The sequence below is a fragment of the Leguminivora glycinivorella genome, chromosome Z (assembly GCF_023078275.1).
Source record: "Leguminivora glycinivorella isolate SPB_JAAS2020 chromosome Z, LegGlyc_1.1, whole genome shotgun sequence".
Taxonomy (NCBI): domain Eukaryota; kingdom Metazoa; phylum Arthropoda; class Insecta; order Lepidoptera; family Tortricidae; genus Leguminivora; species Leguminivora glycinivorella.
In genome coordinates, this window is record NC_062998.1 from 40,546,829 (window position 1) to 40,663,878 (window position 117,050).

The 117,050-nt window shown below is 37.2% G+C and overlaps 3 protein-coding genes across 6 annotated transcripts; 2 read left to right on the forward strand and 1 right to left on the reverse strand.

Moving 5' to 3' along the window:
* Positions 1–2,715: 2,715 nt before the first annotated feature.
* On the forward strand, positions 2,716–41,251 carry LOC125241731. Of its 4 annotated transcripts, XM_048150340.1 has the most exons (20): positions 2,717–2,993; positions 3,075–3,256; positions 3,633–3,711; positions 4,009–4,239; positions 4,685–4,827; positions 5,245–5,365; positions 7,570–7,675; positions 8,083–8,199; positions 8,845–8,948; positions 9,351–9,467; positions 10,017–10,142; positions 10,732–10,833; positions 11,443–11,604; positions 14,884–14,979; positions 16,351–16,457; positions 16,873–17,020; positions 20,215–20,316; positions 20,559–20,690; positions 35,791–35,989; positions 40,782–41,251. In XM_048150340.1, exons 1-19 carry the CDS (start codon positions 2,832–2,834, stop codon positions 35,944–35,946), a joined length of 2,493 nt encoding a protein of 830 aa, XP_048006297.1. In that variant the 5' UTR covers positions 2,717–2,831; the 3' UTR covers positions 35,947–35,989; positions 40,782–41,251. The 4 variants fall into 4 exon arrangements, with proteins under 4 accessions (XP_048006298.1, XP_048006297.1, XP_048006296.1 ...); XM_048150341.1 differs by lacking the exon at positions 40,782–41,251 and having other exon boundaries at positions 2,716–2,993; positions 4,688–4,827; positions 35,791–36,015; XM_048150339.1 differs by lacking the exon at positions 40,782–41,251 and having other exon boundaries at positions 35,791–36,015.
* Positions 41,252–44,804: 3,553 nt separating this feature from the next.
* Positions 44,805–67,241, forward strand: LOC125241618 (protein zer-1 homolog). The gene is made up of 8 exons (XM_048150179.1): positions 44,805–46,027; positions 46,358–46,560; positions 46,937–47,108; positions 47,525–47,686; positions 62,706–62,867; positions 63,162–63,311; positions 64,200–64,452; positions 65,907–67,241. The coding sequence occupies exons 1-8, from the start codon at positions 45,026–45,028 to the stop codon at positions 66,086–66,088; spliced, it is 2,286 nt and encodes a 761-aa protein (XP_048006136.1). The 5' UTR covers positions 44,805–45,025; the 3' UTR covers positions 66,089–67,241.
* Positions 67,242–78,981: 11,740 nt separating this feature from the next.
* LOC125240952 (glutamine synthetase 2 cytoplasmic-like) lies at positions 78,982–100,848 on the reverse strand. The gene is made up of 7 exons (XM_048149161.1): positions 100,712–100,848; positions 86,488–86,540; positions 85,251–85,448; positions 82,191–82,566; positions 81,839–82,096; positions 81,018–81,157; positions 78,982–80,373 (listed from the first exon to the last, which is right to left on the reverse strand). Exons 2-7 carry the CDS (start codon positions 86,507–86,509, stop codon positions 80,225–80,227), a joined length of 1,143 nt encoding a protein of 380 aa, XP_048005118.1. The 5' UTR covers positions 86,510–86,540; positions 100,712–100,848; the 3' UTR covers positions 78,982–80,224.
* Positions 100,849–117,050: the final 16,202 nt, after the last annotated feature.

The window sequence follows — 117,050 nt, forward strand, 5'->3', positions numbered from 1 at the left end:
TTCCCAATAATACCGAGTAAATTACCAGTCTTACTGGAAACATTCCTTTCCTATATTGTCACCAACTGCAAATATACTTCGTATAATTTTGTGGTATCTCGTGACTTGTGGCAGATAAATCTAATATTTGGATATTTTGTCCCTGTACTATTAAATATAAAAACTATTTTACTACTGAGGTTACTTTGATACTTGGGATTACATTGATAAAAACTTCGTTTTATCTTTAAACGCAAAATTCTACATGTCCCAACGCATCTGTCCATTTTTAGGGTTCCGTACCAAAAAGGTATAACAGGAACCCTTATGGTGTTTTTAACGGCGTTGGCACTATCGATAGTTACTACTACCATTAGTTGCACTAACGCAGTGAAGAAGTATGGCCGTGGGCAGTGCAAATCACATGTCAAAATGTAAGTATAGTTTATCGGTATTTATCATGTTCAAATAACTTCTAAACTAACTTAGTGGGTATTAAACTAAAAGGTTAACAGTGAATATTAGCTTGCCAGAAATATGTTTAGGTATTAATCATTGTATTGAGTTTTGTGTTAAAATTCAAGCTAGGCATTTTATTACTAATTATTTAGTTTGTGGGGTGTATTTGATCACCTGCATGGGGTAACATTGACCATACTTACACAAAGTTGATTGTTGTGTATTATGTCAAGGTACTTATTGAGGCTGATAATTTGATCTCTTTTTGTGATAAATATGGAGACAATCTTAAATAAAGTTGATTTTTCGAAGATGGTAATTTTTATTTTTGATCAAAGTAACCCCAAAATAGCATTAAACAGTTGTAACTTTTGAACCTGCGAAACGATTTTTATGTTTCCTTGAGATAAAATACTTCTTTAAGGGGTTACATTCGATTACCAAAAAATCCTAGTTTTCGTCTTTTTTTTTCTCCGTACATTATTTTGTTAGCCTTTCTAGATTTTTAGCAGCGAAAGACTTTAAAAAGTTGATGTTCCCATTTTTTTTTTATTAAATTTAGAAGTTAGTGAAGTTTAAACTATAAACTGATCAATGTAACCCCAGTTTACGGTACCTATTTATTGTAATACTTTAATGCAAGTCTGCATTAGGTACCCAATAACTTTGTGTTAACTATGTGTTGTTGTACCGAATAGGTAATGTGAAAAAAACGCGCCAAGTGCGAGTAGGACGGCCGCTTTTTTCTCTTTTGTACTCGGAGGTACAGTAAGAAGTAAAACTCCATTATCGGACCATTTTTCTACTATTTACAGTTTAACGAAAATTTGTTAGATGAGATTTAAGCAAAAATAAAATACTACCCTATTAATTTTCTACTATTTACAATACATAAACTAATCTGTGTGCCTACGACTGTATAACCCTGCCTTACCACCTTTCGGTTCTATGGTCCTGGTTCTACTGGTGATAGGAAATATGGAGTATGCAGGAAAATTTTTAGCTGGGAAAAATCATAAATGAAAATGTTTATACAGACAGACACGTTGCTACAGATGTAGTGCAAAGCCAGCGGCTGTCTAACCCCGCCTTACCACCTTTCGGTTCTGGAACGGGTTATTTATTGTCTCTTTTCTTAAATTATTTCAAAATAATTAACAACAAACATTTTTGAGATGCCTATAATTCTATAATAAGCTCTTTCATGTGATAGTATGTAAGAAAATTTCATTCAAAAATCTTTAAGTTTTAATTTTAACATAACCCCCAAAAGTGACCCCTATGATAGAAATGTATTAATTTAAGTTACATGTCCGTCTTCGGGTCATAAGGTTACATACGTCTATCAAATTTCAAGTTATTCGATTCCGTAGTTTCGGAGAAAATTAGCTGTGACTGTGACAGACGGACGATGATCCTAAAAGGGTTCTGTTTTTCCATTAAAGTACGGAACCCTAATATTGGTACGGTACCTTATACAACAAATTAAAACAGATTAAAAAAAAAATCGTTATATTTTCGCCATATTATTCCTTAAAATTATGATTCATTGTAACTTTCATATCATACTACTATAGTAATATTACCAGTAAGATTGGTAAAATACTCGGTAGTATTGGGAATATTACTGGTAATATTGGTAGTTTACTAATTGACGTTAGGTAGGTAATATTTTTTATTATAATACAGTGCAACATGTATCCTTTGTATCAATAATCACAAAAGAAATATTTTTTATCTATTTTTATGTCTATATTTCTCTAAATTACCGCTAAGTGGTAATATTACTAGTAACATTACTGGTAAAATACTCGTTTTAGTAATATTACCGGTAACGACCCATCACTATGTGCGCACCTTCATACTAGCCCATAGACCGAGCGATAGAGACAAAACAGTTTTGTCTCCCGTCTGTGGGGGCCCTAAAGTAGCTAACACACGACCGCTCCGCACCAAGATCACGACCAAAGAATGTAACAAACGTAGTGATTTAAGGGCCTCCACAGACGGGAGACAAAACTGTTTTGTCTCCGTCGTATTTGTATGAAAAGTTGCGTCGCCTCGTGTGCGCACCTTCATACTAGCCCATAGACCGAGCGACGGAGACAAAACAGTTTTGTCTCCCGTCTGTGGGGGCCCTAAGAGAACTTAAAACTGTCTTTGGATAGAGTTTACACCACAGACAATCTAGCTTGCTTTGTTTAGGTCCATCTCTATTGTCTATTCAGAATTCAAAATTTAGGACAGTTGAATTTTACTGCACTCTACATATACTTGGGAACAGTTTATTTATTTATTACAGTTATCACTTATTATCTTTTTACGTTTTGTTCAGTGGTTGATAAATCTTTATATTAAATTTGTGTGTTATTTTCGTTTTACGCATTGTGTCCATGAGTAACATGGAAGTGGATGGTGCGGATAGTAGTAATAGTTGTAGCAACATACCAGAGGGAGGAAAATACGCGAATTCAAAAGCATTTGTGGATGCTGCACGCCAATATGAAACCACACATAGCGAGGCATCTGTTAGTTTAATGAACAGATATTTAAACGTAAGTTTTATGCATATTTACGCCCAAGCTAAGTTTGTTGTTAGTTATGTTTTATCTATATTTTGTTTTATACCATTGTAGCTGTTAGCGTCAACGTGTGATTTATCAATATTCGCTCCCGGGCGGTCGGAGGTGTGCGCGTTGTTCAGCTCGCTGTGGCGGGTGATGAGGGAGCCGGGCGGGCCGCAGTGGGCCGGCGTCGCTGTGCTGGCCCGCGCGTGCATGGAGCCGAGCGCGCGGCATGCGCTCACGCACACCTACAAGTAAATGTTACGTTAAACACTACCAACTCAAATCAATACTAAATAAATAGTCCCACACCATCATAAGCCTTGTGCAGTGAGCTTGAGTTACAGAAAATTCTGAAATAGCCCATTTATTAAGTATATGCTCAGCTTGTCATTGGACTCTCTGAGGTTTGCAAAACAACTAAAATATTTTTGTTGTGACATTGTCTCATTAAAATAAACTAAAACGAAGAATCACTGCTGTGTATGACAGAAAATGTTTATAACTCGAGAATATGTTATTAATTATTATTTATGATGTCTACAAGTAAATGCTTTTATCAGTAGATGTGATGCTAAAATTGCTTAACTCATTTAGATCATATTTCAATAATTATTTTACGTCTTTCAGATTCATGCCAATATTGACACAATTATTATCAAATTCAATTTCAAATGACAAAAAAATCAAGTTGCTTACGGTAATGCAGGTATGTCCCTCTTTATTATGTATACTTCATTATTTATTTCATATGGTTTTTAATTAATCATGTTTAACTATTCTTGAAAATTGGTAAAAATTTGTAGCTGAAAGGTAAAGAATTTATAATATTTTAATATTTACTCTGACTTAATCTTCAAAAGTGTTTTCAATGAAAATATGCTTACTAATGATACAAAAAAATGGATAGATAAAATTAATTTTGAATCAGACAAACTTACTAAATGGTGTTAGCAAATTTTCAAGAACCAGCTCTATGTTTTCTAACAATACAATTTAATTTCAGGATGTTTCCTATGGTATTGTAATAAGCTGGCAAGAATCATACCTCCCCGTGTTAATGAAGCAGTTGACAGACTGGATCTCGTCTCCATGCAACGACACCCAGGACCAACTGATCAGACATAGGTGCCTCTCTGTGATGGCTAACATCTGTTCTGGAAACTTACCCGCTGTGTACGCCTTAATGAGGACCATAGACGCTCAGAAATTTGTTGCTCATCTTATGAGTTTAAAGGTATTTATTAACCGCCTTCAAAAAAAGGAGGAGGTTCACAATTCGACAGATTTTTTTTTTTAAATTAAGTACAGTTTTGATGTGTCTTTTTAGATTATGTTTGTCTTATTTCTCTTCCATGTTGTAAAAAATAAACACTAGCTAATTTAACAACTAATAAAGTTATAAAAGAAAGATGATGAATAACATTTTCTACTTCATAATGTTATTATTTTTACATGTCAGATACTTGGCATTAATATTTAAGCTATTCTTAAGGTTCTCTCTCTCTCTCATACTTATTCATTCACTTATTATGTATGATAACGAAAAAAGTTCTCTTTTCGAATTTAGCAAAAAGCGATATACCAGTTAGCTCCTGTTAATGAGCCTAATGTCCTGTCGAATTTAACAGATACTTAATAAAACTGTGTAGGAGCAACTGCCTCACTAAGATTTTTATTAGCAGGACAGCTGGTACGGCGGCGCTGGCGTGTGCCGCCTCCTGCTGTGTCTGTCGGCGGCGACGCGCGGCGCGGGCGCCGTGCGCCAGTCCGACGTAAACAGCTACCTATCGTGCTGTGTGCTCACTTTCAGCAAGGCCGTCGCGTGAGTACAGAGTGATACCACTTATTATACCGTGCCCTACGGGGCGACTAGTATGGGAGGATTGATGTGTTTCTGCTGCTGTGTCTGTCACAAAAAAGGGACTTCAATAGATAGATAGTCGCGGGCGGGCGGGTTTTCATTTCCTTCTTACGAGGTGTTGTGTACAAAACCTCGTAGCTCACGCTGCTACTAAAAGATGAGACGCTTCTTCTATTGATTGATAGAACACGATAGGAACTAGCTTAGTAGCAATTTTCAGAGTGCCTACTTGTAATATGAAATTGAAACATGGATGTTTGACCTGACTAGTAAAAGCCGATTGCTTAATATACATATACATATGTATATATATTACAGATGAACAGGATACAACAAAATACAATGTTTATTATATTTTATTATTCAAACTTGTTACAGAGCTAAGGACTCAAGCCAACTGCTGCAAGCATACACCCTAATGAATGAGTTGTGCCAAGACATCAACCTGAGGAACTTGGTTGTCAGTGCGCCCGACTTCTGCATAGAGGACACTTTGAAGGTGATTGTGATATTATTATAAATATTTGATTAAATCTAAATATTCTTTTTTATGCGCGCTGGTGGCCTAGTGGTAAGAGCGTGCGACTTTCGATTCAGAGGTCTCGGGTTCGAACCCCGGCTCGTATCAATGAGTTTTTTCGGAACTTATGTGCGACATGTCATTTGATATTTGCCAGTCGCTTTACGGTGAAGAAAAACATCGTGAGGAAACCGGACTAATTCCAATAAGGCCTAGTTACCCTTAGGGTTGGAAGGTCAGATGGCAGTCGCTTTCGTAAAATTAGTGCCTACGCCAAATCTCGGAATTAGTTGTTAGAGCGGACCCCAGGCTCCCATGAGCTAGGCTTGTGCCGTTTCGTTCGTTGATCGGAGCGCTCCGATCTCGTTCAATCGCTCCCACGAACTAGTTCGCTCTTTTAGGTCTTTTGCTCATTTAGTTCAGCCAGACCAGCGACCACTGCGGTCGGAAAGATCAGAATGAATGGGACCGAATAGTGTCAAAATGACACGAATAGTAAACAGATAGTAACATTTCGGGCCAAAAGGTTGTAAGTAACCGAAGTTCAATATGAAAACTTGACTTTTTTTGTTGCTCTGCTAAGTAGCTCTCGCTCTCGGTCGGCGCAGTCACACATTCGTTCTCGGTCCAAACCGCTCGCGCTCGCCGATCCTATACTGAACTAAATGAGCAAAGACCGATTCTCAGAGCACGGAAAGATTCAGTTCATTTCGGTCATTGATGGGATTTTATTCCTAACAGTTCACAGTTCGTGAACGACACAAGCCTACCATGAGCCGTGGCAAATGCCGGGATAACGCAAGGAGGATGATGATTCTTTTTTAAGAAAAATATCCTTAAGAAAAGACTCACTTTACGAGGGTTGTTCCGAAAGTTGTTAGCTGCTCAGGCTCTACTCATGCAATTTGAATAAATGTTATACTATTCTGTGGGATATTTCAATTCAGATCATATCCAAAAACAATTATGAGGCTAAATGTAAATAATTAATTTACTATGTTCTTTTTTTATCAAAAGTTAATTTGTAAGGAATTTCTGACTTCTCAGACAAAAATCGATTTTTATTCTATAATTTATCGAATTTGGTATCCAAATAGTTGTATAACATGCTTGGATCCCCCGGGGTTGATCTATTGTGTCTTTCTACTATTTTCCCATACATGAATTACTGCACATAGAGTTTGTTTGATGTACTTATTTGTAAACATCTGATATTCATGGTTTTAGGACATGGGTCACTTGTCACCCTCAACTAAGTCACTCTTTTATTTACGTAATCAAGCGCAATGATACGTTAATAAACAGTAAAGATTCTCAATTAGTACCACCTATAAATACAATAACTCTTACAATGAAAAATAATGTTAAATCACAGTACGAAGAATTTATCATGAATGTTCGCGTTGGTCGACGTCGGCGTCGACGCGTTCTAGTTAAATATATATATATATATATATATATATATATATATATATATATATATATATATATATATATATATATATATATATATATATATATATATATATATATATATATATATATATATATAATAAACTAATCTTTTTCTAAACCCAAATTTACATCATCTTAGTCAATGAAAAATCCCTCAAAATACAAATCGCATAAATACAACCGGAGCAGCTAAAAACTTTCGGAACAGCCCTTGTATGAGGGTTTTAGAATACTGACCTGCCTGTTGCTGTCCCTATTACACGTCACGCCCGTACAGAGACGTTGCAAGCCAGTATCATGGGTGGGACACCATTGACTTAGGCACACCTGGTTCAGGCTGGTCAGTGTAGAAATATTGTTGTGGAATGTGTCTTTTCTTTTATTGATTATATTTTTGGGTGATGATGCTTAGGGAATTACAGGTATTGTATCAAAGGCGCCTGCCACAATGCATTCAAGTTGTAATAGGACAGGAGTGTTGTGTCAGTCAAACTTATGGCGTTCGAATCTGATTCAATGTGTTGTGGCGCCAAAGTCTAGTTTATTCAGTTAGTGCAAGTTTTGTTTTTGCTGCTGCTGCAACTGAGGAGTGTCTTTTCAAAAGGACTTATTTCTATAAGACAACAAGGGTTATTTCTCTAGGAATACATAGATAAAAATAACCTCAGTTGACTTATAGAAATAAGTCCTTTTGAAAAGACACTCCTCAACTGTTTAAATTGTTTCAGAACTTGGTGGAGTTTTGCAACACACCTAATGAAGCATTAGAGCCTGAACAAGTCACAGCTGTTGTCCAAAATGCTTTAAAGTTCCTAGCTGTCTTAGTTAATTTAGGTAAAGTACCATACACATGCTATTACTGATTTTAAATCCTTTTATGTGTGTGTACAGAGTTGCATACATAAACATTGTATATGGGTGAATCAACTTTTTCTTGCCTGTTATTGCCATAGTTACGGTCCCTTGAGTCACGCTGGTTTTATGCAATATTATGCTACTTAAACTATGCAAACATGCATTTTTCTGATGTTAACAAGCTCTTTCCTTAATTTGCCATCTACAAACATGGACTTGCATAATTTCAGTAGTATAATTTTGCATAAAACCAGCGTGACTCAGGGGACCGTAACCCCACAATACAAGCCTTCTTCAACTTACTAATGGGACTATACTTATATTTAATTATTTTATTACTCTATCTATGGACCTTCAACATTGTTAAACTATGTGGTTACTTTCAGATATGTATCCATTCCGCAAAAGCCACTGCCAAATGCTCTGTCTGTGCCTGGTAGCACACCGGCTGTGTCTGCCAGAGAGCTTGGAATTATTCTCATCCATTATATGTCAATACAAAGGTATGGTAACATTAATGTGATATAAGTATGTATACAAATTTCTGTCTGTTTATCTGAGTATCAGCTTTGTACTACTTGTGTTCTAATAATACACTGTGGGCCTGAATTACCTGAAAGATTTTAACAGTATATTCCTGGCCACGTTTAGAGACTATAATGTCATATTTCTGGATATCGCCTAGTTTCAAAGTTCTTACCAATTGAAAAAAAAAGTACGAAAGGCCTTTTTAACGGCGTTGATGCCATTTTCTTGAATAGTCTCACTATCCTCATTGATAGATGTCAAGAAGTGGGCAGTAAAACCTTTGAAAAATGAGGTTTTTAGAAAAAAATAGTTGAAACTCTTTTTAAGTGCCAGTTTTATGAATAGCATTTACTTTTTATGTGAATATACATTCAAAAATAGTAAAAAAAATTTTTGTCCAAAAATTTAATTATTATTATTATAATCAACAGTCTTAACATTTCTTTGTGTGCCTATGAGAAGTTTAATAGGCGGGTACCACACATGACACAACAGAGTCGATCGACCGAAGAATGTCTACGTTGGTTGATTTGCTGCACGTAGGCATTGCCTCGCGGCCCCACTCTTTCTGAATTGACCAGCATGGTGGATGAACTGTACTAGATAATCTTATTTTTCAGATGAAGGTCAGCTACCTGAAGAGTTAATATTGATGATCAGCGAGGGTCTGCCAGGGCTCCTAGTGCCGCCAGCGCTAGAACCAGGGAAAGCTGGATTGCAATGGGTAAATTGAGTTATATTTTATTCATCTTTCCTTGTAAATTATCACGTTATGACAGAATGAATCGAAGTATTTCGTCCGAGGCACTGTGGATATGCATTTGCCTCAGTCGAGGCACGTTTATACAGACATATACAGACCAGACAAGTGGCTTCGCACGACTATTTAAGGAGTGGTAATAAATTTTTATGGAAAATTTGGCTGTAGTAACATATTTTAATTTGTGCACTTTTTGTTCATTCTAACTGGACTATAAAAACTATTATTAAGTCGAATTAAGTCGATTCGATAAATCAGTCGTTGCTTACATCACAAAGCTGTATCCGTTACCTACGAGACAGCCTATACATAGATGCCTATATTGGGGTCATTGTTCCTGATACATCATACATATTTTTATTTTAGTTGCAAGTGGTTGGAGCCCTGTGCGAGACAGGCTCCACGCAAGAAAGGGTGCTGAGGGCTGTTTCGCCAGATGCGTACGAAGAGATTCTCCACAGCGTCCTGCACTATTCATCACAAGTAAGTCAACGTGGTAAAAATAACAGAGGATGCGTTTTTTTTAACAAATCAAACTAATTAAGGTATGCTCAAAACATGAAATTTGAAAATCTCTGAGAGACGTATCGAGACAGATCACACAATATATCGTAACTGCCAAATCTCTTTAAAATATCGGAACAATAGAGGTGTCTATTGTCATGGGCGTCATGGCGTTAGAGTTAACGATTTGACAGTGGCGAGAGCTTTGACAGCTCCCATATATCTGACGTCGATTGTATGTCTTAGGGCCGGTTGCATCAAACCATCTGTAATCGTTAAAGCGTTCGTAAAATTTTATTGTATGGGAAGTTCCATAGACGTCTGCTGCGTGACGATGAAGGGTCTGTCAAATGTGGTTGATGCAACTGGCCATTTGACAGACACATCATCGTCACGCAGCAGATGTCTATCGAACTTCCCATACAATAAAATTTAACGGTGACAGACGGTTTGATGCAACTGGCCCTAAAGGAGTTACACATTTTTTAATGAAATGTATGTTTTATTTACTTGAATATTTAAATACAGAATGGTTCGGTGGGTCAGGAGCAGGCCCAGCAGGCGGCCGTACTTGGCTGCAGGACGGCGCTGACGCTGGCGCCGCTGCTGCAGGCCTGGGCCGCCACGCTCAAGCGGCTGCTGCTCAACAACCAGGTACTTAGCTAATATGTATATTACTTTATACATATAAAAATCCGTATTTTGTCCCTCCCCGGCTCACACGCCAACTTATTTCTACCATCCGGCGTATTATGCTTCCATTTTTAACCCCCGACTATCTGCCCCCGACGCAAAAACGACGGGGTGTTATAAGTTTGAAGTCTGTGGCATCGTAGCTCCCGAACGGATTCAGAACCAATTTAGATTTAGTTTTTTTTTTTTAAGCTGAATGAATCGGGAGTGTTCTTAGCCATATTTCATGTCATGAAAATCGGGCCACTATGTCGCGGTCGGGAGTTTTTTCAAAATTTTAATTTTGTGGTTAGGTTATTATTATCACTTATCCACGTAGATAAGACATCTGTCACTCTCACATGCCAAAGCGCGACGGATACTTTATCCACGTAGGTTAGTGATAAAATTGGAAACATAATACGCCGGCTGACTCTAGATGTCATAACAGTGGTGTGACAGTGGAGCGACTTTTGAATAACGTAATTCAACAATATACAATACAATGGTCAGTGACCAAAGAAACATTGTCGTACAAACTGAATGGTTGTCTAATGATACTTCACGGCAGGTCCGGAAAATGTTATCGGCTGGTCTTCGCAACGGAACGCGCCGACTTGAGATCCTGAAGATGATTAGACACCATCTCTTCCCTTGCGACCTAATGGATGAGGTAATTTATGTTTTGATTATTACAAATACACATTAACTATTGTTTGTATGCAAGTGATTATAAAACTTAGGGATATTATTTGAGTACAGTCAGCATTAAATTTTGAAAGATTGACGCCTAATGAATTCTAATGTACCTTTCTAAAATAATTGCTATATATTTGACTTTCTTCTGTAATTATATGTTGTACAGCCGTATTTAAATGACTGGAACTACAGAAGTTTTTAGTGTTTTTTGTATGGAATCTGATCAAATCGTATTTTTACATAAAGAGCCAACTTTCGAGTTGTTATTTCATTGTTGATTTACTCGAAAACGTAATAAGCTCATTACCACCTTTGTAAATGCAATTTATTCTTTATATAGTATCAGTTTAACGTGGTTGGTTGTTCAAAAAATTAAAGCGCTATCATAGCTTGCCCTGGCACTCCTTAGGATAGCATCGAAATCTCGATTTAAAGAAAATCTCCTAAATTTTAGCCCTTTAAGCCAAATTCAGAGAAGCTATGGTGTCGCATCTACTAATATACTTATGGTGCGGTCAAGCAAGTGCGACCAAGGTATTAACTGTTTATACCCCAGTCAATACAAATTTCGTTTTCATTTTAGGTGTTCGAGGAATCCCCGAAGCAGGCGGCGGACGGGTGCACGTCGCCGCGCGCCGCGGAGGCCGACGAGGCGTGGCAGGCGGCGCCGCGCCTCGCGCCCGGCCAGGAGCACGCCGTCGACGCGCTCGTGCGCCAGCTCGGGGAAGCCCTTCACAAAAACATGGTATGACCACACCTCGGACAATACACTACTTTCCTACTATTCTAATCAACTCCTTTTTAAGAACTGTCCAAAGGATTTGCTTATATAAAATTACTATGAAATACTGAGGAGTGACGAGTGACGTCACGGTCAATTCATTTTCTTTATATCTTTCTCTTTGACATATTAAATAGAAATTATGTTTAAACATAACTACTGTCCATATCTTTCTTCTAGTTATGTGGTGCTTTATTTCGTGCACTGCATAAAATATTTTATTTTAAGTATAGGAAACTAGCCTATCAAATTTGTGAACAATGTAAACAAACCTTGTAGTCAAAATGTCTTTAATTTCCATTCTAACTCATCAGATACTGGCTAAATCCATGTGTTATTTAATCAATTCATCTCACATTATGATCCTCAACCTTTAAAATAATAAAATTGTGCTAGAATATTGATATTTTATAAAATGGTATGTTTACATTGTTGACAATTTCTGTTGACAGCGATTTTACGAAAGAGGCGCGTTCCTACTTCCTACGCACACAGTCTAAGCTTGTGTTGGTGAACTTGTACCTGCTTGTATGAAGGTCGACTGGTCACGTTTTTGACACTGTAGGGTAACCGAGAGCGGACGGGCGGCACTTTCAGCGAGGAGCGGGAGTGGCGATGCTATTACGATAGTACCCTTTATTATACCGTGGTATGGTAGGACGCATACGTCTAGCATGAGACAAGTATTTGAATGGGGTTCCTTCCCGAATAAAGGTTGAGGGAGGCGATGGCTGAGATACGCGTCATACTCGTGAACGGGTGCCGTCTGTGAAGACCGGTCTGTTTAAGCTTACTGGGGCTGTTATAACTTAGTAACTTTAATTCTAATTTTTATTAAATTAGGACACTTTGTTCGGTTGTCGTTTGTTTCCTTTCTTTTAGTGAATATTTTAAATATATGATTTTGACTCATGGAGACCATATACATCTCTAAGGAGAATTAGATTAAGTAGATATACATTTTATTTTTAGTTGTGACATTTAGAGTCATTTGCACCTCTAAAGTAATTTTAGACTCTTTTTTTGTATTTGTACTTTTTATATTAAAATTTAGTGTAGTTCTTGGTTGTAATTCGACATTTAGAGACCTTCTACATCTCTAATTAATTGTATAGAGTTAACTTTAGTTAGAACTTAGAATTAGTATATAATAGTATCAATTGTAATTTCAACTCAATTTTAAATTTTTTTTTTTTTAAATACCTATGTACATGTGACGTGTAAAAGTGCCCCTGTGGCCTATTTGCTGAATAAATTATTTTGATTTTTTTTTTTGATATTCACCGTATAAAGAGCGGACACGCCGCCGGCGGCCGTGTCGCAGTTGTTAACTCTTGGACATACTCCGCCGACAGTTCACCCTCCGCAGGTAGTTCTCATGTACAAAAACAGGGAAATAATGCGCGTGTATTGCGCAATAGGAGCGTCCATCCACATGTGTGTGAGTTCAAGAACTTGCGACAGGCGTATCAATACAAATCGCTCGGGATGTCCGTTCTCCTTCCTTGGGTATTCACATTCATCTTCACACCCAATAACGGTTTGGTCTGATCTGGAGCTGTGTAAGAGGAATTTCCTTCTGCGAACGCTCCGGCTGTGGAATGAGCTCCCTGCCGAGATTTTCCCGAGGGTATACAGTATGGAGTTTGAAAAAAAGTGTTCAGATTTCTAAAGGGTCGGTATTTCTTGTTTGTAAAATGTGAAAATATTACTGACACATTATTTGATTTTAATGTCAGTGCGGGCAAGATCAGCATAAGGTCAGTGCGGGCAAGACCGGCATACTTTATTTGAAATAAAGTTTGAGTGGATAAAACTAGACTATTAAAGTAGTCTGGAGTGATCCGCATGGTCCTATGGGCTAACAAACATTATATTTTACAAAGCTGTTATAATACTTTGGCGAATTAAAGTAAACTTATGTGATAAAAATCACTTTATTTAAGGCTCGGCGGGTTGACCGTCCCCCCGCGCTGAGTAAGGCAAGACCGTCTAGTGCTCGTTATCGCGTAATTTCATATGGGAATAAATATGAAAATCATGATCATTGTTAACAGTGAATAATATCATAGATATGAAAACAAATAAATTTTCAACATATCAGCATTTCATCTCGCCTCGAGTAGAGCCTGAGCAGCTAACAACTTTAGGAACAAACCTCGTACCTTCGGAGGTGTAAGAAGCGGTAGGTAGATATACACCCTGTTTTTATTGAATTCCGTTAACTTTAAGGGAAGGTTCTTTAGGTCAAATACAATTAATTTCTCTAAGAAACAAGAGTCTTAACTTTTACGGTTATCGAGTTATTTATTTATTTAAACTTTATTACACAATATAACAAATAAAGTACAAATGGCGGACTTAATGCCTAAAGACATTCTCTACCAGTCAACCAACAGGCTAAACAGAAAGAGTAGTGGGTGCAGGCTTTAAGAAGCCAGTTCAGTCGACGGCGATATGCAGATATGTGGTCATATTTACGAAGTCCGAAAATAAAACGTATCCCGTTATTAAGAAGCCGATCTAGTCTGTTTAGAGACACTTCTGTGATATTTGTGTAACACACATCAGCATAATCTACAATAGGTAATACGAGAGCTTGAACAAGTAAAACCTTAGTGCAGATAGGAACGAAATTTTTAAACCGGTATAAAGCTCTAAGTGTATGGGTGACCCGATGACATATGTCAGAAACCTGCGGCTCCCACGTCAGGCCGCTGTCAAAAATCAACCCAAGGTTCCTCACTTGCGATGCCAGTGGTACAGGTATATTTTCATACACAATAGGAGACAAGTGAGTAAGGTCAGCCGTAGATAGTAAACAGGGGCTTCCTAATATAATGTTCTGGCATTTGGACGGATTAACCGAAATACCAAAACTCCGAGACCAAACACAGATGCGAGTTATTAAAAAAATTAAGATAATTACTGAACACGTGTGTGACAGCCTTTACCAATTCCTAATATTATTTGTTTTGACATGTGCCGTCAATCACTCGACACTAACTTGAATGTAATTCTTAAGGGTCTCTCACACTAATAAATTCATTTATTATGTATGAAAACGATGAAATTTTTGTTTTGCGAATTAAACTAAAAGTGATATACAGTATGGTTCCTGATAATGAACCTAACGACGTGTCGAATTTAACGGAATACAAAAAAAACACGGTGTATAAATACAAAAGTTATGTTCAGTAGACGGTCTTCTCACCACTGACCGTAAATGTTATTTCTTTACAGATCTCAGATATAGCAACATCTAGTGTAATGGAGTTATATGGATACAAGATGGCATGTTTGGAACAAAGACTACATTCACAAACGGTTGCACTTCAGGTAAACATAAACTTTATCACATATATAAAGTAAGTGATGAAAGTCCAATATGTCTCTGTCTGACCTGTTACTCGTTGTAATAGGTGTTTCTGTTTTTGCAAATTTATATATTTGCTATACCTTGTACTTTTGGCACTTGAAAAAAGTGTAAACAAACCTGAGCTGTCAAATTTGAGGGTTGTTTATTAGGTAACGTTTGGTTCCTGATATTTTTTCTCTATTTAAAAATAATTGAACTCACTACTATTTTCTATTTCATTCCACTAATATGTAATTTCGTTTAATTTGACGAAACGTATACACCTTCACGAATACAAACATATCGTCATTACATTTAATGAATATTATTATTTTCTTCAGGGAATCTTCAACCAAAAAGTACCTAATATTGCAGAGGTTTAAAACTCATGGTTGCATTTTAATCTGGGTGTAACTCCGGTTTCACATTATCCGATCCGATATCGGATGTCGGAAGGATTTCGATGGAAAAATCCAAGATGGCGCCTGTAATGTATGGGATATCGGTCCTACATCCGATATCGGATCGGATAATGTGAAAACGCACTAACTCTACTAAAATATAAAGGTTCACCTTACGCGATTTTTAATTTTATCTGTCTGACATTTGCCATTGCTTGTTATCAATCATCATCATCATCATCATCTGTTCCGAGTTCGATATTTGTGTTGATGATTGTTATATTTATGTTTTTTAGGGTTCCGTACCAAAAAGGTACAAAAGGAACTCTTATGGCGACGCTCTGTCCGTCTGTATGTCTGTCACATTTCTAAGTATCTTGAGAACTACTTACGCTATCGATTTGAAATTTGGAACAGTTATGAACATTTTAAACCTCTACAAGCTGAAACTATTAATTATATTAATTATAAAAAATGGCCAAAATGGAAGGGGGGCAAACTGTAAATGTCAAGTTACTAGGTCAAGTGGGGTATCGTTAGAAAGAGCTCAAATTGTACATACCAAAACTATTTTTTATAATTTTATTGTAGTGGAAAATAAAAAGAATTATGAAGGAAAATGTAAAAAATAAAATACCATTCCCCCTTTTCTCCCGAATTTTACCAACGAATAATTATGACTTACGAAATATTGGTTTTAAGCTAAATTTTACAGGAAAAGGTTTCTGGCCTTAAAAGGTTCACTATCCCTTGATCTGTCAAATTTGACGGCTCCGGTTTGTTTACACTTTTTTCAAGTGCCAAAAGTACAAGGTATAGTACTTACCTCGCTACTCTTAGGTCCGGTTGCACCAAACTGTCTGTCACCATTAACATTCCTAGATATATTAGAAATTGACTACCGGTATGATTTTTGGGAGAAGGAAATTTACCGAGTAAACTTTATTACAGGGAGCAAGTGAACACATGGCTTCTCTGCAACATTCCCTCGCAATGCTTCAAGCAACCAATTCGTCTCAGCAAGATGTTTTGTACACGACACAGATGCAGAACGAAAAGTCAGTTATAAACATGATCTCATTGAAAAATTCTAATACACTAAAGACAACTAAGTGAATTATTGAACGAAATAGAACCGTTTAATGACGAATTTTTGTTATTTTATTCTATCGAGTAGATTTCATTAAATCGTCTATCGAGTACGGCTACGTTCGTTGAAATATAATAAATAATAACATATTATTTACTTGCTTTACTAAAACTCATAGTTTGTCTTAAAAAAACTGAGCAAGTAACATCAATTTTGCGCAATTGGGTGTTGTCAGCCCCTTAAGGACGACTTGACTCAGTGCCTGGGACATGGGACACACACATCGGATCGGATGGAACTTACAAATAGAATTTTAAACTTTGAATCCTCCAATTATTGTAACACATGTAATACCCATGTATTGATGATAACGTTTTTTCTAGATTAAAAAAGACAATCGACAATCTACACAAACAATTAGAGGATGCCGAGAGCGCCGTGCGCGGGTACCGATCGAAGGTCGCCTCGGAAAAGGCACGGCAAGAAAAGCAAAAGGAGATACTCCAGAACGAATTCAAAACACAACTTACCGTAATGTTGTACAGTTATCTGAGGTCCATGAATGGCATTTACAAAATTTCAAAATGGCCGACTTTGAAATTTTTTTTATATTTTCGGTCCGAACGCGTTCAAATTTGGGACTTGGTAAGAACGGGGGCCAAAAATAGAAATAAGAAAAAAAATTTTGGAAAAGTCAAAAACGGCGGCGAGAGGGGACAAAGTAGATTTCCCTACCAGCCTGAGGGAGCGTTCTACAGCCCGACGGTCATTGCTCCGGTCCAAGTTCCGAGCTGCGTACAGACAGTGCTCCCAAGCAAGAAAATATAAGTAAAGGTGTCTAAAAAGCGACGCGGCGGGCCGGGGCCGCAGGCCGGAGGCCCAACTTCCCTACAAATCTTACAATCCCCACAGTAACTACGCGGAGGGCCGAGGCCCGGAGCGTGTCTGACAGGCTCCCAAGTACGCGAAGGCCGCAGGCCGAGCTGCGGGCAGAGTGCTCCTTAAGCCGCGAAGGCCGCAGGCCGAGTTGCGTGCAGACTGTGCTCCCAAGAAAACAATAACAAAAAGTATCTAAATAAGCGAAGCGGCGGGCCAGCCCGACGCGGAGCTTCGAAACCCAGCGAAGGCCGAAGGCCGATTGCCGCGTAGCGGCCGAAGTTCCGAGCTGTCGTGACAGACAGTGCTCTGCCGGCGGACGCGGGTTGGAGGTTTAAGTACACGACCGCAAGTGTCTAAAATGGCCGACGCGAGCGGGCAACGGACAGCTTTTACTATTGGGTCGTGAGGCTCCAACTTACCTACAAATCTTACAATCCCCACAGTAACTACGCGGAGGGCCGAAGGCCGGGCGTGTCTGACAGGCTCCCAAGTACGCGAAGGCCGCAGGCCGAGCTGCGGGCAGAGTGCTCCCAAGCGCGCGAAGGCCGCAGGCCGAGTTGCGTGCAGACTGTGCTCCCAAGAAAACAATAACAAAAAGTATCTAAATAAAGCGAAGCGGCGGCCAAAGGCCCGACGCACGAGCTTCGAAACTCCAGCGAAGGCCGAAGGCCGAGCTCCGCGTAGGGCCGAAGGCCCAGGAGCGTCCCTGACCGGCTCGCCGGCGGACCGGGAAGTTGGAGTTTAAACACGACCCAATAGTAAAAATGGCCCGTCGTGAGCTTCTCAAGAAACACTTTTACTATTGGGTCGTGTTTAAGCTCCAACTTACCTACAATTCTCACAGTAACTACGCGGAGGGCCGAAGGCCCGGAGCGTGCCTGAGAGGCTTCCAGAAAGCACGCGAAGGCCGCAGGCCGAGCTGCGGGCAGAGTGCTCCCAAGCACGCGAAGGCCGCAGGCCGAGCTGCGTACAGACTGTGCTCCCAAGCAGAACGATAATCAAAGTGTCTAAAAAGCGACGCGGCGGGCCGAAGGCCCGACGCGGAGCTTCGAAACGAAACCCAGCGAAGGCCGAAGGCCGAGCTCCGCGTAGGGCCGAAGGCCCGGAGCGTCCCTGATCGGCTCTCTGGCGGACCGGGAAGTTGGAGCTTAAACACGACCCAATAGTAAAAGTGTCTTAGAGAAGCGAAACGACGGGCTGGAGGCCGCAGGCCGCAGGCCCGTCGTGAGCTTCTCAAGACACTTTAACTATTGGATCGTGTTTAAGCTCCAACTTCCCTACAACCCCTACAGTAACTACGCGGAGGGCCGAAGGCCGGAGCGTGTCTGACAGGCTCCCAAGCACGCGAAGGCCGCAGGCCGAGCTGCGGGCAGAGAGTGCTTCCAAGCACACAAAGGCTAAAGCAAAAAAGCAAACAAGTAAAGCAAAAAAACAAACAAGCTAAGCAAAGAAACAAAAAAGCAAAGCAAAAAAAAAAAAAAAAGCAACAAGAAAGACCGCGGGGCCCTCGGGCCCCGCGCACCTTTAAAAAACTAGTCCTATAATTAAATTCGGACACTCGCGTAGACACGTACTTCTAATATTATTTGAATTACCAATATTAAATCTCCTTTTGAAAATAAATTTTAAAGAATAGAGCCACTGGTATTTAATTTAAAACAAATGCCTATAATAAATAAATCCGATTAACCTTTGGGTTGTCTGCTGTCGAATTTAATTATTTTCATAGAAAATATTTTAATTTGTATCCTTCCAGCTCGAGATTCTTGGAAGCCCTGTAAATTTTTCTTTGTGACAACAAGATATGACATGTCAGGAAATTTACACATACATACATTACATACATTTATTGTAATAAACGTAGTACAAGTGACCAAGATAAAGATGATACAGTAGGGTATTTTTAAAGTTTATGTAATGAAGAAGTAAAATTGCGGCCTTTTTTAGGTATTTCTATTTATGGAATAAATTGGAAATATCTAATACCTACATACTTATTATATATTGGTAGCGGCTCCATTCGTTCAATATTCGTTCGCGATTCATTTTGACATTAAGGTCATTTGAGCATATTATGACAAAAGGTATTTTGATAAAGAGTTTTTAGTGTGTCGCAGTTCCATTTGCAATTTTGATACTTAGGTCTTTATACACTAAGTTGGTTATGGCATGAACGATTTTTTTCCTAAGCAGATAAGAAGTTAACGTTATTAGCATCAACAATGCATCAACAAGAATGTTATAAATGCAATTTAGACCCAGATTTTTAAAACATTTTTGTTATGAATTGTGCGTCCTTGTATTTAATGTCATTGCAGTAGCTTGTACTTATCAACTTATAATATAAATATAACATAAAAAAAATGAATTAAAAAAGCTGTAATATCTACGACCTACGTATGCGACGACTGAGATTTGAACCCGTGACCTGTGGCTTGTAAGTCTAACGATAATCGCCGGGGCTATACCTGGCCGTGACATATGGGTCGAAATTAGACTTTGCATAGCTTTCGCGTGTTTGTAACAAGCGTTGCTTCAACGATTCTGAAGAATGGAAGAATACATTTTAAGAAATACTGTTGCAGAAGTTACAAAAGTAGTAAAGGATAAAATAAACATTCAAATTTTCTCAAACAAAATTAAGCCTAACTTAACTAGCTCTGTTAGAGCTAATATATGTATTAGTGATGTGATTTATACCGAATCTAAAAGCAGACTAACAAATCAAAAGTAAACAGTGCATTGAAAATATTGAAATATTCTATATACATAAAAATATTCATTTCAGTACCTAAAAATAGGTAAAGGTGCATAATATTCATTTACATTTCTTTTCTTTATTGCAGACTTTAGAAAATGGAATGAAAACCATCGAAAAAGAACATCAGGAAAAATTAAAAACTGTTGAACAGGAAACTAAAGCAGTGCAGAAGTTACTGGACCAAGAGGTATGTTAACCAAAATATATTTAATAAAACGGTAAAAAAAAACTATCACATAAACGAGAAATTCTGAAGCCGTTGGCAACACAGCAACCATCACAGATTTCGCCTGTTATTATTAACTGTTCCATGATGTGAAAAACAACCTACTTTTATTTACAACATTTATAAATTTAACCTCAGAACAAATTAGCACTAGTTTTCCTAGTGGTTAATATCTGCTATAGAGATGACTCTTTGTATTACAGACGAGCAAGTGCAACGAACTGGCGGCTGTGCTCATACGGTTCGAAGAACAAGTACAGGCACAAGTTAAAGAGATAGAAGAAGCCAATGCACTTGAACGAAGTCTTAGAAAAGAAATAGAACTTAAAGAATTGGTAAGTACTTCTTAAGGTGGCTCGCCTAGGTTACCCGAAGCTCAGGCTGCGTTAGATGGCGTTAATCTGCAAATTACCGGTCTTATTTTTTTTGTGGAGTCGTACAGGCATTTATATACTTTCAATTATGCTTCGCGAACATTTAATATTAAAATTGACGTATTACAACATACATTCAACTTCTCATTGTAACGTTAATCCCCTTAATGTAGATAAATTTACTATTTTACACTATTTTTAAGTACCACTCACACATACAAACAGTGTTCTTGTATTCCTTCTAGTCGATAATTTCACGCGGCGACAGCTTGTTTAAATAGCCTTGCGGTAAATACGTGTCATCGCATGATTTGCATGGAAGTACTGGGTTCGAATCCAGGACTTTTTCTCTTTTTTTTTTTTAATACTACGTCGGTGGCAAACAAGCATACGGTCCGCCTGATGGAAAGCCGTCACCGTAACCTATGGACGCCTGCAACTCAAAGAGTGTCGCATGCGCGTTGCCGCCCCATTAGAAACTTGTGCACTCCCCTTTGCTGTGTGTGCACAGCAAAAAGGAGTGTACAAGTTCAAAGGAGGGTTTGGGTTGCCGACGACTCAAAGGACAATAGACGGAACAAATTAGTTCCGTAAGTCCTCCCGTCGTCAGCACCCCGCACCCTCGTTGAGCTCTGGCAGCCTTACTCACCGGCAGGAATACAACACTATGAGACACTATTTTTTGTTTGATTATTATACATAAATGTATATGTACTCGTACAGTAGTTACTGAGCGTTTTCCACAAAAAAGATTAAAAACCTATTCTCTTACATGGTAATAATTTTTGGGTTCGTCGAACTCAGAATTTCTAACATAATTATCCTAATCTGATATTTTAAAAAATTCCAAAAAGTATAGATAAATTTTAGTTTCTAAAGTACGATTCGAATGATTTTTTTTTCTAATTGTTTATTTTCGATGGAGCAAGGGTATTCAAATCGCTTTTGAAATCTTAAATTAGTAAATGAAAATGCAATAGTTAACTGAGTATCGTAGTGCTTTAAAAACTCAAGTGGAATTTCGAGAATATATTATATTTAGCGAGGGTATCAAAAGTTATCAAAATGACAATAAAAAAATCAATATGTTCTCTAAGATAAAATTGATACCTTCGGCTCTCCATTCTTGCTCGGTCAATAAAAAATACGAAATTTATATCCAAAAAAAAATACAAAAAGTTTATAGAATCCCGGGATTCGAACGCAGTTTCACGGCGTGACAGGCGACTGTCCACCAACGACGCCATTACATAACACGCTGTTACCGACGAAATTAGGCTATACGTATATAATTATTTAAATATAAATAATAATGTCAAATCCGTACTAAAATTACAAATAAGAATGGGTGTGTGTCTGTTTGTTTGTCCGTCTTTCACGGCCAAACGAAGCGACGGATTGACATGTTTTTTAAGTGGAGATAGTTGAAGGGATGGAGAGTGCTACATATGCTACTTTTGTCTCTTTCTAACGCAAGCGAAGCCGCGGGCAAAAGCTAGTACAGCACGGGTAGCATGGTCGCGCGATAGACGATAAAATATCAGGCCGTCCCTGTCGCACTATTAGTAAGTGCGATTATAGGGACGGCCAGATGTTTTATCATTTATCGCGTGACCATAATTGCCTGCCTGGACCAGATTATATTGATGATAATTATTATTTGTAACCATTTAGTTAATATTGTCTTCAGTTACCGCGATAGTTACTCATGAAATAAAAACTATGAAAACGGATTAAATCGTGTATAATGAATTTACAATTCATCCCGACGTTTCGAACACTACAGCGTTCGTGGTCTCTGAGCTCAACGGGTGACTAAGGAAAAATTACAATGTGCAAAAGCTACCCACATACCTACATACATATTCATATATATAACTATTTAGTTGTTGAAGAAAAACATTCACAGAACAATAACATAGGTCAACTAGCTCAGTAAATGTAAGGAAGTCAGCACATTACTAATACTATGCCCACACTATGACCTATGTACCTGACCTGACGTGTAATATTTTATTTTATCAACAAAGGCACAATAAAGATTGTATTGTATTTTTGTATGAAAATAAAAAATAGGAAAGAAATATAGTAAGAGTCTTTTTTAATAGAATATTTATTCTATTAAAAAATATAAAAAAAACTTAATAAATCCAAAAAAAAGTTCAAATGATTAAAAAAGACCCCGGAATGGAACTCGAGATCTTCTGTTTCATAGTCAATGCGTTTGACCGAGACGCCATTTCGATTTACACTAGCAGTGTCGAAATACACGATATGTATCTTTATTGACAAAATGCGTCATTATTTCAGAGTCTGCTTGAGTTAAGTAAACCAATATCTTTAAATAATTACTTGTCAAGAGCCAAGTGTCACTGATGACAATGTCAACTAAAAATGCGCGAAATATGACGGCTCTGTGTCTGTACACAAAATTTGGCACGCACATTTTCGTAAAATTAATAAAAAATTCACATGGATTTGTCCATGATTTCTGTATGAAACAATGTATTTCGTTCAATACTGCGACGATGGATAATGTATAGTAGATGTATGCGCATATTTTTATTTAGTTGTAGTGTGCGGTGACTAAATAAATGGTAGATGTTTTTTGTATGGAAAGCGAGCCACCTTAACATGTTGTCTAAAACTAATTTAATCGTTATAATGTGTTAAGAAAATAAAAACCGGCCAAGAGCGTGTCGGGCCACGCTCAGTGTAGGGTTCCGTAGTTTTCCGTATTTTTCTCAAAAACTACTGAACCTATCAAGTTCAAAACTATTTTCCTAGAAAGTCTTTATAAAGTTCTACTTTTGTGATTTTTTTCATATTTTTTAAACATATGGTTCAAAAGTTAGAGGGGGGGGACGCACTTTTTTTTCCTTTAGGAGCGATTATTTTCGAAAATATTAATATTATCAAAAAACGATCTTAGTTACCCTTATTCATTTTTAAATACCTATCCAACAATATATCACACGTTGGGGTTGGAATGAAAAAAAATATCAACCCCCACTTTACATGTAGGGGGGGTACCCTAATAAAACATTTTTTTCCATTTTTTATTTTTGCACTTTGTTGGCGTGATTGATATACATATTGGTACCTAATTTCAGCTTTCTAGTGCTAACGGTTACTGAGATTATCCGCGGACGGACGGACGGACGGACGGACGGACAGACAGACATGGCGAAACTATAAGGGTTCCTAGTTGACTACGGAACACTAAAAACGATTACGGTGTTTTAATTATGTCTTGATCTCATCGTTATCAATGGCATAATTTATTATATTGGGTTGGTAAGAAAGTAATGAGCGATCGATTGAATTCCACATAAAATTTTTGAGAGAGTTCTAGAATCTTCTATGGTCGAAAGTATATAAAGGGCGAGTCGCACAGTTTCTCGTCAGTCATTCACTAGCTGTCGCCGAGCTAATATAAGGAAGAAAATGGATGAATTAAAAGTGCATGTAAGGCATTGCTTACTATATGAATTTCAGTCTGGCCATTCAGCCGCCGAAGCAGTGCGTAATATATGTCAGCGTGTTGCTCCTGAAGTTGTGTCTGAGGCCACGGCGAAACGATGGTTCCAGCGGTTTCGTAGTGGCGACTTTTCATTATCAGATCAACCTAAGTCTGGTCGACCGGTGAAGATTGATGTAGCCAAATTAAAAACCTTAATTGAAGGAGATCCGAGGCTAACGAGTCGTACTCTTGCTACCGAGTTAGGCTGCTCTCATGTCACCATAGAAACACATTTACACGAGTTGGGAAAAAACTACAAACACAGTGTTTGGATACCGCACGAACTTGATAGAGATCAACTAAACCGCCGTGCCGATATCTTCATACAACTTCTGTCTTTTCGCCGCACATTCAACTGGTTGGACCATCTTATCACTGGAGATAAAAAATGGGTCTTATATATAAATCACACACGCAAACGTCAGTGGCTAGCTCCAAACGAAAAAGGAATAGAGGCACCAAAAACAGAGCCTCACCCGAAAAAAGTTATGCCGTCCGTTTGGTGGGATATTCATGGTATTATTCACTGGGAACTCCTACCAAGTGGAATGACTGTTACCGCATCAGTATACTGTAATCAGCTTGAAAATTTAAACCAAAAAATCTGTCAGAATCGTCCACAGCACGCTAAAGTTTTTTTCTTACACGACTATGCTCGCCCACACATTGCAAAAGTGACTCGGCTAAAGCTATTGGAGCTAGGTTGGAAAGTGATACCTCATCCACCGTACTCTCCAGACTTGGCACCTACGGATTACGCATTGTTCAGATCGCTAAGCAATGCCTTGAATGAAAAAAAGTTCGATGATCAAGCCCATCTACGACAGTACATAGCTGAGTTTTTTGAATCTAAACCTAAGAACTTCTTCGCCGATGCTATTCATTCTTTACCAGAACGATGGAGACAAGTAGTAGATAACGAAGGCCGTTATATTTTTGATAAATGATTAAAATAATAAATTAAATAAAAATTACAATATTGGGTATGATTCGCTCATTACTTTCTTACCAACCCAATAAATAAATTCTGCATCCCTAATTTATATGAAAACTTGGTGTACATAGTAACTTAATTAATGTCCATATTAAGATAAAATAAGGGTTCCTAGTTGACTATGGAACCCTAAAAAGAAAGCCCACTAATAACAATTTACCAACCGAGAGCTCCCAAGGCATTAACAGTAGAGCAAAAAAGGATAGGATCAATCTTTTGATTTTTGATGTAAAAATTACGCAAAGCACAGGCTCTACGTTCAAACAATTTTAATATGCTCAATGCTTGTTGTACTAATATACGAAACTAGACAAATTATTTCCCCTAGTTGCCCACTTCCGCTTTTATTTGACGAGGTTAAACAGCGTCCGCTATATAGCTCGCGCGTGTACACTGTTATAGGCCACTAGACTCATATAGAATTAGGCAGCAGAAATGATTGTTTTTTGTAGTATTTTACATAAAAAACCAATATTTATAGACTTTGGGTATTAAAAGTGAATGATGACTACCTATTTTCGATTAAAAATGTGTATAATATTTTTTTTCTACTCGTCGACTGTAATCTGTCAATTAGGACACCACAGACTAAACTATAAGTGCTAACTTGGAGTGAAGTGTTGGATATTCTATGGCAGTTCCGACTCAACTATAATATCTCATTATAGTTGACTTTAGTTAACTTTAATAATTTAAAAATTGAACTTCATACAATTTCTATACTAATTTGCGATACCTGGCAATTTTTTCTGCATCTGAAACACATTTTTTTTTATCTGTCGCGTTATCGACCAGCCAATCAGAGACGGTTATTACAAACAATTGGTTGCTAGGTAATTCGATGTTGATACAACGGTGAACGACGCTATTAACATTATTAAACTTGAATGATGATATTTCCGTCCATTGATGAAGATGATGACTCGTAGAAAAAGTATTGTATACAATAGTGATATAATTAAGCTTTTCACTCTCGTACCGTACTATTAGGCCACTCAGCAGGCTTCGTGGCCTAAACATGGTACTCGACTGAAAAGCTTTGTATTATATCACGATTGTATAAATAGTACATTACGATACAAGTGCGTAAAAAAGGAAGTTGGACGAATTTCCTTTTCGCACACAGAACTATATTTGGATAGAAGAAACAAATTCATCTATTTGTATAGGGGCCGAGCGTGTCAAATTTTGTACTGAAGTTGTTTCTTGCCTGTAATTTTAAATATGTCTCAGGCTCTTGATTGTTCATAATTTTTGTGTTGTTGCAATTGAATATCACGTAACGAGGCATTTTTTATGTTTTGGTTGACTTCAACTTACAAAAATTGACGCCCGAAAGCTGCAAGCTGCGATTAAAGACGGACAACTCAGTGGATTTCACCGAGTTCATTTGACACGCTAAGTAGATACGTTTGCTTGATCGATGGTATATATGACATCTGTGTTTTCGCACGTGTATCGTACGACCGTTTTCAGTACAGATGAGCCTCCGAAGTTTTGACCTGGCATATAATGAACCACTTCTCGCACTAGTGCGTAAAAAAACAACATCTGTACTGAAAATACTATTTAAACTTTGGCCACCGAAAACGCTGTCAGGTCATAGAACCTAACTTAAGAGCGCTATGACAAAAAAAGGCGATATATTGTAAAATGTACAATATTTATCGGCAAAATTGTACACTTTACTCATACTAAAAGACAGTTAAAGTACTTGTTTCAGTTAGAAAATCTAATTAACTGTCGGTTCATTAAAAAACATATGGATGAAAAAGCGTTTTCAATTAGTAATGATTTTTTTTCTGATGCTCGTTTAGGAAAAACCGCGCGAAGCACAGATTTCGGAGCTCTTATTATGTACAATTTGATAAGCTCACTCTCATAAATGCGGTAAATTTAAATTCCTAATATCTTGTACTTTAGGCCCATTAAACAATATTTATCATTTAATCCTTTGAAATTGAGAAATTGAAAGTAAAACGAACTCAATTTTGTCTTGAAAATACATCGAAACAAGTGATCATTTCTCCGAAAATCTACATGTTATCGAAGTTATTTTAGTATATAAATAATCTGCACAATGTGCTTAAACTGCTGTTATCCATTTGTCGTTATAATATTTTATCATGATTTTTTGCCAATTTTTTGAAAACTAGCCTTCCTGTCGCTATTTTACCGGCGACGGACGCCTGCGATTTCAGTGCCGCGCCGGAGCTCGAGGAGGTAAGACGTATGTCGCTTTGGTCTCCGAGTTTTCATCGCAAACGTCGAGAATATTTATCGTTGTGTGGGTCGGACGCCTTGTTTATACACGGGCTATCCTCGCATTGTGTGTGTGTAAACAGCGACCAACGAATTTGATCCTAGATCCGTAAATATTTGCTTTTGTAATACTTTGTTATGTTTGAATGTTAAAGTATTACAACATTGTGATGATAAAAATGTGAAAATTACAATACGGTCAAGATGATAAGACACATCAAGATGGTACTCGGGATCTGATGATGGAGCCAGAAGGTGGTCACCAGTACCAGTGAACCATGTAAGTAAACGACTTCGTGTTTAGGCTCGTTGGGTTCGTCTCAACAAGACCTTTGACAAGAGGTGGTACTCAGGGTCTGATGATGGAGCCAGATGGTGGTCACCAGTACCAATGAACCATATAACTAAACCCAGAGATGGGGAAATCGTAATCGATTCCGGATTACACGATTACTTGATTTTACTTTGTAATCTGACACTACTGGGTGTCAGATTACTTGTAATGTAATCAAGTGAAACGGTAAATTACCATTACATGTAAAGGAATCACTAATCATCTATACAATAGCTGGGGAGTTTATTGAAAAACCTTAAATTTTTTGACCAAAGCATGAAACTTGGCACAGTTGTTCCTTATATCAAAATAAGCCGATTAAGATCGGGAGCCTTCGGGAGCCTCCCCCCTGGGGCCCGGGAGGGGGGGTCAAAGTACCGCTTCACCCGGCTTGGTTTGAAAAATTCTAACTTACCCCGTTTAGTTAATAGGTCATGTTTGGTATCGTTTTCGAGTAAATCAATAACGTAGAATTCGTTTTTAGTACTAAAATTATCATGTAATGGTAAATAAAATAAAAAAAAATAAAAAAATTGAAATTTTCATCCATGATTTACAAATTCAAGTCATCATAAATGATAAACTGTTTTTACTTTTTCTATAAATAAAAAATATGACATGATAGCCTATTTAATATAGATTATAAAAAATATAACTTTTTTCCACCTTTACTAACGTTAAGTTCCACAAAAAAATTACTTTAAGACGCGCGGCGTCGGTACGCCGCGAGCGTAATTTTAAAATGCCTTTATTTTAGAAACTCTATTAGACCCCGTTTAGCTATTAGGTCATGTTTGATATCGTTTTCGAGTAAATCAATAACGTAGAATTCATTTTTGGTACTAAAATTATAATTTAATGGTAAGTAAAATTTAAAAAAAATTAAAAATTTGAAATTTTCATCCATGATTTACAAATTCAAGTCATCATACATGACAAACTGTTAGCTTTTTCTATAAATAAAAAATATGATATGAAAGCCTATTTAATATAGATTATAAAAAATATAACTTTTATCCACCTTCACAAACGTTAAGTTCCACAAACAAATTACTTTAAGACGCGCGGCGTCTTGACGCCGCGAGCGTAATTTTAAAATACCTCTATTATAAAAACTCTATTAGACCCGGTTTAGCTATTAGGTCATGTTTGATATAGTTTTCGAGTAAATTAATAACAAAGAATTTATTTTTGGTACTACTATTATAATTTAATGGTAAATAAATAAAAAAAAACATCTATAATTTGCAAATTCAAGTCAACAAAAATGTCAACTGTTTGCTTTTTCTTTAAATAAAAAATATGATGTAAAAGCCTATGCGTATGTCACCAAACACCCAGACAAGTTTGGTGGAAACTTCCTTCACGAACTGCTTGGTGTCTGATGACCATGGTCCAAATGTTTCAAATGCAATTGCCGCAAATATGTACTTGTTTTTTAAAAATGCATATTTGCGCGTTTAAACTGGGCGTTTTGCAGCAGCAGCCCCTGGTTTCTGGGCCGAGCGTTAGACGTTGGACGGAGCCAAGGTATCCACACAGGTCACGCCCCACGCCAAGGGTCGTCCCAGAAACCAAGGCAAAAGCGAGCAACCATCAGGCCGCTTTCCGTCTGCTGCTGACAAGCCGACAGGTTCGAGGGTTGTCGGTATGTTCGCTGTGCCGAGAGCCTTGCGGATTAAATCGTTAAGTGCAGCGTGTCACAATCTTCGGCCAGCAATAGACTGGCAGTGGAGTCCGTGGTGTCCTAATGCGTCGGCAGCAAGGGTGTGGTTGGCATGTCTTTAGCCCCAGTCTTAGACAAATGGCAGTATATGATGAAGTAAGGCAGCCTCGGAAGGAGGTATGTTCTCCAAGTGTCGATCTTTTCTAGTAAAGAGGTTCTTCCGGCACTCATTCACTGTTGCGTAAGGACCCTTGATCTGAAACAATATGTGCATTGTCATTTTATTTAAACAGATTCTGCAACTATCAAATTACAACATTTTGGTGGATCACCTTCACTATTACACACTTACCTATCATGCAAAATAATTACAAACTTTAGTAGAATCTGATTAGCCTATCTATGATATTGCTCCATCTCGTAATAGTTTGAAGCCTTGAGTGGCCATGTTTCTCCCTTGTTGATCGTTTCAAGCTGCGTTTATCGTACCTATCCCATACTATATCTAATCTAGAAACGTTTTCTTTTGGCTTTGAAGCTTAGCCAGGTCACTCAAGGTGTCAAACTGGAAACAAGATGGAGCAATATCAGAGGCAAATCAGATTCTACTAAAGTTTGTAATAATTTTGTATGATACGTAACATAAGTGGGTAATACTGAAGGTTACGTGATCAACCAAAAAATTGTAATTTGATAGTTGCAGACTCTAAAATGATAATGCACATATTGTTTCAGACCAAGTCGTTGCGCAACGGTGAGTGAGTGGTCGAAGTACCTACCTCTTTAGGTACCAGAAAAGATCGACAATTGGAGAACATACCTCCTTCAGAGGCTGCCTTGCATCAGCATATACTGCGCACAGTGTACCAGGGGCCCATTTCTCGAAGCTACAAGTTACAATTTTCAACTGGTTGTCAATGTCTAATATGACAAGTTGGAAAGAGACTTCCGCTTGTAACTTGTAACTTTCAGTTTTGAGAAATGGGACTCAGGGCGTTCTTGTTTGGAGTCAGGCGTTGGTGCCACACCAAAATTTGCCAAGTCCGTCTTCTTGGGGATGGAAGGAAGAAGGAGACGAATGGGTACCACACCGGTCAGACAACACTGAAGTGGCCAGTATATGCTTAGAAGTTACAAGATGTAAATGTAAATCAGGTTGCAAAAACCGATGCAACTGCATAAAGAGGGTAGAGCCTTCTTTATGAAGTTCCATATGTACCCAGCTATGTCTCTGTGAAGGGAATGTATAGTATGAGTATGAGTAATCTGTCAATTAGGACACCACAGACTAAACTATAATTGCTAACTTTTCAGTGTTGGATACTCTATGGCAGTTCCGACTCAATTATAATAAGCTCATTATAATTGACTTTAGTTAACTATAATAATTTCAAAAATAGAACTTCATACAATTTCTATACTAATTTGCGATACCTGGCAAATTTTCCTGCACCTGAAACATATTTTTTTTATCTGTCGCGTTATCGGCCAATCAGAGACGGTTATTACAAACAATTGGCTGCTAGGTAATTCGATGTTGATACAACGGTGAACGACTCTATTGACATTAATTTTAACTTGCATGTGATATTTCCGTCTATTGATGATGAGGATGATGACTCGTAGAAAAAGTATTGTATACAATAGTGATATAATTAAGCTTTTCACTCTCGTACCGTACTACACATGGTACTCGACTGAAAAGTTTTGTATTATATCACGATTGTATAAAATACTATTATATAAATTTCTTTCAGGATTCACTACAATGAATAAATAACAGGTACAGTCGGTCTTTAGATCGTGTGGTCCGACCCGAGTGTTGCCGTTGTCGACACCGGAGTCAATAATAATGAATCTTTTTCTATTTATGCATTAACACACCTCTGACACTGGCGATCAAATATATGAAAGAGGCACGTTCCCCGCACACAGTCTAAGCTCGCGTAGGTGAACGCGTACTATCCTTTGTGAATAGGCTTTAATATCATATTTTTATATTTATAGAAAAAGCAAACCGTTTGACATTTATGGTGACTTGAATTTGCAACTCACAGAAAATTATTTTTTTTTTAAATTTCATTTAACATTAAATGGTCATTTTAGTACCAAAACTAAATTCTACGTTATTAATTTACTCGAAAACGATACTAAACACGACCTCATAGCTAAACGGGTTTTAATAGAGTTTTTTTAAAATAAAGGCATTTTAAAATTACGCTCGCGGCGTCTCGACGCCGCGCGGCTTAATGTTTTTTTTATGAAACTTAACGTTAGTAAAGGTGGGTAAAAGTTATATTATTCGTAATCTATATTAAATAGGCTTTCATATCATATTTTTTATTTGTAGAAAAAGCAAACAGTTTGACATTTATGATGACTTGAATTTGTAAATCATAGATGAAAATTTAAAACTTTTATTTTTTTTATATTTTATTTACCATTAAATTATAATTTTAGTACCAAAAATGAATTCTACGTTATTGATTTACTCGAAAACGATACCAAACATGACCTATGAACTAAACGGGCTATGTTAGAATTTTTCAAAGCAAGCCGGGTGAAGCGGTACTTTGACCCCCCCTCCCGAGCCCCAGGGGGGAGGCTCCCGAAGGCTCCCGATCTTAATCGGCTTATTTTGATATAAGGAACAACTGTGCAAAGTTTCATGCTTTGGTCAAGAAAAAAAAGGTTTGGCCTCTTTTTGTCGATAAACGTCCCCACTACAATCATTACTATTACCAATAATTCGGAATCATAGTCGATTCAAAATAACTGAAATTATTGACTTGATTACTTTCAGATTACGAATATGTAGTACCTCAGATTGCTGACTGTCACTTTGATACAAAAGTCATCATGGGTGTTGTAAAATAGGTTTTAGGGGGTGCTGATTCCAAAATTAATGACCAATGTGGAATCTGACATTGCTGACTGTCACTTTGACACAAAAGTCGTCATGGGTGTCGTAAAATAGGTTTTAGGGGTGCTGATTCCAAAATTAATGACCAATGTTCAATCTGACATTGCTGATTGTCACTCTGACACAAAAGTCGTCATGGGTGTCGTAAAATAGGTTTTAGGGGGTGCTGATTACAAAATGAATGACCAATTTGGAATCTGACATTGCTGACTGTCACTTTGACACAAAAGTCGTCATGGGTGTCGTAAAATAGGTTTTAGGGGGTGCTGATTCCAAAATTAATGACCAATGTGGAATCTGACATTGCTGACTGTCACTTTGACACAAAAGTCGTCATGGGTGTCGTAAAATAGGTTTTAGGGGGTGCTGATTCCAAAATTAATGACCAATGTTCAATCTGACATTGCTGATTGTCACTCTGACACAAAAGTCGTCATGGGTGTCGTAAAATAGGTTTTAGGTGGTGCTGATTCCAAAATTAATGACCAATGTGGAATCTGACATTGCTGACTGTCACTTTGACACAAAAGTCGTCATGGGTGTCGTAAAATAGGTTTTAGGAGGTGCTGATTCCAAAATTAATGACCAATGTTCAATGTGACATTGCTGACTGTCACTCTGACACAAAAGTCGTCATGGGTGTCGTAAAATAGGTTTTAGGGGGTGCTGATTCCAAAATTAATGACCAATTTGGAATCTGACATTGCTGACTGTCACTTTGACACAAAAGTCGTCATGGGTGTCGTAAAATAGGTTTTAGGGGGTGCTGATTCCAAAATTAATGACCAATGTGGAATCTGACATTGCTGACTGTCACTTTGACACAAAAGTCGTCATGGGTGTCATAAAATAGGTTTTAGGGGGTGCTGATTCCAAAATTAATGACCAATGTTCAATCTGACATTGCTGACTTTCACTCTGACACAAAAGTCGTCATGGGTGTCGTAAAATAGGTTTTAGGGGGTGCTGATTCCAAAATTAATGACCAATGTTCAATCTGACATTGCTGACTGTCACTTTGACACAAAAGTCGTCATGGGTGTTGTAAAATAGGTTTTAGGGGGTGCTGATTCCAAAATTAGTGACCAATTTGGAATCTGACATTGCTGACTGTCACTTTGACACAAAAGTCGTCATGGGTGTCGTCAAATAGGTATCCGGAGGTGTTTGAAAACTAATGACCAATTTGGAATCTGACACTGTTGACTGTCACTTTGACACAAAAGTGATCATGGGTGTCTTCAAATAGGTTTTCATGGGTACTGATCTCAATATTAATGATCAATTTGGAATCTGACATTGCTGACTGTCACTTTGACATAAAAGTCGTTATGGGTGTCATCAAATAGGTTTCCAGGGGTACTGTGCAATGTCAGGTTCCAAATCGGTCATTACTTTTTAAATCATTTCATTAATTTTGGAATCAGTACCCCTAAAAACTATTTGACTACACCCATGATTCCTTTTGTGTCAAAATGACAATTAGCACTGTGAGATTCCAAAATAGTCGTTAATTTTGGAATCAGCACCCCCGGAAACCTTTTTGACGACACCCATGACGACTTTTGTGTCAAAGTGACAGTCAGCAATGTCAAGATTCCAAATCGGTCATTAATTTTCAAATCAGCACCTCCGGAAACCTATTTGACGACACCCATGACGACTTTTGTGTCAAAGTGACAGTCAGCAATGTTAGATTCCACATTGGTCATTATTTTTGGAATCAGCACCCCTAAAACCTATTTTACGACACCCATGATGACTTTTGTGTCAAAGTGGCAGTCAGCAATGTTAGATTCCACATTGGTCATTAATTTTGGAATCAGCACCCCTAAAACCAATTTTACGACACCCATGACGACTTTTGTGTCAAAGTGACAGTCAGCAATGTCAGATTCCACATTGTTCATTAATTTTGGAATCAGCACCCCCGCAAACCTATTTGACGACACCCATGACGACTTTTGCGTCAAAGTGACAGTCAGCAATGTCAGATTCCACATTGGTCATTAATTTTGGAATCAGCACCCCCTAAAACCTATTTTACGACACCCATGACGACTTTTGTGTCAAAGTGACAGTCAGCAATGTCAGATTCCAAATCGGTCATTAATTTTTAAATCAGCACACCCGAAATGTTATAACTTAACTTCATGTCAATTCAATCACTGACATAATGAACTTTATGCCTTATACTTATAGGTAATGTCAGAAAGATTTGTGTTTAATTCGATTGACGTCATGCAGACAATCTATAGATTAACATGGCTAATGTTGTTTTTGCCTGATTAAGTGAAAGTATACTTTAAAAATGTTTTTTGCGGTTTTCAAGTCGTAATAAAATATGGTAATATTTTTTTTCGGTTAATTGGACACTAATTAATAATATAAGATAGACTTTAAAAAAGGGTCAAGTAGCCTATTTAATTTCAAAACCACCAATTTAAATCAATATAATAAAAAAAGCTAATCAACTACTAGGGTTTATTTGGAGAAATTGCAAAAAATTCAAAAACATCGCGGCCTTGAAGACGGTGTATTCAGCGCTAGTGCGCAGTCTGTTGGATTACTGTTCTAACATATGGAATCCATTTTACAAATGTCACGTTGAGCGAATCGAACGAATACAAAAGAGATTCCTATTTTTTCTCACTGTTCGTCAGGGGAAATTGCGTTCACTTAACTCATATCGTAAACGGTTAAAGTTTTTTAAAATGATTTCTCTTGAGGACCGCCGTTGGATTTCTGACCAGACGTTGCTACACAAAATAGTCTCAGGAACGCTAGATTGCCCAGAACTTCTGGAAAAAATATATTGGACAGTTCCGCGACAGCATTCTCGGCTAGCTAATTTTCGGCCTTTCTTATGTAAAACTTATCGAACAAATGTTGGTTGTCACAGTTTAATACCTAGAATTTGTAGAGAGCATAACATATTGTACAAACAAAATAATACTGACATGTTGAAAATGACACATAATCAGTTAAAAACATATTTACATACACTTAAGACTAAACCGTAAGGCGTAACATACATATATATATACGTAAAATGCATATTACAACTTTTTGAAATTAATTACATATATAACTATTTCTACCTCCTTGCTAACTAGATTACTCATAGTATCAGAATTTAAAGTTGTACCTACCTACTTAGTTAATTTAGATGTATACTTCCATTTCAACTTAGTTCCTACTTGAAAAATTTTGAAACATGCATGCCGTGTTTGCCTGTAATTGGGTGAATACTCGAGCAAGTTTATCTTAAAGTAATTTTAATGTATAAGTATCTTTGTATTACACCTGTTGGCAAACCTAAATAAATAAAAAAAATCATCCTAATATTTTTTCCACAGACAATAAAGCATCAAGAAAAGACGATACTCGAGCGCGAGAACCGGCTGTACCAGCTGAACACGCACCTCGAAGAGATGAAACGCGTGCAGGAGATGGTAGCCAAGATCATGTCCAAGAGCGCCAGCACCGCGGCCTCGCCCAACAACAGCACATAACACAGGCCGCGCGCCTGCCGGCCTCACATACTACGTGCATAATGTAAATAAACAAAATCATGTACTGAATCAATGACTTCATTCACATTGCTAAATTCCTTAGATATATTCTTATGCTATCTATACGCGGTATTTTATACGCGATTTATACTCAGAATCGCGAGGTGTTTCGATCCTGGGGGCCGATTTTTGAATCTCGGCCATCCATCTCGTGAAATTCGTTCAATAATATCTCCACTACTAGCGATTTAAGTTCTACTAACAGAATCGAAAACGAGTGGTCATTACCACTAGTTTTAAAGTTACGAGCCGTCCTTTTTTAAAAATAGCATTATGTCGTTTTCAACAGACTTTCGAACGGCGAATTCGTGCGTTTGAAATTCAAAAATCGATCCCCTGATAGGAGAAAAAAAATGTCCCAAAATTTTCATACATTTTTTAAAACCTTCCATTCCATTACCGCCATACAAAATGTATGAAAAAATGGTAACGGAATGGGGAAAAAAGCTTGGGTCACCTTTATCTCCTATAAGGATTGAAAGAGCTCGCAATTCTTGAGTGTAAACCACATAAAAATTCAAAAAAAAAGTCGGGTGGACAACTTTAAAAAAAAATGGCCCAGGTAAAGTGGAATTAGTTCCACAAGACTCCGTATCTCATTTTTGTATTTTGTAGAGGCAGTACAAATTAGTTATTACCTTATTACACAAACATAGCGAAGGGTTACCGTTATTTGGACTGCTCCAATAGGCTACTTGTTTGCCTCCTAGTCAAATCAGCTTCTTTAAAAGAACTGTCAAAACGATTTTGAACGACTTGCTAATATGGAATTAATATGAAATAGAATTGAGTGACGTCACGGTCAACTGATTTACTTTATGTATTTCTATCTGATTTATAAAATATAAATTGGAGTTAAAATAACTTCAGTCCCTGTTTTTCTTATAATTATTTGATGATTTATTGGGTTGGCACAAAAGTAATGAGACACTTGGTTTACGTTTTATATTTTTTTATTATTATTACAATACAAAAAGCTTAGTCGATGATGTAATCACCATTAGCATCTATGACTTCTTGCCAACGATCCGGCAAAGTTTGGATGCCTTTCGCCCAGAACTCTGATGGCTGTGCCTCGAAAAAGTTGTTCAACTCCACCTGTACATCATGGAAATCATTGAATTGTTTATCCCGCAAATGTCGTTTCAGGGCTCTAAACAAATGAAAGTCTGATGGTGCGAGGTCTGGAGAATAAGGTGGGTGGGGTATCGTCTCCCAGCCCAAGTTCTGCAGCTGTTGGCGAACGGTAGATGCGACATGAGGTCGAGCGTTATCATGTAGTAAAATTACAGTGGCTCGTCTTCGTCGCTTTTTCTTGATAGCAGAAGATAGTTCGGTGAGCTGTGTTGAATGTTTGTTAGCGTTTACAGTTTCATTGTGTAATAGTTCATGAAACAGCATGCCTTGAGAGTCCCAGAAACAACAAAGCAAAACTTTTAAGCAGTTCTTTTGACTCAGCTTCGGTTGAGTTGGTGGCGTTTCTTCTCGAGGCAGCCAAAAAGCACGACGTGTATCGTTCTCATAATAAATCCATGATTCATCTCCCGTAACCAGATCAGTCAAAAACTCTTTACGTCGGGGTCGCAGCAAAAGTGATTGACAGATGGCGACACGGACTGCACGACTGGCGTCGGTAAGGATGTGCGGTACCCATCGAGCCAAAACTTTTCGATACCCAAGCTCATGCAGATGGTATTCCACAGCGTGGTGACTGCAGTTAAGTGCTTCCGCTAATTCACGAGTAGTAGCATCAGGATTCGACTGTAGTTCGCGGCGTAAATCGTCATCATTGAATGCAGGTGGTCGCCCTGAGCGTGACTGACTTTCAAGGCTCCTGTCTCCTGATTTAAAACGGTCAAACCATCTGGACACCGTGGCATGGCTTGTACTTCCAGCGCCCAATGCAGTGTTGATATTGTCATCCGCAGCCCGCGCACTGTGGCCTAACAAGTACTCGTATAAGTAAAGTGCTCGTCCATTTTATTTCAATCTAACTAAACCAATCACGAGGGCGGCTTTATATACCCTCACATTAGAAGTACCTAGAATGTTCTACAACATACTAGAATATTATCGAAAATAATTAACTTAAGAAAGGAAATGTATAGAGTTTTGTAGAGCGTGTCATTACTTTTGTGCCAACCCAATATTTCGTGCATGGTAAAAGAGTACATTACGATACAAGTGCGTAAAAAGGAAGTTCGAAACGAGTGGCGATAAATTAAAACACGACCGAAGGGAGTGTTTTAAATCGACACGAGTTACGAATTTCCTTTTCGCACGTGTATCTTACGACGTTTTTCAGTACAGATGACTCTCCGAAGTTTTGACCTGGCATATAATGAACCACCTCTCGCACTAGTGCGTAAAAAAAACAACATCTGTACTGAAAAATATTTTTGAATTTATTTTTCTTAATTAGTTTAGTATAGGCATGACTTTGCGTATAAAAATACACTTTATTATCGATAAATAATTGAGTGCAAAATGAGCACATATTCTTTTCTTAGTGACAAAGAAAGTTTGCCTTTTTTATATTATATGTAAATAAAACCTACATTTCTATACTATTTCATTTTTTTATAATTATAATCATTCCTATTTGCCTATACAATATATATGATGTGGATCTACTTTTATAATAAAAAATAAAATAAAATATTCACCTATATCATAACCAACACTTGCTTATTCAATATCGTTTATTCTATATATGTTATTACCTACTCGGGAATTGCGTTTATTTTTCAATCAGTTACTTGTAACCTCATTGTTTATGAGCTACGGTAGTTGCTTATCATCAGGCGATCCGTCTGATCATTTGTCTTCTATGACATAAGAAAAATTATCACGGGCCGGACGGCATATCCATTATTATCCATATCTCTGTTTCTACTTGACATCCCGCGGTGTGACATCCAAATCCCCGATCACTGATTATATGCCAGGTCGAAACTTCTGATGGCCATGTGTACTGAAAAAGGTCGTACGATACACGTGCGAAAAGGAAATTCGTAACTCGTGTCTATTTATTAAACACTCCCTTCGGTCGTGTTTTAATTTATCGCCACTCGTTTCGAACTTCCTTTTTTACGCACTTGTATCGTAATGTACTATTATTTTAAGTACAGTCAAGTTGCCTATTGAAATACGTGTTAGGTATCATCTGACAATACATATTTTCAGAATAACGGATTGGGTTGTTTAGTAAAATGAGCTACCTTATCGAATTTCTAATTTAAATTTTACATTTAACACGATTAGAATATAGTACATTACGATACAAGTGCGTAAAAAAGGAAGTTCGAAACGAGTGGCGATAAATCGACACGAGTTTCGAATTTCCTTTTCGCACGTGTATCGTACGACGTTTTTCAGTACAGATGAGCCTCCAAAGTTTCAACCTATCATATAATGAACTACTTCTCGCACTAGTGCGTAAAAAAACACCATCTGTACTGAAAAATAACCTAATATGTTTCGTACGTAATGTACAACCTTTTCAGTAATCAAATATATATTTTTAGTCTATTTTGTAATTATTTCATGATGTCTTCAAATCGTGTCTATTCATGTTGATCTTGATACCTATGGAAAACTTTATTTTGATTACAATCCCTCCCTATTATATGACTGTATAAATTATTGTTTACCTATCTGTGCCCTTGGGTATTTAACAACAAAACATAATTTTAATGAAATTCATTGAGAATTAATGAATTTATTTTGTAATTATCTACTATCTGATTTTAAAATTGAGAAATAATAACGACTATACAAAATTTTCGACCAGAATCTAATATTGTGATATATATTTGAGATATATTTTAATTGTGACACTAACAAATTATGTAAATTGATCAATAATGTTCTTGGTATGTAATAGAATAAGTTATAATAGTACATTAATAATTTTAATGATAATAACCATATCGACATGCATGCATTGACATGAATGATAATTGGTGAATATAATACTTCAATTGGTAATCTAATTTGTACCGGATTTGTCTACTCCCATCTGATCAAAATTGAACGAAACTCCCCAATCTCAATTGAGAATGGGAATAATCAGGAACATAGTGTGGACTGATACATTTGTATGAAAAGACAAAAACGCCGGGAAAGAAGGGCTTACAGGGTGAGTAGGTACGAGTAAGTATATCCGGCTGAGCGTAGCGAGGATAGTGATACGAAGCCTGTTAGCCCTTTTCACGGCGAGGAATGTACAGTGCTTTTCTCAAACTTGCAATGAAATAGGCTGAAAAACGGTCCTTGAAAACCTTCCATTTTAAGAAATTTCGGGGGCAGTAAGTTACTCATGTCTACTTCTGCCTCCGTTCGCAATCCCGGAGGCGTATCTACACTTTAAATCCACATCACTTTTGTCCAAACCAAATCCAAACTCATTTTGTTTTGAAATTTGAAAAAGCTCTATATAAAATATTTGATAAATCCGAGCAAACATATATTTTTTATTTAATTTCCGCGCTTAAACTTTTTTAGGGATGTATTAGAACTATCGATAACTGTAATCTTATTAGTAAATCTATGAACATAAAAGAAAATAATTATGTGAAATTTGATGACAACTTACAAGCGATATGACTTTTATTTATTTGTAAAAGCTTTTCAGTGGGAAATTACCTGTAACATAATTAATATCCATTGTTAATAAAATTAGATAATTGATAAATAATTTATATGGAAATTATTTATCAGCTGATCATCTATTGAGCAAGTTTGTTCGTTTGTTTAATGCTGTAAGATTTCAGATGCAGACAGTGGGTCAAATTTCTGGGGAATGAAGTCCTACCTTCCCTCAACTTCTATGGTGCTTTCTTCCGGGTGTTTGTAGTATAGTAGCGTAAGACTTAATCAGCGTCGAAACGTCAAGATGTATTTCGAGTTAATTAAACGCAATACAATCTGTTAAGCTTATCCATGTATTAGTCTACTGCATCAAATATTTTCTATACAAGATATAGCTTAAATGTGGACATGTGTCAACCCTCTCCATTTTATCGATATCGATAACGAATGCAAGCATGCAGCGAACACACTATTTGACAGATCTTTGACACATGACCATGGACCTTCAATAGGGACTGAGCTCACACTTTTTTGCCATACTAAATTGAACTTTATTACCGGTAGAGAAAGGCGTTCTTGTCAGACTAGCAAAAGTGTGTCCACACGAAAGGGTCAAAGTTGGAGCTGTTGTCCCTCTCGCACGTGTGACCAGTGTTAAAGAGATTAGTATACTCTGTCAACCAAGTCGGTCAGTAAATAAGAACAAAGAAAACTATATGTATCCTTTTCTTTTGGGGTGCTAGAGAAAAGGTTACCTATAGTTTTCTTAGTTCTTATTTACTGACAAACTTGTTTGACAGAATGTAGTAGTATTTTTACCTGTATGATAACTAAGTTTATAAACTTCTTAAATTATTTTTGTATTATATCGAGGCAAGGGTATTATTAATAAATACCTTGTAACGAATTGGTAAGTCATTATTATGAAGCCATAAAACCAAAGATTTGCTCAATTAAAAAAAACCTTTAATTGGGTATTACTCCCGCCCATTTCAGCTTTCAAACACAGATTTCTATTTTTATATCAGTCTGCAATCATCATCGTACGGACGAGGGCCGGAGGACCGGACCCACAGACTACTATGAAGATACTAACGTACCGTACCAAGGTCATCCGTCATCCACATACGGAGCGATACGGTGTTATCACCATAATGGACGCAATTTAATGAGATTCAACTCGGCGAGCCTAGTTTAGCGCGGCCCGGTCGTGTATAAAGTAGCTAACAAACAAAACGGCCGTAACATACACAAGAGTGAGAGCGAGAAAAGTTCGACTCTTCCTGAACGTTCGTCTGTTAGCACAGTTAGGCCCAGTTGCACCTGCACCAACCACTTAGGGTTAGGCTCAGGTCATCCGTCATCCACATACGGAGCGATACGGTGTTATCACCATAATGGACGCAATTTAATGAGATTCAACTCGGCGAGCCTAGTTTAGCGCGGCCCGGTCATGTATAAAGTAGCTAACAAACAAAACGGCCGTAACATACACAAGAGTGAGAGCGAGAAAAGTTCGACTCTTCCTGAACGTTCGTCTGTTAGCACAGTTAGGCCCAGTTGCACCTGCACCAACCACTTAGGGTTAGGCTCCCCACAGACAGTCTTAAAAATTCATAATCTTAAAAAAAACTTGTATGCAATCTGACAGTTCAGATCTGTCAGTGTCAGTTTGAACTGTCAGATTGCATACAAGTTTTTTTTAAGACTGTCTGTGGGGAGCCTTAGTGTCAGGTTAGTGTGCTCTCAACTGTCAAATTCCATATAAAATCACAGACCTATTATTTACTCACACAGAGAATGAGTAGTTAGGTCAAAAAGTGTCCACATGAGAGGGCATTGTTTGGGCTGGTGTCACTCTCGCACTTAGTGACAATGTCAACATTATTCAGTGACGTCATCCGTCAGAAGTGGCCCTTACAGGATAGCAATGAGCAAATGAGGACGCACACTGACACTTTATCTCGACAGGCGGCGCCTGTGCAAGTGTCTCAGCATATCACTGTCATTCATATCATATGTGAGAGAGCAATAAAAATATCTTCTTCTCGCTCTCACGTGTGAAATTCTTTATCTGTGCAATGGACAAAATAAGGTGGCGCCATCTGTCATAACCTTGAGTGTGCCTCGCATAGATTTAATTCTGTGGTGCCTCGTCATTGGATGACCTTGGTCAAGAATCTTATATACATTATAAGGTTATTATGTATATAAGGTTCTTGACCTTGGTCATTGGTGCCCTTAAGCCTGCTCCAGACTATGCGCGCCAATCGCGGTGCGACGCCGGGAACACGAGTGTAGAACTTTCTGCGTATCGAACCCACACTCACGTTTGCGGCATCGCTCCGCACGATACGCGCGCGAGTGTGGAGAGCGCTTAAAACGCAGTGATGGATTCAATGCTCTTTGGCTTGCCACAGACAGTCTTAAAAAAAATTGTATGCAATCTGACAGTTCAAACTGACACCTATGTAAACCAAAATGTAAACTCTACGAGTTAAGCTAGGAACACACTACGCGGACGTCCGTCGTAAATCGACCGCGGACGGGAATCTGGACAATGGAAATACACGTAGCCGTGCAAACTATCGGTCGACGGACGTGGACGTGGCCTTGAGCGCGTGGACGTCCGATCGAAATCTGTCTCGCCGGATGTTTTGTTCCGTGCACACTGATAGGTCGCGGTCGTTTTACGACGGACGTCCGCGTAGTATGTTCCTAGCTTCAATACGTGCAGCTCGGTGCCAAAGTTGGCAACATGCACACTAGCGCTCCTAGCGGCATGAGTTGATCAAAATAGTTTAGTTTCATACAGCATAAAATTAAAAAAAATTACAAATTCTTATTTTTTGTTTTATTCCGTCTAAAAATGTTAAAGTAGATCAAGTAATAGCATTTTCTATTTTAATTTACTCAAATAAAAGTCTGAACAACTACTTTGATCAACTCGAACCGCTAGATGGCGCTAGTAAAATTGTTGCCGCTCAATTGTATGGGAAACGTCAGAAGCTGCACGTATTATGGCCGCTGTACACATATGGCCAACGGTTCCACCAGCCCTTTGTGAAACCCCTTGACCAAGATAAGAGCCGCTGTTTATACATTGGCGAACCAATCACTTGGCATTGGCTCTTCATGAAAGATGGACGTGGAATAGAAAAGTCTAGGAAATTCTAGGTCATAGACGTTGTCAGAAAAATTTGATTAAAAAATAATAACCCCGTAGTAAAATTAAATTATTTGAAATATTAACAATTTTTTGAATATTCTGATAAGAACATTTATCTTTTTTAGGAAATACATTAAACATTTGCAAGGTTATTTTATTTCCTAAAATCTACACTATTATTGGCATAGATAAACTTATTATTTTCGTAAATATTTCACTACTGACCTCTCTGACGGCTGACGACCAACTGAATGAAGCGCCAACGTGTAAACGCAGTTGGCCATTGGCGCCAAGATCCTTTGATGTGTGGACAAAAAACCGACACCAATCGGTTGGCCGGCAAGCGCAAGCGCCAACTGCCAACTTACGGCCAAGTAGCCCTCTACACGCTTGGCCAAGGGGGTTGGTGAAACCGTTGGCCATATGTGTACAGGAGCCATTAACTCTAGAGTTTATATAGTATTTGCTGACACTGACAGATATGTCAGTGTCAATTTGCATACAATTTTTTTTTAAGATTATGAATTTTTAAGACTGTCTGTGGGAAGCCTTTGCTTGCACAAACTACTAAGAAGATATGTTTGCTTGGTGCGGTCCAGTCCTCGTACGGTCATGTGTTAGGCTCCCCACAGACAGTCTTAAAAATTCATAATCTTAAAAAAAACTTGTATGCAATCTGACAGTTCAGATCTGTCAGTGTCTTGTCAGTGTCAGTTTGAACTGTCAGATTGCATACAAGTTTTTTTTAAGATTATGAATTTTTAAGACTGTCTGTGGGGAGCCTTAGTACTATTAGGATAAATCAGGATAAATAGGGTTATTAGACCAAGCCAAATAAAGTCGATGATGTATTTAGATATTGTAAAAATATTTAACTGTAATTATATTTTAATTGTAAGATCCAGCAATATAAACATTAAAAAAATATACCTGTGTATTAATTCCTTTACGTAAGTGTTGCCATATCTGTAAAAATATTTCAATATCCAAACAATTTCTAGACAAGAGTGACAGTCCTCTAGTCTAAAAAATTAGATTGGTTTTCTTGTTGCGTCGCGATTTTGTGATCGTGGAAATATCGCATCCGCGGAGTAATTGTTGTAATTTATCTGCGATTCGGTTGTTCGTCATGTTTCACAACAATTTTTAGCCACCTTAGTTGCAGAGGGAAACGCAACGATGGTACTGCGAGTTCAGTTCTCCGTTTCCTAAAGTATACCCTCACCAATCATAATATTATAATACACCGCAGTCAAGATGATGTCGTCGGGGCAGGAGTTGTTTTCTTTGTACGACAGCTCACCTGATACGCTGTTCGACATTAGTATGAATTACATAGTTAATAATCTAAATATAATTACGACATTGGATCCGAACACTCGATGGCGTAAGTTGAAAGATGATGTGATTCTACCCTCAGAAATATGTGAAAAGTTCTTGGAGGCGTACCAGAAGAGTAACAGAGTAAGTGATAGCATAGCAAACATATTCCGAGACCGAACGCGCACTAGGCTGTCCGTGGTGAGACTTCGCAACTCGCGTATCACGGACGAGGGGTTCCGCTGCCTCATGGAGCACAAGCCCTTCGAGCTCGAAGTGGTCCAGTGCGAGTACCTCAGCCCCAGCTCTCTGGACATCATAAACAGTAACAGCCAAAACCTAGTCTCTCTAAAAGTGGGACCTCTGACATATGTTCTCTCACAAGATGAAACTCTCTTCCGGCAGAGAGGATACATAATTGATGCTCCTAATTTGAGACGGTTGACCCGTCGAGGACTTGCAGTGTTTCCCTTACTGCTTTTAAAATCACTGACTAATCTAACACATTTAGACTTGTCTAAAACCACATCATCAAGCACAATTTGGGTTTTAAAAGATTTGAAAAACTTGCGATCTTTGATTTTGCACAGTGTGCACTGGACAAAAGATGTCATTGATTGGATAGCCACCTTGCATACTTTGAGACATTTGGATATCTCACAGTCTAATGATAGGCATGGGAAATATTTCAAACCAAATGATGTTTTGGCTAAACTTATAAATAATCTTACCCTTTTGGAATCCTTGGATATATCAGGGACTAATCTTGCGGGCTCTGGGGCAGCAGCAGTGTCTAACAGTGAAGGCACATCAGATATTGACCAAGTGAGGTGTGACATACCTGGCTTAGCTGCCCGAGTCAACAGGCCCCTGGAGTTTCTGGGCCTGTATGGGACTCACCACGGAGCTTGCAAAAGGCATGACATTCCTGCCAAAGTGGTGAGTTAATGTTAAACTATTATTTTATTTCTTATGTATAATACTCTTTCAATTGCTCTAAGGTGAACTGTAACAAATCCCTAAAACGTAATAAGTTTGGCAACATTGACTGTTATTTATTCCTGTTTATTTTTTATTGCTATTTAGGGCAATAACTGTTTTATGTGTTTGGCTATACTAGTACTAATACTTCAGCAGTGTCATGATTGCATTTTATCACCTATTGTGTCGCTCATAGGCATGGTGATGGGTGATAAAGGGTCGACAATGCCCCTGGTTTCTGTTTAAAAATGTCTAAGTGGGTAACTAATATCTTAAAATTATTTTTAGATAACAGGTGATGCCAATGTAGAACAAATCTTGACTGCTGCGGCAGCATATATGGAAAGGCCGGCTATTCTCACGCGTGTCCTCAATGACCTTTATTACTTGTTCCGCTATGAGAACAATGCTTACATAGGCAGAGCACTAGCAGTGGTCCTAGATGCAATGGATCAACATGTTTCTGAAAAACATATACAGATATCTGGCAGGTATGTCAAATGAAATTATATAATTATTATTCCTTGCTTTAAGATGTGCATAATTCTTCTCCACAAAGTTCTTTATAGTAGAAATATGTTATAAATACCTTATAAGAACAATATTAATTGTACAGTTACAAATACGGTTTTAATGCTATAATAACATTTTCATAACTATATAGTTATTAATTAATTAAGAATGTATTTTACTTTTTATTTTTGGATTACTGCTCTGTATGTATTATGTGAGGTAACAAATGATGAGCAACTATTATATCAGCAAATGATACAAAATTTGGCACATACTTAGATTACAAATGAGACATTTTTTTTATTTCATACAAGTTGAGCATTGGCAATAATTATTATTCATTTTTCATTCTAGTGCTACACTTTTCTACATAGTCAAAGGGAAAGAAAAAGGGCGTATAGGTATCAGGCTAAAAAAACGAATAATCACTGCTCTCTTAGATGGAATGGAAGCTCATCTTGGTGATGACACGATGATGAGGAATGGCTGTCTCACATTGTGCCAGTTCAAAATACCCACAGACGTTGTAAGTATTCTCTATGGGTATCTATTGGTTCGCATAAACTCATAGTCATAATGTATCATTTGTCCACATGACTAACAAAGTCATAATTTGATTTTTCTTAGAAACCTCAGAAACGCGTAACTTTATCTGGCAAACATTACAATAATTACTTTTTATCATTATGTTAAAGGAAGGGTTCCGATTCATTATATTTACTTGTTACATGGTGAAGTGCTGTTTAGAACTCTGAGATAACTTCTAAAAACAAACTTGGTTACCAGTTTGACACATTATCACAGTAGTAAAAATGGATGCACAGTCCAGTCCTGTATTATTGATAAACCATTTTATTCCTATAGTAGCTAACCTTCAAATAAACCGTAAATAACTTTTACTATGTCTTATTGTTTACTTAATTGTTATTTGTTATGTTTCAGTTATTTGAATACGAGCGGGTAGTGCAAATCCTGCTGAATGGAGTGGCCGACGTGAACCAGGAGGGCTTCGTGCAGCGCATAGCGATATACCTCCTAAACTCGCTCGCTTGCCAGGTCGACGGCACACAGAAGCAATTCTTGGGCAACCACGGCGCGATAGGGGTTAGTAACCTTTTTATATATCTTGCAATCCTCACTTAGTTTCAAGCTGCACCATTTTTGTTACATGGAGTTTAATAGTTCTATAACTGCATTGTGTGTTTTAACAGAAATAAATTTGCTATTTTTTTCAGTTTTGTATAAGTACATTATTACTGCAACACATTTACGTCACTATTGTAGTACGTATGCGCTTTTCTAGTTGATCTAGTTCACAGTTCTTAGTCTGCCTAACGTAATAAAATAGACCGTAAATTGTACTTATGTCGTGAATTTCACTATTGAGATTGGTTAGGATAATACTCATAATAAACAATTCCCTGTATTGAACTTAAACATTTTGAAATAAGTATTATCAATGAAGGACGATAAATACCTGCACAATCAAATTTATTAAATTATACTTAATCTTATGTAGGTACTTAACTAATTGTTGAATTATCTATGTGCGTGGTAAATAACACAAGTTCAACAATAGAAGGGCAATAAAATGGAGGCATGCCCTGTTTCAGTGCCATTGGCTCTGTCATATTAAGTTTTATTATTTTTATTCGTATTTTATCATGGTCAAATATAGTAAGTAGGATAGGTGCTTAAATAATTTTATTATAGTGGGGACGCCTATATAAAGAAAGTGTCTACTACTGCTAGGAATGGAAGACTTTTTGTCTGCAGTTTTCCCTTCTCTGTTCTGTTTGTTTCTGTTCATCTAAGAATTCTAATATGTTGCCTATATGCGATGTGTTGTTATTGTCAATCAAAAATTAAGAAGATATTACTTAAACATTTATATTTTTTTAATGTGTACACTTGCTTCCTTTTTATGCCTTGCTTGCATTGCGATTGAAAATACTTAATTATATATTTGCTTTCCAAAAGTGCACATTCATATTATTTATTACTTATACTCATACGATTTCGTCGACGTTCCCGCGCACAGTCAATTTGCAACAACAAATCATCATTATTTCAGCCATCAATCGCCCACTGCTGAGCATAGGCCTCCCTTGAATAACATAGACTTAACAAAAACCGGCCAAGAGCGTGGTACCCTAACAAAACATTTTTTTCCACCTTTTTATTTTACCACTTTGTCGGCGTGATTGATATACATATCGGTACCAAATTTTAGCTTTCTAGTGCTAACGGTCACTGAGATTATCCGCGGAGTACGGACGGACAGACATGGCGAAACTATAAGGGTTCCTAGTTGACTACGGAACCCTAAACACGATCCCATTTTCTTTATTTTAAGCTTAAATCTATTTTAGTAAATATTATAGACAACGTTAACGTTTATCAGAACTTTGACGAGACCCATGCGTCCCTACTTCTGTTCGTACGCCTGCTTCTTTGAATTGGTCAGCCTGTATCGATCGAAATTAGTTGAGAGATTGAGCACCGGAAAATGACTTAAAATGGGTATAATCATTCAATGCAAACTGAAGACACGGGCAGAAGCCTTTAGTCTTATTACTATTAGCTAGTCTGATTATGAAGGACAAACTATAGGCAAAATCTCCTTCAAAATTCTTGCTTTTTACCACGGAAGTCAAAATAATTCAATAACTTCGGTGCTTCCCTAGCTCTTATAGATCGTGTGTACCTTCGTTCTTATATCATGCTATCAAAGGTTAGATTTGACAAAATTACGCGGCGTTGTGAATGATATCACGTTCTGTAAAGTGATCACATATTGGGCCGCGCCTCTGCTTTGCACCGCGAATGAAGAAACTGGCGTGTTCTATTAAGGTGACGTTGATTATATCACGACTTTCATTATTTCTTTTATTATGTAACGCCACTTGCGAACTTTCTTAAGCATTATTCCCACAGAATGTATGCGTTTGCTACAGTAATAAGTTTTTCCCATAGCATTTAATAATCCTATTTATTATTGGACTAAGAGCCCAGAGCCGCCAGGCCTTCCTCATTTTCTTAAGGATGAAACTTTGGGATAATATAAAGTTCGTATCGACGTTTATGTCTACATATTATACCTAGTTCGGCCCGTCGGCCATTTTTTTGTTATAAGTTTTTTAAAACACTAACTTTCCTTATTTTCTAAAGCTGATTTTTATATATGTAAGAGAAAATACTGTAAGGATTTGATAATCATCGTTTCCTGACCATTTCCGCCGACCGTAACTTTTACCAGACGCTTGAAACTCTCTAACTTACCCTAATTTCTCGAGCTACGGCCGGTGCAAAAGGTTAGGAAATGATGATTATCAATTCTTAACAGTATTTTATAACACATATTATATAGAAATCAGCCTTGAGAATTTAAGGAAAGTTAGGATTTCTTTCAACCCCTTTTTGCCAAGAGTGGCACTGACACTTAGTAGTTCATGTGCTCTGCCTACCCCTGTATGTATATATGTCAATGTAAAATGTTCTACCACAGTCTTTTAAGATTGGCTCAGGGTGTCAGGGCTTATATTTATGAAAAGATTATCGTTTTCTCAGTCAGTATAATTTTTATATCTACTTAAGATATCCATTAAAGGTCTATTGATAAGAGGTTATTAGATATGTCTCCGGTCGCACTCCCACCGGTGGCGAGCTTCATTGTGTAGCCATTGTCTTAGGTGACAAAAACCTTCCCTTTAGGTACGTTATTACTTTTACTTTAGTGCTATTATTTACGGGTATTAATACAGTAGACGTATATTGACCGGGATATAGACCGTGATTACCGTCTAATGAAAATAACCGTGAATCATTCAAAACTGTTAATACAATAGTTTATCATACTATGGTATATGAGACCTTATGGTATTAAAGTAGGCTACAACTATTTCCAGTTGTCTGATTAAACGAAATATTTATAACCGATGTGTCAGATGTAATATTACTAGTAATAGTTCACTTTGCAATATTTTTGCAACTTATTTTGCTTTGCCGCTTTATACCTAAAAGTTTAAATGCAGCAAGTGACTGAAATTGCAATCGCTTTGATAGGTAGGTACTACTTATTTGTTTTTTATTTGTCATAATTTGCACTGCATTGCTATTTATAAAGCAGCGCGCGTTTGGCAAAAAGGAAATTAAACATAAACCCAAAAGATACTTTCTAGAAGACTACTACACTGTCCCGCATGAAATACGTATGGATTTAGCTTGGCCTGCAACTGCGAAAGTATTGGTAAAATACGAAATAAGCAACATTTAACATTAAGAAGTTTTATTTAATTGTATTTTACGTTATAGTTTCAGCTATCGATATTTCCCTAATAATTTAATTACAACTACTAATTTCATTAATAACTACTAGCGACCCGCCCCATCCAAGCAAGAGAAAGCATAAAGATGCGTTTATAAAGATTTCTTAAGATATAATCTATCACGCGATTTTTTTGTAGACCTATGAAAGAGAAAAAAAATTACCATATTAAGGTTTAAGAACTTTATTCTTTAAACTAATTTACATAAATTCGCTTACTTGAGAATACAATAATTGTTTCAATATATCTTGCTACTAACATGCAGACAGGGATAAATAAATGATCATAACAAAATATTAGTTTATTTACAAAGTGGGTAGAAGTATGTTAGGTACTAACAGGCTTGAACAACTAAACTCATGCAAGTAACTATGGTGCATTCCCAACGCTTACCAAACTCAGATGAGTTTACGCTACCAAGTATAATAGGCTAGTTTCCTATACTTAAAATAGAATATTTTAAGCAGTGCACGAAATAAAGCACCACATAATTAGAACAAAAATATGGACAGTAGTTATGTTTCAACATAATTTTCTATTTAATAAGCCAAAGAGAAAGATATAAATTAAATGAATTGACCGTGACCTCACTCCTCAGTATTTCATAGTAATTCCATATTACCAAATCGTTTTGACAGTTCTTAAAAAGAAGCTGATTTGGCCAGTATGGTACCTACTGAGGCACGTTTTTTTCTTAGACTTTATCTGTCTATACGGAGTTATATATGTCTTTGCTCGTATTGACCTTAATAACAACGTCCCCTGTCTGATAAAACCACAGAACACCCCCATAGAAGCCTATTGGAAGCAATATTGTTCGAGACGCAAATCACCAAACCTTGCGGGGCGAGGCGGGAGCGCACGGTGCTGCCATTGGTCGTTTCAAATAATGGCGCACCTTCACGCGTAGCCGTAAGGATGGGACATGTTTATTATAGACAATGGTACCGGTACCGGTACCGTGGCGAATTTGTTTTGCAACAAATAAAATACTACATGCAGTTTTTCAAACTTATTTATAGTTAATTTTTATTAAGCAGAAACGTCTGCTAACGATTCTAAACAAATAAATAAATTAAAAATAAATTAATAAATAAATTAATAAATTAGATTTGCGAAGTCCGGCGTGGCTTCCGTAGCTCAATTGGTAAGAGCATTGCACGGATTGCAAAAATGGTGCGGGTTCAAGTCCCGCCGGAAGCGTAAATTTTTCCATTTTTTCCTTTAATATAAAATTATTTATAGTTATTTCGTGATTAAATATTCTTCCTACAAGTCTACATGACCGGAGACCTAACTGCTCACCTAGAGGTTTCTAAAAAACCCACACAACATATGCCGTTCACAAACCAACTCTGAGTTCCGTCGCACTTCTTCCAAGTTCATCATCAGCTCCATCTCATGACCGGAGACCTAACTGCTCCCCTAGAGGATTCTAAAAAACCCACACAACATATGCCGTACACAAACCAACTCTGAGTTCCGTCGCACTTTTTCCAAGTTCATCATCAGGTCAAAGGTGAAACGTTGGTGGCAATCGTATCCCATGGACGTTTGTTAAGGAGAATGTCACATTCATGGTCTTTTCCTACTTTGAATAACTGCTAATATTTCGTATTAAGTAATTATTGTGATAGTACCTCAAAAACAATCCTTCTACTAACTAATAACTAAACTATGCATTTCTACTTACTAATGAATACCAATTATTCTAAACTAATCAAGCAACTAAATAAAACTACAGTTTCTAGATAATTATTCTCAATTACAAATCACCTCTCTTTTATATTTCATTAAATGGTACCATATGGTACGAACGGCAGCACGAAGTTCCCGCAACATACATAAACAAACATGGCCCCCATCCCTAGTCGTTTACGTAAAAGGGATAGCATATCGCATTCCTAACTTGACGAAAAGGGATGGGCATACTTCGGCGCCGCCCAGTACAACCATATTACCCAGTATACAATGAACTCCGCGGATAATAAACAATATTCAACAAAATAATGAATTTGACTTACCTGTGGAATGTTATTCCATCTTTTTTATATGTTGAATTGTTTGTTGATTTGCCACACCACTTTATGTTACAGGACACCATTTTAGAAACATAATTTGATTCTTTTTGATTTTTTTTCGAACGGACATAGGGACTGTTAGCGGGTCGTAAGCTTGGGCGCTACTGACCGGTGTCGCGCGCGTTCATACTTATATAAACCTTATTTTTCGTATGCGTGGTGACCGCGAGTCGCCCTGTAAGGGCCGTCTTGTTGTTTTGGTCTGTGGATAAAACAGAATAACAACACGAAATAAATAGTTGACAACCCACTTGCTACTATAACCAATATAGTTAGCCTTCGTTTGTTTTTTAATATATGATTTTATTAAGATTGTTTTTTTTTTTATACTACGTCGGTGACAAACAAGCATACGGCCCGCCTGATGTAAAGCGGTCACCGTAACCTATGGACGCCTGCAACTCAAACAGTGTCACAAGCGCGTTGCCACCCTATTAGAAACTTGTACACTCCCTTTTGCCGTTAGAGAGAAAAAAAATTTGAAAACGAACACATGTTAGGATAGGTTATTTAGATATACATTTTATACTACTCAAAAGAAAATAAGGGTTATTAAGAGCGCTATGACAAAAAAAGGCGATATATTGTAAAATGCACAATATTTATCGACAAAATTGTACACTTTACTCATACTAAAAGACAGTGAAAGTACTTGTTTCAGTTAGAACATCTTATTAACTGTCGGGTAAATAAAAAACATATGAAAAAAAAAGCTTTTTCAATTAGTAATGATTGTTTTTCTGATGCTCGTTTAGGAAAAACCGCGTGAAGCACAGAATTCGGAGCTCTTATTATGTACAATTTGATAAGATCACTCTCATAAATGAGGTAAATTTAAGTTCCAAATATCTTGTACTTAAGGCCCATTAAACAATATTTATCATTTAATCCTTTGAAATTGAGAAATTGAAAGTAAAACGAACTCAATTTTGTCTTGAAAATACATCGAAACAAGTGACCATTTCTCCGAAAATCTACATGTTATCGAAGTTATTTTAGTATATAAATAATCTGCACAATGTGCTTAAACTGCTGTTATGCATTTGTCGTTATAATATTTTATCATGATTTTTTGCCAATTTTTTGAAAACTAGCCTTCCTGTCGCTATTTTACCGGCGACGGACGCCTGCGATTTCAGTGCCGCGCCGGAGCTCGAGCAGGTAAGACGTATGTCGCTTTGGTCTCCGAGTTTTCATCGCAAACGTCGAGAATATTTATTGTTGTGTGGGTCGGACGCCTTGTTTCTACACGGGCTATCCTCGCATTGTGTGTGTGTAAACAGCGACCAACGAATTTGATCCTAGATCCGTAAATATTTGCTTTTGTAATACTTTGTTATGTTTGAATGTTAAAGTATTACAACGTTGTGATGATAAAAATGTGAAAATTACAATACGGTCAAGATGATAAGACACATCAAGATGGTACTCGGGATCTGATGATGGAGCCAGAAGGTGGTCACCAGTACCAGTGAACCATGTAAGTAAACGACTTCGTGTTTAGGCTCGTTGGGTTCGTCTCAACAAGACCTTTGACAAGAGGTGGTACTCAGGGTCTGATGATGGAGCCAGATGGTGGTCACCAGTACCAATGAACCATATAACTAAACCCAGAGATGGGGAAATCGTAATCGATTCCGGATTACACGATTACTTGATTTTACTTTGTAATCTGACACTACTGGGTGTCAGATTACTTGTAATGTAATCAAGTGAAACGGTAAATTACCATTACATGTAAAGGAATCACTAATCATCTATACAATCATTACTATTACCAATAATTCGGAATCATAGTCGATTCAAAATAACTGAAATTATTGACTTGATTACTTTCAGATTACGAATATGTAGTACCTCAGATTGCTGACTGTCACTTTGACACAAAATTAATGACCAATGTGGAATCTGACATTGCTGACTGTCACTTTGACACAAAAGTCGTCATGGGTGTCGTAAAATAGGTTTTAGGGGTGCTGATTCCAAAATTAATGACCAATGTTCAATCTGACATTGCTGACTGTCACTCTGACACAAAAGTCGTCATGGGTGTCGTAAAATAGGTTTTAGGGGTGCTGATTACAAAATGAATGACCAATTTGGAATCTGACATTGCTGACTGTCACTTTGACACAAAAGTCGTCATGGGTGTCGTAAAATAGGTTTTAGGGGGTGCTGATTCCAAAATTAATGACCAATGTGGAATCTGACATTGCTGACTGTCACTTTGACACAAAAGTCGTCATGGGTGTCGTAAAATAGGTTTTAGGAGGTGCTGATTCCAAAATTAATGACCAATGTTCAATCTGACATTGCTGACTGTCACTCTGACACAAAAGTCGTCATGGGTGTCGTAAAATAGGTTTTAGGGGTGCTGATTCCAAAATTAATGACCAATTTGGAATCTGACATTGCTGACTGTCACTTTGACACAAAAGTCGTCATGAGTGTCGTAAAATAGGTTTTAGGGGGTGCTGATTCCAAAATTAATGACCAATGTGGAATCTGACATTGCTGACTGTCACTTTGACACAAAAGTCGTCATGGGTGTCGTAAAATAGGTTTTAGGGGTGCTGATTCCAAAATTAATGACCAATGTTCAATCTGACATTGCTGACTGTCACTCTGACACAAAAGTCGTCATGGGTGTCGTAAAATAGGTTTTAGGGGGTGCTGATTCCAAAATTAATGACCAATGTTCAATCTGACATTTCTGACTGTCACTTTGACACAAAAGTCGTCATGGGTGTCGTAAAATAGGTTTTAGGGGGTGCTGATTCCAAAATTAATGACCAATGTTCAATCTGACATTTCTGACTGTCACTTTGACACAAAAGTCGTCATGGGTGTCGTAAAATAGGTTTTAGGGGGTGCTGATTCCAAAATTAATGACCAATGTTCAATCTGACATTGCTGACTGTCACTCTGACACAAAAGTCGTCATGGGTGTCGTAAAATAGGTTTTAGGGGGTGCTGATTCCAAAATTAATGACCAATGTTCAATCTGACATTTCTGACTGTCACTTTGACACAAAAGTCGTCATGGGTGTCGTAAAATAGGTTTTAGGGGGTGCTGATTCCAAAATTAATGACCAATGTTCAATCTGACATTTCTGACTGTCACTTTGACACAAAAGTCGTCATGGGTGTCGTAAAATAGGTTTTAGGGGGTGCTGATTCCAAAATTAATGACCAATGTTCAATCTGACATTTCTGACTGTCACTTTGACACAAAAGTCGTCATGGGTGTCGTAAAATAGGTTTTAGGGGTGCTGATTCCAAAATTAGTGACCAATTTGGAATCTGACATGGCTGACTGTCACTTTGACACAAAAGTCGTCATGGGTGTCGTCAAATAGGTATCCGGAGGTGTTTGAAAACTAATGACCAATTTAGAATCTGACACTGTTGACTGTCACTTTGACACAAAAGTGATCATGGGTGTCTTCAAATAGGTTTCCATGGGTACTGATCTCAATATTAATGATCAATTTGGAATCTGACATTGCTGACTGTCACTTTGACATAAAAGTCGTTATGGGTGTCGTCAAATAGGTTTCCAGGGGTACTGTGCAATGTCAGGTTCCAAATCGGTCATTACTTTTTAAATCATTTCATTAATTTTGGAATCAGTACCCCTAAAAACTATTTGACTACACCCATGATTCCTTTTGTGTCGAAATGACAATTAGCACTGTGAGATTCCAAAATAGTCGTTAATTTTGGAATCAGCACCCCCGGAAACCTTTTTGACGACACCCATGACGACTTTTGTGTCAAAGTGACAGTCAGCAATGTCAAGATTCCAAATCGGTCATTAATTTTCAAATCAGCACCTCCGGAAACCTATTTGACGACACCCATGATGACTTTTGTGTCAAAGTGACAGTCAGCAATGTTAGATTCCACATTGGTCATTATTTTTGGAATCAGCACCCCTAAAACCTATTTTACGACACCCATGATGACTTTTGTGTCAAAGTGGCAGTCAGCAATGTTAGATTCCACATTGGTCATTATTTTTGGAATCAGCACCCCCTAAAACCAATTTTACGACACCCATGACGACTTTTGTGTCAAAGTGACAGTCAGCAATGTCAGATTCCACATTGTTCATTAATTTTGGAATCAGCACCCCGCAAACCTATTTGACGACACCCATGACGACTTTTGTGTCAAAGTGACAGTCAGCAATGTCAGATTCCACATTGGTCATTAATTTTGGAATCAGCACCCCCTAAAACCAATTTTACGACACCCATGACGACTTTTGTGTCAAAGTGACAGTCAGCAATGTCAGATTCCACATTGTTCATTAATTTTGGAATCAGCACCCCCGCAAACCTATTTGACGACACCCATGACGACTTTTGTGTCAAAGTGACAGTCAGCAATGTCAGATTTCACATTGGTCATTAATTTTGGAATCAGCACCCCTAAAACCAATTTTACGACACCCATGACGACTTTTGTGTCAAAGTGACAGTCAGCAATGTCAGATTCCACATTGTTCATTAATTTTGGAATCAGCACCCCCGCAAACCTATTTGACGACACCCATGACGACTTTTGTGTCAAAGTGACAGTCAGCAATGTCAGATTCCACATTGGTCATTAATTTTGGAATCAGCACCCCTAAAACCTATTTTACGACACCCATGATGACTTTTGTGTCAAAGTGACAGTCAGCAATGTCAGATTCCAAATCGGTCATTAATTTTTAAATCAGCACACCCGAAAACCTATACTCGTGGTATATGCACTTGAAATGTGAAAGTGAAAATGCTAGAATGACATGTAAACCACGAAGTTGTATAGTCATATTGTTCATTGGTATTGGTGACCACCATCTGGCTCCATCATCAGACCCTGAGCACCACCTTGAAGTAATTAGAATTGTATTTGTCTTATTTTATCATCATATTAATATATACGTTACTCTAATACTTATCATATAACAAAAGCAAATATTTGGGATGGGATCTACTTTTATAATTATTACTTTAATTTTTTAAATAAATTTTAACATAATTGATATTATTTCGCGCTATATTCTCGTATTTTCGTACAAAATAATGTTTATTAGAAACCAAAAGTTTATATCGAGATAGTAGATTGTGGTTGTTATCAAAATTCCATAGAAAGGATCAAGATTGTTTTGTCCATTATTGTAGTGCGAGCGAGTGATAAGACGTGCTAGAAAGGGTCGGCATATTGGGCTCGCGCGGCGGGTAAAATACCTAATTTCGCCCGACGCCGAAATGTTATAACGCTCTTAAGAATTTCGGCGATTGCAGGAATACTAATTTCATGTTTATTCAACTATAGGAAACTATGACAACTTATTTAAAATGTATAAGCCTTAATAGCAAACAAAGCTTTGTTTTATTGATTTTTAAAATATTGGGTTGGTAAGAAAGTAATGAGCGATCGATTGAATTCCACATAAAATTTTTGAGAGAGTTCTAGAATCTTCTATGGTCGAAAGTTTATAAAGGGCGAGTCGCACAGTTTCTCGTCAGTCATTCACTAGCTGTCGCCGAGCTAATATAAGGAAGAAAATGGACGAATTAAAAGTGCATGTAAGGCATTGCTTACTATATGAATTTCAGTCTGGCCATTCAGCCGCCGAAGCAGTGCGTAATATATGTCAGCGTGTTGCTCCTGAAGTTGTGTCTGAGGCCACGGCGAAACGATGGTTCCAGCGGTTTCGTAATGGCGACTTTTCATTATCAGATCAACCTAAGTCTGGTCGACCGGTGAAGATTGATGTAGCCATATTAAAAAAACCTTAATTGAAGGAGATCCGAGGCTAACGAGTCGTAGTCTTGCTACCGAGTTAGGCTGCTCTCATGTCACCATAGAAACACATTTACACGAGTTGGGAAAAAACTACAAATACAGTGTTTGGATACCGCATGAACTTGATAGAGATCAACTAAACCGCCGTGCCGATATCTGCATACAACTTCTATCTTTTCGCCGCACATTCAACTGGTTGGACCATCTTATCACTGGAGATGAAAAATGGGTCTTATATATAAATCACACACGCAAACGTCAGTGGCTAGCTCCAAACGAAAAAAGAATAGAGGCACCAAAAACAGAGCCTCACCCGAAAAAAGTTATGCTGTCCGTTTGGTGGGATATTCATGGTATTATTCACTGGGAACTCCTACCAAGTGGAATGACTGTTACCGCATCAGTATACTGTAATCAGCTTGAAAATTTAAACCAAAAAATCTGTCAGAATCGTCCACAGCATGCTAAAGTTTTTTTCTTACACGACAATGCTCGCCCACACATTGCAAAAGTGACTCGGCTAAAGCTATTGGAGCTAGGTTGGAAAGTGATACCTCATCCACCGTACTCTCCAGACTTGGCACCTACGGATTACGCATTGTTCAGATCGCTAAGCAATGCCTTGAATGAAAAAAAGTTCGATGATCAAGCCCATCTACGACAGTACATAGCTGAGTTTTTTGAATCTTAACCTAAGAACTTCTTCGCCGATGCTATTCATTCTTTACCAGAACGATGGAGACAAGTAGTAGATAACGAAGGCCGTTATATTTTTGATAAATGATTAAAATAATAAATTAAATAAAAAATACAATATTGGTTATGATTCGCTCATTACTTTCTTACCAACCCAATATATTCAGGATGTATTGTGAAAACTATATACAGGCTTAGAATAAATTTAAAAGTGGAAAATGTCTGCCTTGGGTGAGACTTGAACTCACGGCCTCTGGAGTTCAAGTCTCACCCAAGGCAGACATTTTCCACTTTTAAATTTATTCTAAGCCTAGTGGCATCGATTGCAGACGTTTCTGCTAATCAGAAGTTAAAAAATATATACAGGCTGTTTAAAATGCATGAAATATTGGAAAGTTGCTACCTTCTCCAGCCACTAAAAATTCTGGTGTCTACGGATTTGTAAAATTAATACTGAAACGTACTAAAGAATAACTCTTTTTCACAGTACAGTAAAAATATAGGCCTTAGGATTTCCACTTTTTCTTAATTCAAGTTAAAAATGGTCCACTTGCACCAACCTAAACTCAGGGTTAGTGGGCTGTCATCTGTTAAATTCAATATAAAATGGAGGGTTAACCCACCGTTTTACATGGAATTTGACAGTTGACAGCAACTAACCTTGAGCAAAGAGGATCGCGTATTATAGATAGTTACTGTCAAAGTAAAATGTGTAATCACAGTCCATACACTGCCATCTCTCGACACAGGCTTAAAACTTTTGAATCTCAGTTTTGACAATTTGGCTCATATTCTTAGCTTGATATGTGTTAAAATGTCAAATATTAATATTAGTGCCAACTAGCCGAGCGTTCCCCAAAGGTGTAACGCCATCTAGGCCACCGTACCTTTTCTCTATGGCTTTGAGGCATGGATCGTTACCGGTATTCTTACTACCGGTTTTAAATAAGGTATAACCGGTTATCATTGCATTTCGTTATTTATATCACTAAATATCTAATTAGCGGTATAATCAAAACCGGTAGTCAAATGTAATAGCGGTTTCGACTATTGACAACATTACCTCTATTTGCCAAAATACTAGGCTTGTGTAGGACATGTACTAATAGTACAAAAGACACGATTCCCTGTACTGTACTAGACCGAACGACTCCCAAATGATTCTGCTCTCTAGGACAGTACACGCACACACGCGCAATAGAATAGGAGCGAAAGGAGCAAAGAGCCGAGGAGTGACAATGACAGCAAAGCGATCCGTGTGATTCGACCGCAACCGAACTAAAACCGACTGACTCGGACCGAGAGCGCGCGCGAGAGCGAGCGAGCGTTACTGTACGCCATATGCACAATTTGTCTCTCGCTCTCTCGGTGTACTACTGTCCTAAATGTCCTAAAAGAACGAACTAGTACACTTTGGAGATCGTACTAGTTGGGAGCGATCTTTTCAGTGAACGAGCAGGCACAACTCTACAAAATACCAATAAAACCATTACCGGTAATACACCTGTCACTATCAGTGTCCAAATAAGCACATTTTCTTATTTTAAATTATGAATCACCGAAAAGAGTACCGTTCTATCATATGATGAGTTTGTCCTTTTCATTTTAATAGTGTCGTTATTGACGTGTCATTTGTATTTTCGACTAGGTATTATTTTAGATTCTTCTTCACAATACTCTATTATATATACACGACTTTTATGTGGTTTTTCTCGTGAATATTACATAACAAATTTGAGGATAAACCGATTGTTCGTTTTATTTTCTTTCTTATTCTCATATTCTAGTTTTTAAAAACAAAATTAAAAAGCACGATACAAAATTTACATTTTAAAAAGCCCCTGACATAGTGGTGAGAGTCAGAATGGAGGGTGTACTTAAATAGATTTAAAAATGAAAAGCATTCCATGCAGAGACTATCCGTCTATACGGAGTTACTTATGTCTTTGCCTTGAGTTAAGCGGGTGTTGCAAGTGGCCCTTAAACACTTACCAAAATGAACTTTGAATAGCCCAAAAAATTTTTTTTTCGCGAGTACTTTTTTTTTCACTTCAGAAATGTAGTCAACAACTTTCAAAACACTTAGTGGCCCTTATTTTCTTTTGTATGTTACATCGTATATATCGTGTATCGTTCATTATCAGGAACCACCCTTTATACCACTTTTAGTTAAATTCGCAAAAAAAAAAAACATTTTCCTACATAATAAATGAATTTATTAGTGTGAGACTGTGAGAGATCCTTAAGAATAACATTCAAGTTAGTGTCAAGTGATTGACGGCACATGTCAAAACAAATAATATTAGGAATTGGTAAAGGCTGTCACACACATGTTCAGTAATTATCTTTATTTTTTAATAACTCGATAACCGTAAGAGTTAAGACGCTAGTTTTTTAGAGAAATTAATTGTATTTAATCTAAAGAACCTTCCCTTAAAGTTTTCGGAATTCAATCAAAACAGGGTGTATATGTATTAAACACGTAAACGAACATCATGTATAAAAACTTCTTATAAGTATGTATGACCATCATTTATTTTCTATGCTTCACGTAGTATTAATACCACGTACTTTTAACCGTGTCTCACGTGGTTGTAACGCGGTACAGATGTTAGTGTTCTTCTCTCACTTATTGAGCGTAAGGAGCGAGGTGAATATGCGTGGACGCTGGGATCTCAGATATCATATTTATGAATTTTAGTGTTTTGCTGAGTCGAGTCGCCTCGAGCATGGTTTTAAAAGCAACTTTTCGTAATTTTTTTTCTAATGAAAGTCATAAGAGAAAGCACGTTTAAAATGGCTGAACTTTTGGCAACCATATTTTGATCTGAAAACCGTTACGGCATAAAAACACACGAGGTCGTTATTTTGCGCAGCAAAGCTCTCCATTGCGCATGGTCTTCTGCAGTCCTAATAATAGGCGCGTGTGTCAATCCCTGGCAGGCCTTGTTAGGGTCCCCCACATCTAGCGTCTCGCGAGCGTAGCGTCGGACCAACTGTATGGCAAAGCCTGACGCTACGTCGGCGCGACGTTTTTTCTTTTCCACACAGCTGGCCCGACGCTGCGCTCGCGAGACGCTAGATGTGAGGGGATCCTTAACGCTGTCAATCCAGCGGGTTGGTGGATGGCCACTCCCCCGTCCTCCATCCACCATGCCAACCATAATACGTTTCTCAAGGGTTCAAAAAAAGCTAACTAAACGCAATTGATTACAGAAAATGTTGAACCTGATCGCGGACCGGCTGGAGCGGCGGCTCTGCGACGACGTGCTGGAGGTCGCGTGGTCCACCATGTGGAACGTGACGGACGAGACGCCGCAGAACTGCCAGCGGTTCCTGGACAACCGCGGCATGGAGTTCTTCCTCGCCTGCCTCAAGGTCAGCTCCTCGTAAACATTGTGTTATTCACGAAACCGCGTGTTTCGGCTCGTATCGTCATGCTGTCAAGCAACTGAATGCGTCAATATACATATGTGTGTGGTGCACATAACAAACTTCCCTATGTCACAAGCTAACAAGTTTTTTTAACCCCTGATAGAATATATATTATATTTTGAAATCTGACGTTCATCAGTCGAAAGTACTTGAAAATGTTATCGAAATGGTTCTAAGGTCTAGGAGATGGGTTTTAACTTGATTTGTTGTTGATTTAAATGTTATTTTTTGTCGCAGAGCTTCCCAGACAAAGAGGAGTTGTTGCGCAACATGATGGGCCTCCTGGGCAACGTGGCCGAGGTGGCGGAGCTGCGGCCGCAGCTCATGAACAAGCTGTTCCTGTCCGTATTCTACGAGCTGCTCGAGTCCTCCAGCGACGGCATCGAGGTACGTACACCAGCGTGGCGGCGCAACATGGCGGCCTGATGCCACGTGGCCGAGGTGGCGGAGATACGATCCTATTCATGTTCTACGAGCTGCTTGAGCCTTGCAACTGCGGCATCGAGGTACGTACAGTCAACCAATTGGAACCCTAGGCCACTCTACAACCATGTCAAATTGACAAGCAGTAAGAGATTTCTTACAATCTGATTAATAACGTCACTATGACATAGTTCTACAGTGGCCTAGGGTTCCAATTGGTTGACTGTACACCAGCGTGACGTGTGTAACATCGCGGTATGCTGCCACGTGGCCGAGGTGGCGGAGTTGCGATCCTATTCATGTTCTACGAGCTGCTTAAGTCTTACAACTGCGGCATCGAGGTATGTACACCAGCGTGACGTCACAACATCGCGGCCTGATGCCACGTGGCCGAAGTGGCGGAGATACGATCCTATTCATGTTCTACGAGCTGCTTGAGCCTTGCAACTGCGGCATCGAGGTATGTACATCAGCGTGACGTCACAACATCTCGGCATGCTGCCACGTGGCCGAGATGGCGGAGCTGCTAGTCTTCCAGCGACGGTATAGAGGTACATACCTAACGTGACGTCACAATATGGCATCGCATGCAGCTACGGCGTTATTCATGAATGCGCTCCGAGCATCAACGTAGTTGTAATGTCCAAGGCTTTCATAGTTAACGCCGTCATAGCCTTCTCCTGTTTCAAGATTTGTTCATAGTCGGCTTAAAGGGTTAATCTGGGACAAAAAAACAAAAGCAAACTGCATTGTTATTTTTTTTCTTTTTGCATCTGCAAACAATTTTGGCTTAGTTTTGTAAGAAAGTGTAAAAAAAATGTAAATAGTTAGTTGTGTGAATACTTTGTTCAGGTGAGCTACAACGCGGCGGGCGTGCTGGCGCACATGGCGTCGGACGGGCCGGCGGCGTGGACGGTGGAGGAGCCGGCGCGGGACGCTGTGCTGGCGCGCATGGCGGCCGCCGTCGAGCGCTGGGACCTGCACGCCGAGCGCAACATCAACTACCGCTCCTTCGAGCCCATCCTCATCCTGCTGCACGCGCACCACACGCCGCAGTGCCAGCACTGGGCCGTCTGGGCGCTCGCCAACCTCACTACTGTCTACCGTGAGTGCGACACATCTTAATATTTCTAAGGCCAAATAGTACTTGATCATTGAGATCAAAGAGCATTGTTAGTCATCATATTATACTGGTAGATGCGACTGCCAAATTGACAAAAAATACGGAATAATGTGTGACTGTCACCATTATTCAGGCCATACTTAACAACTTTTACTACGAGTTCAATTGTGAAATTTACTGTCTCATGCAATTGGCAATTGTGATACACATGTCAATGTTTTTTGTAAGTTTATATTAAATATCGTTCAGTATGGCTTACATCAATGCATTTACAGTAGCGTAAAATTTTCATACCAACGATTTCTGAGATTGATAAATCAATTCATCTGTATTCTGTATTATATTGTTAGTAGGATTCGCTATTTTGTGTTTTTATAATAAGAAATTCAATATTAGTTTTAAAACATACAAGATTGGTGTGTGTAAAGTCTCAAATCCGCATCAGACCTTCGTGGCTGCTGGCCCGTGGCAGCCACGAAGGTCTGATGCGAATGTGCAGGGACTCCTAAGTCTCGTATTCCAATACATATTTGTAATGATGATACAATAGTTATTTACTTGTTATTAAAGTCTAATTTTAAGAATTTTCGACTTACTGTTTTCGATATACATACACCGTGTTTCACTTAACACTAAAAACCTGAAAACACTTTGTTCAGAATCGAGAGTAGAATCGATTGAGCTATATCTTGATGGGGGTAATATTTTTATTTAAATTAGTATTATTAGTTGTTTCGTACTCGTAATACAACATTGTGTATATCGCATTGCTAGAGGTTGTTTACCTTTTTTCAGTATTTAGGGGTATTAATACTGGCCGGTTACTTGGACGATTATTTTTTCCGCTACTAGTTTGACGTTGTTTGTCAGTTTAATCTTAATGTTTATCATAAGTCATGACAAATTGAACTCGTACCTAATTACAACCTTGTCATTTTGAATATTGAGTTTATTTGCTTACTGCGATTACCTGTCCAATTTGAAGTTTACTGTGACAAAGCTTTAAAGTGTTTTACAGTGACATCTTAGCTGTCTATTGGTAAACCTTATGTCGTTGCAGTAACGTACACAAATAAATAGTCTTATGGTTTATGATGGTAGTTAGCAATTATTTTATTGAGTCTAGAGCTAAAAGTCAAGTAGAGCTGTACAGAAAATTAAAAATTCAATTAAAAAAAAGTAACGATCAGATTAAAAGATACTCTAGATGAATACTCTAGATGAGTTTAAAAAAATAAAAATCAGTTGGAGTATCTGAGGTTTTGAGTGATACCGGAAACACCGTGTATAAACCTTGAAGTAGGAGTATTACAACATTTTGTGGCCTACTTCGGATGTATAGTTTTAACTGGCTGGCAATAAAAGTGTTAAAGATATAATATTAGAATAGTATTTTGGATTAAGAAGAGAATCATTGGATGTTTTGAACCTTTCAGCTGTCAAGTACTGCGACCTGGTAGAAGCCGAGGGCGGCCTCAAGCTGCTGGTGGACCTGCTGAACCACCCGTCGCCGTACGAGCACATCAAGGACCTCGCCTGCACCGTCATCGGCAACTGCGCGCGCTTCGCCAACCGCGTCACGCCCCCGCTGCCCGACTCCTTCTCCCCGGACAATTAACTAACGGAGTACTTCGAGGACATCCGTCCTCGGCTGGAGGATTAGCCCACTGCGAACCAAGGTAGCTTATAACACTCAACGCGTCGAACCGTTGCGACGCTACGATATCGTATGCGATCATTAGGACCCAATACAGTTGCACGGCGCGCGGACTCGCATACGATATAAAGGTTACATACGACCGCAGCGCACGGCCAACTTAGATTTTTTTCACGTGAGAGCGAGAAAAAAATAACTTTCTTGCTCTCATTTACGTGAAAAAAGCCAGCACAGTCATTTGTTACCTACTTTAGTTATATGAAATGAAAAAAATGAAATGATATCTTTTATTTCAGACAGATGTCCATATTTACACAAAATATTAGTAAAACAATAACACAATAAAATTAAAGAACAATAAAATAAAACATCTTACGCTAGAGTTAGTAGAACACATAATGCTCGTTAGATCTCACATGCATTGACATCCAATGAGTAATAAGAGGGCCATCAACCCTTTCTGCAATCACCCTCAGGAGAGTGCCTCCACATTGGCTGTTATAAATGTTATAACATTGTGTGCAATTGCGTGATAGTACTGATATTACTATCACACAATGTTATTTATAACTGTCACATGCATCAAATACCGCAATGTACGGAGACTCGTATTCGGGTTCTTACATTTTGTCATTAGGCCCTTACAATGCGGCATTTATCGGTCCGCTGAATAAGATGCAATGTCAATAGTCCGAAATATTACTAAAATCGCCCGAAATATCGCCGTCTAAAGGAGCTGTAACGCAGGTGTTGCTAGCATCAGACTTTCGAAAACTAAGATCGTAACTACACTTGCTAACCTATTCCTCTTTCATCGCCATTCGTCTCATACATGTTACAAGGACATTAATTATTATTACAAACTGTCAAACGAAATTTCGTAGAATAATCTTTAGACCAATAACTGTTTAAAGTGATGAATTTTAAATCTGTACTACGATTCGAGACGAAGCGCCAACGATAGTACTCTTGACTACATGGCCTGTACACTATTATCTCCTTATTATTTTACATTATTATTTAAAATAGCATGGATATAAATAAGAGTTTTGAATGATTCACGGTTATTTTCATTAGACTTATATTGACCGGGACAGACCGTGATTACCTTTTTAGGGTTCCGTAGTCAACTAGGAACCCTTATAGTTTCGCCATGTCTGTCTGTCCGTCCGTCCGTCCGTCCGTCCGTCCGTCCGCGGATAATCTCAGTAACCGTAAGCACTAAAAAGCTGAAATTTGGAATCAGTATGTATATCAATCACGCCAACAAAGTGCAAAAATAAAAAATGGAAAAAAATGTTTTGTTAGGGTACCCCCCCTACATGTAAAGTGGGGGCTGATATTTTTTTTCATTCCAACCCCAACGTGTGATATATTGTTGGATAGGTATTTAAAAATGAGAAAGGGTTTACTAAAATCGTTTTTTGATAATATTAATAGTTTCGGAAATAATCGCTTCTAAAGGAAAAAAATGTGCGTCCCCCCCCTCTAACTTTTGAACCCTATGTTCAAAAAATATGAAAAAAATCACAATAGTAGAACTTTATAAAAACTTTCTAGGAAAATTATTTTGAACTTGATAGGTTCAGTAGTTTTTGAGAAAAATGCGGAAAACTACGGAACCCTACACTGAGCGTGGCTCGACACGCTCTTGGCCGGTTTTTATTTTTATTTTTGTCGAGCTCCCGATATTTCGACGCAGTTGCATGCATCATGATCACGTCATCATCATCGTGATCATGATGCATGCAACTGCGTCGGAATATCGGGAGCTCGACAAAAATCAAAAAGGTAATCACGGCCTATATCCCGGTCAATATAAGTCTAATGGATATCAATATTCTGTAAATAATTACAAGTTTATTTCGACTATTAAGATAGGACTACTAAGGTAGTCCAACACAATCCAATCACAGGAAATTTTATATCTTATACGACCAAAGAGAGAAGAGAAGACAAAATTACACCAAGTTTTAAACACAAATTTCGCCGTTTTTTGGCAATATAACAAAGTAAATTTGGTAACTTTGTGTACGAAAGATTACGCGTTCCGACTGTTTTCTTTTACTTGGTGATATTATCATTGAATTTTAACTATGCGACCTGATTCAGGTGTACGGCACAGCGCGCAGCGTGCATGCGAGCGTAAAGCTCGAGCTACAGTCACCGTCATAGATTAGTGATGATTTCTGCACCTTGTCGCTTTTAATCGTTTAACAATTTCGTATGACATTTCAAACAAGAGTTAACCCTTAAATGCATAGTGATATATATATATATATATATATATATGCATCATGCACTTTTGACTCTATTGACAGCATGTAGCATAAATAAATCATGTTGAATAAATCTTTGTCAAGGTCATGAATTTAAGGGTTAATGTATCATCACTTATTTATGCCGGTGGTTGTACAAGCTAAATTAGCTGTCTTTCACTAAATGATGTTCGGCTGTAACAGACAAGTGTCATTGTCACTCATATAGGTAATGAAAGTTTCGTTCTTTCGTGCCAACTTTCGTGACTCAACCTGTACCGAATTCACGGAATTCACAGATTGACGTTAAGGACCTGAATGACAACGATGTAACTATAAAAGTGGTATAAGTAAACCTTTTACCTTTGGATGGTGATTATGATGAACTTGCTGCTGCTACAGTTCTGCTAATGATTCTTTTTTCTAAAACCAACACTTGCCCCGATATTTTCCTGTGATGAAATTTTAAAACTAACAAAATTTAAAAAAAACATACTTTTTATATTTAAATGTATAACGTAAAAGTCTAGTAAGTAAAATTGGGTTTCAGACCCTTTTATAACGTAGTTTTACTTTGTTTTAACAAATAAATTTTACTAGAAACAAGTATATTTCACGTCGTGATTGACAATTTAATGTACAATGTGTATAATTTTACAACAGTATAATAATTATGTCCATAATAGTTAAAGTTGATAACTGGCATGTTGTATGGACAGTTCTTTGAATATATTATTGATTTTCAGGACATTTTATGAATGAATAGCAGTATCGATGTTTAAAAGAATCTTATTGTTTTAGCCTTTGAACGTTTTTTAAATGTTTTATTTGTCAATATGGTTTTATCCTACGCTAAAAAGGAAACGTGATTGAAGTTTCCGAAACCAACCGTAAATGGAAAATGTATCGAAGTTGTGTCACGTCACGAACGCCGCATGAACAGCAGCGAGTGCCCGCGCGCCGCCAGTAGGGCCTCCATGACATCGACCGGGCTGTTCCCCGCAGGAATTAGTTGTAAACGAATTTATTACTGGGATTTGAACATATTCCCATTTCATAGAATTTGTGTTAGTCTAAGCAAATTAGCATAGTCTACACGAGCGCGACCGCTGTACATAGGGTTTCTATTATAGCGTTAAATCGAGCTTAGTGACACGACTCATTGCTTGGAGATGGAGACTTCTGGCTTGACGGAGAAACCCTGCAAGTGATGAGAATAATGTTACAGTCAATTATAATACATTATTTAAAATTAGCTTGCAGCGGGATTTGAGTGTATTCAAGAATAATGGTCTGTTTATTGCAAATTACTCCAAGCAATGATCGTGAAAGCACATCTAGATTAATCTACACATCTATTTGTCTGTTAAAACCGATACAAATTATATGTAACACACATTATACCGTTTATTCTATGTGCACTAGTGAGTTATTTTTAGCGTTTATATTAAGTGTATTGATTGTGTACATACATTATGATACTATAGGCATATTTATTACACATCCTTTTATGATAAAAGTATTAATACAATTACACTAAACTCTCGTATATTTAAAATAAGTAAATACGTGTCACATAGTGTTATAAAATCAATATGTTGTACTTATTATTATGGGTCAAAATTGGAAATGTCATTTTACTACATGTATTTCAAATAGGCGTACATAATAACAAAATGTAATTTTACATCATGTATTTCAAATAGGTATACATAATTAATGAATTACATATAGCCATTAATTAATTACAAAGAACGCTATATTTCATAATACTAAAAATACCGCGGCACACAGCACGGTATGTCTGAAATAAAAGCAATAACATAAAATAAAATAATAATGGTCTGCGTATTAATTCTACTGTCTCTTGTTTTTCGTTATTCTTCACGAAAATCTGATTGTAAATAATAGGAAACCCCGAATATATCTTATGGCTTGTGCAGATAACACATGGCTGATGTGGCGTTCCAAGCCTAAAGAGTCCTTAAGCTTGTTTTATCACCAGGTTTGTATCCAATCCAATACATATATCCCATACAATCATATCCAATACAATGTGGTTTGTTCTTTATCTACGCATATGTTTTACTTGTACCTCAAAAAACGAGCCAGCACTATATTTTTAAACGCATAACAATCATCATTCGAACTTATCAACTGTCCGAGTTAAGCGGCACGTCTTAAAGGCTACGTATTGATAGAATACAGATATGGAAAATAAATGTTATAGCCATTCGTATGTACGTTTTTCATAAAGTACTTTAAAATGTCTTTTTATAGTTATTACTTTGTCCTATATTTTAAATTTACACAGATTAGATTGGTAGAGTATGTTGGAAATACAGACGTTTTTATTGTAGACTGGGATTTGTCGTTAAGTGGTATAACGATTCCCGACCGCGGAGCTATAGTTAACTTACATTCTGTTTTTCGATAACTTAAGTTAAACCTAAATATACCAAGGATCGCATAGGCGAGTACGGGTATAATATACTAACCGATGCTACATGTTGTTGGCCACGTCCCAGCCCGCGTGCCCGCTCGCTCCTTCTGACGCCGTATCTACGCGGTGGTTACATATCATTTTACGACTGGCCTTTAACCCTTAAATGCGTGACCTTGACAAAGATTTATTCAAATTTGAATTTTTACATGCTGTCAATAGAGTCAAAAATACATTATGCATATACATATACATCACTATGCATTTAAGGGTTAATACGATCACAAAATTATTAAATATACTAAGCATACAAAATAACTACTAATACATTATCAAACAGTTAGTGATTGCACAGAGAATGATTTTTGACCCGAGCGCGCGATTGATTGATTTTCATATAGGGGGGTAAACTAAAATATGGTATGGTTGACATTCGCAACTTAAAGAGGTAGTCGACTGATTATGAACTAGTCGATTGCTGTAGTCAGGTACACTAGGTAATTAGCAAACAAAAATAACGTTTGAACAAAAAACATGTACATATAATAATTATTAACACGTTAATCTGTGTGTGAAAAGAATTCACTTTTTAAAATCAAATTGTATACTTTGTATGAATTGCATGTCATTTAACAAATTATCAAGAGGTAGTAACAGTCGGATATCATGGACAAGGAACGTGTTAAAGTTCTGACTATTGAATTTTACGTTGTCATGTAAAGTAAAAGGTCAAGGTGATATAAAATTATTCCATCAGACGGCTTGGCGGAGGTGATAAGAGGTTCGGGCGTCACTTACATAATTTCGTCTTAAGTAGGTGTCTTGAATTAGAAATTAATATTAAAATTGTTCTTTGTTCGATAGAAATTATCATTAAAACACAAAAATAAATTAAAGACCCTTAGAGCGTCATATAAATTGTATAGTAGGGGGAAGTGTGTGGCTATTTAGTAATATATTAAATCATCTCTTGTATCTTCACACGGAGCCTACCCGAGGTGACAATCGTTTGCGCTTCGACAACGAAGCGTTATATCACTATTGTCACCCTCTCCCTCTTCCATAATAGTGTGGTAGAGCCAAGTAGTTTGCCGTAGCGCAAGTGATTATCGTCTTTTGTGTGAATTCTTGACACTTTTCCCTACTAGGCGTAAATAATATTTTGTAATTTTATAACCGAATCTTTGTCCCTAATGGAATTGAAATTATGATTTATCTATACTTGTTTCTATTTCTAAAACAGAGTAGGTACTATTCTTAACGCCTACAACTATGAATACAACTAGTTTAAGATTCTTAGCATGCAAGAATAAATAAAATTGTAATTGTGATCAGCGTTCTTAGATACGAGAATATATAAGTATGTATGCATAATAACATCTCTATCGCTGTAGCTTCGTTTATAGATGTTTAGTTAGAATTTATAAATTTCACTTCGAGCTATCGAGCACGGAGTGCAACGCGATGTAATTATTTCATTTGCTTTGATTTCATCACCAGATTTATATAGTAGTTTTAAGCATTGTTTGTATTTATTTTTCAGTTGTTACTTAATCATTCTCTTATTTTTTTTGATCAATAATTGTGTCATACCTTCTAGCGGTGATATGGCATCGTACGGAATCCAAACTCACATCAAAAAAATTGACGAGAATTGTACTAAATTATTAGCCTACAATACATGTAGTAAATTTTTTTATTAGCGTATGTACAATTTAGTACAATTCTCGTACATTTTTTTGATGTGAGTTTGGGTTCTGTACGATACCATGTCACCGCTTCAAAGTATGACTCCAATAAATTGTCTTGAACGCCACTTCACACACAATACTTCTGGTATAGGTCATCTAGCGAAGGCGTTCTTAGGATACCTTTAACGGTTCATGGCGTTCAGAGGGATAAGTCTAGTTTTTGTAAACTGATTCTTGATTGCTGTGTGCCTAATCCTATACGATTGTTATTTGGTTTGATTTTCTGAATTATTTCATAGAATATTCTGTGCTTTCTATTTGTGTTTTAAGCTATCAGGCAAATTAAATAATTGTTCCGCCCAAATTGTTAAAATAAAAACTGTTTACCCTAGTTACGAGCAATTATTGTAACTAATATGATAATCATGTTTTCTGTGTCCTGAACATGACTTTAACTATATCAAGCATTGTTTTACTATCTTTATTATTTAGTAACTAAATAGCAATTGGACGGTGTTATGGAATAGCGAACTAAGCGCCAAAATCCGAAAAAAAAGTTATGAATGCAGTTCGGATATAAATGTGATAATCTATAGTATTGATTATTTCTTTGTTGAAAAATCATGCTTACAGCCTTATTTTAAGGGGTAGAATCAAGCGACACGTTAACATTTGTATGGCCCTGTGTACTAAGTCGTTACGTAAAAACGAATTGAACGCCAAATTTACTTTTACAAATTATAATAAGCGTATATTCTAAATCGCAAAATCGAGTTAAACGCCATAAAGATGTTATTAATTCGTTTTGGTTTAAAGTTTTGATGATTTATAAACGCAATATCGATTTAACCGCCCTATTGGTGTCGTTTAATTCGTTGTTACATATTTGAAATTGCAGGATATTTCGCTTAATGAGAACTAAGTATCAAGAGGTTTTGTTATATCATAATATCTTATGTGTGTAATCCTGGCTAGTACTAATGAATTATTATTAGTTACAATGCCAATTTTGCCATATAATTATGCTGATTTTTTTGACATTTATTAAAAAAAGTTGATTGCAGAACAAAACTAAATTGTTAGACGGATTAGTCCTAATCATTGTGGAGGAAAACATTGTTGTTAATTTATTTACAATAGCACTATTTACTCAAATATATGGAATTTTATTTTATTCCAGTATTCACTTTACCTCTAACAATTTGCATTAAAGAATCAAGCGACAAAATATGTCTCATAGTACGCTACGGCGAAATAAATTAACCTCATCGCAGTATTAGTTCAATAAAGAATCAAGCGGAAAAACGTTAATAACTTAGAAACTTAAATAGGTATGGTGTTATTTTTTTTATCAATTTAAATTATGAACACTTTTATAGGTTCAATGTCAAAATTAACTTTTTTTCTTTATAAATGAACTTACAACAACTGATTCAAATTTCAAATCTTTCTAGCTCATTTTCTCGATTTCAACTAACTGTCGCTTGATCGCTTATTCCATAACACTGTCCAATTATTCCTTTAATGTTAAAGCTGTTATTTATATCGAATACACTGTCTTTATTAAAGGAAATGTCGTTTTAGAGATTGCATGTTTTAATTAAAGAAATTATTTAAAGCTGGACTTTTATTACGGTAGTCACCGGTTGATTTGAACCAAAGAGTATCGACTATTATAGAGAGTTACTGTCAAAGTAAAATGTCTAATCACAGTGCATAGACTGCCATCTCTCGACACAAGCTTAAAACTTTCGAACCTCAGTTCAATGACAGTTCAATGACAATTTGGCCCATATTGTTAGCTTAATAAAATGTCCAATATTAATATTAGGGCCATCTAGCCGTGCGTTCCCCAAAGGTGTAACGCCATCTAGGCCACCGCACCTTTTTCTCTAGGGCTTTGAGGTACGTTTTTTTCTTAGACTTTATCCGTCTATACGGAGTTACATGTCTTTGATTTGAATTAAAGAATCTTCCCTTAAAGTTAACGGAATTCAATAAAAACAGGGTGTATATTTCTACCTGACTTATTAAATAGAAATTGGTATAAAATTGGATTTAAAAATAACTTCTATCCATGTTTTCTTATATTTATCTGATGCTTGGTAAAAAATATTTTATTTTAAGTACAGTCTTGTTCCCTATAGTTATTCAGGAAACGATCAACTACTTTTTTTAAATTTATCATAAATCTACTGAATTATGGTGTAAGTCGCTTTGTCACACAGAATCTAAATAAATATAATTTTTAAGAAAAAAAAACCGCCGCCTTTGGGGTTCTGATGAAAGCTACTTGCGAATGTTGGATTATGTACTTTTAATACTTTAATTATTTGATGGCAACACATTTGTCATTTGATATTTGCCAGTCGCTTTTCGATGAAAGAAAACATCGTGAGGAAACCGGACTAATCCTAATAAGGTCTTGGGTTGAAGGTCAGATGGCAGTCGCTTTCGTAAAACTAGTGCCTACGCCAAATCTTGGGATTAGTTGTCAAAGCGGACCCCAGGCTCCCATGAGCCGTGGCAAATGTTAGGATAACGCAAAGAGGATGATGATGATTTGATGGCAACACAAATGAACATATATACGTATACCGTTAAGGTTTCAGAAGTTTCCTCAATTCCTCATGAATCCGATTATAAGAAATCGAAGCTTGACAAAATTTGACTTGAAAACTCAATATTCTTAACAAACATAACTAAATAAATGTCACTGTTCTGAACTTCAATGCATGCTATTCTTATAAAAATATCAAAGTGACTATAAGTGTGCCGTTCAGATTTAAGGAGTTCCGATCTGATCTTCATCAGCAGTTCCACTGCACCAAATGTCACTGTTCTGGACGTAAGTGCATGCTGTTCTTATAAAAATACCAAAGTCACTTTAAGTGTGCCGTTCAGATTTGAGGAGTTCGGTTCTGACCATCATCAGCAGTTCCACTGCACCAAATGTCACTGTTCTGGACGTAAGTGCATGCTGTTCTTATAAAAATACCAAAGTCACTATAAGTGTGCCGTTCAGATTTGAGGAGTTCGGTTCTGACCATCATCAGCAGTTCCACTGCACCAAATGTCACTGTTCTGGACGTAAGTGCATGCTGTTCTTATAAAAATACCAAAGTCACTATAAGTGTGCCGTTCAGATTTTGAGGAGTTCCGTTCTGACCATCATCAGCAGTTCCACTGCACCAAATGTCACTGTTCCGTACGTAAATGCATGCTGTTCCTTAAAAAACACAAAAATCACCATATGAGTGCCTTTCAGATTTGAGGAGTTCCCTCGATTTCTCCAGGATCCCATCATCAGAACTGGGTTCTGAGAAAAATGGTACCAATCTGTATGCATATACATTCAATCAAAAAAAAAATTTCAAAATCGGTCCAGTAACCACGGAGATATCGAGGAACAAACATTAAAAAAAATAAAAAAATAAACACAGACGAATTGAGAACCTTCCTTCTTTGAGAGATTTGAGGCGGCGGTTAAAAATAAAATAAAAACCTAAAAGTTGCTCTGTTTCTACAGAGTTACTGTCAACTAGTCCTGTTGGACAGAACCATCTGATTTGCATTTGGAATGACACTGTACCGAGTATGCCCACGACTCCATACGTTAAATTGCTATAAAAAATATAAGATTACGTTTATAATGATCAGTGATCAGACTATTGGCGCCATTTCTAATAACATAAGATTAACTATTTGGAAAACATTAAACAAATGGCCCCCAGTGTTCTCATCTCTGATAATAGTGATAATGACATGAACTCTCTTTGTTATTATTAAGTCTCTGCAAGTCTTGAAGTTGTATAAAACGTTTATATAAATATTATACGGAGGGAAATTAACGACTCCATTGTGTTACGACAGTTAAGGCATAATATGCAAAATAATACATGAAGGTATGTACCTAAATCCTAGTTTGGACTATGCTGTTATTCAGGGGGCCGATTTTTAATGTCGACCATTCGATTTTGTGACTGGTTCTATAATATCTCCACTACTAGTGATAAAAAAATCCAAGTTATAGTGGGCTGGAAAGAGACATGCAGGAAGTGATTTCCGCTCCTTCATAGTTTGGTCTGTCGTTTTGGTTGTGTGTTACATACCTAATTGTAATTATCCTATTAGGTACCTACATTTACCGCATCACAGGTTCGTAGATACGTTTGATCCCATTGTTGTGACAGCATAACCACAGTATAATAAAGACTACTATCGTAAAGTATGGCCACTCCCGCTCCCCGCTGAAAGTACCGCCACACCTCGGACACTAGCGATTAAATATATGAAAGGAAAGAGGCGCATTCCTAGCACACAGTCACATCTCGGTCACTGGCGGTCAAATATATGAAAGAAGCGCGTTCCTAGCACACATTCTAAGCTCGTGTAGGTGAACGCGTACCATGCTTGTGTGAGTGAGATATGACAGGTCGACTGTTCGCGTTTTTGACATGCGGTAACTGTGAGGTAACCGAGAGGGGGTGGGCGGCATTTTCAGCGGGGAGCGGTAGTGGCCATACTGTACGATAGTACTCTTTATTATACTGTGACACAGTCTAAGCTCGCGTATTAGGTGAACGCGTACTATGCTTGTATGAGTGAGGTATATTAATAATATGAGTGAAGATCGTGTTAGTTAAATCAATATACGAGTGAAATATGACAGGTCGACTGTTCGCGTTTTTGACAGGCGGTAACTGTGAGTTAACCGAGAGGGGGTGAGCGGCACTTTCAGCGGGGAGCGGGAGTGGCCATACTGTACGATAGTACTCTTTATTATACTGTGATACGGTCTACCCCCGTGGTCTACCCGCTCTCGGTTATCTCACAGTTGCCACCTGTCAAAACGCGAACAGTCGACCTGTCATTATCTCACTCATATAAGGGATCCTAATAGGAGAAAAAAAGTGTCCCTAGGTTTTTTCCCATTCCGTTACCATTTTTTCGTACATTTTGTATGGCGGTAACGGAATGGAAGGTTTGAAAAATGTATGGAAATCTTGGGACATTTTTTTTCTCCTATCAGGATCAAAAGGCCTCGCGATTCTGAGTATGAATCGCGTAAAAAATACCCATGTTACAAAAAAAGTGGGGCGGACAACTTTGAAAAAACCGGCCAAGTGCGAGTTGTACTCGCGTTGCAAGGATTCCGTACACTACAAGAAGGGCTTAAGCGCCTCCTTTTTAGTAGGAACTTAAGTCGTTTTTGCGAATAATCGATATATTGAACAAAACAAAACAGATATAGAAATACTCAACCGCGCTCACACAATTTCAAGAGATTTGGATAAGATTTGGTAACTCCTTGCAGCGGCAGTGAGTGAAATTCGTAATTTGATTTTTTTTCTTTTAAGTCCGACTTACGCTTTACTGTAGATTTCTAATAGGTTTTCCTGTAATCTATAGATTGAGAACCATCCCGTGTATTTTTTTGATAATTTTACGCTTAGTAGTTTCGGAGATAAGGGGGGGAATGATCATGTTTTGCCTATTTTCTTAAATTACTTCACTAAAAATTATTAAAAAATATATTTGAAATACTTATAAAAAGCTCTTTCATTTGATATGTAACACAATATAGTTCTAGAAACTTTGATTTTTCATTTTCACTTTTACCCCCCAAAAGTGGTCCCTATAATTGAATTTTCTTAATTTAAATTACATGTCCGTCTTTGGGTCACAGATTTACATGTGTGTACCAAATTTCAAGTTAATCGGTTCGGTAGTTTCGGGGAAAATTGGCTGTGACCAAAGAGGATCGAGTATATATGTCTTTGGCTGTGACAGACGGACAGACAGACACACGAGTGATCCTATAAGGGTTCCGTTTTTCCTTTTTGAGGTACGGAACCCTAAAAAATGGCCCACCTGTACCATCGGCAACACTGTTAGCTGTACATTTTAATCCTTATTACAAGGGCATAAAGTCTACCGACGGTTAGTTAAGGGTGTTGCTGTTAGTACAAAACCTAGCTGCTGGTAAATTGGGTAGTCGAACTATTTTAGATTTATGGAAAAAAAGATTTATGGATGGAGAAAAAAAAATGTATCGAACGAAGGTATATAAGATTTTTCTACGGATACAGTCAAGTATAAAAATATGGCTGAACTAAAGTGGCTCAAATATATGTCACTTAGTTCTTAATTCGTCGATATTGAGCATATTTTGCATAACAATATTTTTACACTTGAATGTGTTAAATACCACGGCGGCCTTGTTGTCTATTGGTAAACACGCTAGCTATCGATCGATAAGACCCCGACCCGAGTTCGATTCTTGAGTTGACAACCGGTGGATTTTGGCTTTGGCGAAAAATCGTTAGTAAGTTTCTCGTTACTTCGGATTACAATGGAATCATGTAAAAACTGCGTCCTTTAATTGAATTTGCGGTTCACTCGGGTAATTAAATATGTACCGTGTTTTGTAAGAAAGTAGGGAAGAAAGAAAACAAATGCTTATACAACAAAGTATAATTTATTTTTAATGCCTACCTCATTCATAATGTAAATGAATTATAACGTATTGAAATATTCATAACTCTAAATATATTTCGTGAGTTTACTCGTTTCATGCTATATAAAATATTCCAATAGGCGCATGCTGTAATAAAATTAATTAATAATATATTTTACTATTAAAAATTAAAACTAATAATTCTAAACCGCTTAATTTATCACAAGAATCCATTTTGTGCTCTCATAAGTAAATATGTACTATTCATGATCTACACTTATTTCATTATTGGTGTCTACCTATTATATAATTTTAATATTAGGAATCACTTTGTATAAAATTGTATATTTGTCCGTGAGTGTGGATTCAAGACTCATATTATTGCAAAGGCATAATACGCTTCGCTTGTGCAAAATTACGTTAGCTATATTTTATGTTTAGATATTATTTATATATAGATGAGATAAGCAGTACTCAAGGTTGATAAGTGAGATAACTAAATTAAAATGTGTACAATGGGTGGCACATGGCACTCGATACAAAACGGTTGACGTAAGCTATCCACAGAGTACCTGCAGCCGGCAGGCGACGCTGCCATTCGAGACTGCCTGTTAGCTTGCATTACACTAAACTCGTAAATGAATATGTTAGAAATAATGATATGTGATTATTTGTATATATAATTAAACTATTAAACATCAAAATAACAATAAATGTGAAATATCACATAATATTCGTAAAATATTTTATTTAATAAAATGTATAATATCTTTCAATAAAATGTGGTCCATATAACGCTATACCACTATATCTCTCCACCGCCATGTCCAGAACTCTGTGATTATGACATTAAAACGATATCTCACTCTCTCCCTATGTTAATGGCCACAAGTGTTTTAATTAATAACATTCAGTGAATTATCATTACAATCAATTTCACAACAGCATAATTCTCAAAATGTATCAAAACCGGCAGTATTCAATATTAGCAAAAATTTCAAAATGTAAAAGAACTAACAGGTCCTAATACCTACGCGTAAATTCTGCTTATGTGTAAAAGGCATTAAATACTGAGTTAAATACATGTGGCCGCTCACAATAGTAGAATGAGACAATAATATATGCCGAGGTTGGTCGACCTTATCCCCACGGTTATGTTAGACCGCTTCGGTTTTACCGGTGAGGCTGTAGGCACATGAAGTGTTGGGTTGGAGTGCGGTGGCGACGGGCGGGCGAGCCCCGCTGTTATTCGTTGAGGATGCAGGTGCGCATGAGCGCGTCCACGACGGAGTAGGGGTCGCAGTTGGACGCTGGCCGCCGGTCCTCCAGGTAGCCCTTCTTCTCCTCCGCCACCTGGCGCGGTATCCGGATGCTGCTGCCGCGGCTGGCTACGCCTGGACACAAACACGTACCTTTTACTATATTTTCTAACTAGCCTTTGTCCGCGGCTTCGCTCGCGTTAGAAAGAGACAAAACAAACCAACACCACCACAACCGGGGCAAACGACGCAACGGAGCCACGCTGTGACGTCACGTCATCGCCCAAATCAATTGTTTAATTTTATTTTTATTGTTCTCTTTATTTTCTCTCCTTTTTGTCACCTAAGTTTCGTGACGCATTGGTTTTACTGTATTGTCCTGTAAACATGTTTTTACTAATAAATAAATAGTAAAAAGTAGAAGTATGTCACTCTCCATCCCTTCAACTATCTCCACTTAAAAAATCACGGCATTTCGTTACTCCATTTTGCCGTGAAAGACGGACAAACAAACAGACACACACACTTTCCCATTTATAATATTAGTATGGATTTCCATCTTACAAGGCGTTACCGACGGTCAATCAGAGAGGATTACTGGATGCGATACGGTGCTCTTTAAAGCTTATCGCTTATCATTTATTTATAAGTTTATCCATTTTTATATGTTATTTAATAACATTTATTTATTTATAAGTACTTATAAATCAATGATTAAGGTTACGCAAATGAAAAATGAAACCATAAAATATGATAAGGTGAGGAACACGTGAACGTACCTGCGCTGAAGTCGTTAATACTGGCGGTTTCGTGGAGGCCTGTCAACCTTCTCTCGTTGTCCTTTCCTCCGCGGGGGTCGTACACCTTGATGTGCTTCATGTGTACTTTGGACAGCTTGTCTATCGCCTTCTCGATTTCGCTGCAAGCATAATACATTATGAGAGAGTGTTCTAGAGCTCGTTTAATACAAAATATAATCTAATTTATTTTTCACCACACCAACTAATAAAGGCATTCTTTGCTATTCGAAAACGGATAGCAAAATTGCATTTTATCTACAAGAGCGCAAAGTAATTTCATACAAATTTTAACTTGATGATTTGAGCTGGCTGGTAGAATTTACCCACAAATAATTATTTTGAATCATAAATATTGAATAGATTGCTAGATTTGATTTAGTTTGATGTTTATATTCAGTATTTTGTACGTGTTGGTGTGGTGAAAAAATGTGTGTTTCACTCGATGGCAAAGTTTGTTTAACCGCACGTGCCAATATTGATACCCGAGCAAGCGAAAGATTCCATTGTTGAACCGCGAGCGTAGCGAGTGGTTCAAAAAGTGGAATCTTGAGCGTTGCGAGGGTTTCAAGGCACGTAGGTTAAACAAACTTTGCCATCGAGTGAAACACACATTTTTTCACCACACCAACACGTACAAAATACTGAATATAACACAAAAATAACTTGGCCCCCTTGTAAAACAAATAACTATGGTTAACAAACATAGAACTGTAAATAAATACGCTTAATATCTTCTTTTCAAATTTTAGCATCAACAAAGGCAAAAAGAATAAGTACTCAGGTAGTGTATTTAGACTTACATAATGCCGTTCTCTTCTCTCATCTTTTTAGTAGAGAAGTTGGTGTGTGCTCCAGAGCCGTTCCAGTCTTGCACAGGCTTGGGGTCGAAGGTGACGATGACGCCGTACTCCTCGGCAAGCCGGTGCAGGATGTAGCGCGCCACCCACAGGTCGTCGGCCGCGCTCACGCCCACCGACGGGCCCACCTGGAACTCCCACTGCGACGGCATCACCTCCGCGTTCGTGCCAGAGATGGGTAAGCCGGCATACAAGCAGCATCTACATAAACAAATTTACAAAATATCCGTTAGAATCCATAGCTTGGCATTGCACTACTTGTAATTATGGAGGTTGAAGATACTATTGTAATTACCGGTAATGTGAATCGACGAGATCTCTAGCGAATACTTTGTTGGCGCCAACTCCGCAGTAGTAGGGGCCCTGGGGCGGCGGGCAGCCGCCGGGGGGCCAGCCGAAGGGCCTGAGGTCCGCGTCGAGGAGGATGTACTCCTGCTCGATGCCGAACCAGGGCTCCTCGTCCTTGCATTTGTCCGCGGCCTCCTGGCACTTGACGCGGTGGTTGGTCTCCGTGGGCTCCATGTTGTACTTGAAGGTGTCGCACATGACGAGCACGTGGTTGCCGCGGCGGAAGGGGTCCTTGTAGAGCGCGCGCGGCACCAGGAATGTGTCGGAGTTGTGCCCGTCCGACTGCCCCGTGGAGCTGCCATCGAAGTTCCAAACGGGCAAATCTGTAACGTATTAAACACCAGTTACAGTTAGGTACTTGTTTTTGCTATTGTGAAATATCTAGTTTATCATGCGCCCTTACCTACATCGATTACTGAAGCTATGCAAACATTCTAAAGTAGTTAAATAAATAGGCTCTGTGCCATTTAATATTCACTATCTAATCACTGATGTGATGTGATGATACTGACGATAACTTGATAATAAGGTTAATATTTATGCGATTTTATTAAACTATAGAAACGAATGTAAATATTCAGTACATATTTCGATTCATTCTGCTAATCTTATACCTAAATCAATTTACTTATTAGTATACCTAGATATTTTTCTAGCACGAAGGAAGTGACACTAGTGACTTCCTTCCGATATTTAGTTCATTGATAACTGACATTAATCATTATAATATAGCATTAATTATTGCCGTGGCACTGGATCTTGAGTAGTTTCATGTGCTCTGCCTACCCCGTTTAGGGAACATAGGCTTGAATTTAGGTGTATATAATATTAATATTTTATACAAATGTCATGTGTTTTAAAATAAATGGACAATAACAATATAATGAATCATATTTTAATAGTTTACATAAGTTCCTACATTATTATTCAAGATTTTAGAGGTTATTATTAGGGGTAATTATTAACCTTATGTAAGGCTATTTTATCGATAAAAGGATTGTCGGTGTTTTTATTTTGTCAAGCACTTACAACTTACAACTTGACGTTCGTGCTAGAAAAATATCTAGGTATACTTATTAGTTTTCTAAGTCTATTCAGTCCAGTAGGTACAAACCTATATTTTATGTACCTACCTATGCTCGTATATAAGTATAGATCTATGCTCAAATATAAGTAATGCACGATATTAGCAACCTACTCGTAAAAAAACTATATTCAACTGTATTCTATGTTCTACCATACATACTTAACTAACAGTCTGTCTACGAGTGTGAAGCACATTCAATATTAAATGAAGTGAATGAAACCTTTCAAATTCTCATCAAAGTTATCCCTATTGTCCCACTCCCGCAGCTTGCAACGGACTTGAAACACGTTCTCCAGATCTTTTGGTGGGGAGAACGGCAGATATTTCATGGTGTTTATCCAAGATGATGGACAAAAGTTATCCATCTCCCATTTCTTGTTTAGTTCTTGTAAAGTTCTAGTCAGCAAATCAACTGTGTAGAACACATGGGCATAATATAAATATGTCGCAATTTACAATAATACGCAGTTTTTGTTATTATCTATTGCTGACGTAAAATTAACGACGCAAATTATGTAAATTATTAAGAACACCATCCGCCGAAGACGAATAGGTATACAAAGACGATCAATATTATCTTTTATTACGGATATAAGTATGTAAAGAGTACAATATCACATAGATCACACTGTTCCAAGCAAAGGAATAAGAACAAAACTATCTAACAAAATAATAACATCAATAAGTATTGTGTCAAATTCCTAATAAAAAATTAGGAAATAATAGTTATATGTACCTACGAATAGGTGCACAATAGTTATTTGTTATACAAGGGGGCAAAGTTGTATTTTAACGCCGAGTGTGGAATTGAAAAACGAGCAAGTGAAAGGATTCTATAGTTGAACCACGAGCGAAGCGAGTGGTTCGAGAATAGAATCCTGAACTTGCGAGTTTTTTAACACACGAGAAGTAAAATACATTTGCACCCGAGTGTAACACAAAACTTTTCCCCTCACTATAGCGAGGAAACTACAACGCAAAAAATGAGTTTATCACTGCTTCCAGTAGTTCCACAGGTGGTAAATCATCTTTATTACTAGATTCACCTACTTTTATTAATTTTAAAGCAGTTAATTTGACTTTATTCAAGGTCATATTACTTTACCCACTAGTGGATAAAATGCGTTTTTACCCGCTGGTATTAAAGGACAAAACACGTGTTCCGAGTTAGTGAGGGGAAAAATATCTATAACAAAATTATCTTAAGATGTCTTTGTCTAGGGACTTGAAAAGACATAGGTATGTACTTATAAATTGTGTATTACTAGTAGATAAGTAGTTATATCGGGCATGCATTCCATTGCACGATAGATTGATGTCAAACACAACAGTAAAATTATATAGGTATCTCATCTCCTTATTTGATATAAGTAGGTACCCTAGAGAATCAACCCACTCTGATAGCCGATGGTCGTTTAGGCATAAACTGGCTCCTGGCGTCGTGGTCAGTTGTCGTAATTATCATAACGCCAATTACATAATATGTTGTTGTTTACCAACTATACAACCTAAGCTGTTGAAGGCCAAACATTTTATACCGGGAGTTCTAATTACAATTGTTAATGAGGATGTAATACAGCTCGTTAAACATAACGTAGGATATGTCGTAGGCCATAAATTTAAACGTGTTTAAAAATAATTTCTGTTTATGTAAAGAATTAAAGATTATTTATTGGGTACAAAATTATAAATAAAAACAATAATACTAATCATAATTTAAACCTTAATCTAAAAACAAATACCTAACTAAACTAAAAATATTAAAATGTAAATAAACATAAGAGCAAGTTCGGTTACACCACCTTGAATTATATATGTACCTATTGTGCAATTGGCGCGTTGCTCAAATGAACTTGTTGAAATGTTGTCAAACTAGTAGTCGACAAAGGAAAGCAGAACGCGCGATGTTTGTGTACTAACCTTTAGGTACTTTCGGTATGAAGTTCAAGGTGCGGTCCTTACACCGCAAGTGCTCGCCCGTGCCGTCGATCCAGATGTAGGTGGCGAGGATCTTGTCGGCCGGCAGCGGCAGGTCCTTGTACCGGTTCAGCAGGGTCTTGGAGAGCACCGCGTTCGGCGAGTTTGTCAGCACCGGCCCCGAAAGTATTTTGGGGTTATCTGTCCCGATAAAATAAATTATTACAATCGGCCTTGTCACACATTGCGGTTACTGAGACATTCATTACTCGTAGACTCGTACCACGTCGGCGATCGGTAACCACATTAGACGTAATAGCAGGCATAATTATGTAGTTAATAAAATCTTAAGCAAACGTGTCTAAACAAAGATTTAAAATAAGATATCTAAAGTGCTCATAAATAAAAATATACAATAACAAAAACAATTTAGACATTGACGTTTGTTAATGACAGAATATATGTGTCGCTTAACTTCAAACTTGGGTAAATCCATTCTGCTATAAGGTTGAATATATACAAAATATAATATTGATCTGAAAGGTAATCAACCTTATAGCAGAATGGATTTACCCAGGTTTGAGGTTAAGCGACACATATGAATTTTATCCAAATAGTTTGGTAGGTATGAGATAATCTCTGTCAGACAAGTCTGTCAGTAGATAAGAACAAAGAAAACTATATGCATCCTTTTCTTTAGGGTGCTAGAGAAAAGGATACCTATAGTTTTCTTTGTTCTTATTTACTGACAAACTTGTTTGACAAAGTATATGTGTTATGTTATGTGTATTGTATTAAAAAAAAAAACCGGCCAAGTGCGGTATTTTTTGTACATTTTCCTTCATAATTCTTTTTTTTTCACCAAGTACAAAAATAGTTTTCATATGTGAAATTTGAGTTCTTTCTAACGATACCCCACTTGACTTAGTATCTTGAAATTTAAAGTTTGCCCCCCTTTCATTTTGGCCATTTTCTACAATTAATATTAATAAATTTATAAAAATAATACTTTCAATGTGTAGAGGTAAACAATAATCATAAGTTTCATAATTATGGCAAATTTCAAATCGATAGCATAAGTAGTTCTCGAGATATTTAGGAATGTGACAGACAGACAGACGGACAGAGTCGCGCCATAAGGGCTTTATTGTATGGGCTTTGTCTGTCCCGTATTGGTTCTTGGTATTAACCTACATTTTTAAAGAGGCAAGGATTTATATAAGCACAGTATAAAAATTACCTTCTACTTTGCCGTCACCCATTTTGTTGTCCTTTAACTGTTCTGATTACAACCTGAAACAAAAAATAAAAAAAACTATTAGAATACTTAAGTAGGTAATAAAACCTTGATATTGCGTTAACAATACAACAATAATTTTAAATGATCATCATTATGCTATTATTAGCAAGATGTTTAACACTTTGATGATAATAATTGTATAGTTATTCTTAATAAGATTAACGCAAATTTCTTTTATTGTTTTAAACTCTGTTCAGAGGACGCTTCTAAGTAGAATCTCACATTATTGGTGGCATATTACTGATTACTGCGAACCATGTTCGAAGTTTTGTCCTTTCGAGTCTTTTGACATACATTAGCACGTAAGTGTGATAGGTGTTTCAGAGTGTTTTCTGTAACAAATTACTATTCCAATGTTGTCCCAAAAAACCTTATATTTAATACTTCAATAATTATACAGGAACCGAGTACAGTCGGTAGGCAAGTTGTTCGAAACTTATTTTATAATATTAATAAATTATACATAATTTTAATTTCCGACATCGTAGTGTCAAGAGTAACAAGTCTTCTCGAAGGCTCGAGTTACCAAACCATTTTGAAAGAGCCAGACCTCAGAGCCTAACATACTAAGCCAGACCATACACCTTTATCGCATCCCGCACACTACCTTGACATTTGAAAACTAAACTAGGTACCTAACTGTTTACATAATACATACTTTAGAAAACCCACCAAACTAGCAAAAGCTATAAGTAAATGTTTGGAAATATGTGTATCTTCAATAGTTACGTACTATAAGTTTTTTTAACCAGTGTGTAGAAGGCATACGATAAATAAATAACGTACGAGTACATAATAAGATTTATAACATGTAGCAGCACTCTGACTGCTTGTTTCAATTGCAACTTCGCGAATAGGTTTAATTTACAGGTAAGTACATAAATAGATATTCATCGTTGACAACCAACTCTCCTTGGAAATCTTGATTGTATATAATATTCTCTATTAATGTTTGTTTCTATGCGATAAATATTTTAATTAGTAGGTGTGATTAATTTATTTAAATAGTGTCATTGAATTGATGATGACCTACCTATTGAAAGATTTAAGTATATTAGTGTTATTCCTTTAACCAGAGACCAATGCCAAGTTCATATAGACATATAATGTAGTTGTAGACGTATGTAGGTACTTGTACTTACTCGTGCTCTAATACTACTCATTGTGCATTGGCTACGTGCTTGAAATATTTAAAATACCTGTATATTATAAAAGAAACAAAAACCCTTGACACCGTGTGGAAGCGACATTGGTTGGCAATTTGCCCTAAGTGTATGGTCGTAAGACTCGTAAGAGCTTCGATACTCAATTACGAGCCAACACAACAATAAGTAGCATTTTTATCACACCTACAGTCTGCAGCTAACGATATAGCTATGTGCCAACCTAACCTAAATTAAGTTATACTTCAAACTTCTTCTTAACTTGTATGAAATCATCAGTAAAACAGACTATGGTCTTGCGTTTTTGCGAACATTCGCGAACATTGCGAACGTTAATAGTTACTGCCATGTATTGTCTTGTACCTATCAGCAAACTGCATGCTAGAGGGATTCCCTGTATAGCAGGGATATTCGAGACATATGCAAGTAAACCTACGAAATATAAATAGGTAAGTAGGCAGCTACAGAGAACAAAATAAGTCATTAATATTATACCTATATATTTTTCGTTGTATTTGTAAGAATATATAAATACTTAGATACAGAATTATGAAAGCCGGCACTGAAGTTGAACATGCGTCTTTGATTAGTGAGGTAGTACACCGAGTTGTGTAGGTACACAAACAAATACCTACACATTTAATATCTTGAAAAAGTGGTGCCAACCAGTCTATACCAGATGTCGGTTGCTATGTTAACATATATTAGGTACACTGTAAGTGCTAAACTGTATGTAAATTGTAACATCTCCGCGTGTTACTAACAACAAAATCCTTCATTTACACATATTCAAAACGTGATACAATATTATGTAAGAATGGTCGTTTCTTCCTTTTTAACAGAAAAAATCGTAGGAATGGAAAATTTGTACATATATTTTCTTCCATCTGGTTTTAACATCTTCAACATCGCCTAAAAATAGCCTGATTTAAAAGTAGTATATTCTACAAAATGACGGTCATCTCTACCTATATTCCATAAGAGGGTGATTACTCGTAGTAGCAGGAATAAGACATGCAGTATACACGATATATTTAATCGGGTGGACCAGTGTAATCAGGAGAGGAGATGGCATGTTAGGCAATGTTAAGCTAAAGCAATTGCCACTATAAAGATGAATAATGTAGGTACTACTCAGGTAAAGATTAGACAAAGGTACTTATTAGATACTTAGTAAGTATGCATAGGTGCATATATGCATATGTTATTATGTTTAGATAAGTACCAATATCGTAGTAACAATACCGACATCTGCGGACTGTGTGGTTAGGGATTTCACCGCGTATTACTTATATTCGCCACCCTACATCTGTGTCAATACAATAAGTAATTATGCTATTGCTAAGCAAAATTATTTAATCAAAGGTGCCAGTTTATAACTGTTCTGTGTTATAAATAATTCTTGTATTGCAAAGCAACATACCAGTACTGAAATATTCTCAGCTAAACATATCGAAACAGATTTTAGCGCGCCGTAGGTTAGGTACATGGACGCAAGGCAACGTGACTGTAATTTGAACATAAAAGACTAGAACAATAAATTAACATGGTGTAGAACGCATGATGCATAACAAAAGATCCGGATCCGTGCCAGAGTGATTAGTGGCTAGCTGAGTGGCATCGTCGACATTGTTTATGGTATATCACGTATAATGTGCCTAGTAACTAGGTATTACTTAGGGCATCTCACTGTTTTAAAATGCACAGGTACTTACTAAATAACATGTTTATTTATGTTTTAGTTACAATATATACAGAAGAATTAACTTACTAAGTAATTATATCTTCACCTTCTCTAACTAGTCAAACGGTTTATGTTCAGTAATTTTGTTATATTTTGCATAAATAAGGCATCAGGCGCACTGAGTAAATTTATTCTTTGAAGTATATTTTTAAGTACTTACCTACTTTAACTATATTGTATATTTGTATTGTATAGGATTTGTACGTTTTTTATGAATACAGAATTAAGTGTAACAAAAAGATTAACAGCACTTGTTAAAATAGCCTTATATCGATTCGATTCGAGGGCATCGTCACGCCTTAAAATAAATATTAACCACAACGTGCGCCTGTAAATGATCAAGTCAGCTCTGACGTGCCGCATTCGTCGTGAGCACGTGCTCATTTGAGTCACCCCAGTGCCTTACAATGATCAGCCGCTACTGTTTATAAACAAAGAAAATCCTTTTCGGGACGTTCGCGCACCTTGTTCTTCGTTACGTTCTTCTTTAAATTTTTTTACTACGTAAGTATTATTTGTATGTACGAATAGGTGCACAAAGTAATTTTTTCAGAATAAGCATATACATACATAGTCACGCGTAGCGAAGCTGGAACGTTGATATGAACCGCAATACAAAGCAAAGTTTTCAAACACGAAACCGGTCATGCTTATAGAAAATTAATAATAACGACTAGATTGAAGTTCGTCGGTGATTCATCGACTAACAATTGTTAAGGTACATTCAAGGAAATGTTATAAGTAATAGCTATGTTATTGTCCTAAAAACAATGTTTATTATTGATTTTCTTTGTTTTTTGTGTTCCGACCAATCTGCATTCGATTGTGAACTGAACTAACTATTTACTAGTTTAGGTACTTACATAAAGGGTGACGAAAGGTTTACAACGTATTAGATTTACTCGATAGAACAAAATATTTAACAAATTAATAAATTTTTCAGTACAAACAAAGCGCACTAGTTATTTTTAATCAAATATTATAATGAAAGTACTTTGGTAGTGGTAAGTACATAATATTTAGGTACAGTCAAGTGCAAAAATACGTATCGATTTTATCCGCTCAAAAATATGTACCGAGACCTTATTCCACCGACATAAAGTGATATGGGACATATTTTTGATAAGTTGTACGCACCCATATTTTTACACTTGACTGTACTTACGAGTATTACATATGAAAATAGTTAGAACTACCCACTGAACAAGTAAGTTCATGCAATAAAATTTAGGTAACGTCAACTGTAAAAAAGGTGTCATCGTCATTTTTAGACAAATCATGTACATATTTTTCCTATTTAGGTGTCTATACAATTATACATACAATATTGTATTTGAATATGTATTGGATATATTTATTATACACCTATATTTATTTTCAGCTACATATGTAAGAAGGTGAAGGTTATTTCCATATCTGCTTTAATTAGAATGTGTAGGCACTAGGCAGGCGGAAGATTAAATAAAGTTTATTTTGGTCTAAGATCACAACACAACGCATGAAAGAACCCTGAATGTGAACTTCAGAACGTGCAACAATGACGGAGTAGACTGCCAAGGAACTTTTTTATCGGTACATTGCACTTCACCTTTACATAAACAATATCATCGCACTTGACACAGACGATAAGTAATACCTAACTTAATGACTGCTGCATCGGAGCATGTGTGTTTTTGTACTGATCGAGATCACCACATCTCGGTCACTGGCGGTCAAATATATGAAATAAGCGCGTTCCTAGCACACATTCTAAGCTCGTGTAGATGAACGCGTACCATGCTTGTGTGAGTGAGATATGACAGGTCGACTGTTCGTGTTTTTGACATGCGGTAACTGTGAGGTAACCGAGAGGGGGTGGGCGGCACTTTCAGCGGGGAGCGGTAGTGGCCATACTGTACGATAGTACCTACTCTTTATTATACTGTGTCTGTACCTTTGATATACGGTTTGTCAAAAAGTAAGTAATTAAATAGTGACCTTGAAGGTTTTTTTATTGCGCAAAGACATTTACTATGGAAACACTTGTTTTAAATCTGTAAGTAAGTGCTATTGAAACTAAAAATAATTAAATGATACTGCTCGAACAATATTGAGACGATTTATGTAAAAATCAAAATCAAGTCTATAAAAGTAAAATATAAATTATAATATTTATTAGTGTTTACCTAATTTGAATGTATAATTAGTAATGACCATGGTAACCAATATTGTGTTCATAAATAAAAGAAACTCTGGAACGAGAAGCATAGTACAGAAACGTGGCAGTCCAAATGCCTTGTGTCATATAAATAATTAAAATATTTTCTTTGATTACATTTCGCTTTGTGCGGCACATTTATATAGTTAATAGGTATGTATATATTTTCATTCTCTCATTGGTTCCACTGATCCTAGCTCTTGTTAATTGACTTGTACTATTGTTGGGCTTTTGACGGGCTTGAGTAATCATGGATTTATCAGCCTGTAGCGGCGTGCGTCGTCGTCTTTGTTAGGTCATTATTGGCTTGCGCCCTGCACGCGTTTACCAGATTTTTCCGTATTATTGTCACTGTTAAGTATCAACGATAAACGGAACAGACATATTTCATTCAGTCATGAATAATGATCCTTCGTGGATATCAGCTGCGGTTTGTTGGTGGGTTGAGGAATGGCAACCACCGTAACATGTAAAAAAAAAATACTCCAGCCATCGTCCCTGTGTGTTGCCGGTTGTATGGTGGTGGGAAGGCCGTGAGCTGGTTGCATCGAATCATCGATTAATCAAACCTGGATGAAAAGGTTCCTTTTTTTATTCAATCAAATATCATACACAAAATAAAAAGTGTAGTAGGTCTGGTCTGTAAGGTTATTTACCTAGTTAATGTTAACTTGTCTTTATTTCATTTCATGTTGATTACTATTGTCGAGTATTTATTGTCTGTGCTTGGTTACTAAAATGTCAATTAAGTAAAAGTCGTTATTTTCCCTAAATGATTCCTCACTGTATTTATGGTAACTATGTCATTATTTTTTAAATTTCTTTCTTAATAACACCTGAATACAGTCATTAGGTTGTATTGATAAGCTGCGTTTATTGTCCGCGGCTGGTCCAAATCCATTAGTGATAAGAGGTAGGTAGGTAGGTACCTCTGCGGGTACTCGTAATGGGAGCGATTAACTAGTTAGCGATGATGTCGCAAGCGGCGCCGGCGGTCGCGGAATAAGGTCATATGACCAACGGAGGCTAAGCTAAGCTAGTAGGTACATTTCTTTACAAGTACTTTACTCGTTCATAATTATTCACTTACTCCTATAGCTCCATAATTATGTTTGCTTGTTTGGGTCTTTGTCTTTCTAGGTTAAGCTTTTTATAAAAGAAACGTATACCAATGGTAAAAGTGGATGTTTAATTGATCCTTGAACCAAAAAACCCGTAGCATTATTTTCTTTTAGGTTATTTATTTTATTATGTTTGTAAATTTATGTTCTTTATAATTGTAGTGTGATATATTTGTAAATATATCACCATCCATACCATATTCCTTCTTGAGTAGTTGCTGGAAATATGATGTAGGTAAAGTACTTAACTAAGGGCGTAATTACGTAATTACTGAAATTTAGGAATAAAACTAAAAAAAAGTACCTATCAAGCCACGATGTTTGGTTCATACGCGATGGAGACACGGGGAAATTCATGTTTTTCAAATATTATGTTTAAAATATATCAATGTAGAATTTTGTGAGCAGGTACTTAATGCTTTTTTTATTCAAAGGTTGGAATATACATTTTTATGTATAAAAATCGCTTGATGGAAACTGTTTTAGTTTTGTAAAGTTGACCCCAATAATCTGAGTTCTGTATTAGGTACCTACTTTACCTACTGTCCAGTCCTCACAATCACTCGTAACTAAAAAAACTGTTTGTTTTGTGAATATTTAGGTAGGAACTCTCAATGTTTAATTATTTCCTTATTGAATGCTTGCTGGAAGTAATTGGGATCACGCTTTATTAAAAAATAATGACATTGAACAAACCTAAAGAAATATACCCAAATGTAATTGTCTAATAAATTAAATGATATTATTTATTACCGAAAGTTTCGACGTAGCAACTAATTTCTAATTATTTTAAGAATAAATAGGAGACAGATCGCTAACTTACTTAATAATAATATATGGACAATAATGCTAAATAAATATGTCCATAAATCCACGAAGAAACTATTCGACATTTGACAGTTTTTTCATGAACTTAATTAATTTTTGCTTAAGTACGAGTATGTACAGTGGAGTTTATAAATATCTGTACATTTCTTCACCTTAACCCGTAGCACAGTATAATAATAAAGAGTACTATCGTACAGTATGGCCACTACCGCTCCCCGCTGAAAGTGCCGCCCACCCCCTCTCGGTTACCTCACAGTTACCGCATGTCAAATACGCGAACAGTCGACCTGTCATATCTCACTCACACAAGCATGGTACGCGTTCACCTACACGAGCTTAGAATGTGTGCTAGGATCGCGCTTCTTTCATATATTTGACCGCCAGTGACCGAGATGTGCCCGTAGCAATAAGGTGAAGAAATGTACACATATTTATGAACTTGACTGTACCTATGTAAGTACCTATGTAATAATTGACTTTTCGTTTATCCTGTGTATTTGTGGTGGGTCCGTCCCCGAGATGATACTTACAGAGATAGTGCAAGTAGGCCAGTTTACTGGAAATAGATTATTATGTCCGTCTGAGCGTATCGAGTAGACTTTGTTTACAATTGATACAGGCTTATCAGTAACACCAACACGCTCCACACTCATCATAGATACAATAATCATGAGTAACCTCAATTTATATTACACGTTTAGTAGACTTAATATATTAATGATTTTCCTATTAATAAATACTATAAATTAATACTTTAGATTTCACATCTCATAACATAAATTTGCCAACGCTAATGATTTACTTGGCTGAGATACAAGAAACTGGCAAACTAGAGATGGTAGAGTTGTCGTCAAAAAGTGACAGCGTAAGAAATTATAATTCAGTGTAAGAATATTTTACAAGCGGAACATACATTGTTCTTATAGAGGTATATGAATGCGTTGCATGTTACACAACACGAACTTGTGAAAACTGTGAAGTGTTCTGGGATGTTGTATTTTAGATTTAAAAAGTCTTACGTCAATTTAATGGGCGCAGATTCGGGCTAGCGACGGAAATTTATGAAATCTATAAATAGTCGAAAACGTTTGATAGGGAATATTTTGGCCACGAGCGAGCCGCGTGGCGCGCGTGGTGACCGACACACCGCTTCACATTCGTGTTCTGGTACTAAATAAACAATGAAAGAAGTGTACTGAACCTGAACTCCAACCGTCCGTCCTTATCACGGCACGGGCGCGTGCGCCGCCCCCGTTTAATAACCTCATTCAATTACAATTAACTTCAATCTGTATTTCAGCGTAACGCATTTTTTACTAAACTAAAACTGGAAGTCTCCTACCCTAGCGAAGAAGAATACTCCTTTACTTCATTTAATCTAGTTCCTGTAACCTGCCTAAAACACGTTTAAGGATAGCTCATACTAAAACGGATCGAAGTGACTAACAATGCCAATTTCTATACATGGTGTCACGTAATATTATGTTATGTTCCTACCTGGTAGCTCATCAGGAAAAAACAATAACAAAATGATAAATATACATTGTCGATAGGTATTGTTCTGGTACCTTTTTTACATTTTCCTCATTTATCCTAATGTGTTGGTTCTCAAGATCATAACATTCGAAATACGAACAATACGAAAGCATTTATTTAATACCGAGATTACCGAGGAGGTTTGAGGGATTTGTACATTTTGAGGATCCGGTCACTTAGGGCCACTTTCATTTTTAGGCCAAGTTTTATGATCGGCCACTTCCCCGATAGGCCACTTCCTTTAAGGGCCACTTAGTGACAACGTTCTCCGAAGGGCCACTTTTATCTAAAGGCCACTTCTTCTTATGGCCAATACCTTTAACGGCCTGTTCCTCTTATGGCCACTTCCTCTCATGGCCTTTTCCTATGATGGCTACTTCCTCAAACGGCCTGTTACTCTTATGGCCACTTCCTCTCATGGCCTTTTCCTCTGATGGCCACTTCCTCAAACGGCCTGTTCCTCTTATGCCCACTTTCTCTAATAGGAACTTATGTATCTGACAACCTTCCTCGTAAACGCATTCTCAACAGGCTTTTTAATGACCACCACCACTAAAACTCTTTATCATAAAAAAAATAAAACTGCCTTCCTGCCTATGGTTATCTGCGTATGGTTAGGTGGGGCAAACAGGCAATAGCAAGGCGAGGAACAGGGCTGGTACCGACTACAAAAATAATTGATTTCTTTACAATTTGGATGTTTAGATTATTGCAATCGGATAAGAAATCTGAATAAGAAATTTGAGGAGTTCCTTTCTGACCATCATCAGCAGTTCCACTGCACCAAATGTCACTGTTCCGTACGTAAATGCATGCTTTTCCTTTAAAAAAACAAAAATCGCCATATGTATGCCTTTCAGATTTGAGGAGTTCCCTCGATTTCTCCAGGATCCCATCATGAGCACTGGGTCCTGAGAAAAATGGGACCAATCTGTAGGTATGCATATACATTCAATCAAAAAATTTTTTTCAAAATCGGTCCAATAACGACGGAGATATCATAGAACACACATTAAAAAAAAATAAAAATAAAAAACATACAGATGAATTGAGAACCGTCCTTCCTTGAGAGATTTGAGGCGGCGGTTAAAAAGTAGCCAATCGGGGAATAGGACAAACTAGTAAATGTTGTAGTGGCCGATCGAGGAATTAGACAAACTGGTAATTTTAACGATGTTCGTTCCGGAAATGGGTGGCCCCACAAAGAATTTTCACAGTGGCCATTCGGAGAACTGGACGTAGAAAGAATTCCAACAGTGGTCTATCGGGGAAATGGTCGGACAAGGAAATGGCCGAACCAAGAAATGGCCCATATAGGAATTTGCATGGTGGTCGTTCGGGGAATGGGGCCAACAAAGAATTTTCACAGTGGCCGTTCCAAGAACTAGACGTAGAAAGAATTCCACCAGTGGTCTATCGGGGAAATGGTCGGACAAGGAAACGGCCGAACTAAGAAATGGCCCATATATGAATTTGCATGGTGGTCGTTCGGGGAAGTGGCCGTAGGTGACCGGATCCCATTTTGACAGTCGTGGAAGATACGCGTTCACTACTAACTACGCATGATTCTATGAAACGAAACACTTTTCTTTGATAGTGACCTAGTTTATACATACATACAATGTAGATATGTATATATAAATTAGTTTCTTGGTAGTTACGTAAGCTATTTTCTTAATACCTATTTATTATCAAAACTAATCGGTGTTTTGGTTCCGTGAAAATTAACATCATTGCTATTATACTTGTGAATGAATGTATACCGAAATAATTAGGGTGCATTGGGGTAAATTCGAAAGTCGCCTAACTTCGAAAGTCGCATAAAAATCACCATTATTTCCATCATGTCAAGATTCCCCTTTCGAAATTACCCGAGTATGTCTATGCTTCGAAATTACCCCAATGCACCCTACTTAATTAATATCAAATACTAATAATTACATAACTAAAGACACATTAACTAACGCGACAAATATGGCTGACCTAATTTGAAAATTGCTGTCGACTGTGTCGACTTAAGTGTGACTTACCCTTAAGTGTTACTTATAACATTCCCTTTTAACTTTCACTGACATTGTAGGCACCACCGGTGCGTTGCGTTGTCCATATTACAAGCTTAAAAATGTATAGTATAGGTATTAATGTACGATATATGTATATTATTATAATTACTAGGAAGTTCATACATCATATAATAGCTTTTTCAGTACAGACGATGTTTTTTTTACGCACTAGTGCGAGAAGTGGTTCATTATATGCCAGGTCGAAACTTCGGAGGCTCATCTGTACTGAAAAACGTTCACGATACACGTGCGAAAAGGAAATTCGTAACTCGTGTCGATTTAAAACAATCCCTTCGGTCGTGTTTTAATTTATCGCCACTCGTTTCGAACTTCCTTTTTTACGCACTTGTATCATAATGTACTATTGAATGTCACTATGATTCACAAGGCTCACAATTTTATTATTACGGGTGAACTTATCGCATGTCAACAAAAGACACGCTAAAGTACTCAACAGAGGATTTCATCAAGCTGTTAAAGTTTCTGATGGGATGGTATCTGAGATTATGGGTTTAATCATATTAAAATCATAGGTTTTTCACAAACGCCCATAATAATAAAATGTAATTGTAAACAATGATTGTTAAAATATTATCACGCTTGGATGCGTTGAACAGCTGATTGCGAGTAGGTACTAGCGTATTGAACCGAATGTTGCGTCAGCTGGAAGATACCGAATTAATAGAAATAAATGTAAACAGCTTTGTTCGGTGGATAACGAACGGCCTTTTCCACAAACAGTGTGACCCGTAAAACAGATACCTACTATATGTACAAGCGTACCTTAGGCTCAGGGTTTCATGAATGAAACAGTTGCTGTTGACGAATTATAATTTGTATTAAAAAAATATGTACATTTTTAATTTTATATACATCCGCCAACTTGCTTATCGCACTACTTGTTATAAAAATATATATTTATTAGGGCGGGTCAGTGATGTTGGTGCCGGTTAAGATTAGTAACTACAGCAATAGGGTAGAGGCTCTAGGACCCTTAAATTTTACCTTTTTTTTTTCAATTCCTAGATTATATGGGTAATTTAGAAACGACTAACCGTAATTGGTATAATATATGGACCGGCCAAATACTTATATTTAAGATGTAAGTCGTTAGTCATCTTCCTTGCGTCATCCCGGTCTATGTGCCAAGGATTATGGGAAACTGAGGTCTGTTTGGAAACTAAATGACAAAAACGGGCACTGGTTTTATTTAAGTCATCCATCACAGGTTAGATTTTCTGTGTACATATAATGGAGTAGATAAGTCGTGATGATAAATGATTCAATGTTTGAAAATTGACCATCTAAACTTTTTGGTACCACACCAACCACATTTAATTTGACAAAGACCAAATATGCAGTCGCCGTTTTATGTCAATTCCTATAGGGTTAAGTTTCCAAACGGTTCCTGAGCTTCCTACGGGAAAAAAACTGATATGATTCAAATGATCGTTCTAAATGATTTCATGTCATGAAATAGTCATGTCATGTTAATGAGTAAATAAAAATCAGTTACTTATTTGTTTTTCAAGGGGGCAAGGCAAAGTTGTTGTTCAACCGCATGTGCTAATATTGATACCCTAGCAAGTGAAAAGATACTGAACCACGAGCCTAGCGAAAAGGTGTAATTTTTAATTTAATTATATTTATATTTTTTATTTAGTTTAATTTTGAGCGTTGAGGGTTTAAACAAATTTTGCCACCGCACCGATTGAAACACAAAATTTCTACTGTAAATCATTAGACTATTTTTTTTTATAATTCAACAGTTTCAACACCATCTTCAGGTTCATCCAGCTTAGGACAGAAAATTAAAATTAGTATGAAATTACTTTGCACTCTAGTGGATAAAATGCAACTTTCTCATCCGTTTCCAAAGAATCAGTGAATATTAAATATTACAGGACATTCTTACACAGATTGGCTTAGAAGAAGGCTTGTTGTGGATCATTATACAACAATGTACCTACATACGAGTATAAAAAGATCTTATAAGGGAATTTGACGTATGTATAGGTACAATACATAGAAATCCATGACAGGAACAAATATCAGTGGTTATCGGTATCACACAAATAAATGCTCTTACCGGGATTCGAACTCAAGACCGCCGACTTTAAGTCGGCAGCGCAGGGTCACTAAGGCCAGTCCGGTCGTCATGTTCTCATGTTATTTTCAAGTGTAAAACATAAAATATTTGTAACGTTTTCATCCTTGATAACGATTGACTATAAACTAAGAAGTATTGTGACAATATAAGGAATAGTTATTTTCCCCTCACTAGCTCGGAAACACGTGTTTTGTCCTTTAATACCAGCGGGTAAAAACGCATTTTATCCACTAGTGGGTAAAGTAATTTGACCTTGAATAAAGTCAAATTAACTGCTTTGAAACTGATAAAAGTAGGTGAATCCAGTAATAAAGATGATTTACCACCTGTGGAACTACTGGAAGCAGTGACGTAGTTTCCTCGCTATAGTGAGGGGAAAAATGCGTTTGTCACTGCTTCCAGTAGTTCCACAGGTGGTAAATCATCTTCATTACTAGATTCGCCTCCTTTTATGAATTTTAAAGCAGTTAATTTGACTGATATTCAAAGTCAAATTACTTTATTCACTAGTGGATAAAATGCGTTTTTACCCGCTGGCATTAAAGGATAAAACACGTGTTTCCGAGCTACAGGGGAAAAAATCTTTTTACGTCTTTCTATTGTATATATGTTTGACCAATAAGTAAATTAATATAGCGTTTATTAATCGTACTTAATCGTAGTACGTAGTACGAGTACGTACGTAGTTTGCGTAGTAACGTGACACAATCAAGTATAATGGGACACGATTTCCTATATCCTATCGATTTGTTGACTATATGTTGTATATGTATGTGCTTAGAACCAAATAATACATTTTGTAGATAAGTAGTGGCGCACTATGTATATGTACACGAGACTAATTTAAAGTAAAATATCTCCATTAGGAAGGATACTAGTAGCAAGCTAGTTTTAGGTATACTACACTTAAAAGAAAATGACTTACGAAAACAAATATCGTGTAGACCAATATGGTGCGATGAGAATCGGCGATTAAACTTATATTAGTTAGCGTTTAGTCATATTTACGCACAAACGATGAATAAAACTCTTACCGAAAATGACTGTCTTTTAAATCAGTACTTTTCCTTATTTCGCAAAGCAGTGGTATCTTAAGGATTGGTGTGTGTATGGAGAATAAAATTAGAAATGCATGAATTGGCGAGGCGTCGGGCCGGAATTGGGTGACGGGTGGTGGCATATAAGTATTCCGCAGTTTAATTTGTTGCAATTCGCGCTGCAGCGGCCCGAGACGAGGCGAGTGCACCCGGCCTGCACGTGTTAAGGCCGTCGGGGAGTTTCCACACCCGACTTGGTTGCCGCCACACCAATATATGCGAGCACCCGACACTCCCGCTCCGGAATGCCCCAAGCTCGTGATGATTTACCGCCCTGCAATTATTATTGTATTTGTTTACAGTACCTTAACTTGAGTTCTTCGTTGATGTTTCTCTCGCGCAAAAAGCGATCGTATCGTGTATGCTTCGCTCCGAGCGTGCGCGCGTTCTGTTCGATCGCTGAGCACTTACGGATTGACTGGTCGTCGTCCGAAGCGCCGCTGAATATATGCGCGCGCATCTCCGCGCGCTTGCGCCGTGGTGGGAGTACCTCGTTACGTACGTACTCGGCACTTCATTCATTGCAGTTAATGCCTTCTGGCTCGGGACCGGGAGGGTACGGGAAGCGTAACCCACCGGTCCCATAGTTACGGTTGACATGCTCAAATTACACGCTAGCGCGAGGTCACTTCGTCCTGTTTGCACCCGGTTTGTTTATGTGCTTTAACAATTGAAAAAGGAGCATATACTAACTCTGTCTCTTCATTTTTAAACCTTTGTTTATCTTCCTCTTTTAGTTTAATAACAACGTACTTACCACCTAAGTACCGTGGTCATTAACTACAGCAGCCACCCTCGCAACCAGGTCCCTTCCATGCCACCCATTACGATTACGATTCTTATTTTTAACCGCCGCCCATATCTCAAGGAAGGGGGTTCTCAATTATTCGTTGGTATATTTTTTATGTTTGTTATTCGATCCCCGCCGTTACTGAACCAATATTAAAAATTGTTTTTGATTGAATGTATGTATATAAATATAAATATTGGGGGACACCTTACACAGATCAACCCAACCTCAAACTAAGCAAAGCTTGTACTATGGGTGCTAGCTCATCGCACAAATAAATGCCCTTTCCGGGATTCGAACCCGGGACCGCGGCTTAGCAGGCAGGGTCACTACGTGCTAGGCCAAACCGGTCGTCATACATACAGATTAGTCCCATTTTAATCAGAACCCAGTTCTGATGATGGGATCCTGGAGAACGATTGAACGTGATACGGAGTGTACAATCCTGACGAATTCCTCATAATTAGCGGCTACGGGTAGCAGAGGGCGTAGCATTTTGTCTATGTTCGCAGTGTATTTAGGCCAATCGGCTTTCGCAAAATTAAAACGCCGTCGGAACGGGACTTTGATGGGCTTCACAACTGCTTGGATCCGGCACATTATGGGTCTGTGTTGCGTTCTGGGGATTGGAGTGCAGACAGTTTTGGAGCACTGCGAGCTAATGCTTTCGCCAACGAAGATGAGGTCAGGATTGTAGCTACGTCGCCAGCGACTGCTGTTACACGATCCCGGTAGTTTGGGGTTGTGAAGAAGAACGAGGCCGTTTGCCTCAGCCCACGCTTCAACCGCCTCGCCGTCGCAGTTTGTTTCACGGTAGCCCCATGTGGTATGATGGCTGTTGAAGTCACCGACAACTAGTTTGGCCTGGCAGTTAGTCTTGCCTCCGAGAGCCCAGGGCTGAAATGGTTGAGTGGGCGGTTTGTACACGGATGTAATTGTGCACGAGCCGATATCTACTGTGATGACTTCCATTGTGTTCTGACATACCGAAGAAGAAGAGACCACAAGTTCTGGTTTGGCAAAGATGGCGCTACCATGTTTCGGGTGTGGTATTTCTGCTACCAAAGTCAGTCCGGGTATTTGCGGCCTAGTTTGGCCTGAGTCGCGATGGGTTTCCTGGACGCATAGGATATGGCATTGCGTCTCGCGGCACAATTCCGAGAGGAGTAGTGCTTTGTCCTGTGAAAAGCCCTCTATATTGATAGAGATGACCGTCAATGCTGGCTCTGAGAAGTGCCGTTGATCGCATGTATTTCGTTGATCGCATGTATAATTTGGTGGAACCATCGTGGTGAAAGGATTAGCCGCTCGGTAAATGAATACCGAACGTTGCCCAGGGTACGCCAGACGCTATGTTAAATCGTGGTAAGGCTTCGAGTGCGTCTTTCGGGGAGGCTCCTTCCATGTGTTTTCGAGGTTAGTTCTAAAGAGCATTGAATCACGAGTATCACGACGTTGTTAGTTCATTCATAGCCTTCGTAGGTAATCCTTCCAAACGATCATGACCTAGGTCAATATTTTTTTTATAAATAATTCCTTTTAAATTAAGTACCTACCTATGTTGTTATAATAAGTACTTATAATTTATTTGGTTTACCTAATAATTATGAATTTATTTTAACTAGACCTATTTTTGGTAAAGTAGCATTATTAAAGTCAGCTTCAAATATGGTCTCAGCTCAGCGTTCTGCTGCTACGTGTTGCTAGCCGCTGTAGCCTACAATTGGCTCCTCACGATCTCAAGATTCACAAGTGCACTGGAAAATATTAGTTAGATGCTAAATTATGTGTTAAATATATTATAAAGAAAATTGACGTATCTCCGAACCGGAATCAACTGGCGAGTGTCAATAACAATATTGTAGTTTATTGAGTCAAGTCAACAGCGATTCGTACTTCTAAACAGCGGTTATATTCAAACTAAAAAAATTCTAGATTATGTTACGTTACTTAAGTACTTAACTATGTGTTACATTTGAGCTCGTTACCATATTATAAATATGTTGGAAATATGAATAAGACCTAGGACTATATTTATAAAACAAAGTATTATAAAATTAGCCACAAAAATAACCACATCTTACTTAGGTAGATATTACTCATAAATGATCAAGGTAGAATAACGAAAACAGTTTGGAGGTTCTTCTTGAACTATCCGGTAACAATTTGGTCTTATCAAAACAACAGTGCTTCGTGTAAGTTTGCATGAAGGCATCTCATGCTCACCGATAACAGAGCGCGTCTTCATACGAACCCGCCGATCCAGCCGGGCAGGATCCGGTTTTCTCTAGAGATATCAAAGATAATTAAATGACAGATTGTTGTTGTTTTTTGGTGGTTTAATATGCTTTCTAAGGTTTAAACAATACACACTATAACAAAATTCTACTGTTCCCAGAAGACGTACGTATCTTTGAATATGAAAATACCTAACGCATATGTCATATGCAAAAGGAATTAGAACCCCAAAAGTATATTTAGCGTGGCGTGTACTAAAGAGTACATAAAAAATTAACGTTGTAAGGCTGGTTCGCAGGTTGACAATTGCTATCACGAGTACCCAGCATGCATTTGTTTGATACCGCCATCAACTGATAAGTGATAACAGATCAAACTATCGCATTGCTGTAGTTAGGAGCCTCGGATCTTATCTACTTTAATGTTTAAAACGAATTATGTAATGATTATATCCTAATTAAGAATAAATATTTGCCTTAAAAAATGGATTATTTGTTTCGTGATAGAACTGATAACTAACTAAAAGTAACTTTAATTAAATATTTTTTCGTTAACACGGATGTAACTTACTTAATGTAGGTAATATGGCTCATATTATTTAACACATATTATTTAATTTATTTAATTATTATAATCACAGCGGACCTCAGGCATTGTGGAAAATGCCGGGATAACGCAAGGAGAATGATGATTTAATTATTATAATCAAAGGTATACAGTATACATTTACAGTGCTCCACAAAACTACTGTTAATTTAACTGTGGAAAAATAATGACTGTATTAAGTATAATTTTACATTAAATGAATGAATTAAAACCGAAAACGATTGGAAAGTAGATTGCCTCAGGCACCAGAGGACTTGGTCACTTTTTCTTTCATATGTGTAATTTATTTCGGTTTTAATTTATATACATAGTAGTGTGACACAGTATACAGTATACATTTACAGTGCTCCACAAAACTACTGTTAATTTAACTGTGGAAAAATAAACTGTATTAAGTATAATTTTACATTAAATGAATGAATTAAAACGAAAATTTGTTAATTTAACTGTAATTTATTTGGTTTTAATTTATATAAAATAATAAGACAGACTGAATATTTTCAATAGATTATAATTTAACTTGTGTTCATTAGAATTAAATGAATGGTTTATATTTTGGTGATCATTTTGGTAACTGGTGACCAGTTAATAGACATAAGCCGAAAGTATAATGGGTAGATAATAGAGCCATAATAGATCTGCATTAATATATGTAGTTGCTATGTTGGAAATTATCTGTACAAGTATTATATCTATTGTGAAAGCGTGATACCTACATATTTGAACAGCGATACAGGTATCTTTTAATTATAACTTTAAGACTGAAGGCAAAATAGAATGTGCATGATTTTGTGATTGCCAATCATAAGTTAATATTCTCTTGGCCTCCTTGTTTCTTGGTCCATTGAGGGTGGTCTTGTCCTGAGCTGGTGGCCTTGCGCGTCATTTGTTTAAAAAAGTTGTGTAAAAACTAGCTATATGTAAATTGCTACATATATAGCGCAGTGTCTTGGTGGTCAGTGCCCAGGTCCCATGACCCCCACCCCCATCACCCCCCGGGATCCGCGCAAGGATCAAATGACCTTGATCATTGGCAGCTCAATCAACCTCTTAATGACCGCCTACAAATTCTGGAATAGCCAGCAGAGCAAATAGATTTGATGCTTTTGCTTGTATTGTGGTTATTGAATCAATAAAACAATATAAGTATTATATAATCTTTATGAAACTCGATAGGTATGTAATAAAACATCCGGTACACAACTAACTAATAAGTCATTTAATTTTCCGTTGATATCAGATATCTATTGATTTGGTATCGCCATCGTTTATCGCCCTCATCTGGGCAAGTCCATAGGTATTTTATGCATGCTTAGAACTTCGACTAGGTGCCTATGTACACTACTTGTTTAGCTGTGATTGTTTTTTTAGGGTTCCGCACCTCAAAGAGGAAAAACGGAACCCTTATAGGATCACTCGTGTGTCTGTCTGTCCGTCTGTCACAGCCGATTTCTCCGAAACTACTGGACCGATTTACTTGAAATTTGGTACACAATACACATATGTAAACCTGTGACCCAAAGACGGACATGTAATTTAATTAAATGAAATTTAATCATAGGGGCCACTTTTGGGGGGTAAAATTGAAAATTAGAAATCAAAGTTATTAAAACTATATTGTGTTACATATCAAATAAAAGAGCATTTTATGAGCATCTGAAATATATTTTTTTTATATTTTATATATATAATATATATAAGTAATTTAAGAAAATAGGCAATAAATGACCATTCCCCCCCTTATCTCCGAAACTACTTAGCGTAAAAATTTCAAAAAAATACACGAGGTAGCCCTCTACCTGTAGATTACAGGAAAACCTATTAGAAATCAACAGTCAAGCGTAAGTCGGACTTAAGAGAAAAAAACTCAAATTAAGATTTTCACTCACTGCCTCTGCAACTACTTACTAAATGTTTTAAACTTTTGTGAGCGCGATTGACAGGTAGAAAGAAATTCATTTCTGTTTAGAAATTGTTCAAAATTTCGATCATTTGCCAAAATGACTTAAGTTCCTACGATTTTTCGTCTGAAGTCCATTTTGGTCTGTCTTATCGTTTCCGAGATATACGCAAAATCTTGAAAGTACGAAATTTAGTGTACTTTGCCATCACATATTTTAAGGCGCTCATGACCTTTTTGTATGGAAATGTCGAAATCTGACTCGCACTTGACCAATTTTCATAGAAAGTTGTGTTTTAAGTATTATAGTTTTGAAGGAGGTTTCTTGTTTTTAACCACCAACACAAAAACGACGGAGTGTTATAATAATAATAGGTTTGACGCGTCCCGTGTTGTAACTGGTTACAAAATGAGACTAAATCATTACCGATTCGTAGCCATGGTTGGTAACCAGCTTCCAAACGGGAAAAAATATCCCGTATTGTAACTGGTTACAAAATGGGATTTTTTTGCCATCATGAATGAATAAATGATTTATTCGAATAATGCTAACATTGAGTATTTTTTTAGGGTTCCGTAGTCAATTAGGTTGACTAGGAACCCTTTTATTTTCGCTCTGTTCTTTTGTCCGTATGTACATGTACAACGTCCTAGCTTCGATTTGGTAGAAACTCCGGTCAGTAACTCAGGCCCAATACGTAACCGGCTACAAACCGGGAATCTTGATTCCCATTTTGTAGCCAGTTACAAAACTTAGTTACCAAACGGCACTACTCTGGTCCAATACGTAACTGGCTACAAAATGGGAATCATGATTCCCAGTTTGTAGCCGGTTACGAAATTTTGGCTACCAAACGGTACTAAAGGGAAATAACAAATAAATAATAAGCTAACTCTAAAATAATAAAACAACTTAAAATTTAATTAAGAACTAATCTAAACTAAAATACATCTAAATAGGGCCCCCGCGGTATTGTGCCAAAGATGCTGGCAGCATTCCCTCGCAGAATAGCAATGCTTATGCGTTTTATATGGTTTTATGTTATGTATTGTATAGCCATTAGCCAATAAAATAATTACACGTAAACTGTAAGTATAATTATTAAAATAGCTATTGGTTCTTTTTAAATAAGTACCTATTACTATTACTATAGGCAAATAAAGATAATGATATGAGTCAAAGGCTATGTTTATTTTATCATTAAAATCCAGTCCTAATTAGCCCAACTGCTCTATTTATATTAATTTATTGTTTATTTATGATAATTATGTTATATGAGTTTGCGGCGCTTGCAGTAGACACATTGGGACCTTGGTCGGCGGACATGAAAGCATTTATGGGGGTCCTGGCGACAGGGCTGGTCAACGCTTCAGGAAACTCTAGGGCCAGCGCTCAATATAAATAGAGGATGTTCTAATGTAAAAACCTGCAGGTGATACGTTATTTTGCTGGCCGGTACTGCACTTCAATATAATACCTACTGCAATAACATAACCAATATTGCCAACAATGGCCGACATTTAGTTCAAATGATCTTCATTTGCGATTGTGTAACACGGTGGTAATGTCCTTTAATCGATCGTTGCGTTGTTTACTGCGGCGGACGCTTATCGGCAATGTGGTGTCTTTGTCCATCACACAAACACAGCTCAACCTAGTATCCTTGTATGTAACCTTTTTGTGGGTTAAAACATGACTACCTGACGTACATGATAATAACAGCAGTTACGTGTTACGTAACGAGATATTTTAATCGACGGTACATTTTACTATAGGCATAGGGTGCTTTACGTTTTGGTATTTTTTTTGAGGTCTTTGAATAAGTGTTTTATTTTCCGATATATTTCTAAAGTAAAATAATTTTTAAGAAAAAAAACCGTCGCCTTTCGGGTTCTGGTGAAAGCTTCTTGCGAATGTTGGATTATGTAGAAATGTGTAAGTATTTTTTAAAACTGCTTTTAATGCTTTAATTATTAGATGGCAACACAAATGAATATACGTATAACGTTAAGGTTTGAGGAGTTTCATGAATCCGATTATATTATAAGAAATCGAAGCTTGACAAACTTTGACTTGAAAACTCAATATGCTTAACAAACATAACTAAATAAATGTCACTGTTCTGAACTTAAATGCATGCTTTTCTTACAAAAATACCAAAGTCACTATGAGTGTGCCGTTCAGATTTGAGGAGTTCGGTTCTGACTATCATCAGCAGTTCCACTGCACCAAATGTCACTGTTCTGGACGTAAGTGCATGCTGTTCTTATAAAAATACCAAAGTCACTATAAGCGTGCCGTTCAGATTTGAGGAGTTCGGTTCTGACCATCATCAGCAGTTCCACTGTACCAAATGTCACTGTTCTAGACGTAAGCGCATGCTGTTCTTATAAAAATGGCAAAGTCACTATAAGCGTGCCGTTCAGATTTGAGGAGTTTGGTTCTGGCCATCATCAGCAGTTCCACTGCACCAAATGTCACTGTTCTGGACGAAAGTGCATGCTGTTCTTATAAAAATACCAAAGTCACTATAAGCGTGCCGTTCAGATTTGAGGAGTTCGGTTCTGACCATCATCAGCAATTCCACTGCACCAAATGTCACTGTTCTGGACGAAAGTGCATACTGTTCTTATAAAAATACCAAAGTCACTATAAGCGTGCCGTTCAGATTTGAAGAGTTCCGTTCTGGCCATCATCAGCAGTTCCACTGCACCAAATGTCACTGTTCCGTACCTAAATGCATGCTGTTCCTTTAAAAACACAAAAATCACCATATGTATGCCTTTCAGATTCGAGGAGTTCCCTCGATTTCTTCAGGATCCCATCATCAGAACTGGGTTCTGAGAAAAATGGGACCAATCTGTATGCATATACATTCAATCAAAAAAAATTTTCAAAATCGGTCCAGTAACGACGGAGATATCGAGGATCAAACATAAAAAAAAAAAACATACAGACGACTTGATAACCGTCCTTCTTGAGAGATATGAGGCGACGGTTAATTAAGCATACCATAAGAAGTTATTATAATGTAGGCAAAGAAAGCAAATTATAAAATTGGGAGTATTATCAATGCATTTTTTATTTTAATTTTTGTTTCCTTTCCTTTTACACCACAAAAATAATAAAAAATAAGTATATTTTTTTGCGATTTTACAATAATTGTCTCATTTCGTAAGGCTAAAGAGAAGTGTATTGTGCAATAAAATACGTCTGGGACGTTTAGAAATAAATAGAATACTTTAGTGCGTTCCTTTAATTAGATAAAGCTCTGCCGGTGTTTTATTACATCAAAATCCAGATTTAGGTACCTACTGGTAAAAATATTAACTATTGTAATTATTACCGCGATAAAATGAATACGTTTATCGTTTAATGACGCAAATCTATCACGCGTCTTCACCGTTACTAGAGCATGCGCGTAAAAAGGCTGTCCATGTAGCGAAAAGAAACAAATATCTCAAGAGTAGATATCTTTCAAAACAAATTATAAGATATGAACACCGCGGTCTCGGTGCCGGATACTGTTTCGTTTCTTTCGGCGTTGAGACCCTGGGTCTATGGGCTCCTGGCGCCTTGAGTCTCTTTTAAGAACTTTTGAAGAGACTCAGGAGCATAACTGGCGACCGTAGAGCCAGCAGTTACCTCGCTCTACGAATCAGTTTGGCAGTTCAGCGGGGTAACGCAGCCAGCATCTACGGCACGTTACCGCAGGGGCCTTTTTTAGGTTTATTAGTTTAGTTTTAGTTTTTTTTTCTTTGTAGGTATAATAAATAATACCTACATATGTATTTAAGTAGTTTTATTTGGTTTAATCAATTTTTTTATTATATATCATGTGTACCTTTTTATGAAATAAAACAGTTTTAGGTATGAATTCCTGACTCCAGTAAACTTAATTTTTATTTTGAAATTTTTTACAACGAGTAAGGTACCAGTGGTCTGGCGTCAGTGTACCAGTAGAAACTTTCAATCTTAAAGCATAAATGTGACAGGATGGTGTCATGTTCTGCATGAGCATTAGCGTGTCGAGCACTGGTTACTTTGGTACTTTTACCATAGGGAGCGCTATGACAAAAAAAGGCGATATATTGTAAAATGCACAATATTTATCGACAAAATTGTACACTTTACTCATACTAAAAGACAGTGAAAGTACTTGTTTCAGTTAGAACATCTTATTAACTGTCGGTTAAATAAAAAACATATGAAAAAAAAAAAGCTTTTTCAATTAGTAATGATTGTTTTTCTGATGCTCGTTTAGGAAAAACCGCGTGAAGCACAGAATTCGGAGCTCTTATTATGTACAATTTGATAAGATCACTCTCATAAATGAGGTAAATTTAAGTTCCAAATATCTTGTACTTAAGGCCCATTAAACAATATTTATCATTAAATCCTTTGAAATTGAGAAATTGAAAGTAAAACGAACTCAATTTTGTCTTGAAAATACATCGAAACAAGTGATCATTTCTCCGAAAATCTACATGTTATCGAAGTTATTTTAGTATATAAATAATCTGCACAATGTGCTTAAACTGCTGTTATCCATTTGTCGTTATAATATTTTATCATGATTTTTTGCCAATTTTTTGAAAACTAGCCTTCCTGTCGCTATTTTACCGGCGACGGACGCCTGCGATTTCAGTGCCGCGCCGGAGCTCGAGCAGGTAAGACGTATGTCGCTTTGGTCTCCGAGTTTTCATCGCAAACGTCGAGAATATTTATTGTTGTGTGGGTCGGACGCCTTGTTTCTACACGGGCTATCCTCGCATTGTGTGTGTGTAAACAGCGACCAACGAATTTGATCCTAGATCCGTAAATATTTGCTTTTGTAATACTTTGTTATGTTTGAATGTTAAAGTATTACAACGTTGTGATGATAAAAATGTGAAAATTACAATACGGTCAAGATGATAAGACACATCAAGATGGTACTCGGGATCTGATGATGGAGCCAGAAGGTGGTCACCAGTACCAGTGAACCATGTAAGTAAACGACTTCGTGTTTAGGCTCGTTGGGTTCGTCTCAACAAGACCTTTGACAAGAGGTGGTACTCAGGGTCTGATGATGGAGCCAGATGGTGGTCACCAGTACCAATGAACCATATAACTAAACCCAGAGATGGGGAAATCGTAATCGATTCCGGATTACACGATTACTTGATTTTACTTTGTAATCTGACACTACTGGGTGTCAGATTACTTGTTATGTAATCAAGTGAAACGGTAAATTACCATTACATGTAAAGGAATCACTAATCATCTATACAATCATTACTATTACCAATAACTCGGAATCATAGTCGATTCAAAATAACTGAAATTATTGACTTGATTACTTTCAGATTACGAATATGTAGTACCTCAGATTGCCGACTGTCACTTTGACACAAAAGTCATCATGGGTGTCGTAAAATAGGTTTTAGGGGGTGCTGATTCCAAAATTAATGACCAATGTGGAATCTGACATTGCTGACTGTCACTTTGACACAAAAGTCGTCATGGGTGTCGTAAAATAGGTTTTAGGGGGTGCTGATTCCAAAATTAATGACCAATGTTCAATCTGACATTTCTGACTGTCACTCTGACACAAAAGTCGTCATGGGTGTCGTAAAATAGGTTTTAGAGGGTGCTGATTACAAAATGAATGACCAATTTGGAATCTGACAGTGCTGACTGTCACTTTGACACAAAAGTCGTCATGGGTGTCGTAAAATAGGTTTTAGGGGGTGCTGATTCCAAAATTAATGACCAATGTGGAATCTGACATTGCTGACTGTCACTTTGACACAAAAGTCGTCATGGGTGTCGTAAAATAGGTTTTAGGAGGTGCTGATTCCAAAATTAATGACCAATGTTCAATCTGACATTGCTGACTGTCACTCTGACACAAAAGTCGTCATGGGTGTCGTAAAATAGGTTTTAGGGGGTGCTGATTCCAAAATTAATGACCAATTTGGAATCTGACATTGCTGACTGTCACTTTGACACAAAAGTCGTCATGGGTGTCGTAAAATAGGTTTTAGGGGATGCTGAATCCAAAATTAATGACCAATGTTCAATCTGACATTGCTGACTGTCACTCTGACACAAAAGTCGTCATGGGTGTCGTAAAATAGGTTTTAGGGGGTGCTGATTCCAAAATTAATGACCAATGTTCAATCTGACATTGCTGACTGTCACTCTGAGACAAAAGTCGTCATGGGTGTCGTAAAATAGGTTTTAGGGGGTGCTGATTCTAAAATTAGTGACCAATTTGGAATCTGACATTGCTGACTGTCACTTTGACACAAAAGTCGTCATGGGTGTCGTCAAATAGGTATCCGGAGGTGTTTGAAAACTAATGACCAATTTGGAATCTGACACTGTTGACTGTCACTTTGACACAAAAGTGATCATGGGTGTCTTCAAATAGGTTTTCATGGGTACTGATCTCAATATTAATGATCAATTTGGAATCTGACATTGCTGACTGTCAATTTGACATAAAAGTCGTTATGGGTGTCGTCAAATAGGTTTCCAGGGGTACTGTGCAATGTCAGGTTCCAAATCGGTCATAACTTTTTAAATCATTTCATTAATTTTGGAATCAGTACCCCCTAAAAACTATTTGACTACACCCATGATTCCTTTTGTGTCAAAATGACAATTAGCACTGTGAGATTCCAAAATAGTCGTTAATTTTGGAATCAGCACCCCCGGAAACTTTTTTGACGACACCCATGACGACTTTTGTGTCAAAGTGACAGTCAGCAATGTCAAGATTCCAAATCGGTCATTAATTTTCAAATCAGCACCTCCGGAAACCTATTTGACGACACCCATGATGACTTTTGTGTCAAAGTGACAGTCAGCAATGTTAGATTCCACATTAGTCATTATTTTTGGAATCAGCACCCCTAAAACCTATTTTACGACACCCATGATGACTTTTGTGTCAAAGTGGCAGTCAGCAATGTTAGATTCCACATTGGTCATTATTTTTGGAATCAGCACCCCCTAAAACCAATTTTACGACACCCATGACGACTTTTGTGTCAAAGTGACAGTCAGCAATGTCAGATTCCACATTGTTCATTAATTTTGGAATCAGCACCCCCGCAAACCTATTTGACGACTTTTGTGTCAAAGTGACAGTCAGCAATGTCAGATTCCACTTTGGTCATTAATTTTGGAATCAGCACCCCCTAAAACCAATTTTACGACACCCATGACGACTTTTGTGTCAAAGTGACAGTCAGCAATGTCAGATTCCACATTGTTCATTAATTTTGGAATCAGCACCCCCTAAAACCTATTTTACGACACCCATGACGACTTTTGTGTCAAAGTGACAGTCAGCAATGTCAGATTCCACATTGTTCATTAATTTTGGAATCAGCACCCCCGCAAACCTATTTGACGACACCCATGACGACTTTTGTGTCAAAGTGACAGTCAGCAATGTCAGATTGCACATTGGTCATTAATTTTTGAATCAGCACCCCCTAAAACCTATTTTACGACACCCATGATGACTTTTGTGTCAAAGTGACAGTCAGCAATGTCAGATTCCAAATCGGTCATTAATTTTTAAATCAGCACACCCGAAAACCTATACTCGTGGTATATGCACTTGAAATGTGAAAGTGAAAATGCTAGAATGTAAACCACGAAGTTGTATAGTCATATTGTTCATTGGTATTGGTGACCACCATCTGGCTCCATCATCAGACCCTAAGCACCACCTTGAAGTAATTAGAATTGTATTTGTCTTATTTTATCATCATATTAATATATACTTTACTCTAATACTTATCATATAACAAAAGCAAATATTTGGGATGGGAATGGGATCTACTTTTGTAATTATTACTTTAATTTTTTAAATAAATTTTAACATAATTGATATTATTTCGCGCTATATTCTCGTATTTTCGTACAAAATAATGTTTATTAGAAACCAAAAGTTTATATCGAGATAGTAGATTGTGGTTGTTATCAAAATTCCATAGAAAGGATCAAGATTGTTTTGTCCATTATTGTAGTGCGAGCGAGTGATAAGACGTGCTAGAAAGGGTCGGCATATTGGGCTCGCGCGGCGGGTAAAATACCTAATTTCGCCCGACGCCGAAATGTTATAACGCTCTTAACGTGCTCGTGCGCAGAACGTAACCGTCCTTTCCTTTATGAATAGCTATATATAATGTGATTAAATTGAAATAATCACAACTATTTATCGGTTGTGCTAAGTGACTACGTCGAAAGGTTCTTAATTTAGAGTATTATCATTTGTATCCTTGACATATTAACTTAATGGCATTAGATATCTACTTAGTTTTATTATTTTTCCTTTATCGACTTCTTTTATCATTGTGGTCACAATTGATTTCCTAAATTTGGTGGTTGAAAACTACTAGTAAGGAGGTAATAAAAGACATCCTTCTGCTAAAGAGCACATAATGCTGACAAAAAAGAAGGGCGCTTATTCATATTAAGTATATGTATTGTACAATTATCTTCCATTGTTTAAAATAATATTGCATTACATTCACTTACCTATTTATTTTTTGACAATTTAAATTAAACCTACATGTGTCTTGCACCGGAGTAGGTATTTTTTGACTCAATTTAACAACGTAGTATAGAATACATTTTCTACGACCATGCACTTAATTTTTAAAATAGTTTTCTAGATTAACTTACTAGATGTAGACATTTTAAAAATACATGTCTATGGTTAATATGTTTTGTTTTTTGGGTTGTTAAGTTGGTAACAATGTAATGTGGTCTTTACACTACATCTAATGCGTTTTTGGGTTAAGTATCTTGTCTAAAGCTGAGTTTACACCAGCAAGTTGTTGCTGCAAGTTTTGAGACGCAACTACGGGTAAGAGTGAGTGGCAAATATTTGCATCTCTTTTTTGCATATACCTCTGTTTCAAAACTTGCAGCAATAACTTGCCGGTGTAAACTCAGCTATAGGTAGGATTTTAAAGATGTGTTCACGACCCTGTAAATGGCAAATAAAAGTACGGGAGTAGAAAACTGATTAAATGCGTTGGGACACATATTATCGAATCAGACCAGTAGGATTCCACAAACAAACGCTTTATCAGACATGAAGTCAAAACAATACTTACAGCAATCAATCTAAAGACCCAGTGACGCATGTTGGTCAGAGTGCGATAGGGAACACATGGCTCGGTGACCGGACGTAAAAATATTTTACAAAAATCGAAAATTACATCAGTCGTTCTATTTCATAGTTGTAAGGATTGGCGCAAAAACTAGGTACTTGAACATATTGTATTCCTATTTTACCTTCCCATGTATGGATGGAATGGAAAAAACCATGGAATTAGCGTGGGTCGGAAAATTGCTATAGTAATACGGGGAAATTAGCTAAAATTACGGCAGAATTAATGGAAGATTTTTTTTAATTGGGATATGTACGTTATAGACCGAAGTTATTTTTCATCAACCCTCGCCACCCCTCCCCCCTCTGCGTCACCCCTCTACCCTCCCTTAAAGAGCCGAAAATTCTGTTTTTCTCAATTTCTGACAAAACCGTTAAAGATACAGAAAAAGCGTATAGAAACGAGGTAATTCTTAATAAATTTACTACAAATCTCTCATTAACACTTTAGTGCTAGCACTTATAGTTTTCGCGTGATCCGTTACCAGAGGCCGTGAGTTCAAGTCCCACCCATGTAGTGATTTTTTCCCCTAAAATTCATTCTGAGCTTATAATATTTTAGTAATACATATCAAACAAATTTCGACGATTTCGTAAGCATATTGGGAGAAAACTTAACATTCATTCATAAGCAATCCCGGTAAGGGCATTTATTTGTGTGATGAGCACAGATATTTGTTCCTGAGTCATGGATGTTTTCTATGTATATAAGTATTTATATATTATATATATCGTTGTCTGAGTACCCACAACACAAGCCTTCTTGAGCTTACCGTGGGCCTCAGTCAATCTGTGTAAGAATGTCCTATAATATTTATTTATTATTATTTATTATTATTATTAAAGAAAATTGCAGCAAGGACCAACTTTCGTGACGGTAACACTAAAGTGTTAATGAGAGATTTGTAGTAAATTTATTAAGGATTACTTCGTTCCTACACGCTTTTTCTCTATCTTCAACGGTTTTGTCAGAAATCGACATAAACCGAATTTTCGGCTCTTTAAGGGGGGGGGGGGTAGTAGAGGTGTGACGCAGAGAGGGGAGGGGTGGGGAGGGTTGATGAAAAATAACTTCGGCCTATAATGTACGTATCCTAATTTAAAAAAATCTTCCATTAATTATGCCAAGATTTTCATACATAACTTTCCAGGAGCAACGTACTATAGGTGCAATTGAGTGAGACACTTTCACTACACAAAATCTAAATAGACAGAAAAACATATTTTTTTTATTTTTATTTTTATTGGTATTCAGGATAACAACAGCCGTAAATATAACTAAGACATACTACTGCTTACGTATAAGAAGGCCAATAACAGTCATCCATTAAATTACATTTTGTAAGAATTAAATTAACTAAATGTTATATAAACAATCAAAATGTGCAATACACACAAATGCTCCAACGGCTAAAGTACATACAGGTTGTTGATTAAGTATATATTCATATTCTTTATTCAGTATTGATTATACATTGTCAGATTATACGGACGTAACGCTCAATACTAAAAAACTGGGATTCTATCATCCACACTGACAGCTCTGTCTATGACCTCATCCACTAATCTCCTGTCAGTCGGATCGAGGTGCCCGTGGCGTAAATATCTGAAGAAAAATAAGAAAATATGCCTACATGCGTTGTCAAACTGTGTAAAAATGACACCAATCGAAAGAAAAAAAAATACGGAGCAACCTTTCATGCTTAAATTAATACGTTATCACGTTATTATACGTAAAATCACAATATTAATTAATGTTCATAATCATAAACCAACAAACTGCAAAACAAGAGTGTGACCAGTATTTTCTTAAATAGTGTTTGCACACGGTGCATTGAGTCATTATTATTGGTTTAAAACAAGATATTTCTAAGTTTCAAGTAAAATAATCAATTTTTGATAAATTAAATGAAGAATTTTGACCTGAA

Coding starts and splice junctions, on each gene's coding strand:
- LOC125241731 (XM_048150340.1), top strand. CDS start 2,832: ATGAGTAACATGGAAGTGGATGGTGCGGATAGTAGTAATAGTTGTAGC. Junction 3,712..4,008: donor AGTTGCTTACGGTAATGCAG/GTATGTCCCTCT, acceptor ATTTAATTTCAG/GATGTTTCCTATGGTATTGT. Junction 11,605..14,883: donor AAGCCCTTCACAAAAACATG/GTATGACCACAC, acceptor ATTTCTTTACAG/ATCTCAGATATAGCAACATC.
- LOC125241618 (XM_048150179.1), top strand. CDS start 45,026: ATGATGTCGTCGGGGCAGGAGTTGTTTTCTTTGTACGACAGCTCACCT. Junction 63,312..64,199: donor CCTCCAGCGACGGCATCGAG/GTACGTACACCA, acceptor TACTTTGTTCAG/GTGAGCTACAACGCGGCGGG. Junction 64,453..65,906: donor CAACCTCACTACTGTCTACC/GTGAGTGCGACA, acceptor TGAACCTTTCAG/CTGTCAAGTACTGCGACCTG.
- LOC125240952 (XM_048149161.1), bottom strand. CDS start 86,509: ATGGGTGACGGCAAAGTAGAAG. Junction 82,567..85,250: donor CATACCGAAAGTACCTAAAG/GTTAGTACACAA, acceptor AATACGTTACAG/ATTTGCCCGTTTGGAACTTC. Junction 80,374..81,017: donor TATTAACGACTTCAGCGCAG/GTACGTTCACGT, acceptor GTTTGTGTCCAG/GCGTAGCCAGCCGCGGCAGC.